This window comes from Carcharhinus amblyrhynchos, unplaced genomic scaffold, assembly GCF_965287045.1.
Source record: "Carcharhinus amblyrhynchos unplaced genomic scaffold, sCarAmb.v2.hapA scaffold_59, whole genome shotgun sequence".
NCBI lineage: Eukaryota > Metazoa > Chordata > Chondrichthyes > Carcharhiniformes > Carcharhinidae > Carcharhinus > Carcharhinus amblyrhynchos.
The window spans coordinates 311,843-456,021 of NW_027649799.1; the positions used below are offsets into that span (position 1 = coordinate 311,843).

Genomic DNA, 144,179 nt, shown 5'->3' on the forward strand with positions numbered 1-144,179 from the left:
AGAATCCCTTCGGATTCACCTGAATTCCCTCAGCAAAGCTACCGCCTGCCCCCTTTTTGCCCTCCTATTTTCCCTCTTGAGTATATTCCTGTATCCCCTGTGCATCCCGAGGGGATTCCTTGATTCCAGCGGCTTGTACCTGGGCCATGCCTCTTCTTTTCACTGTCAAAACTCAAGAAGTTTTGTCATCCAAGGTTTCCTGCTTCTGCCAGCCTCGCCCTTCACCCGAGCTGGAAAACATAGACCACGGAGTTTAGCTATTTGACTTTTGAAGGCTTCCCACTTGCTGGAGGTCCGGTTGCCCTCAAACAAACTCTTGCAAGTTCCTGCCTAATTCCATCACAAATGGTTTGGTCCCAATTGGAGCTTGCACCTGCGGACCAGTTTGCATAACTATTTTATAGTTAATAGGACTATGGTCACTGGTCCCAAAGTGGATCCCCATCGATACTTCACTCACTTTCCGTTCCCTATTTCCAAAGCGTAGCTCAGGTTTTGCCCTTTCCCGAGTCGGACCCTCCACACGCTGCCTGAGGAAACTTCTGTGAACACACTTGTTGTGGTGGAGCTAGTGCCATGCTCAGCCAAAGGAGAAGATTAGAAGTTGTTTGTTGACAGGGAAAGAACGTTCAAAGGTTCAAATCAGACTGTGTGCTTTGATCTGATCCAACACGGTAATTTAAATGAACAATTTACAGCCTGATGATGTGAGTGTGGATGGTTATAAAACTACAGATAGTGTGGGGACGTGAAGGAGAGGTACAGGAACAAAGAGTAGGTGAAGAGGACAGAAGAAGAGGACAATACATCCCGCAATGGGAACAGAGGGACTTTGTAAGTGGGGTGACTGTCTGAGATAGGGGCTATTCAGGTGGTTGGGACTATTTCATAGAACCATAGAATCCCTACAGTGCAGAAAGAGGCCATTTGGCTCATTGAGTTTGCACTGTAAACAATCCCACTGAGACCATATCTCCACAACTCCATATATTTACCATGGTAATTTCCCTGGTACAAAGCAGCAATTCAGCATGGCCCACCCACCGAACACACACTGTGGGAGGGAACGGGAATACGCAGAGGTAACCCACGGACACGCAAGGAGAACGTGCAAAACCCACTCAACATTCACCCCAGGGCGGAATTGAATCCGAGCTCCTGGCGCTCTGACACAGCAATGCTCACCACTGTGCCAACATGCTGCCCTCCATTGAGTGTGTATGATATAAATTATTGAGAGGGAACAGAGAGAGAGAGACAGGAGAGAGAGAGAGAGAGAGAGAGAGCTGTTATGCCAGAAGGTGGGAAGTATAGTGACCAATAAGGGGAGGGCTTTTAAGTAGAGGAAAGAATTCCAAAATTGGAAATGGGCCAGAGATTCTGAAGTGGGGAATATCGAGGTAGAGCTCCACAAACTGAGGCGGCTTGGGTGGGGGTGGTTTGTTCGACAGGCCAGCAGGACTGAGGGAAGTGAGTATTGAGGGAGGGCTGTCAAAATTTGAGCGAGAGACCAGGATTTTTGAGGTATCGGAAAATACGGCTGGAACAGGATGAACGAAGGTGTGTCGGGGGGGCGGGGGGGGGGGGGGGGTGATGGGGGCACCCCACCTTGAGGGGGAGCAGTTTTGTCAGAAAATGGGCATTAAATGACTCATGAATAAAGGCACAAGAATCTACTGCAGTTGGATTGCATGGACTCATTGGAGTGTCTGTAGCAATCGCTATTTCTTTACAGAATCTTGCAGCGATATCGATTGAGGAGCTAAGGAACAGACACAGGCCATTCAACCCCTCTAACCTGCTCCGCCATTTAATAACATGCTGGCTGTGCTGAAAATAATCTCAAATTTATATTTCACCTGCGCCCGACAACATATAATTGCCTTGCTCGCCAGGAATCTATCTAAACATGCCATTACCGTGTTGGAAGTGGAGGCAGGCGAGTTTTTTTATCGTTGTAATTTAGACTTACTCACCTTTCTGGTCTTCAACACTTGTCTGAAATGCTTCAAACGGATTTACACATTTCCTTAAATGAAGAGCCCAATGTTGAACACAGTGCTTCAATAATTGCTGACCAGTACACAATACAACTGAAGAGCAACCTTCCTCCGTCTATATTCAATTTCCCACAGAGTAAATGTTAACATTGGAACGATCGATTGGCCACAGTTCATAAAGAGACCATTCAGCTCATCGAAGCTTCATCAAATTTCCTAAAGAGGATTTTACCCAGGCTCACCACCCACCCTATCACCATAAACTGTGCATTCACCACCGAAAACCCACCAAAGCTACTTCAGATACCAAGCGACAATTTAACATGACCAATCCACACAATCTGCAAACCTTTGGACTATGGGTGCAAAGCGGATCACCCGGAGGACACTCACACAAACACGGGGAGAATGCACAAAATCCACACAGACAATGAACCGAGGCTGGGAATGAACCCAGCTCCCTGGCTCTGTGAGGTATCAGTGCTACCCACATAATACTACCTTACTTAATTTCTCACCGTGCCTGCATGCTAGTTTTTGTCATTCCTACTCTTGGAACACAGACTGATCTGCACCACTGTGTGGAGAAATTATATTTTGTTGTTGCCTCTTCTATTGTTTTTAAAATGTACCATTCTACTTATCTTGATGCACTCACAACCCTTAATTCCTTCATGTAATTTATTCAATGTCTTGGAGGGTCCTGATTGTTTGAGATTCTTAAGGAGTTTGTGCTGATGCATTGCATTTAGCGTGTAACATATTACATTGCTGTATTAGCTTGAGGTACGGAATCATATTGTGTTGTATTAGATTGAGATGTGGAATCATATTGTGTTGCATTAGATCGTGATGAGGAAATATAATGTGTTGTATTAGATTGTGATGTGGAATTATGTTGTGTTGTAGAAATAAATTAAAATATTGGAACAAATTGTGTTTTATTAGACTGAGACCTGGAATCATATTGAGTTGGTCTTTTGGATTGAGGTCTGGAATCATATTGCCGTGTTGCATTAGATTGAGATGTGGCATGATATTGTGTTGTTAAAGAAGATTGAGATGTGGAAACATGTAGTGTTGTGTTAGATTAAGAAACAGAGCTGGGTTGAATTATACTGAGATGCCCAAACATTTTTTATTGTATTAGATTGAGATGTGCAACCATATTGTGCCATTGTATTGTACTGGGATGTGGAATCATATTGTGTATTATTAGATTGAGGTACATAACCATTTTGTGTTGTATTAGATTGAAATGCACAATCATGATGTGTTTTGAATTACATTGAGCTGCAGCATCATATTGTGCTGTTCTATCAGATTGAGATGTGGAGTCATATTGTGTTGTTCTATTCGATTGAGACATGGAACCATTTTGTGTTGTATTTGATTGAAACGTGGAATCAGACTGTGGTGCTGTATTATATTGAGATGTGGAATTGTAAGGTATTGTTGTATTGGATTGAGACGTGGAATCGGATTTTGAGGTTTTGTTCGATTGTGGTGTGGAATAATATTATGATGTATCAGATTGACTTGTGGAAATATATTGTGTTATTGAATTAGATTTCGATGTTGGAGCACATTGTGTTGGATTAGATTGAGATATGGTAACATATTGTCTTGTATTAGATGTGGAAACATCCTGTGTGTAACATTAAGTCGACATTTGAAATTATATTCGGACGCATTATATTGAGATGTGCAAAAGATTGTGTTGTTGAATTAAAATACAGTGTGGGAAAATATGTTTTATCAGATGGCGATGTGGAATTATATGTTACAGTTACAGTTAAACAGAGTAAACATATCCCAGGATAGTGCAGATCAGCCCTGAGAAATAAACTCTCTCTTGGACGTTGAATTATTGATTGGTCACAGCCAGGTGAAGGATAATATTGGAGCAACTTGACACTTAGAGATTTGACGTTTGAGATGATAGCGCCATTGATAGCAAAATGCACTCTCTAACATTATTAGTTAATTCATGCTATCAATATTGCCCGGTCATTGAAACACAGCAACTGAAGCTCAGAAACATGCATATTCCCCAGACGAACCAATGTTGTCATGTGTTGGTCATGAAAAGAAAAAAAAATAAGTTGAGCGATTGTGTAATGCCTGGATCCCAGAGGATACCCACGGTATATATTACAGGGATTCCATTACCACAGAGATAATACAGAAATTGTTTGCAGTTCGAAAAGACACCACGCAGAAAATGGGACTTCTATTTGAAAAGGTGAAGCAAATGTTCTATTCAATCCTGGGTGTTTCTGGAGTTCCTGGTAAGTGATTATACCCATGGTAGCTGTCTGATAGGGTGTGTGAACTGAACAAATATTTCACTCTGTGAGTGAACTGATTGTCACCGATATTCAAACATCTGGTCAACCATATCATTCCAGTCATCGGGTCAATTGAATTACCGCTGTGGCTTTTCACTATTCCCCCACTATTCTATGCTTGCAAAGCAAAAACTGTGTGAGATTGAGATGTGGAATCATGGTGTGTTGATGCATTAGATTGAGATGCGGCATCATATCATATTTATGTAATCTGTTGAGATGTGAAGTCATATTGCGTTGCGTTAGGATTAGATGTGGAAACATATTGTGTTATTCTATCAGATTGCGATGTAGAAACGTGATGTGATGTATTAGCTCATGATGTGAATTCACATTATGTTGTTGAATTAGATTGAGATGAAGAATCATATTATTTTGATGAGTGAGATTTAGATGTGGAATCTTATTGTGTTGTATTATGATGAGATAGAACCATAGAATCATAGAACATTACAGCACAGAAACAGACCTTTTGATCCTTCTTGGCTGTGCCGAACCATTTTTCTGTCTAGTCCTATTGTGCTGTCTTCGATAGAGATGTGGAAACATTTTGTGTTGTTTTAGGTCATGATGAGGAAGTAGATTGCATTGTATCAGATTGTATATTTACTGGAGTATTCTGTAATGTTGTACCAGCCCTGAGTTACAGCAAACTCATTGAAAGACGTTGTTCGTGGGAGTTAGAGTAAAATCATACAGAGTGATTTTACACTGATTCACCAACCAGAATGGGAAAGCTGACTCCAGTGATCAAGTATACCTGGATATCTGTCATTGTGGAATTGTATACTGTGAATAACTAACTCGAGCGGAAAAATATCACCAGTGAACATGTATAACACGAGCATCTGTCAGTGTAGAGTTCTCCTGAGTGTGGATCACAAACATGAGTGGAAATGCTGATTCCACTAATCATCGAAATTGGGATTATCTGTCAGTGTAGAATAGTATTGAGTGTTGGTCACTCATCAGAAAAGAAATTCTGACTCCAGCGAACATGTATACCGGGATCTGTCAGTGTCGAAATGCACTGAGTCTGGGTCACTCACCAGAAAGGAAATACTGACTCCAGTGAACATGTATACCAGGAATATGTGCCAATGTAGAAATGTCCTGAGTGTGAGACACTAACTGGAATGGACTATTCTATAAGGAAATTATTGTTTCCTGCTCAGTGATATCTACATTCAATGGAGCTGTCCCTGTGCTTCCACAATCTGATAGATTTTGCAAGGGGAAATGATTCACTGAATATGTTTGTAGGTGAGTGCAAAGTGAATTGTCTCGATGACTTAATTTACAACTGAACGGCTCCAACATTAACAAAATGTGAAAAAGTAACTGGCATTTAAACTCTGAGGGGACTGTGGCAGAATGAAACACATGGTTGTGTTTTTGATTCCCAATTCCACTCTTCGAGGAATGAACACGATTGCAGGTTTTAAAATAAGATATTTTTGTGAACCTGTGTTGCTATTTTAATTGATTGTTAATTTGATTACCCTCAACCTCACTCTAATTTGGATGGAACTCCATTTGCCATTTCTCGGCACACTTCCCCTGCTGATCAAAATCCTGCTGAAATTTTGATAACTTTCCTCACAGTCTACAATGCCCTTAATTTAGTGTCATTTTCAATCTGACCAATCATGCTTGGCACATTTTCACCCAAATCGTTGATATCGATAACAAACAGCAATGGGGCCAGTACTGACCCTGAGGTAGAGAGCCTCCAGTCCAACAAGCATCTTTCCGCAATAACCATCAGCTTCCTTCCTTCAATCTAATTTGATATCGAATTTGTCAGCTCGCCCGGGATTCCAAATGATGGAACCTTCCAGCTCAGCCTGCCATGTGGAACTTTATCAAAGGCCTTCCTGAAGTCCACATAGGCTCCATCAGCCACCCTAATCAACATTCCTGGTTACTTCATCAAAGAGATCAGACACATTTGTAAGGCATAATCTCCAATGCACAAAGCCATGCTGATTATTCTGAGTCCACCCGTATTTCGAAGTGCCTGTATACCTTATCCCTCAGAACCCTCTCCAGTAACTTTCACACCACAGATGGAAGGTCTACTGGTCTATAATTCTTTGCAGCCTCTCTTAAAGAAGAGCACAACATCCGCTACCCTCCAGTCTTCTGGTCCATCACCCGTGGCTAAGTGGTGAGCGCTGCTGCCTCACAGCGCCAGGGCTCCGGGTTCGGCCTGGGTCACTGTCTGTGTGGAGTTTGCACGTTCTCCCTGTGTTTGTTTTGGTTTCATCTGGGTGCTCCAATATGGTCCCAGAGTCCAAAAGATGAGCTGGTTCGGTTCACTGGCCATGTTAAATTCTCCTTCAGTGTTACCGAACAGGTGCTGGGATGTGGTGACTGGGTGATTTTCGCAATAACTTCATTGCAGTGTCAATGTAAGTTGACTTGTGACTAATACATAAATGTTTACTTTAACGATGACGAACATATCTCAGATAGGGTTCACGTACATTCTTCCCGAGCCTCACACAGTGTGTTTGGATCTACCTGGTCAGGGCATGGAGATTTATCCGCATTCATACATTTTAATACATCCATCACCTCCTCTACTGTCATCCAAAATGCCCCTAATGTCTCACCACTAACTTCCCCAGGCTCCCGAGTTTTCAGGCTTTTCCCCACACTGAACAGGGAGGAGAAATATTAATTGAAACCTGCACCATCTCTTGCATGTGTGGTCCTTGAGGGGCCCGACTCTTTCTCTAGTTTTTCTTTCTCTTTTAGTATACTGAAAGAATCCCTTCGGATTCACCTGAATGCGCTCAGCAAAGCTACCGCATGCCCCCTTTTTGCCCTCCTATTTCCCCTCTTGAGTATATTCCTGTATCGCCTGTACATCCCGAGGGGATTCCTTGATTCCAGCGGCTTGTACCTGGGCCATGCCTCTTCTTTTCACTGTCAAAACTCAAGAAGTTTTGTCATCCAAGGTTTCCTGCTTCTGCCAGCCTCGCCCTTCACCCGAGCTGGAAAACACAGACCGCAAAGTTTAGCTATTTGACTTTTGAAGGCTTCCCACTTGCCGGAGGTCCGGTTGCCCTCAGACAAACTCTTGCAAGTTCCTGCCTAATTCCATCACAAATGGTTTGGTACCAATTGGAGCTTGCACCTGCGGACCAGTTTACATAACTATTTTATAGTTAATAGGACTATGATCACTGGTCCCAAAGTGGATCCCCATCGATACTTCACTCACTTTCCGTTCCCTATTTCCAAAGAGTAGGTCAGGGTTTGCCCTTTCCCGAGTCGGACCCTCCACACGCTGCCTGAGGAAACTTCTGTGAACACACTTGTTGTGGTGGAGCTAGTGCCATGCTCAGCCAAAGGAGAAGATTAGAAGTTGTTTGTTGACAGGGAAAGAACGTTCAAAGGTTCAAATCAGACTGTGCGCTTTGATCTGATCCAACATGGTAATTTAAATGGACAATTTACAGCCTGATGATGTCAGTGTGGATGGCTATAAAACTACAGATAGTGTGGGGACGTGAAGGAGAGGTACAGGAACAAAGAGTAGGTGAAGAGGACAGAAGAAGAGGACAATACATACCGCAATGGGAATAGAGGGACTTTGTAAGTGAGGTGACTGTCTGAGATAGAGGCTATTCAGATGGTTGGGACTATTTCATAGAACCATAGAATCCCTACAGTGCAGAAAGAGGCCATTTGGCTCATTGAGTTTGCACTGTAAACTATCACACTGAGACCATATCTCCACAACTCCATATATTTACCATGGTAATTTCCCTGATACAAAGCAGCAATTCAGCATGGCCCACCCAGCGAACACACACTGTGGGAGGAGACGGGAATACGCAGAGGAAACCCACGGACACACAAGGAGAACGTGCAAAACCCACTCAACATTCACCCCAGGGCGGAATAGAATCCGAGTTCCTGGCGCTCTGACACAGCAATGCTCACCACTGTGCCAACATGCTGCCCTCCATTGAGTGTGTATGATATAAATTATTGAGAGGGCAGAGAGAGAGAGACAGGAGGCAGAGAGAGAGAGCTGTTATGCCAGAAGGTGAGAAGTAAAGTGACTAATAGGGGGAGGGCTTTTAAGGAGAGGAAAGAATTTGAAAATTGGAAATGGGCCAAAGATTCTGAAGTGGGGAATATCGAGGTAGAGCTCCACAAACTGAGGCGGCTTGGGTGGGGGTGGTTTGTTCGACAGGCCAGCAGGACTGAGGGAAGTGAGTATTGAGGGAGGGCTGTCAAAATTTGAGCGAGAGACCAGAATTTTTGAAGTTTACGAAAATTCGGCTGGAACACGATGAACGAAGGTGTGGGTGGGATGGGGGCACCCCACCTTGAGAGGGAGCAGTTTTGACAGAAAATAGGCATTAAATGACTCATGAATAAAGGCACAAGAATCTACTGCAGTTGGATTGCATGTCATTGGAGTCATTGGAGTGTCTGTGGCAATCGCTATTTCTTTACAGAATCTTGCAGCGATATCGATTGAGGAGCTAAGGAACAGACGCAGGCCATTCAACCCCTCTAACCTGCTCCGCCATTTAATAACATGGTGGCTGTGCTGAAAATAATCTCAAATTTATATTTCACCTGCGCCCGACAACATATCATTGCTTTGCTTGCCAGGAATCTATCTAAACATGCCATTACCATGTTGGAAGTGGAGGCAGGCGAGATGTTTTATCGTTGTAATTTAGACTTACTCACCTTTCTGGACTTCAACACTTGTCTGAAATGCTTCAAACGGATTCACACATTTCCTTAAATGAAGAGCCCAATGTTGAACACACTGCTCCAATAAGTGCTGACCAGTACACAGTACAACTGAAGAGCAACCTTCCTCCGTCTACATTCAATTTCCCACAGAGTAAATGCTAACATTGGAACGATCGATTGGCGACAGTTCATAAAGAGACCATTCAGCTCGTCGAAGCTTCATCAAATTTCCTAAAGAGGATTTTACCCAGGCTCACCACCCACCCTGTCACCATAAACGGTGCACTCACCACGGCAAACCCACCATAGCTACTTTAGATACCAAGCGGCAATTTAACATGACCAATCCACACAATCTGCAAACCTTTGGACTATGGGTGCAAAGCGGAGCACCTGGAGGACACTCACACAAACACGGGGAGAATGCACAAAATCCACACAGACAATGAACCGAGGCTGGGAATGAACCCAGCTCCCTGGCTCTGTGAGGTATCAGTGCTACCCACATAATACTACCTTACTTCATTTCTCACCGTGCCTGCACGCTCGTTTTTGTCATTCCTACTCTTCGAAACCAGACTGATCTGCACCACTGTGTGGAGAAATTATATTTTGTTGTTGTCTCTTATATTGTTTTTAAAATGTACCATTCTACTTATCTTTATGCAATCACAACCCTTAATTCCTTCATGTAATTTATTCAATCTCTTAGAGGGTCCTGATTGTTTGAGATTCTTTAGGGGTTTGTGCTGATGCACTGCATTTAGCGTGTAACATATTACATTGCTGTATTAGCTTGAGGTATGGAATCATATTGTGTTGTATTTGATTGAGCTGTGGAATCATATTGTGTTGTAGTAGATCATGATGAGGAAATATATTGTGCTGAATCAGATTGTGACAGTGTTGCTGACTCGAGACAATACAGAGTGAATCATACACTCATGGATATGGGCAGACACCGAGAGATATATCGAGATATATAGATATATAGATATATATACAGTCAAATAAATGGGTTGTGAGGAATAAAAGTAACAAAGTCTGAGGTTTAATATGATTGCATAGTGAGGTTTGAGAATGAATAATTAATAAGAAAATAATAGAACATGATTACAGATTACCTTGTTCCCAAAAGTCACCTTCTCTTTCTATTACAAAGGTTAGCACCTTACATTCAACAGAACTTCCAAACTGCAGGAACACTGCAAGGCAACTCTTGTTGTGGTGTTAACAAAAGGTCTGGAGTCAGACACAAGTGGTCGCAGGCAGAGCAAGTTAATCTGGAAGTATTTATAACAGAGACAACGTTAATTGAAATGAATGCAAGATGTGCCTGTTTTGGATGTTTTTAAGATGGGAATTTCACTCCCGTGTGCGTGTGCAGCATGATATAATTATCGGGGTGGGGTGGGGGCAGGGGGGAGGTGGGCTTCACTGAAAGATGCAGAGCCTGCTGCAGCGGAATCTCTGATGAACTGTTCTCCCTGCATATGCTTAAAAAGGAAAGTGCTCCTGGCCTGTTCTGAGTCTCCTTTGATTTGTTTGTAAGAAATCGGTGATAAAAGTATCAAAGACACAACAATAACAAGTGATGAATATATTCACACATCTTGTCAGAGGCTTTCACATCCAAACCGGTTCTACACTCGGACTGTGCCCCAGATAGAACAATGCGGACTGAATAATCACAGTGTTATGGTCTGACAGACACACAATAAATCTCATACTCACACATTGTACCAGATGCAGAGCTGGTAAGAGTGAATCATGCACTCACAGAATTGATCAAAGACTGACTGATGAACGGTAAGAGTGACACTCATATACTGTACCAGAGATAGAGCAGGACTTTCACATACAATATGCAAGTCCATATGAGGAGTGAATCATGCATTCGCACACATCCAGACAGTGACAGATACATAATACAGCCCTCTACAAACATTGTGCATCAGAAACAGAACCATAGGGAACATCCTTCTTGCTTTGACACTGTCTTGGCTTGTTAGAAGTTTATGGGTTTTTGTGTGAAATGCTGCTTTGATCAGAGCTGGAGTACTCTCTACAGTCTGGTCAGCGCACGGTAGGAAGGATGTGGTTGGAGAAGAAAGCGTGTAGAGGTGATTCACCAGGGTGTTGCCCTGGGCTGGCCTAAAGAGATCACCCTCATTCTTCTGAACTCCAACCAACATACTGCTCAGTGACTCAGTCTCGCCTAATGTCAATGTCATCGATATCTCTGCACTCACTGTGTTCTGAAACAGGTATCAGAGGGCTGCCTCCTGGTTTGAGGATTATTGGATTGAGATGGAACCAGATACTGTAACTAAGAGGAGAGACTCATGAACGACAAAAACATCCCCAGGAAAATGAAGATGTTCTCTGCACTGACAGAGTCAAATTTGAGCAGACAGCTGGGCATGGCACCAAACCTAACCCCCACCATCACCCAGACAGTTTAAATATTCCACACCTTTTGTCAAATAAAAGGTGGTTGGATTGAAAGACGTTAACTAAAGCTGTTTGTTCAGCGACTGTGATTAATGTCAGTCTCCGTGGATCCGCTTCCTGTCACTGGAGGGTTTCCCTCGTCTATTAATAAGTGATTCCATTCAATATGTTATCCCACACAGTTACTGGGACGGTCAAATCCGGCACTAGTAGAATCAGCGACCGCAGACAGAGGGAGAAAAAGATCAGAATCTGCAAACAACGGACTGGAACTTTGCAGCAATGGATCAGAAACTGGGAACAGTAGACAGGAATATTTCAATAATTGACAGGAGTTTTACTGAGGGTTTTTACTGGCTTTCTCCAGATCGGATATCATTAGTATCTCGTATCCAATATATTCTCTGGGTTATTCAAGGGGTTTACTACCCAATCTTGGCTATTGTTGGTGTCCCTGGTAAGTTTCTCTGTCCTGTTATTAATTCAATTCACCCTGTTTAATTTAATTTTATTACTGGTCTTACGCACTTGGCCTTAGTTATTGTTTCTTTAGAATATCTGTATTCAGTCACTAACCCTACTGATGAATGTTTCAGTGTATCTGATGTTCCATTTGCTCGTCTTTGCTCCTATTTGCTTCCCCAGTCAGTCTCTACATCAGCTATTGTATTGAAAATCCATCTTTCATTCCATTCCTCATCTTGTTATTAAATTATTGGGAGGATGGATTTTATTGTATTCAGTTCCACTCCCATTCCCTGTTCCCAGCCACAGACTCCAGGAGTTTGCCTGGGGTGGGGCATTCGAACGATACGGAGAGATTGGATAGGATTGGGTTCCTTTCTTCAGAGCAGAGAAGGCTGAAGGGAGACATTATCGAGGTGTGTATCAGATTACAAAGGGGATGGGCAGGGTGAACAGGAAACAGCAGGTGTGAGTCACAAAGGGTCATGGCTTTAGGCTGAGGGTCAGGAGATTAAGAGGGGATTTGAGAATTATTGTTTCCACTCAGACGGCAGTGTGAATCTGGAATAGAACATAGAACATAGAACATAGAACACTACAGCACAAACAGGCCCTTCGGCCCACAAGTTGCGCCGATCACATCACCTACCAACCTACAGACATATCTATAACCCTCAATCTCATTAAACCCCATATACTCATCCAGAAGTCTTTTAAAAGACCCCAGCGAGTTCGCCTCCACCACCACTGACGGCAGCCGATTCCATTCACTCACCACCCTCTGAGTGAAAAACTTACCCCTACCATCACTTCTGAACCTCCCTCCCCGCACCTTAAATCTGTGTCCTCTCGTAGCGACCATTTCAAACCGGGGAAATAGCCTCTGAGAGTCCACCCTATCTATTCCTCTCAACATTTTGTAAACTTCTATCAGGTCGCCTCTCAACCTTCGTCTCTACAGGGAAAAGAGTCCCAGCTCCCTCAACCTAACTTCAAAAGGCATGCCTCCCAGTCCAGGCAACATCCTTGTAAATCTCCTCTGCACCCTTTCAATAGCTTCTACATCTTTCCTATAGTGAGGCGACCAGAACTGCGCACAATACTCCAAATGAACTACCTGTGCAGGTAGTGGGGGGACGGAAAACCTACACTCTTTAAAAAATTATTTAGATGATCACTTAAAATATCACAAAATTCCAGGACATTGGACATGTGCAGGAAACTATTGTTAGTGCAAAGGCGATGAGCCAATGGGTCTTTATTGGCCAGTACAACTTTATGATGTTATTTCCCTACCTGAGGCTTGTCAGGAATGATTATTTTTGATTTATTTGAGTTGATTTATTATTGCCGTATGTATTTGTACATCATGAAAAATATTGGTTCTTGCACGCTGTACAGACAAAGAGATGATAAGAAGAGAGTGCAGAATGTCGTGGTACAGTCGTAGCTGGGGTGTAAAACAAGATCAACTTAATGTGAGGTAGGTCCATTCAAAAGGCATGGAAGAATCTGTTCTCGGTTCGGTTTGATGTGTCCTCAGATTTTTATGTGTTTTCCCAATGGAAGAAGGTGAAATAGACCTTGTGAAGTTGCGTGGGGTCCTTAACTATGCTTATTGTTTTTTTCCGAGGCTGTGGGAAGTGTGGACACTTTGAAGGCGTGGCAGGAAGGTTTGAGGTGATGGACTGGGCTTCGTTCATGACCCTTTGTAGTTTCTTGCAGTCTTGGACAGAGTGGAAGCCATGCCAAGCTGTGGTACAAACACAAATAACGCTTTCTACGTGCATTAGTAAAAGTTGGTGAGAGTCATAGTGGACAAACCAAATTTCCTTAGCCCCCTGAGAAAGCAGAGGCCTTGTTGGGCTTCCTTACTATAGTGTCATCGTGGAGGAACCAGGACAGTTTGTTGGTGATTTGGAAACGTTAATGTGTGAACTTCTTGTCCATTTCACCTCTAGTGATGTAGACAGGTACATGCCCTCCACTATGCTTCCTGAAGTCAATGACTATCTCCTTCGATTTGTTGACACTGAGAGTGTGAGAGAGAGAGAGAAAAATTCTTGCCATTGCATCACTCCAACTGGAACTGACGACCTCTGCCAAGCGGTTAGAACTGAGCTGTGCCAATTTGGCATCATCACAGACATCGTGGATTAATGTCATGACCAACAATGACTTTGCAATGAACTTTTTACAGGCCAGTAGGTAGCTGGACAGAGTAAAACATATTCTTCACACAACACACATAATATGGCATTGTTGCAAAATACCTGCCAAGCTGTGCCTAACTTTAATAATGTCAGGAAAATAGATCAATTAAACAATGCTTATTGGCTAGCAGATAAAGACTTTATCTTAATTACAGAGATAGCAAACTTCAACATTTTAACTGGATTAAATATTTAACACAGATCTAGAAGTATCATCGAACCCTACAGTGCAGAAAGAGACCCATTCAGCCCATTGAGTCTGCACCAACCACAATCCCTCCCAGGCCCTACCTCCATATCCCACCCACTAATCTACACATCTCAGGACACTAACAGGCAATTTTAGCATGGCCAATCAACCTAACCCACACAGCTTTGGGCTGTGGGAAGAAACTGGAACACTCAGAGGAAACCCGCGCAGACACGAGGGCAATGTGCAATCTCCACACAGACAGTGACCCGAGCCGGGAATCAAACCCAGGTCCCTGGAGCTGTGAAGCAGCAGTGCTACCCACTGTGCTACCCTGCCGCCCCAGAACAAAAGCTGCACCATGACTGTACGGAAGGATGTAAAGCAACTCAGCCTGTACTGACAAAAAGACTCCCAAAGCCACACACACAGGCAAAGTCAGTATGAGGATTGAACCCACGATCTTGGCGTTATTGGCACCACACTCTAACCACATGAGCAAACCAGCCCAGCTACCTGAGAAGTTTTCAGTATTTTCAGAAACTGATTAGTATCTGAGAAACTTTGTACACATTTTCCTTTCCTGATAAAGTGTGTAAAAGTAAATCAAAAAATGGGTGAATTCTCGAAGGCTATTTCCCAGGGCTGAAATGGTCACTACGACAGGACACAGGTTTAAGGTGCTGGGGGGCAAGTACAGAGGAGATGTTAGGGGTAAGTTTTTCACTCAGAGGGGGGTGAATGAATGGAATCGGCTGCCGTCGGTGGTGGAGGAGGCGAACTCGCTGGGGTCTTTTAAAAGACTTCTGGATGAGTATATGGGATCTAATGGGATTGGGGGTTATAGGTAGGTCTATGGCTTGGTAGGTATGGATGTGATGGGGACAACTTGTGGGCGGAACGGCCTGTTTGTGCTGTAGTGTTCTATGTTCTATGTTAAAACCTTTCAAATCGAACAGGGCAGAAGATGCAGTCGGTTCATTATTTCCACACAAGATGATCCACTCAGACATTCCTCCACACAGTTACCACACTTGTTATTTCCGATGCACATTCAATGTTAGACGTTCAGTCGAATGGCTACAACACTGCTTCCAGCCCCTCTCTGAGTTTTGAGTGAGAACTCTTGGACAGCGATCTTTCCCCACTGTGCCTCTGTGCGGCTGCCCCAAGCTTTAATGTATCCCTCACACACAGTCCTGGGTTAGAAAACCAGCATATTTCAGGCACCTTTCAGTACGTTGATGACCCTCCATCAGTTGTTGATGGTTTACTGGGTGCTGGATCCCAGGAATAACCCATCGAACAGAGAGATCTGCTCGGTGTCAACCTGAACAAAAATAACTGCCAATCTTCTTGGTAAGGCAGGTTTGGGAAGGGACGGGGAGCATTCTGTTTCCCAGGATAGCCAATGTGGAGGAGGTGAGACTCAGGAAGGATTGAACAGTGTTGTCTTGTCAAGACAGCCAGTTTTGGTGATGACAGGTTCTGTCAAATGGATTTTACTGTCTGCTCAGGAAAGTATCCTTTTCCAGCAGTTCCTTAACGATGTTATAGGCAGACACTTCCTGATGGACTTTTGGTCAAAGAGATTTTTCTGCATAACCGTTAGCGATGGGTGCAATGGCACAGTCCAACTGCTTGGAGTGTTCCACAGCTATATGACCAGACCTATAAGAACTTAAGAACATAAGAAATAGGAGCAGGAGTAGGCCATCCAGCCCTTCGAGTCTGCCCCGCCATTCAATAAGATCATGGTTGATCTGTCGTGTCTCAGTTCCACATTCCCGCCCTCTCCCCATAACCCTTAATCCCCTTGCCTATCAAAAACCCATCAACCTGTGTCTTAAAAATATTTAGCGAGGCAGCCTCCACCACCTCAACGGGCAGAGAATTCCAGAGATTCACCACCCTTTGAGTGAAGAAGTTCCTCCTCAACTCCATTCTAAAACGCTCCCACTTTATCTTGAGGCTGTGCCCCCGAGTCCTACTGTCCTTTCTGAGCAGGAAGAGCCTCTCCACCTCTCTCCTATCCATCCCATTCATCATCTTATACGTGTCAATGAGGTCTCCCCTCATTCTTCTAAACTCTGACGAGTACAAGCCTCACCAATGCCCTATACAGCTGCAGCAAGACCTCCCTACTTTTATATTCAATCCCCCTCGCTATGAAGACCAGCATCCCATTCGCCTTCCTGACCACCAGCTCCACCTGCAAGCTGGGTTTTTGCGACTCATGCACAAGGACCCCGAGGTCCCTCTGCACCGTCGCATGCTGCAGTTTTTCGCCCCGTAAGTAATAGTCCTTCCTACCATTATTCCTACCAAAGTGGACCACCTCGCACTTGCCAACATTAAATTCCATTTGCCATTTCCTGGCCCATTTGCCCAGCCGATCTACATCCTTCTGCAGACTCTCCACACCGTCCGCGCAATTCCGCCCTTAGTAAAACCTGGAACAGGTAGAATAGGTATATTTAACTCGATGGGAGGATCTACTGAACAATCAGGAATTTACAAAAGGATTTGCCACGTGAAATGCGATGAACCTTTGTTGGTTCCAGGTGGTTAGCGCCCAGATACTGTTCTGGAGACTTGGGTTTGAGCCCTGCCAAATTTGAATTCAATAACAAAATAAAAACTGGAATTAAGAGTCTAGTGATGACCATGAAATCATTGTTGATTGGCAGGAAAAAAAAAGACATCCGGTTCACCAATGCCCTTTAGGGAAGGAAATCTGCCGTCCTTCTCTGGTCTAGCCTACATGTGACTCCAGACCACAGCAATTTGGTTGACTCTCACCGACCCTCTGAAGTGGCCCAGCAAGCCACTCAGCTGTAACAATCGCCGCAAAGTCCCAACAAAGAAATGAAACTGGACAGACCAACTGGCACCGATCGAAGCACCGGACAAGACAACGGCAAAACAAACAGGCCTGTCAAACCCTGATTGGGAAATCAATGCTGGAGGTCCTGATGGGGGAGGAAGGACGTGGGTACTGAGAGGGGAATAATGTTGTGGTTCCTGATGGGAGAGCAATGCCACATTTCCTGATGTGGGAATAATGTCGGGGGTTCTGATGGAGGAGTAATGTCTTGGGTTCTAATGGGGGATTAGTGTCGGGGATCATAATAGGGGGGGGGGGGCATGACAGCAGATCAGACGGGGGAGTAGTGCCTGTGACCTGATTGGGAGACTAATGTCAGGCTTCCTGATGGGGGAGTAATGTTGGGGATCCTGATGGGGGAGTAATGTTGGGGATCCTGATGGCGGAGTAATGTCGGGAATCCTGATGGGGGAGTAATGTTGGGGATCCTGATGGGGGAGTAATGTTGGGGATCCTGATCGGGGTGTAATGTTGTGAATCCTGATGGGGGAGTAATGTTGGGGATCCTGATGGGGGAGTAATGTTGGGGATCCGGATGGGGGAGTAATGTTGGGGATCCTGATGGGGGAGTAATGTCGGGGATCCTGATGGGGGAGTAATGTTGGGGATCCTGATCGGGGAGTAATGTTGTGAATCCTGATGGGGGAGTAATGCTGGGGATCCTGATGGGGGAGTAATGTTGGGGATCCTGATGGCGGAGTAATGTTGGGGATCCTGAAGGGGGAGTAAGGATGGGGATCCTGATGGGGGAGTAATGTTGTGAATCCTGATGGGGGAGTCATGTTGGGGATCCTGATGGGGGAGTAATGTTGGGGATCCTGATACATGCGGAAGTAATGATGGGGATGCTCATTCGGGAGTGATGTCACGGGTCCTGATGGGTGATTAATGTGGGGGTAAGGGTGGGGGGAACATGATGGTAGTCCAGATGGGGGAGTAATAACTGTGGCCTGATGGGGGACTAATGTCCGGATTCCTAATGGGGAAGTGATGTTGGGGGTACTGATGGGGAGTGATGTTGGGGGTACTGATGGGGAGTGATGTTGGGGGTACTGATGGGGAGTGATGTTGGGGTTACTGATAGGGAGTGATGTTGGGGGTCCTGATGGGGAGTGATGTTGTGGGTACTGATGGGGAGTGATGTTGGGGTTACTGATAGGGAGTGATGTTGGGGGTCCTGATGGGGAGTGATGTTGTGGGTACTGATGGGGAGTGATGTTGGGGTTACTGATGGGGAGTGATGTTGGGGGTAATGATGGGGAGTGATGTTGGGGGTACTGATGGGGAGTGATGTTGGGCGTACTGATGGGGAGTGATGTTGGGGTACTGATGGGGAGTGATGTTGGGAGTACTGATGGGGAGTGATGTTGGGAGTACTGATGGGGAATGATGTTGGGGGTACTGATGGGGAGTGATGTTGGGTGCACGGATGGGGAGTGATGTTGGGGGTACTGATGGGGAGTGATGTTGGGGGTACTGACGGGGAGTGATGTTGGGAGTACTGATGGGGAATGATGTTGGGGGTACTGATGGGGAGTGATCTTGAGTGTACGGATGGGGAGTGATGCTGGGGGTACTGATGGGGAGTGATGTTGGGGGTACTGATGGGGAGTGATGTTGGGGGTACTGATGGGGAGTGATGTTGGGGGTACTGATGGGGAGTGATGTTGGGGGTACTGATGGGGAGTGATGTTGGGGGTACTGATGGGGAGTGATGTTGGGGGTACTGATGGGGAGTGATGTTGAGGGTGCTGATGGGGAATGATGTTGGGGGTACTGATGGGGAGTGATGCTGGGGGTACTGATGGGGAGTGATGTTGGGGTACTGATCGGGGAGTGATGTTGGGGTACTGATGGGGAGTGATGTTGGGGGTACAAATGGGGGTGATGTTGGGGTACTGATGGGGAGTGATGTTGGGGTACTGATGGGGAGTGATGTTGGGGGTACTGATGGGGAGTGATGTTGGGGGTACTGATGGGGAGTGATGTTGGGGGTACTGATGTGGAGTGATGTTGGGGGTCCTGATGGGGAATGATGTTGTGGGTACTGATGGGGAGTGATGTTGGGGTTACTGATAGGGAGTGATGTTGGGGGTCCTGATGGGGAGTGATGATGTGGGTACTGATGGGGAGTGATGTTGGGGTTACTGATGGGGAGTGATGTTGGGGGTAATGATGGGGAGTGATGTTGGGGGTACTGATGGGGAGTGATGTTGGGCGTACTCATGGGGAGTGATGTTGGGGTACTGATGGGGAGTGATGTTGGGGGTACTGATGGGGAGTGATGTTGGGAGTACTGATGGGGAATGATGTTGGGGGTACTGATGGGGAGTGATGTTGGGTGTACGGATGGGGAGTGATGTTGGGGGTACTGATGGGGAGTGATGTTGGGGGTACTGATGGGGAGTGATGTTGGGAGTACTGATGGGGAATGATGTTGGGGGTACTGATGGGGAGTGATCTTGAGTGTACGGATGGGGAGTGATGTTGGGGGTACTGATGGGGAGTGATGTTGGGGGTACTGATGGGGAGTGATGTTGGGGGTACTGATGGGGAGTGATGTTGGGGGTACTGATGGGGAGTGATGTTGGGGGTACTGATGGGGAGTGATGTTGGGGGTACTGATGGGGAGTGATGTTGGGGGTACTGATGGGGAGTGATGTTGAGGGTGCTGATGGGGAATGATGTTGGGGGTACTGATGGGGAGTGATGCTGGGGGTACTGATGGGGAGTGATGTTGGGGTACTGATGGGGAGTGATGTAGGGGTACTGATGGGGACTGCTGTTGGGGGTACTGATGGGGAGTGATATTGGGGTTAATGATGGGGATTGATGTTACGGGTACTGATGGGGAGTGATGTTGGGGGTACTGATGGGGAGTGATGTTGGGGGTACTGATGGGGAGTGATGTTGCGGGTACTGATGGGGAGTGATGTTGGGGGTACTGATGGGAAGTGATGTTGGGGGTACTGATGGGGAGTGATGTTGGGGGTATTGATGGGGAGTGATTTTGGGGGTACTGATGGGGAGTGATGCTGGGGGTACTGATGGGGAGTGATGTTGGGGTACTGATCGGGGAGCGATGTTGGGGTACGGATGGGGAGTGATGTTGGGGGTTTAAATGGGGGTGATGTTGGGGTACTGATGGGGACTGTTGTTGGGGGTAGTGATGGGGAGTGATGTTGGGGTTACTGATGGGGAGTGATGTTACGGGTACTGATGGGGAGTAATGTTGGGGGCACTGATGGGAAGTGATGTTGGGGGGTCTGATGGGGTGTGATGTTGGGGGTACTGATGAGGGAGTAATGTTGGTGGTACCGATGAGGGAGTAATGTCGGGGGTACTGATGGGGAGTGATGTTGGGGTTAATGATGGGGAGTGATGTTGGGGGTAATGATGGGGAGTGATGTTGGGGGTACTGTTGGGGAGTGATATTGGGGTACTGATGGGGAGTGATGTTGGGGGTACTGATGGGGAGTGATGTTGGGAGTACTGATGGGGAATGATGTTGGGGGACTGATGGGGAGTGATGTTGGGTGTACGGATGGGGAGTGATGTTGGGGGTACTGATGGGGAGTGATGTTGGGGGTGCTGATGGGAATCATGTTGGGGGTACTGATGGGGAGTGATGTTGGGGGTACTGATGGGGAGTGGTGTTGGGGGTACTCATCGGGGAGTGATGTTGGGGGTACTGATGGGCAGTGATGTTGGGGGTACTGACGGGGAGTGATGTTGGGGGTACTGATGGGGAGTGATGTTGGCGGTACTGATGGGGAGTGATGTGGGGGTACTGATCGGGGAGTGATGTTGGGGTACTGATGGGGAGTGATGTTGGGGGTACAAATGGGGGTGATGTTGGGGTACTGATGGGGAGTGATGTTGGGGTACTGATGGGGACTGATGTTGGGGGTACTGATGGGGAGTGATGTTGGGGTTACTGATGGGGAGTGATGTTACGGGTACTGATGGGGAGTGATGTTGGGGGTACTGATGGGAAGTGATGTTGGGGGTACTGACGGGGAGTGATGTTGGGGGTACTGGTGGGGAGTGATGTTGGGGGTACTGATGGGGAGTGATGTTGCGGGTACTGATGGGGAGTGATGTTGGGGGTACTGATGGGAAGTGATGTTGGGGGTACTGATGGGGAGTGATGTTGGGGGTACTGATGGGGAGAGATGTTGGGAGTACTGATGGGGAGTGATGCTGGGGGTACTGATGGGGGTGATGTTGGGGTACTGATCGGGGAGTGATGTTGGGGTACTGATGGGGAGTGATGTTGGGGGTACAAATGGGGGTGATGTTGGGGTACTGATGGGGAGTGATGTTGGGGTACTGATGGGGACTGACGTTGGGGGTACTGATGGGGAGTGATGTTGGGGGTACTGATCGGGAGTGATGTTGGGTGTACGGATGGGGAGTGATGTTGGGGGTACTGATGGGGAGTGATGTTGGGGGTACTGATGGGGAGTGATGTTGGGGGTACTGATGGGGAGTGATGTTGGGGGTACTGATGGGGAGTGATGTTGGGGGTCCTGATGGGGAGCGATGTTGTGGGTACTGATGGGGAGTGATGTTGGGGTTACTGATGGGGAGTGATGTTGGGGTAATGATGGGCAGTGATGTTGGGGGTACTGATGGGGAGTGATGTTGGGCGTACTGATGGGGAGTGATGTTGGGGTACTGATGGGGAGTGATGTTGGGGGTACTGATGGGGAGTGATGTTGGGAGTACTGATGGGGAATGATGTTGGGGGTACTGATGGGGAGTGATGTTGGGTTTACGGATGGGGAGTGATGTTGGGGGTACTGATGGGGAGTGATGTTGGGGGTACTGATGGGGAGTGATGTTGGGAGTACTGATGGGGAATGATGTTTGGGGTACTGATGGGGAGTGATGTTGGGTGTACGGATGGGGAGTGATGTTGGGGGTACTGATGGGGAATGATGTTGGGGGTACTGATGGGGAGTGATGTTGGGGGTACTGATGGGGAGTGATGTTGGGGGTACTGATGGGGAGTGATGTTGGGGGTACTGATGGGGAGTGATGTTGGGGGTACTGATGGGGAGTGATGTTCGGGGTACTGATGGGGAGTGATGTTGAGGGTGCTGATGGGGAATGATGTTGGGGTACTGATGGGGAGTGATGCTGGGGGTACTGATGGGGAGTGATGTTGGGGTACTGATCGGGGAGTGATGTTGGGGTACTGATGGGGAGTGATGTTGGGGGTACAAATGGCGGTGATGTTGGGGTACTGATGGGGAGTGACGTTGGGGTACTGATGGGGACTGATGTTGGGGATACTGATGGGGAGTGATGTTGTGGGTACTGATGGGGAGTGATGTTGCGGGTACTGATGGGGAGTGATGTTGGGGGTACTGATGGGAAGTGATGTTGGGGGTACTGATGGGGAGTGATGTTGGGGGTATTGATGGGGAGTGATGTTGGGGGTACTGATGGGGAGTGATGCTGGGGGTACTGATGGGGAGTGATGTTGGGGTACTGATCGGGGAGCGATGTTGGGGTACGGATGGGGAGTGATGTTGGGGGTATAAATGGGGGTGATGTTGGGGTACTGATGGGGACTGTTGTTGGGGGTACTGATGGGGAGTGATGTTGGGGGTACTGTTGGGGAGTCATGTTGGGGTACTGATGGGGAGTGATGTTGGGGTTAATGATGGGGAGTGATGTTGGGGGTACTGATGGGGAGTGATGTTGGGGGTACTGTTGGGGAGTCATGTTGGGGTACTGATGGGGAGTGATGTTGGGGGTACTGATGGGGAGTGATGTTGGGAGTACTGATGGGGAATGATGTTGGGGGTACTGATGGGGAGTGATGTTGGGTGTACGGATGGGGAGTGATGTTGGGGGTACTGATGGGGAGTGATGTTGGGGTTGCTGATGGGGAATGATGTTGGGGGTACTTTTGGGGAGTGATGTTGGGGGTACTGATGGGGAGTGGTGTTGGGGGTGCTGATCGGGGTGTGATGTTGGGGGTACTGATGGGCAGTGATGTTGGGGGTACTGACGGGGAGTGATGTTGGGGGTACTGATGGGGAGTGATGTTGGGGGTACTGATGGGGAGTGATGTTGGGGTACTGGTCGGGGAGTGATGTTGGGGTACTGTTGGGGAGTGATGTTGGGGGTACAAATGGGGGTGATGTTGGGGTACTGATGGGGAGTGATGTTGGGGTACTGATGGGGACTGATGTTGGGGGTACTGATGGGGAGTGATGTTGGGGTTACTGATGGGGAGTAATGTTACGGGTACTGATGGGGAGTGATGTTGGGGGTACTGATGGGAAGGGATTTTGGGGGTACTGATGGGGAGTGATGTTGGGGGTACTGATGGGGAGTGATGTTGGGGGTACTGATGGGGAGTGATGTTGCGGGTACTGATGGGGAGTGATGTTGGGGGTACTGATGGGAAGTGATGTTGGGGGTACTGATGGGGAGTGATGTTGGGGGTACTGATGGGGAGTGATGTTGGGAGTACTGATGGGGAGTGATGCTGGGGGTACTGATGGGGAGTGATGTTGTGGTACTGATCGGGGAGTGAAGTTGGGGTACTGATGGGGAGTGATGTTGGGGGTACAAATGGGGGTGATGTTGGGGTACTGATGGGGAGTGATGTTGGGGTACTGATGGGGACTGACTTTGGGGGTACTGATGGGGAGTGATGTTGGGGTTACTGATGGGGAGTGATGTTGGGGGTACTGATGAGCACTGATGTTGGTGGTATTGATGGGGAGTGATGTTGGGGGTACTGATGGGGAGTGATGTTGGGGTACTGATGGGGAGTGATGTTAGGGGTACTGATGGGGAGTGATGTTGGGGGTACTGATGGGGAGTGATGTTGGGAGTACTGATGGGGAATGATGTTGGGGGTACTGATCGGGAGTGATGTTGGGTGTACGGATGGGGAGTGATGTTGGGGTTACTGATGGGGAGTGATGTTGGGGGTACTGATGGGGAGTGATGTTGGGGGTACTGATGGGGAGTGATGTTGGGGGTACTGATGGGGAGTGATGTTGGGGGTACTGATGATGAGTGATGTTGGGGGTACTGATGGGGAGTGATGTTGGGGGTACTGATGGCGAGTGATGTTGGGGGTGCTGATGGGGAATGATGTTGGGGTACTGATGGGGAGTGATGTTGGGGGTACTGATGGGGAGTGACGTTGGGGGTACTGATGGGGAGTGATGTTGGGGGTACTGATGGGGAGTGATGTTGGGGGTACTGATGGGGAGTGATGTTGCGGGTACTGATGGGGAGTGATGTTGGGGGTACTGATGGGGAGTGATATTGGGGGTACTGATGGCGAGTGATGTTGGGGTACTGATCGGGGAGTGATGTTGGGGTACTGATGGGGAGTGATGTTGGGGGTACAAATGGGGGTGCTGTTGGGGTTCTGATGGGGAGTGATGTTGGGGAACTGATGGGGACTGATGTTTGGGGTACTGATGCGGAGTGATGTTGGGGGGTACTGTTGGGGAGTGATGTTGGGGGTACTGATGGGGAGTGATGTTGGGGTACTGATCGGGGAATGATGTTGGGGTATTGATGGGGAGTGATGTTGGGGGTACAAATGGGGGTGATGTTGGGGTACTGATGGGGAGTGATGTTGGGGTACTGATGGGGACTGATGTTGGAGGTACTGATGGGGAGTGATGTTGGGGGTACTGATGAGGGAGTAATATTGGGGGTACTGATGAGGGAGTAATGTCGGGGGTACTGATGGGGAGTGATGTTGGGTTTAATGATTGGGAGTGATGTTGGGGGTACTGATGGGGAGTGATGTTGGGGGTACTGTTGGGGAGTGATGTTGGGGTACTGATGGGGAGTGATGTTGGGGGTACTGATGGGGAGTGATGTTGGGAGTACTGATGGGGAATGATGTTGGGGGTACTGATGGGGAGTGATGTTGGGTGTACGGATGGGGAGTGATGTAGGGGGTACTGATGGGGAGTGATGTTGGGGGTGCTGATGGGGAATGTTGTTGGGGGTACTGATGGGGAGTGATGTTGGGGGTACTGATGGGGAGTGGTGTTGGGGGTACTGATCGTGGAGTGATGTTGGGGGTACTGATGGGCAGTGATGTTCGGGGTACTGATGGGGAGTGATGTTGGGGGTACTGATGGGGAGTGATGTTGGGGGTACTGATGGGGAGTGATGTTGGGGGTACTGATGAGGGAGTAATGTTGGGGGTACTGATGAGGGAGTAATGTCGGGGGTACTGATGGGGAGTGATGTTGGGGGTACTGATGGGAAGTGATGTTGGGGGTACTGATGGGGAGTGATGTTGGGGGTACTGATGGGGAGTGATGTTGCGGGTACTGATGGGGAGTGATGTTGGGGGTACTGATGGGAAGTGATGCTGGGGGTACTGATGGGGAGTGATGTTGGGGGTACTGATGGGGAGTGATGTTGGGGGTACTGATGGGGAGTGATGCTGGGGGTACTGATGGGGAGTGATGTTGGGGTACTGATCGGGGAGTGATGTTGGGGTACTGATGGGGAGTGATGTTGGGGGTACAAATGGGGGTGATGTTGGGGTACTGATGGGGAGTGATGTTGGGGTACTGATGGGGAGTGACGTTGGGGGTACTGATGGGGAGTGATGTTGGGGTTACTGATGGGGAGTGATGTTGGGGGTACGGATGGGGTGTGATGTTGGGGGTATTGATGGGGAGTGATGTTGGGAGTACTGATGGGGAGTGATGTTGGGGTACTGATGGGGAGTTATGTTGGGGGTACTGATGGGGAGTGATGTTGGGGGTACTGATGGCAAGTGATGTTGGGGGTACTGATGGGGAGTGATGTTGGGGGTACTGATGGGGAGTGATGTTGGGGGTAGTGGTGGGGAGTGATGTTGGGAGTACTGATGGGGGTACAAATGGGGGTGATGTTGGGGTACTGATGTGGAGTGATGTTGGGGTCCTGATGGGGAGTGATGTTGGGGGTAGTGATGGGGAGTGATGTTCGGTGTAGTGATGGGGAGTGATGTTGGGGGTACTGAATGGCAGTGATGTTGGGGGTGCTGATGGGGAATGATGTTGGGGGTGCTGATGGGGTGTGATGTTGGGGGTGCTGATGGGGAGTGGTGTTGCGGGTACTGATCGGGGAGTGATGTTGGGGGTACTGATGGGCAGTGATGTTGGGGGTACTGATGGGGAGTGATGTTTTTGTACTGATGGGGAGTGATGTTGGGGGTACTGAAGGAGAGTGATGTTGGGGTACTGATCGGGGAGTGATGTTGGGGTACTGATGGGGAGTGATGTTGGGGGTACAAATGGGGGTGATGTTGGGGTACTGATGGGGAGTGATGTTGGGGTACTGATGGGGACTGATGTTGCGGGTACTGATGGGGAGTGATGTTGGGGTTACTGATGGGGAGTGTTGTTACGGGTACTGATCGGGAAGTGATGTTGTGGGTACTGATGGGAAGTGATGTTGGGGGTACTGATGGGGAGTGATGTTTGGGGTACTGATGGGGAGTGATGTTGGGGGTACTGATGGGGAGTGATGTTGGGGGTACTGGTGGGGAGTGATGTTGGGGGTACTGATGGGAAGTGGTGTTGGGGGTACTGATGGGGAGTGATGTTGGGGGTTCTGATGGGGAGTGATGTTGGGGGTACTGATGGGGAGTGATGCTGGGGGTGCTGATGGGGAGTGATGTTGGGGTACTGATCGGGGAGTGATGTTGGGGTACTGATGGGGAGTGATGTTGGGGGTACAAATGGGGGTGATGTTGGGGTACTGATGTGGAGTGATGTTGGGGTACTGATGGGGAGTGATGTTGGGGTACTGATGGGGAGTGATGTTGGGGTTACTGATGGAGAGTGATGTTGGGGGTACGGATGGGGAGTGATGTTGGGGGTATTGATTGGGGAGTGATGTTGGGGGTACTGATGGGGAGTGATGTTGGGGTACTGATGGGGAGTGATGTTGGGGGTACTGATGGGGAGTGATGTTGGGGGTACTGATGGGGAGTGATGTTGGGGGTACTGATGGGGAGTGATGTTGGGGGTACTGATGGGTAGTGATGTTGGGGGAACTGATGGGGAGTGATGTTGGGGATACTGATGGAAAGTGATGATGGGGGTACTGTTGGGGAGTGACGTTGGTGGTACTGATGGGGAGTGATGTTGGGGGTACTGATGGGGAGTGATGTTGGGGGTATTGATGGGGAGTGATGTTGGGGGTACTGATGGGGAGTGATGTTGGGGTACTGATGGGGAGTGATGTTGGGGGTACTGATGGGGAGTGATGTTGGTGGTACTGATGCGGAGTGATGTTGGGGGTACTGATGGGGAGTGATGTTGGGGGTACTGATGGGTAGTGATGTTGGGGAACTGATGGGGAGTGATGTTGGGGATACTGATGGGAAGTGATGATGGGGGTGCTGTTGGGGAGTGACGTTGGGGGTACTGATGGGGAGTGATGTTGGGGGTACTAATGGGGAGTGATGTTGGGGGTACTGATGGGGAGTGATTTTGTGGGTACTGATGGGGAGTGATGTTGTGGTTGCTGATGGGGAGTGATGTTGGGGGTACTGATGTGGAGTGATGTTGGGGGTACTGTTGGGGAGTGATGTTGGGGGCACTGATGGGGAGTTATGTTGGGGGTACTGATGGGGAGTGATGTTGGGGGTACAGATGTGGAGTAATGTTGGGGGTACTGATCGGGGAGTGATGTTGGGGGTACAGATGGGGAGTGATGTTGGGGTACTGATGGTGAGTGATGTTGGGGTTACTGATGGGGAATGATGTTGGGGGTACTGATGGGGAGTGATGTTGGGGGTGCTGATGGGGAGTGATGTTGGGGGTACTGATGGGAAGTGATGTTGGGGGTACTGATGGGGAGTGATGTTGGGGTACTGAACGGGGAATTAAAGTTTGGGGTTCTGATTGGGGTGACAATCTCGGAGCCCTGATGAGGACACGTGATAATGTGTGGGTCCTGATGGGGATCTAATGTCGGGGGTCCTCACGGGGGAGCGATGTCTGGGATCCTGTTCGAGGAGTACTTTCTCAGACCTGATGGGGGGAGTAATTTCTTGGATCTTGATGGAGGAGGAATCTCAGGGGTCCCTGAATGAGAAATGAAGACTTGGGCTGTGGCGGGGAGTAATGTTGACGTTCCTGATGGGGGGGCAATTACTGGGGTACTGATGGGGAGTAATATCAGGGATGCAGATTGGTAACTGTCAGGACTCCTGATGTAGGAGGAAGGTTGTGGGCCCTGATGGGGGGAGTGACCTCGATGGTCCTGATGGGGAAGGTAATGACAGGGTTCTGGTGATCAGTCCTCATGGGAGTAACGTTGGGGTTTCTGCTGGGGGAGTCATGTCGATGGTCCTGATGGGAAGAAATGTCGGTGGCCCTGAATGTCCATGCCTCACATAATCCTGTAGACTTCTATCAGGTCGCCCCTCAAACTCCACCATTCTAGTGAGAACAAACCATGTTTCTCCAATCTCTCCTCATAGTCAATGCCCTCCTTACCAGGGCATCATCCTGGTATATCTTTTCTGCACACTTTCCAAAGCCTCCAATCCTACTGGTAGTGTGGTGACCAGAATTGAACACTCTACTCCAAGTGCGGCCAAACTAAGGTTCTATAAAGCGACAACATGACTTGCCAATTATTAAACTCAATGCCTTGGTCAAGGTAGGCAAATATGCCGTATACCTTCTTGACTACTTTCTACAATGACCTGTGTACCTATACACCCAGATCCTTTTGCCTATCAATATCTTAAGGGTCCTACCATTTCCTGTATATTTCCGATCTGTATTAGTCCTTCCAAAATGCTTTACCTCACATTATTTCGGATTGAACGCCTTCTCTCCACCCACGTTTCCAACTTATCTATATCTTGCTGTATCCTCTGATGGTCCTCATCGCTATCCGCAAATCCACCAACCTTTGTGTCGTTAGCGAACTTACAAATTCATCCAGTTAAATTTTCCTCCAAATCATTTATACGCATTATAAACAGCAAAGGTCCCAGCACTGATCCCTGAGGAACACCACTTGTCACAGCCCTCCATTCAGAACAGTACCCTTCCACTGCTACCTTCTTACTTCTTTGACCGAGCCAGTTTTGTATCACCTCTGATCCCAAGCGACTTCACCTTCTACACCAATCTGCCCTGAGGGTTCTTGTCAAAGTCCTTACTGAAGTCCATGTAGACAACATCCACTGCCCTACCCTCATCAACCATCTCCGTCGCTTCCTCGAAAAACTCGATCAAGTTGGTGAGACACGGCCTCCCCTTCACAAAACCATGTTGCCTCTCACTAATACTGTCCGTGGTAAGTGTGTGAGATTGTCAGTGTGATAATGTGTGTGAACGTGTTTGTATGCGGCCATATCTGTCTGTCCATATCTGTTTGTGAGTTATAGTATCAGTGTTAGTTTGTGTGTCTGTGTGAGGGTGTTTGAGTTTGTGTGAGCATGGGTGTGAACGTGTTTCTGTGCCCCCGTATCTCGACATGAGTTATTGTGTACGTGTGTCTGTGGGTGTGTGTGTGTGTGTGTGTGTGTGTTTCTGTGTGTGTGTGTTTGTGTGTGTGTGTGGGTGTGTGGGTGGGTGTGTTTCTGTGTGTGTGTGTGTGTGGGTGGGTGTGTTTCTGTGTGTGTGTGTGTGTGTGTGTGTGTGTGTGTGTGTGTGTGTGTGTAAGAGTGTGTCCTTACCTCACTCAAACAGATAATTGCTTCCCTGGCTAATGTATAATTTCATTCTAAATTTCTCTTGCTCACAGTGAACATAATCACAATTGTGACCCTGAGGACCAGAAACTGCGGTCTCTCCAAGTGTGTCACTAGTTACCTGGTGGCCACGTCTGTGGGGGATCTACTGGTCATTATCCTCGACTTGTTAATGAGACACATCCCCATTGTCTTTGATGAACAATTTTATTACCTGAAGTCCATGCTCGTGTGTAATATCCACGCCGTCCTGCTTTATTCCGCCACTGACTGTTCTGTCTGGTTCACTGTCACTTTCACCTTTGATCGATTTGTGGCCATTTGCTGCCCCAAGCTGAAAAGTAAATATTGCAGCGAGAAATCGGCGGCTGTGGTTCTGGGAACAGTGACTGTCTTGAGCTGTTTAAAGAACATTTACTGGTATTTTATGTTGTTAGGTGAATATTTGCTGGGGAACGACCCCTGGTTTTGTAATTACAAGTGGACAGTTTTGTTCTCTCCAGCTTGGTCAGCAATTCAGTTCTTCCACAACATCCTAAACCCGTGTCTCCCATTTGTCCTGATTTTGCTGCTCAATGTTCTCACCGTCAGACACATTTTAGTGAGCAGCAGAGCCCGCAGGAGACTCCGGGCTCACAACGGTTGGGAGAACTCCAGAGAGCCAGGGATGGAAAGTCGAAGGAAATGCATAATTTTACTGTTTGTTATCTCAGCCAATTTCATTGTGTTATGGTCAATATTTATGTTATATTCAATATGGAGCAGGATGTATTATTTGGGGTATAAGTCTGTGTGGTTAGATTATTTTGTTATGGAATTGGGTTTCATGCTGCAGCTTCTGAGTTGTTGTACAAACACTGGGATTTATGCCGTGACACAGACTCAGTTCAGGCAGCAGTTGAAAAATGTGCTGAAATTTCCCTTTTCAGCAATTATTCAATTCATTAAACCCTGATAGGAAACCCTGTATACAAGACGTCTCTCTCTCTCTCTTTCTTCTGATTGGGCACTCAAACCACCCAAACTCATAAACCATTCACTGATTGGATACACGATACATGGCAAAGCTGACCTGCTCTCCAACTTGTGGCTACACTGGTCTATGATTATGGCTCTTGTATCAAACGTGACAGAAATTGACTGACTGACCGAGTGAGGCCAACTGACTCAGCAAATAAAGCCTTCTAAATGACTGAGTGAGGCTGACTGACTGACCGAGGGAGACCGACTGTTTGAATGGGTGAGTGTGACCGACTGACTAACTGGGTCTCACTGACTGAGGGAACGAGGCTGACCGACTGATCCAGCAACGCTGATCGAGGCCAACTGAGTGAAGCCAACTGACTTGGCGAGGCCTTCTGACTGACTGACCAAGGCCAACTGGCTGAGCAAACATGGCCGATGACCGACGGAGTGAGGCCAACTGACTGACCGAGTGAGCCTGACCGACTGAAGGAACGAGGCCGGGTGACTGACATACCGAGGCTGACTGACGGAATGCACGGTGACGACTGACTGAGTGAGGCTGACTGAATGAGGGCAACCGATTGACCGAGTGAGGCTGAGTGACATGCCATGCGAGGCCAACAGGCTGAGTGGGTGGGGTCGACTGGCTGACTGAGCATGTCTGTCTGTCTGGCTGACTGACCAAGCAAGGCCGACTAACTGACTGAGCGAAGGGTCACAGACTGACCAAGTGAGGCTGTCTGATTGACTGAGTGAGGCTGACTGCCTAAACAAGGGAGACCCAATGACTCATGGGTGGCACGGTAGCACAGTGGGTTAGCACTGCTGCTTCACAGCTCGAGGGACTGAGGTTCGAATCCCGCTTTGGGTCACTGTCTGTGAGGAGTTTGCACATTCTCCTCGTGTCTGCATGGGTTTCCTCCGGGTACTCCGGTTTCCTCCCGCAGTACGAAAGGTGACTGGTTAGGGAGATTGGCCATGCTAACTGGTCACTTAGTGTCCAAAGATGTGTAGGTTAGGGTGGGTTGGTCATGCTAACTGGTCACTTAGTGTCCAAAGATGTGTAGGTGAGGTGGATTGGCCATGCTAAATTGTCCCTTAGTGTCCAAAGATGTGTAGGTGAGGTGGATTGGCCATGCCAAATTGTCCCTTAGTGTCCAAAGATGTACTGGTCAGGTGGATTGGCCATGCTAAATTGCCCTTTAGTGTCCAAAGATGTGTAGATTAGGTGGACTGGCCATGTTAAATTGTCCCTTAGTGTCCAAAGATGTGTAGGTTAGGGTGGATTGGCCATGATAAATTGTCCCTTAGTGACCTGAGATGTGTAGGTTAGGGTGGATTGGCCATGTTAAATTGTCCCTTCGTGTCCAAAGATGTACTGATCAGGTGGATTGGCCATGATAAATTGTCCCTTAGTGTCCAAAGATGTGTAGGTTAGGTGGATTGGCCATGCTAAATTGCCCTTACTGACCTGAGATGTGTAGGTCAGAGAGATTAGTGGGTAAAACATGTAGTGATATGGGGATAGGACCTGGGTGGGATTGTGGTCAGTGCAGACTCAATGGGCCGAATGGCCTCTTTCTGCACGGTAGGGATTCTATGATTTCTATGACTGACACAGCAAGGCCGACTGACTGACCCAGCGAGGCTGACTGACCAATTACGGCCAAATGAGTGAGGGAGAAATGCCGGCTGACTGACCGAGCAGGGCCGACTGACTGAACAATGAGGTCTGACTGAGTGAGACAATCTGGATGGACGAGGGAGGCTGAGGGAATCACTGAGTGTGGCCAACTGACTGAGTGCAGCTGACTGAGTGACCGAGTGAGGCTGACTGAGTGAAGGACGGGCCGGGCGAGGCCAACCGACTGTCCAAATGAGGCCAAATGAGTGAGCGAGCGGGGCCGAGGGACTGAACGAGCGAGGCCGACTGATTGACCCAGTGAGGTTGGGTGAGTGACTGGCCAAGGTTGAGAGTCTGACAGGGCGAGGCCCTACTCACTGACTGAGCGAGCCAGAGTGACTGGCTGGCCAATTGAGGCCAACTGAAGGAATGAGTGAAACCAACTGAGTGACCGAGTGAGGCTGACTCACCGACAGAGTGGGGCCGACTGAGTGAGGTGACTGACTGACTGAGCGAGACCAAGGGAGTGACCCAGTGATGGGAAACTGACCGAGTGATCGAGGGCCAATGTCTGAACAAGCAAAGCTGACCAGACGGACAGGGTCAGCCAACTGACTGAACCAGACAGGCCAACATATTGGCCAAGCGATGCCGACTGACTGACCCAGCCAGACTGACCTGGTCAGGTGGGTTGACTGCCCGACTAAGGCTGACCGACTGACAGTGCGAGGCCGACTCACTGACCCTGTGAGGTCAGCTGACTGACCCAGTGATGCCAACTGACGCATCGAGTCATAGAGTCAAAGAGGTTTACAGCATGGAAACAGGCCCTTCGGCCCAACTTGTCCATGCTGCCCCTTTTTTTAAAATCTCTAAGCTGGTCCCAACTCCCCACATTTGGCCCATATCCCTCGATACCCATCGTACCCATGGAATTAACTAAATGCTTTTTAAAAGGCAAAATTGTACCCGTCTCCACTATTCCCTCTGGCAGCTTGTTCCAGACACTCAACACTCTCTGTGTGAATACAAGATGCCCCTGTGGACACTTTTGTATCTCTCCCCTCTCACCTTAAACCTATACCCTCTAGTTTTAGACTCCCCTACCTTTGGGAAAAGATATTGACTCTCTAGCTGATCTGTGCCCCCCATTATTTTATAGATCTCTATAAAATCACTCCTCAGCCTCCTACGCTCCAGAGAAAAAAAATGTCCCAGTCTATCCAGCCTCTCCTTAAAACTCAACCCATCAAGTCCCAGTAGCATCCTAGTAAATCTTTTCTGCGCTCTTTCTAGTTTAATCATATCCTTTCGATAATAGGGTGACGAGAATTGCACACAGTATTCCAAGTCTGGCCTTGTACAACTTCAACAAGACATCACAACTCCTGTCTTCAAAGTTCTGACCGATGAAACCAAGCATGCTGAATGCCTTCTTCACCACCCTGTCCACCTGTGACTCCACTTTCAAGGAGCTATGAACATGTACACCCAGGTCTCTTTGTTCTGTAACACTCCCCAATGCCCTACCATTAACTGAGTAAGTCCTGCCCTGGTTCAATCTACCAAAATGCATCACCTCACATTTATTTTAATTAAACTCCATCTGCCATTCGTCAGCCCAATTGGTCAAGATCATTTGCAATTGGGGAGAACTTTCTTGACTGTCTTTTATGTCACCAATCATAGTGTCATCTGCACAGTTACTAACCGTGCCCCTTACTAACCATGACTCATCCAGAGATGCTGAGTGTCTGAGCGAGGCAGACTGATGGATCAAGTGAGGTCTGACTGACTGACGAAGTGAGGCCAACTGACGAACGAACAATGCCCACTGATTGTCCGACTGAGGCTGACTGACTGACAGAGTGAGGCTGACTGACTGACAGAGTGAGGCTGACTGACAGACAGAGTGAGGCTGACTGACAGACTGAGTGAGGCCGACTGACAGACTGAGTGAGGCCGACTGACTGACTGAGTGAGGCCGACTGACTGACAGAGTGATGCCGACTGACAGACTGAGTGAGGCTGACTGACTGACAGAGTGAGGCTGACTGACAAACTGAGTGAGGCTGACTGACTGACAGAGTGAGGCCGACTGACAAACTGAGTGATGCTGACTGACTGACAGAGTGAGGCCGACTGACTGACAGAGTGAGGCTGACTGACAGACTGAGTGAGGCCGACTGACTGACAGAGTGAGGCCGACTGACAGACTGAATGAGGCCGACTGACTGACAGAGTCAGGCCGACTGACTGACAGAGTGAGGCCGTCTGACTGACAGAGTGAGGCTGACTGACAGACTGAGTGAGGCCGACTGACTGACAGAGTGAGGCTGACTGACTGACAGAGTGAGGCTGACTGACAGACTGAGTGAGGCTGACTGACAGACTGAGTGAGGCTGACTGACTGACAGACTGAGTGAGGCTGACTGCCAGACTGAGTGAGGCTGACTGACAGACTGAGTGAGGCTGACTGACAGACTGAGTGAGGCTGACTGACTGACAGACTGAGTGAAGCCGACTGACTGACAGAGTGAGGCTGACTGTTGACTGAGTGAGGCCGACTGACAGACTGAGTGAGGCCGACTGACTGACAGAGTGAGGCTGACTGACTGAGTGAGGCCGACTGACAGACTGAGTGAGGCTGACTGACAGACTGAGTGAGACTCAATGACTGATTGAAAGAAAACATTTTCAACAAAGTCAAAACAAAACGCATAGATTCTTCACAGGATTGTAACAGCAGCATTGCAGATGAAATGCTGATTGGAACATGTAACGAGTAATGCACAGGGGCTTTTATTGTTCAGAAATGTTTGACTGTTTATTTTTGTCGCCATATTCATGGCATTGTCAAAATTCTGTTCACGAATATTTTTGATAGACATGTCTAAATTCGTAATGATTTCAAAAGCATTGTGCCCCAGTAAAGAGAACTCAGACAAAATTCTGGTCAACAGCTGGAGTACTGTGTGCAGTTTTGGTCGCCGCACTTGCGGAAGGATATATTGGCCTTGGAGGGAGTGCAGAGGAGGTTCACTCGGCTGATACCGGTGATGAGGGGGCTGGACTATGAAGAGAGACTAAATAGACTGGGTCTGTACTCGTTGGAGTTTAAAAGGCTGAGGGGGGATCTTATAGAGACATATAAGACATTGAAAGGGATGGATAGGGTAGAGGTAGAGAGATTCTTCCCGCTCAGAAATGATAGCAGGACTCGAGGGCACAGCCTCAAGATAAGGAGGGGGGTGGGAGGGTGCAGTTTAGACCAGAATTGAGGAGGAACTTCTTCACTCAAAGGTTGGCGAATCTCTGGAATTCTCTGCCCGTTGAAGTGGTGGAGGTGGCCTCGCTGAATATATTTAAGTCACGCGTAGATAGGTTTCTGATTGACAAGGGAATTAAGGGTTATGGGGAGAAAGCGGGAAAGTGGAACTGATCCACTTCAGATCAGCCATGACCTTATTGAATGGCGGGGCAGGCTCGAAGGGCTAGATGGCCGACTCCTGCTCCTATTGTGTTGTTTTAGATTGAGATGTAGAATCATATTGTGTTGTATTCGACTGGGATGTAGAATCATTTTGTGTTATATTTGGTTGGGATATGGAATCATATTGTGTTATATTAGATTGAGTTGTGGAATCATATTGTGCTGTATTAGATCATGATGAGGAAATATATTGCGTTGTATCAGACTGTGATATGGAATTATGTTGTGTTGGAGAAATAAATTGAAATATTGGAACAAATTGTGTTGTATTAGTCTGAGATCTGGAATTATATTGAGTTGGCCTTTTGGATTGAGATGTGGAATCATATTGCCATGTTGCATTAGATTGAGATGTGGCATAGTATTGTGTTGTTAAAGAATATTGAGATGTGGAAAACATGTTGTTTTGTGTTAGATGAAGAAACAGTACAGCGTTGAATTATATTGAGATGCACAAGCATTTTGTATTGTGTTAGATTGAGATGTGCAACCATATTGTGCCATTGTGTTAGACTCAGATGTGGAATCATTTTGTGTTTTATTAGATTGAGGTACATGAGCATTTTGTGTTGTATTAGATTGAAATGCACAACCATGATGTGATTTGTATTACATTGAGATGCAGTATCATATTGTGCTATTCTATCAGATTGAGATGTGGAGTCATATTGTGTTGTTCTATTAGATTGAGACATGGAACCATTTTGTGTTGTATTTGATTGAAACGTGGAATCATACTGTGTTGCTGCATTATATTGAGATGTGGAATTGTAACGTATTGTTGTATTGGATTGAGACGTGGTATCGGATTCTGAGGTTTTATTAGATTGAGGTGTGGAATAATATTATGATGTATCAGATTGACTTGTGGAAACATATTGTGTTATTGAATTAGATTTCAATGCCGGAGCACATTGTGATGGATTAGATTGAGATATGGGAACATATTGTGTTGTATTAGATGTGGAACCATACTGTGTGTAACATTAGGTCGAGATTTGAAATTATATTCTGATGCATTATATTGAGATGTGCAAAAGATTGTGTTGTTGAATTAAATTACAATTTAGGAAAATATGTCTTATCAGATGGAGATGTGGAATTATATTGCACTGTATGAGACTGGCATGAGAAATCACATCATATTGTGCTGTTGAAACACAGATACTTTATTATTCGATTCCTGCAATGACGGATTACAGACAGAAAGCTGTATTTTTCAACTTGATGTTACAGTTAAACAGAGTAAACATATCCCAGGATAGTGCAGAATAGCCCTGAGAAATAAACTCTCTCTTGGAAGTTGAATTATTGATTGGTCACAGCCAGGTGAAGGATAATATTGGAGCAACTTGACAGTTAGAGATTTGATGTTTGAGATGATAGCGCCATTGATGGCAAAATGCAGTCTGTATTTTTATTAGTTAATTAATGTTATCAGTATAGCCCGGTCTTCGAACGCAGCGACTCGAGGTCAGAAACATACATATTCCCCAGAATAATCCAATGTTATCATGTGTTGGTCATTTAAAGAAAAGAAAATAAGTTGAGCGATTGTGTAACGCCAGGATCCCAGAGGATACCCAGGGTATATATTAAGGGGATTGTATTACCTCAGAGTTAATATAGAAATACCTTGCAGTTCGAAAAGACACCACACAGAAAATGGGACTTCTATTTGAAAAGGCAAAGCAAATATTCTATTCATTCCTGGGTGTTTTTGGAGTTCCTGGTAAGTGATTATATCCATGGTAGCTGTCTGATACGGTGTGTGAACTGAACAAATATTTCACTCTGTGAGTGAACTGATTGTCACCGATATACAAACATCTGGTCAACCATGTCATTCCAGTCATCGGGTCAATTGAATTACCGCTGTGGCTTTTCACTATTCCCCCACTATTCTATGCTTGCAAAGCAAAAACTGTATGAGATTGAGATGTGGATTCATGGTGTGCTGATGCATGAGATTGAGATGTGGCATCATATTATATTGATGTACTCAGTTGAGATGTGAAGTCTTATTGTGTTGCATTAGGATTAGATGTGGAATTATAATGTGTTGTTGTATCAGATTGAGATGTAGAAACGTGATGTGATGTATTAGCTTATGATGTGGATTTGCATTATGATGTTGAATAGACTGAGATGCAGAATCATATTATATTGATGAGTGAGATTGAGATGTGGAATCTTATTGTGTTGTATTATGATGAGATAGAACCATAGAATCATAGAACATTACAGCACAGAAACAGGCCTTTTGATCTTTCTTGGCCGTGCCGAACCATTTTTCTGTCTAATCCTATTGTGCTGTCTTAGATAGAGATGTGGAAACATTTTGTGTTGTTTTCGATCATGATGAGGAAATATTTTGCATTGTATCAGATTGTACATTTACTGGAGTATTCTGTAATGTTGAACCAGCCTTCAGTTACAGCAAACTCATTGAAAGACGTTGTTCGTGGGTGTTAGAGTAAAATCATACAGAGTGATTTTACACTGACTCACCAACCAGAATGGGAAAGCTGACTCCAGTGATCAAGTATACCTGGATATCTGTCATTGTGGATTTGTACAGTGTGAATAACTAACCTGAGTGGAAAAATATCTCCAGTGAACATGTATAACAAGAGCATCTGTCAGTGTAGAGTTGTACTGAGTGTGGGTCACGAACATGATTGGAAATGTTGATTCCAGTAATCATCGAAATTGGGATAATTTGTCAGTGTAGAATAGTATTGAGTGTTGGTCACTCAGTAGAAAGGAAATTCTGACTCCACCAAACATGTATACCGGCATCTGCCAGTGTTGAAATACACTGAGTCTGGGTCACTCACCAGAAAGGAAATACTGACTCCAGTGAACATGTATACCAGGAATATGTGCCAATGTAGAAATGTCCTGAGCGTGAGACACTAACTGGAATGGACAATTCTCTAATGAAATTAGTGTTTCCTGCTCAATGATATCTACATCAATGGAGCTGTCCCTGTGCTTCCACAATCTGATAGATTTTGCAAGGGGAAATGATTCACTGTGGACTGAATAAGTTTGTCGGTGGGTGTAAAGTGAATTGTCTCGATGACTCAATTTACAATTGAACGGCTCCAACGTAAACAAAATGTGAAAGAGTAACTGGAATTTAATCTCTGAGAGGACTGTGGCAGAATGAAACACATGGTTGTGTTTTTGATTCCCAATTCCACCCTTTGAGGAATGAACTCGACTGCAGGTTTTGAAATAAGATATTTCTGTTAAACTATGTTGCTATTTTAATTGATTGGTAAGTTGATTACTCTCAACCATAAAAACTCCTTACCCCATTCAAACCCTATTTCTAATTTGGAAACAATCTTCACTGAGTTACTTTAATGACAGAATCCTGTCCTTCCTCTCCATAGGTAGAATGAGTGAGCAGTCAATGCCCAGTTTACATTGCTATCTCTCTATTGCAGTTAATTTGCTGGCGATTGTGATCTTAATCCAGGGAAAGTGTGGCCTCTCCACCTGCACCACTCGCTACCTGACGGCTATGGCGATGGCAGATCTGTTGCTCGTAATCTCTAATGTCGTACTTTGGAGGATGGTTTATTATTATTTTGGAACGACTTTCCTGGACATCACCCCTGTGTGCACCGTTCTGAATAGAATGATGTTTACAGCCATTGATTGTTCTGTCTGGTTCACCACCGCTTTCTCATTTGATCGATTTGTGGCCATTTGTTGCCAGAAGATGAAAGCAAAATATTGCACTGGGAAAACTGCGACTGTGGTTCTCACAACAACTGGCATCTTATTCTGTCTGAAATCCATACCCTCCTACTTTGTAGTAGAACCTGGGCAGATCATTGAAAATGTGCCATTGTTCTGTTTTGAAAAACTGAGTTCTTATACAGACCACGGGTGGGTGGCCTTTGCTTGGTTTAATAAAGTTTTAAATCCTTTGATGCCATTTGTTTTAATTCCATTCATTAATGCTCTGACAGTGAGTCACATTTTAGTGACCAGTCGAGTCCAGAAGGGACTGAGGGGTCAGGTTCAGGGGGAAAGCTATCGTGACCCAGAGCTGGAGAGCAGGAAGAAGTCTATAATACTACTCTTCAGCATCTCTGGCTCATTTATTCTCCTGTGGTTGGGAGATGTAATGCATTTTTTATATAATAAAATTACAGGAAAGGATCCAAGTTATTACACATATTCTGAATATATATTTCAACATGTTGCAGTTATGTTGCGGAACTTGAATTGCTGCACAAACACTTTGATTTACTTGGTGACTCAGCCCAAGTTCAGAGAACAGACCAAGATCACGGTGAAATATCCACTCACATTAATTATTGAATTCGTAAAGAAACAAATCAACTGACAGCATCACACTTCTCTTCTCAGCCAATCAGGGAGACACAGCTGATTGTTGGTGATCCACCTCCACCAATTGTAATGATTTGTCTTCTGATTGTCAACCACTTCTGGCGTTCAGGAAGATCTACCCAGTGACTCAATGTTACCACAGGTAGTCAGATTGCTGTCAGCCTGGCAGCCATGTCGGCCAAACACAGACTAGCTGACAGATTCTGTCGCCAACCAGGATGTATCAGCTTGTTATCATTCTAAACAAGCAGTAATGCAAGTAACCCAAATTCATGAAAAGCTGCCAACTCAGCCAATCATTAACAATCAAGCTTTGCTTCAGTGCAGTCTTCACTAATCAACTGGACCGTCCCACTGTCAGAATGAAACATTTGTCTATCCTGGACTCTGCCCTGACAACAGGATGAGCCAATCTCCAAACTTTATCTGATGATACAAACAGCACCCGGCCCAATCAGGGAGCTCTCAGACGGATTGATATTTTCCCAACTAATCAGATGATTCCATTCTAAGATCTAAAGGGAAGGCATCCAAGGAGAGTGATCCAGTGATAACTCCACTCATGTGGAGACTCGCGGCAATTTTGTCAACGAAATGAGTCTGCCAATCACGAATTCAGACAGACACATCAGCCAATAAGGGAGCGTTGCTGTTGTTGGACAATTGCTGTTGTTGGACACAACCAATCAGAATTCAGACATTAGTTTCCCCCACACCATCCTCACCCCCTCCAGCTCCCACACCCCGAGATGTGTAACCAAAAGGGGCTTCAATTTGTGAGCGCCAACCAATGGGAAGACTCCAACATTTGATCAAAGCCTGCCCTTTGTATTGGAACATTTACCTCTCAGAGCGACATCAATATGAACCAATCAGTGAGACCTGGGATGTGTCAGAGGGGGTCCCTCCTGAACTGCTCTGGGGCCGTTCCATCTCTGCTTGAATTAACCATAAACTATTGTAACCTGTAGCAGAGACTCCTCTGATTTGTTGGAAGAACTTCATCACAACAGAGTGCATGGAACGAAATGTTGAAATTTCCAATTCCCAAATATACATTTTCCAAAGATTTAAAAAATGATTTCATGAATTATTGTAAATTACAGATAATTGGAGACTGCAATTTTGATCGCACTGGCAGCAGCTTGCATGGACTGATTTGTCTGAAAAATTTAATGCGACTTTCTAACCTCAAATGATATCCATGCAATTCTTCTGCATCAGGAAACATCCTGATAATATCACTGAGTCCTGAAGCAGGGGAACATTCAAGTCTGATTGTGTGATAAAGTTAGACCCAATTTGCTTTTGCAATCGTTGAATTGTTCCACGTATCCAGATGACATTCTGGAATAACGATAACTGAAACATCCAACACAGATATATATCAACAGTGTGAGATTACAATTATGAGTTGATGGGAATCAGTTAAATGTAAACATTTTAAACACAGTCTGGAGGAGTTCAAAATCCCTTTGGGAATGTTATTGCATGGTCATAGCAATACCAGATAAAGAAGAAAGGTTTAGCAGGAGATAATGTGTTTGGGAGATTGAATCAACAAATAAGAGGTCTTTACTATTGGTGTTGCATTGGAGAGTTTTGGGTGGTGTGTTTCAACTTTTCAGGTTTTCTGTCTGATATTGTGATCATTGTGATTAAAGACAAACAGATAAAGAAGAGAAATTGCATTTCATAAAGATTCATTTTCAAAAGTCATTAATCTTGTACCATGGTTAAGGGCCAGCAGCATGATTCCAAGATATTTTGCTGAACATGTGAGAATTTCAATTCGGACTCAAATACACATGTGAGAATTAGATGGTTTTAATTGGTAATGGTGACTTAAAATTTGGGAGATTTGAAATGTTAATGACAAATCTTGTGTTGGGTGGGTCTTGGACAAAACTGTGGCCCATAACTTCCCAATTAGCGGTGGAAATCCATGAGCAACGTAAAACAATAGAACTTGTTGCCAATTTCACTGAGTTGAAAAATTGGGAGACAGCTCCCATTTGGAGCATCAGTCTTCAGCTTTCAGCAGGCCCCAACACAACAAAGGTTCACTCAAGCCTTGACCACTTGTGATGGGGGAGATTGGGAATGCCCAAGGTCTAGCTTTGAAACAGGAGTTTTAATGTCAAAGCACAGAGATCAAACGGTTTCCCTGCTATGATAAAGGTATGATGTTTTTGTGCCTATTTCTGATAAGCGATTACTGCCTTTGTCAATGTCTCCTGTGAAATGTAATTCCAAATGATTAATGAGGAACATCTTAATATTTATAAATTAACAAAGGTTTCGCTGTTTGATTGAGATCTCTGTAAGTTATTTAAATATGGTCAGGGGAAGGGTGGCGAGTGTTCGTCATGTCCATTGTAGATTTTGCATGTTGCTGACTCTTCGCTCATGATCTCTGCATCAATGTTGCAACATTTAAATAACTTATTTTATTTTAAGAAACCAAGACAAAGGTGTGATGTCCCATCAGCGGTGGAAGATGATCCTAAATTATCAGCCTGCACTGGATTCTGCAATACCTATCAGATAGATCGCTCACATCAGTTCACAGGAGGCTTGCAGACGTCATCATGAGGGGTACATTTTACTAAAGCATTTGAAATAGCTGTGTTGCATAATTCCCACTCCAAATGTAGAACTCATTTCACTCCAAGTCTTCACTCCAAGTCCTTCTTTTTGGAGGGTCGAAGGGCCTGTTTCCTGTGCTGTGTTGTTAAGAGACTTCTAATCATGAACATTGCATAAAAGAGACTCATAAACTTGGGAGAAACAACTCTGCTTAAAATAAAGAACAAAATCCCAAATGTCTTCAGCTGAAACTTATTACAAACACTGCAAATCCACGTTGTTATGTGTAAACGTTTGTTTGATGGAATGAACTGTATGTCATGACAATATTGTAAAACATCAAATATCTTCCTTTAAATTCCTGTGCATTGCATATCTGCAGTCAGAGAGCAATACAGTGTGGAATCAGGCCCTTCGGACCAACTTTTCCATGCTGACCATGGTGTCCTCCCAGTTGGTCCCAGTTGCCCACGGCTGGCCCACATCCCTCTAATCTTTTCCATTAATTTACATATCCATTTAAAAAGAATTGTTGCTGTCCTACCTGCCTCAACCAGTTGTGTGGCCATCTGATTCCACATAAACATCACCCTCTGTGTGCAGAAGTTGCCTGTTAGGCCTCCTTTAATTCTTTCCCCTTTCACCTTTTACCTATGCCCTGTTATTTTCAATTCCCCTTCCCTGTTTCCATCCTATCTATGCCCGTCATGATTTTATTAATCGCAATAAGGTCACCTCATTTTCCTACGTTCCAAGGAATAAAGTCTTGGCCTCGCCAACCGTTCCCTGTAACACAGGGCTGACTCCTAAATTGTCCATGCACTCTTTCCAGTTTTTATTGAAGACATTTGCAGAAAAAAATCCACTTGAAGAAAGTCTGCTGCTTATATTCACTGCAACTAGAGCAGAATAAAATTGTGTAAATAAATAAACCTTCGTATCCACCTACTGATCGTGGCAAGTACCCAAATTTGGGTTTTCCTTTGAGGAAAGTCAAGTCTGTGTATGAATCCCGACAGATTGAAAACACAGAAACAGAAGTTTGTACTTGGAGCGCCTTTCCATGCATCAGGACTTCCATTTTGCCTGGACGTGTGTGTGTGCGCGCGTGTGTGTGTGTCGCGCAGTATCCATAAGGATTTGGGTCAGAAGTTATGACCATGCTTGTCTGCTCCAATGATTTATTGTTGACAAAGCTGGCAGAAGGAAAATGAAAATTCTGGAACAGGTTACTGAGGAAAATATTTTAAAATAAGAGACTGTTAAAGAGAAGTGATTCTCGGACCGAGTGATTGTCAGGTTTAATTAAAAGAAGTGTGATAGTTTAATGAAGTTTATTCAACACCTTATAATCCACCCTTTTCAAACTAGCAGAGAATTAAATATTCCTGTTAACAGCAAATCACAGCTAAAACTACAAACCTTTACTGTTTTGAGACGTCAGATATTGTGACGTTCGCATAACCTTAAGGAATTGAAAAAAAACACATCATGTTCTGTCAGCTTGCAGCCTTAACAGTTTTCATTGTTGCAGAGTCCTGTTAGAGCTTCTTCAGTGGCTTAAATTGGGTTGTTCATCTTTCGTCTGTGTTGTTTTATTGCCCTGCAATGTCTGGAGGAACGTCATGGATTCTCATCAGTTTTTTTTTCAGTTTCATTTTTGTTTTTGACTTACAGCAGTGTTTAGTGGACATCAGACTGAAAGTAGTCTCTCTCTCTCTGATAAGATAATAGTACACCGAGTTGGGGGTAAGGTGTTAGCGTGGATTGCGGATTGGCTATCTAACAGAAAGCTGCGAGTTGGAATAAATGGGTGCTTTTCCGGTTGGCAGTTGGTGAGTGGTGGTGTGCCGCAGGGATCGGTGCTGGGGCCTCCAACTGTTGACCATATATATAGACGATCTGGAGGATGGGACCGAATGTGGGGTAACAAAGTTTGTGGATGACACAAAGATGAGTGGGAAAGCAAATTATATGGAGGACACAGAAAGTCTGCGGAGAGATTTGGATAGGCTAAGTGAGTGGGCGAGGATCTAACAGATGGAGTATAACTTTGGCACATGTGAGGTTATCCACTTTGGAAGGAATAATAGTAAAATGGGCAATTATTTAAATGGTGAAAAATTACAACATGCTACAGTGCAGAGGGATCTGGGGGTCCTTGTGCATGTATCACAAAAACTCAGTTTGTAGGTGCAGCAGGTGATCAAGAAAGCAATTGGAATGTTGGTCTTTATTGCAAGAGGAATGGAGTTTAAAAGCAGGGAGGTCCTTGTGCAATTGTACAAGGTACTGGTGAGGCCGCACCTAGAGTACTGTGTACAGTGGTGGCCCCCTGATTTGAGAAAGGATTCATTTGCTTTGGAGGGAGTGCAGAGAAGGTTCACCAGGTTGACTCTGGAGATGAGGGGTTTAGCTCGTGAGGAGAGAGATTGAGTAGATTGGGCGTCTACTCAAAGGAGATTAGAAGGCTGAGGGGAGATCTTAGAGAGACATACAAGATAATGAAGGGGCGAGACAGGGTAGAAGCAGTGAGATTGTTTCCACTTAGAATGGAAAACAAGAACTAGGGGGCACAGTCTCAAAATAAGGGGCAGTCAATTTAGAACAGAGTTGAGGAGGAACTACTTCTCCCAGAGGGTTGTGAATCTTTGGAATTCTCTGCCCATTGAAGCAGTGGAGGCTGCCTCATTAAATGTGTTTAAGTCACAGGGAGATAGATTTCTGACCAATAAGGGAATTAAGGGTTATGGGGAACAGGCGGGTAAGTGGAACTGAACCACGATCAGATCAGCCATAATCTTACTGAATGGCGGGGCTGGTTTGAGGGCCTAGATGGCCTACTCCTGCTCTTATTTCTTATGTTGTCTCTCTCTCATTCCCTGTTTTATTTGGAAATTATACTTGTTATCTGAACGTAAGGTCTTGCCTTCCTGGCGTGGAAAATCTTGTTGCTGGTGAATTGACCTGGTGTTCTGAGAAGCTGTTCTGACTTCAGGGGTTTCCTCCAGGTGGTCCCGTTCCCCCACTGACTCAAAGGATGTGCAGTTTAGGTGGATTAACCATGCTACGTTATCCCTTAATTTTGCCAGATGTATAGGTTAGGTTGATGATGTGATGGGAGGAGACCGTCCTGGGTGAAATGCTTTTCTGAGGATTTGTTACATGCCTGTTACTCTGAATGGTCTTTCTCTGCAATGGGGGATCCTATTCATTCTGTGGATCATGGATGTGATGTGCAGGAGAGTGACGAGAGAGTGAGCAGACTGAGCAAGAGCTGAAAAGCCGGGGTGATGTGCGAGTTGTGATGTGACTGTCTCCACGGGTTACAGTGGAGTGAATGGAGAGCCAAGAACAGGGTGGGAGATAGCTGGACAAGACGGGGTGCAATTAAAGGTGGAATTTATTTGATGGTGCAGTTGAGAATTCTGATTAATTCTAAATACCCAACTTGAAGATAATTGGTGTCTCATGTTAAAATATGCGTTTTGAGAACAATACAAAATATGTAAGTTGCATCTTCCTAATGTCTGGAAGAAATATTTTTAACATGCCATTCAAATGAAAGCTGAATTCATGAATATATCAGCACAATTCAGGCACAAATCATGCAAAAAAGTAAATTGCCAATGCATAACTAAGCCAGGGGAACAGGTCCAGTAGATAAATGTTCCTTCAATATAACTGGATTAAATTGGTTCAAGAAATGCTGAATCATAAGAAACCATTTTTGAGATAGAACTTCCGTAAAACGGACATGCGAATGACAGGTCAATATTTGAAGGTTCAAAATATGTTTGATGAAAGGACATGCCGTTGTTAGACTTACAGAACAGCGAATGAATGAAATCGCTTTTAATTAAGTGCTGGGCTGTATAATCTGATAATAAAAAACTAGAACCAATTCTGCTGTTTGGCATGAAATCTGAGATCTTCTGTGAAAGCCTGTGAGCTCATTAATTGTTTTGGTGGAACCATTGATCTCCCATTTTGGGCCAAAATGAGATTTGTCTAATCCTAAATGTATGTTTGTCTGAATATTGTTAATTTGTGATGTTTTTGTTTCAAACATTTGAATGTGTTAATAAAATAAACGAGTTTAATTGAAGAATTTAATTGAACTGAATAAACGTTTTTCTCTTTCTGAAATGAAATGTTGAATAAAGACTTTAAATTAATCAGACCACCTAAAATAATTTCCCACATCAGATGGGTAATGAAAATGGTGACAATGGTAAAAAGAAAGAGACATTCAAAGGAATTCAAATAAGACGAAGAAGTGATACGCACAGTGATTTCATTCGATATAAAGGCAAAATCGATTTCGGGGAAAGATTAACTGACGTTAATGGACATTTGAAAACCAACAACACCATTGTTTGAATTTGGGATAATTTAAAGATGGGAAAAGTGCGCTAACAGCAAGTTAACTTCCAAAATTCTGCCATTTAAGCTCAGCGATCAACATATGTTACTCCCCAAAATCAAATATACATATCTGATTTCTTTTTAAACTGTAATTAAAATATTTTATTGGGCTGAGGCATTTATGATTTGTGTGGGATAATAACCAGTAGAATGCAGTAAACTAAGTGGGATTAAGTGTAGTTAAGAGATGATGATGGAAACTGGAAATCAAACAGCACAGATAAATTTGGAAATTGTGTGCAATTCAGGTCAGAGACATTTCAATCCGGCATTGCTCCTACATCCTACTGAATGGAAAGAATAAAAGAGCATCCAAAATGGAACGTCTTCTCTCAGTCATGTTTGTGTCCTTGTCTATGATATTTTTAAGAGAAGAAAATTTAATACATTGGCAGACCCCTGAGGCATCTGGATCATCCATGGGGTGACAATGAAATATTTCATTATCATTTTTTATGGTCACCCGAGAGTCAAGAAAGTTTGCATAACATTGTGATACTGGAAACATATGAAGCTGTGTAAATCTGAAATACCGAATATACTGGGGGAAAAGTACAAAATAGACCGATTCAAGTGTTTGGAAGGACTTGTGATTCTGCATTGAAGAGCAGGTCTCAGGTATGTACATTATTTGTCAGAGATCGGGGCATGTAATGATTAATTGTGTTGGCGGGGGTGGGGTGCAGTAGAGTCGAAAAAAAACATTAAATAATCAAGGTACTGATACATACTCATGTATGTACTGACATATGAAATGTGGAATCAGACTGTGTTGCTGTATTATATTGAGATGTGGAATTGTAAGGTATTCTTGCATTGGATTGAGACGTGGAATTGGATTCTGATGTTTTATTCGATTGAGGTGTGGAATAAGGTTATGTTGTATCAGATTGACTTGTGGAAAAATATAGTGTTATTGAATTAGATTTCGATGTTGGAGCACATTGTGTTGGATCAGATTGAGATGTGGTACCATATTGTGTTGTATTAGACGTGGAATCATCCTGTGTGTAACATTAAGTCGAAATTTGAAATTATATTCTGATGCATTATATTGAGATGTGCAAAACATTGTGTTGTTGAATTGAAATGCAATGTGGGAAAATATGTTTTATCAGATGGCGATGTGGAATTATATTGCACTGTATTCGACTGTCATGAGAAATCACATCATATTGTGCTGTTGAAATGCAGATACTTTATTATTCGATTCCTGCAATGACGAGTTACCAACATAAAGCTGTATTTTTCAACTTGATCTTCCAGTTAAACAGAGTAAACATATCCCAGGATAGTGCAGAACAGCCCTGAGAAATAACCTCTCTCTTGGAAGTTGAATTATTGATTGATCACAGCCAGGTGAAGGATAACATTGGAGCAACTTGACAGTTAGAGATTTGATGTTTGAGATGATAGCGCCATTGATGGGAAAATTGACTGTCTAATTTTATTAGTGAATTAACGTTGTCAATACTGCCCAGTCTTTGAGACACAGCAACTCGAGTTCAGAAACATGCATATTCCCCAGACTAATCCAATGCTGTCATGTGTTGGTCATTTAAAGAAAAGAAAATAAGTTGAGTGATTGTGTAATGCCTGGATCCCAGAGGATACCCAGGGTATATATTAAGGGGATTGCATTGTCGCAGAGCTAATATAGAAATTGCTTGCATTTTCAAAGGACACATCACACAGAAAATGGGACATCTATTTGCAGTGGAGGAGAAAATATTCTATTCAATCCTGGGTGTTTTTGGAGTTCCTGGTAAGTGATTATATCCATGGTAGCTGTCTGATACGGTGTGCGAACTGAACAAATATTTCACTCTGTGAGTGAACTGATTGTCACCGATATACAAACATCTGGTCAACCATATCATTCCAGTCATCGGGTCAATTGAATTACCGCTGTGGCTTTTCACTATTCCCCTACTATTCTATGCTTGCAAAGCAAAAACTGTATGAGATTGAGATGTGGAATCATGGTGCGTTGATGCATTAGATTGAGATGTGGCATTATATTATATGGATATATTCCGTAGAGATGTGAAGTCTTATTCTGTTGCATTAAGATTAGATGTGAAATCACATTATGTTGTTGCATTAGGTTGAGATGTGGAATCACATTATATTGATGAGTGAGATTGAGATGTGGAATCTTATTGTGTTGTATAATGATGAGATAGAACCATAGAATCATAGAACATTACAGCACAGAAACAGACCTTTTGACCCTACTTGGCTGTGCCGAACCATTTTTCTCTCTAGTCTTCTTGTGCTGTAATAGATTGAGATCTGGAATCACGGAATTTTGCATGAGATAGAGATGTGGAAACATTTTGTGTTGTTTTAGATCTTGATGAGGAAATATATTTCATTGTATCAGATTGTACATTTACCGGATTATTCTGCAATGTTGAACCAGCCCTGAGTTACAGCAAACTCGTTGAAAAACGTTGTTTGTGGGAGTTAGAGTAAAATCATACAGAGTGATTTTACACTGACTCACCAACCATAATGGGAAAGCTGACTCCAGCCAACAAATATGCCAGAAAATTTGCCATTGTGGGATTCTATACTGTGAATAACTAACCCGAGTGGAAAAATATCTCCAGCGAACATGAAAACAAGAGCATCTGTCAGTGTAGAGTTGTACTGAGTGTGGATCACGAACATGAGTGGAAATGCTGATTGCAGTAATCATCGAAATTGGGATAATCTGTCAGTGTAGAATGGTATTGGGTGTTGGTCACTCACTGGAAAGGAAATTCTGACTCCTGCGAACATGTATACCGGGATCTGTCAGTATCGAAATGCACTGAGTCTGGGTCACTCACCAGAAAGGAAATACTGAGTCCAGCGAACATGTATCCCAGGAATATGTGCCAATGTAGAAATGTCCTGAGCGTGAGACACTAACTGGAATGGACTATTCTATAAGGAAATTATTGTTTCCTGCTCAGTGAGATCTACCTTCAATGGAGCTGTCCCTGTGCTTCCACAATCTGATAGATTTTGCAAGGGGAAATGATTCACTGAATATGTTTGTTGGTGAGCGTAAAGTGAATTGTCTCAATGAGTCAATTTACAATTGAACGGCTCCAATGTAAACAAAATGTCAAAGAGTAACTGGCATTTAAACCCTGAGAGGACTGTGGCAGAATGAAACACATAGAACATAGAACATAGAACATAGAACATTACAGCGCAGAACAGGCCCTTCGGCCCACGATGTTGCGCCGACCAGTTACAAAACAATGACCCACTAACCTAAACCAATCCCTTCTCGTCCATAAACCTATCCACGGATATCTTAAACGCCCCCAAACTAGGCGCATTTACAACTGCAGCAGGCAGGGCATTCCAATCCCTCACCACCCTCTGGGTAAAGAACCTACCCCTGACATCCGTCCTATAACTACCACCCCTTAATTTAAAGCCATGGCCCCTCGTGCTAGATTTCTCCATCAGAGGAAAAAGGCGATTACTATCCACCCTATCTAAACCTCTAATCATCTTATATGTTTCAATAAGATCCCCTCTCAGCCGCCTTCTTTCCAGCGAAAACAACCCCAAATCCCTCAGCCTCTCCTCATAGGACCTCCCCTCCATACCAGGCAACATCCTGGTAAACCTCCTCTGCACCCTCTCCAAAGCCTCCACATCCTTCCTATAATGTGGGGACCAGAACTGCACACAGTACTCCAAGTGCGGCCGCACCAGAGTTGTGTACGGTTGCAACATGACGCTGCGACTCCTAAATTCAATCCCCCTACCAATAGACGCCAAGACACCGTATGCCTTCTTAACAACCTTATCTACTTGACTCCCAACTTTCAGGGATCTATGTACACATACACCTAGATCCCTCTGCTCATCCACACTATTCAAAGTCCTCCCGTTAGCCCGATACTCGACACATCTGTTATTCCTACCAAAGTGAATTACATAGAACATAGAACATAGAACACTACAGCACAAACAGGCCCTTCGGCCCACAAGTTGCGCCGATCACATCATCACCTACCAACCTACAGACCTATCTATAACCCTCAATCTCATTAAACCCCATATACTCATCCAGGAGTCTTTTAAAAGACCCCAGCGAGTTCGCCTCCACCACCACTGACGGCAGCCAATTCCATTCACTCACCACCCTCTGAGTGAAAAACTTACCCCTAACATCACTTCTGTACTTTCCTCCCCGCACCTTAAATCTGTGTCCTCTCGTAGCGACCATTTCAACCCGGGGAAATAGCCTCTGAGAGTCCACCCTATCTATTCCTCTCAACATTTTGTAAACTTCTATCAGGTCGCCTCTCAACCTTCGTCTCTCCAGGGAAAAGAGTCCCAGCTCCCTCAACCTAACTTCATAAGGCATGCCTCCCAGTCCAGGTAACATCCTTGTAAATCTCCTCTGTACCCTTTCAATAGCTTCTACATCTATCCTATAGTGAGGCGACCAGAACTGCACACAATACTCTAAATGAGGCCTGACAAGGGTCTTATAAAGTTCCAGCATTACCTCCTGACTCCTAAACTCAATCCCTCGATTAATGAAGGCCAGTACACCATACGCCTTCTTGACCACCTCCTCCACCTGCGAGGCCGATTTAAGAGTCCTGTGGACCCGGACCCCAAGATCCTTCTGCTCCTCAACACTACTCAGACTTCTGCCCTTGATAGTGTACTCGTTCATCCCGTTGGTTCTGCCAAAATGGACGACTACACATTTATCCGCGTTGAAGTCCATCTGCCAATTCTCCGCCCAGTGCTGCATCCTATCTATGTCCTGCTGCAACTTTTGCCATCCTTCCAGATCATCCACAACACCACCGACCTTCGTGTCATCAGCGAACTTACTTACCCATCCCTCCACTTCCTCATCCAGGTCATTTATGAAAATGACAAACAACAAGGGTCCCAGAACAGATCCTTGAGGCACTCCGCTGGTGACTGACCTCCATTCAGAAAAAGCCCCATCCACAACCACTCTCTGCCTTCTGCAGGCAAGCCAGATCTGGACCCACAAGGCCAAAGGCCCTTGGATCCCATGCCCTCTCACCTTCTCAAGAAGTCTTGCATGGGGGACCTTATCAAACGCCTTGCTGAAGTCCATGTACACTACGTCCACGGCACTTCCTTCGTCAATGTGTTCAGTCACATTATCGAAGAACTCAACTAGGCTTGTAAGGCACGACCTGCCCTTGACAAATCCATGCTGACTATTCCTGATCATGTCAAACCTCTCCAAATGTTCGTAAATCTTGTCCCTCAGAAGCCTCTCCATCAGCTTACCAACCACTGAGGTCAGACTCACCGGTCGGTAATTTCCCGGGCTATCTCTGTTCCCTTTCTTGAAAATAGGAACTACATCCGCAATCCTCCAATCCTCTGGAACCTCTCCCGTCTCCATTGACAACGCAAAGATCATCGCCAGGGGCTCTGCAATCTCTTCCCTCGCCTCCCACAGTATCCTGGGGTACATCCCATCTGGTCCCGGCGACTTATCTACCTTGATAGAATTCAAAAGTTCCAACACATCCTCCTCCTTAATATTCACGTACTCAATCCTTTTCTTCTGCTGCAAATCCATAACAAAATCTCCCAGATCGGCTTCCACTGTGAATACTGAGGCGAAGTACTCGTTAAGCACCTCCGCCATTTCTTCTGGTTCCACACAAACCTTTCCCCCCTCACCTTTTATAGGTCCTATCCCTTCTCTTCTTATCCTTTTACCTTTCACATATTTATAGAAGGCCTTGGGATTCTCCTTAATCTTACCCGCCAAGGTCTTCTCATGACCCCTTCTGGCTCTCCTAATTTCCCTTTTAAGTTCCCTCCTACAGTCCTTATACTCCTCAAGATCTTTAACATCTCCTAATTCCCTGAACCTCTTGTACACCTTCCTTTTCTTCCTGACTAGGTTCAACACTTCCTTTGTGCACCACGGTTCCCTCGACCCACCAAAACCCCCTCGTCTCATTGGAACGTTGTCATTCAGAGCTCCAGACACACATTCCTTGAATATCTGCCACCTTCCTTCGGTACTTTTCCCTAAGAACGCCTCCTTCCAGTTTATTTGTCCAAATAACTTCCTGACTTCTTTGTATCTCCCCTTACCCCAGACAAACACCTTCCTAGCCTGCCTGATCCTATCTCGTTCCAACGCAATTGTGAAGGAGATAGAATTATGGTCACCATTTCCAAGATGCTCACCTACCGAAAGATCCATCACCTACCCTGGTTCATTCGCCAGTACCAGGTCAAGTACAGCCTCTCCCCTCGTAGGCTCGTCCACATACTGCGTCAGGAAACCTTCACTTCTCCGCATTAAACTCCATCCGCCACCTCTCGGCCCAGCTCTGCAACCTGTATAAGTCTTCCTGCAAACTATGACACCCTTCATCACTATCTACCACACCTCCGACTTTGGTGTCATCAGCAAATTTACTAATCCACCCAACTATACCCTCATCCAGATCATTAATAAAGATTACAAACAGCAGTGGCCCCAAAGCAGATCCCTGAGGCACACCACTCGAAACCGAACTCCATGATGAATATTTACCATCAACCACCACCCTCTGTCTCCTATCCGCTAGCCAATTCCTGATCCAATTCCCTAGATCACCCCCAATCCCATACATCTGCATTTTCTGCAGAAGCCTACCATGGTGAACCTTATCAAACGCCTTACTAAGATCCATATACACCACATGGTTGTGTTTTTGTTTCCCAATTCCACACTTTGAGGAATGAACTCGACTGCAGGTTTTAAAATAAGATATTTTTGTTAACCTGTGTTGCTATTTTAATTGATTGGTAAATCGATTACACTCAACCACAAAAAACCCTTTATCCCATTCAAACCCTTAATTTCCCAGCAGCATATTGAGAATCTTGATTTTCCTATCAGATAGCAGCAATTGTCATATCAAAGGCTTGTAATTAAACTCTTACTGAAATGTTTAAAGTGCAAGTCATCAGTTACTACTAATGATATGTTAATGGAATTCGTTTCCATTGTTCCTCTGCTTTCTCTGCTCTCAATTTGGATTTGGCTGTAACACATTTCAGTTTCCCAAGACCACAGCATTTCTTTAAAGTGTGAAGGACCGTCATCCCAGTGCTGACCCCCTGAATTACCACTTCCTACCCACCACCAATCGGAACAACTACTTGCAAATACATTTCCCTGTTCAGTGATATTGTTGCCAGCTTGCTGACCATTCTGCTGCTTGTCCCCAAACTCCACTTGTTCTGAGATTCTTCATGACTGTGGGTTTTCTAACTTGCCAGCAGGACCTTGGAAAATTAAAGTGTCTTCCACTTATCAGTTTACTCTAATTTTCAAATTCAGAGAGTTACCCATATATTAAAAAAAAGAAATGTGTACAAATGTGACCTTGATTGTCATATTGTTTTATATAATCTTGAGATTTGTCCATCGTTGACAAGACCAGAATTTCTTGCCCAGCTGCAAATCACCCTGAGATGGTGAAGGCCTGCTTTCTGGAACTGGTGCAGTCCCGGGTGTGCAGTTCCACCCACAGTGCTATGAGAGATGGAGTTCCATGATTTTGACGCAGTGACAGTGAAGGAACGCTGGTATAACCCCAAGTCTGGATGTTGTGTTCTTTTGAGGGGAACTTCTCTCTGCTTGGGTTCCTTTGTATTCCTTGCCCTTGTTCTCCAGGATGATAGAGCTTGTGGAATGAAAGGTTCTGCCCAACGAAGTTTTGTGAGATATTTCTGTGCGTCTTTTAGTTGGAACGCACAGGTGCTCATGTCCATTGGTGGTGAATGTTGTGAATGTGTTATTGTTACATGGAAGCCAATAAAACAGGATGTTATGTCCTCGAGGGTGTTGAGCAGTTAGTGAGGGGCTCACTCCCAACACCCCCCCAACCTCAGTCCCGACCAATATCCCGAGTGCAGAGCACCCACAATCCACCTAAACAACAAAAATACCAAAATGCCCTCCACCCATTATTATCTTGCATTTTCCATAAAAGAAACAAATGGAGTTCTCCACCCCTGATTCTTATACTCACAGCAACTCCGAAATCACGAGGCCAAGGGCACCCACTTACTTGGGACACTGCAATGCCTCCTGCACCTCATCCCAACCTGATTCCCCAAGCCCTCAACCTCCACACAACACACCAACCCCACTATTTCTAATTTGGACACACTCCTCACTGAGTTACTTCCATGACAGAATCCTGTCCTTCCTCTCCATAGGTAGAATGAGTGAACAGTCAATGCCCAGTTTACATTGCTATCTCTCTATTGCAGTTAATTTGCTGGCGATTGTGATCTTAATCCAGGGAAAGTGTGGCCTCTCCACCTGCACCACTCGCTACCTGACGGCTATGGCGATGGCAGACCTGTTGCTCGTAATCTCGAATGTTGTACTTTGGAGGATGGTTTATTATTATTTTGGAACGACTTTCCTGGACATCACCCCTGTGTGCACCGTTCTGAATGCAATGATTTTTACAACCATTGATTGTTCTGTCTGGTTCACCACCACTTTCTCATTTGATCGATTTGTTGCCATTTGTTGCCAGAAGATAAAAGCAAAATATTGCACTGGGAAAACTGCAACTGTGGTTCTAGCAGCAACTAGCATCTTTTTCTTTTTGAAAAACCTACCCACATACTTTGTAGTGGAATCTGGAGAGATCATCGAAAATGTGCCATGGTTCTGTGTTGAAAAGACTAGTTATTATACAGACCACAGATGGGTGGCTTTTGCTTGGTTTGAAAAAGTTTTAAATCCATTGATGCCATTTGTTTTAATTCCATTCATCAATGCCCTGACAGTGAGACATATTTTAGTGACCAGTCGAGTCCGGAAGGGACTGAGGGGTCAGATTCAGGGGGAAAGCTGCCGTGACCCAGAGCTGGAGAGCAGGAAGAAGTCTATAATACTACTCTTCAGCATATCCGGCTGCTTTATTCTCCTGTGGCTGGGGGATGTAATGTATTTTTTATATTCTCAAATTGCAGGAACGTATCCCAGCCTTGACGCAAATTCTGAATATATATTTAAACACGTTGCAGTTATGTTGCGGAACTTGAATTGCAGCACAAACACAGTGATTTATGTGGCGACTCAGCCCAAGTTCAGAAAACAGATCAGGATCACAGTGAAATATCCACTCACATCAATTAATGAATTGGTGAAGAAACAAATCAACTGACAGCATCACACTTCTCTTCTCAGCCAATCAGGAAGACACAGCTGATTATTGTTGACCCATCTCCACCAATTGTAATGATTTTTCTGCTGACTGTCAACCACATCAGGCTTTCAGGAAGATCTACCCAGTGACTCAATGTTGCCACAGGTAATCAGATTGCCATGTAGGCCAAATACAGACTGGCTGACAGATTCTGTAGCCAACCAGGATGTATCATCTTGTTATCATGCTAAACAAGCAGGAATACAAGTAATCCAAATTCATGAAAAGCTGCCACCTCAGCCAATCATTAACAATCAAGCTTTGCTTCAGTGCAGTCTTCACTAATCAACTGGACCGTCCCGCTGGCAGAATGAAGCATTTGTCTCTCCTGGACTCTGCCTTGACAACAGGATGAGCCAATCTCCAATCTTTATCTGATGGCAGAAACAGAACCCGGCCCAATCAGGGAGCTCTCAGATGGATTGATATTTTCCCACCTAATCAGATGATTCCATTCTAAGACCTAAAGGGAAGGCATCCAAGGAGAGTGATCCAGTGATAACTCCACACATAAGGAGACTCCAGTCAATTTTGACAACGACATGAGCCTGCCAATCACGAATTCAGACAGACCCATCAGCCAATAAGTGAGCGTATCAAACTTGTTGTCGTTGGACGCAGCCAATCAGGATTCAGACATTAGCTTCCCCGACACCATCCTCACCCCCTCCAGCTCCCACACCCCGAGATGTGTAACCAAAAGGGGCTTCAATTTGAGACTGCCATCCAATGGGAAGACTCCAACATTTGATCAAAGCCTGCCCTTTGTATTGGAACATTTACTTCTCAGAGCGACATCAGTGTGAACCAATCAGTGAGACCTGGGATGTGTCAGAGGGGGCCCCTCCACAACTGCTCTGGGGCCGTTCCATCTCTGCTTGAATTAACCATAAACTATTGTAACCTGTAGCAGAGTCTCCTGTGATTTGTTGGAAGAACTTCATCACAACAGACTGCATGGTACTAAGTGTTTAAATTTCCAACTCACAAATATATGTTTTCCAAAGATTTAAACATTTGTTTCCCTAATTATTGTAAATGACAGATAATTGGAGACTGCAATTTTGATAACACTGGCAGCGGCTTGCATGGACTGAGTTGTCTGTAAAATCTAATGCTACTTTCTAACCTCAAGTGATATCCATGCAATGCTTATGCATCAGGAAACATACTGACGATATCTCTGAGTCTTGAAGCAGGGGAACATTCAAGTCTGATTGTGTGACAAAGTTAGACCCAATCTGCTTTTGCAATAGCTGAATTGTTCCACATATCCAGATGGCATTCTGGAATAACAATAACTGAAAACATCCAATACAGACACATGGCTGACATAGTATTTATTGATTCATGAACAATCATGCGGTAAATACATTTAATGAATTCTAATCACGAGCATTATGTTTGAATAAAGATCGCCAGGAGTGCGGGTTTCAAATTACAATCAGATAAATTAAGTAATGTTTTCCTGCTCCTGGTTTGGAAGTTTTTGCATTCTGATGTCTAATTCTGCCTCGGAAAATTGGAATAATTGATGCAATCGAAGAGTAAATCTGATCCCTGAAGCAATGACCTTGTTCAGCACCATCCTTGTATCTGTCCAGGGTTGGGGATTGACACTACAGTTATGACCAGATGGCATAGATGCAATGTAAGGAGCAGGAGGTTGAGAGGGTTGTTGAAGAAAGTTTTATTCAATCAGAGGATGATGAGAATCTGAGATTTCCTGCATTAATGTGTGCTGGTGGCAGAGACTCCTTTCACATTTACTAAACATTTAGATGGGTACTTGTGATGCCAAGACATCACAGGCTATGGACCAATTGCTGGAAAGTGAGATTAAAATAGTTGAGTGGTTTGTATTTGTCTGGTGCAGGCTTGATGGGCCGAAGGGCCTTTGACTGTGCTATATGGACCTCTATGACTCTATGACTCTCCTTACGGTTAAAACACAAACGAAAAATGATGCTAAATTTAAGTGAAGAATAAAGTTGTTTGGGCTTTGAAATGAAAATAATTTCAACAACTCTTCAACGAAGATTTCTTTGCTGAGACCATGTATTTTATTGAAATCTCCAAACAAAAGCACGTGTGAACCCAATAAATCCATATCTGCCATTTCTATGGTCATATTCCGTGTTTGGTCCCCATGGTGCAATAAAAAGTAAATAATAATGATATGAAAATAACTCTGAGAGTGAAGTCCTCCTCCTGCAAACGGAGACATTCCCAGAAGAAGCATTGTCCAAGAGTTACCGTGAAAAGGGCTAAAAAGACAGTATCGGATGGAGGCTTGCTCCAAACCATACATGTTCTTCACTCGGATCGACTGGTTTGATCTGCATCATGAACTTATCTGTCCTCAATGCACCTGATCACCTGATGTCCCTTCTCAGTGAGTGATTTATGGCACATTTAAAAGTGAGCCTGAACCCTATCACACCGTTTCCTTGATCTGTCACTGCAGTTTTTGAAAACAATGCAAATATATTTCCCTAGATATATTATAATTAAAGTGCTGCAGATTGAATGTGAGGCGTTAGGAGACTTGACTATTTGGACCACATTCCTGTGACTGATTCGTCCGTCAGCCAGGGTTCATGAAACTTTCTGAGCAAGTCCTCTCCCATCAGCACCCAGGCAGCTGCTCTGTGTAACTGACTGATCGGCAAATAAACTGAGAGTAGTGAGTCAGAGTGAAGACCCAATGGCATTTGCTGTCATGTGTCTGGGAAACATCAAAAGATGGTCCAGAGTTCTCCTCGAGCTGATCACACAGGCACATGATGTCTCATTACCATTTTGATTGGATGCTATCAATCCATCAATATTGTGGTTGGTTTGTAACCAGCCGGGATGGGCTAGGGGAAATAAATAAGAATGCTCAAATTCTGTTGTTGAGTTCAAACTCCCACAGACACCGGCCCAAATCCATGTATCTGCACAGCAAGCAGTGATAGTCACTGAGCTGTCGTGGTGCCCATCTGCTGGTCCAGTTTTAAGCGTACACTAATGACGCGAAGTACTAGGCCACTCTCGAAACATCCAAGAGCTGCCCACGCACGACCCACCGTGTGCATGCCCCTCGTTAGACAACAAGGTGGACCGACACACCTGTGGAGTAAAAGAGACAAAACATCAACACATGGAGCATGAGATTTCCAGTAACAACTTTGTACCATGGTTATGGGCCAGCGGCATGATTCCAAGATATTTTGCTGAACATGTGAGAATTTCAATTCAGACTCAAATTCACATGTGAGAATTAGATGGTTTTAATTGGTAATGGTGACTTAAAATTTGGGATATTTGAAATGTTAATGACAAATCTTGTATTGGGTGGCTCTTGGACGAAACTTTGGCCCATAACTTCCCAATTAGAACATAGAACATAGAACATAGAACATTACAGCGCAGAACAGGCCCTTCGGCCCACGATGTTGCGCCGACCAGTTACAAAAACAATGACCCACTAGCCTATACCAATCCCATTTCGTCCATAAACCTATCCAGAGATCTCTTAATTAGTGGTGGAAATCCATGCACAATGAAAAACAGAAGAACTTGTTGCCAATTTCACTGGTTTGAAAAATCGAGAGACAGCTCTCATTTGGGGCATCAGTCTTCAGCTTTCAGCAGGCCCCAACACAACGCAGGCTCACTCTAGCCTTGACCACTTGTGATGGGGTAAATTGGGAATGTCCAAGGTCTAGCTTTGAAACAGCAGTTTTAATGTCAAAGCACAGAGATCAAATGGTTTCCCTGCTATTATAAAGGTATGCTGTTTTTGTGTCTATTTCTGTTGAGCAATTACTGCCTTTGTTAATGTTTCCAGTCAAATGTAATTCCAAATGATTAATGAGGAGTATCTTAATATGTATAAATTAACAAAGGTTTCGTTGTTTGATTGCGAGCTCTGTAAATTATTTAAATATGGTAAGGGGAAGGGCGGCGAGTGTTCATCATGTCCATTGTAGATTTTGCATGTTGCTGACTCTTCGCCCATGATCTCTGCATCAATGTTGCAACATTTAAATAACTTATTTTACTTTAAGAAGCCGAGCCAAAGGTGTGATGTCCCATCAGCGGTGGAAGATGATCCCAAGTTTTCAGCCTGCACTGGATTCTGCAATACCTATCAGATAGATCGCTGACATCAGTTCACAGGAGGCTTGCAGACGTCATCATGAGGGGTACATTTTACTAAAGCATTTAAAATACTGTGTTGTATAATTCACACTCCAAATGTAGAACTCATTTCACTCCAAGTCTTCACTCCGAGCCCCTCTCTTTGGCGGGCCGAATAGCCTGTTTCCTGTGCCGTATTGTTACGAGACTTCTCATCATCAACATTGCATAAAAGAGACTCATAAACTTGGGAGAAACAACTCTGCTTAAAATAAAGAACAAAATCCCAAATGTCTTCAGCTGAAACTTATTACAAACACTGCAAATCCACTTTGTTATATATAAACGTTTGTTTGATGGAATTAACTGTATGTCATGACAATATTGTAAAACATCATATATCTTCCTTTAAATTTCTGTGCATTGCATATCTGCAGTCAGAGAGCAATACCGTGTGGAATCAGGCCCTTCGACCCAACTTTTCCATGCTGACAATGTCGAGGGGCTCGATGGCCGACTCCTGCTCTTTTCTCTTGTGTTCTTATGTTCTCATACTCTATCCCCCCTCGTGATAAAGGTCAACACTCCATTTGCCTTCTTGATCACCTGCTACACCTGCAAGCTGAGTTTTTGCCATTCATGCACAAGGACCCCCAGATCCCTCTGCACAGTAGCATGTTGTAATTTTTCACCATTTCAATAATAGTCCAGTTTACTATTATTCCTTCCAAAGTGGATAACATCACACTTGTCAACGTTATAGTCCATCTGCCGGATCCTCGCCCACTCACTTAGCCTATCCAAATCTTTCTGCAGACTTTCCGCATCCTCCATGCAATTAACTTTCCCACTCATCTTTGTGTCATCCACAAACTTTGTTACCCTACATTCAGTCCCCTCCTCCAGATCGTCTATATATATGGTCAACAGTTGAGGCCCCAGCACCGATCCCTGCGGCACACCACCAGTCACCAACTGCCAACCGGAAAAGCACCCATTTGTTCCAACTCTCTACTCTCTGTAAGATAGCCAATCCTCAATGCATGCTAACACTTTACCCCCAACTCCATGTAACTTAATCTTGTGCAGCAATCTATTCCACGTCATGTTCTCTCAGCTTGCAACCTGAACAGATTTCATTATTGCAGATTCCTGTTATTGTTTCTGACGTGGCTAAAATTGGGATGTTTATTTTTACTTTGTGTTGTTTTATTGCCCTGCATTGTTTGGAGGAACGTCATGGGTTCTCATCTCTCTCTCCCTGTCTCTCTGTCTCTTTCCCTGTTTTATTTGGAAATTATACTTGTTATCTGTATGTAAGGTCTTGCCTTCCTGGCGTAGAAAATCTTGTTGTTGGTGGCTTGACCTGGTGTTCTGAGAAACTGTTCTGACTTCAAACTGTTCTGAGTTTATTAAGAGAACTGCAGAATTCACCAAAATGACTTGGTTCCATTATCACATGAGCATCAGATTTTGCTGTGTTGAACTTGTTCAAAGGTTTTTGTTCATGGAAGTGTTTTTTTTTTGTTTGGAGCAATTGAGACATATTTGTTAAACGTTGTATATTGTTGTTTTTATGACTATTGTTACTTTGTTTTTGTTTGTAATTGGTGAAGTTGTTGCTGACGTTTTTTCCATACATGTTAACGATAAGTGACCTTCAGATCTTTGGTCTGCACATCAATCAGCAGGGTTGACCAATTGCACCCAAGCTCTGGACTGTGCAGCACAGGCAGTCAAAGTTATTGAACTGATGGCAATGCAGGAGGAAGTAACTCCACACGCTGAGCACACTGAACTACCAATTCAGAATGTATTAGTGTGAGGGAGTGTATTAGTGTGAGGGACTATATTAGTGTAAGGGATTTTATTAGTGTCAGGCATTGTAAGACTGTGAGTTCCTTCACTGAAGTGGAGAGAGTGGACAAGGGTCCTGAGCCATTTGCACACCCTGACAGATAGTTATATATTTCAGAACATTCCACATACCCTATCACATGAATTCTGTAATTAATGTTCAGAACCTTCCACTTAATCACTATACCAAATGCCATGGTGTGGAGATCCCTATGTTGGACCTGCTTGGGCAAAATAAGAAGTCTCCCAACACCAGGTTAAGCTTCAACAGGTTTATTTGGAATCACGAGCTTTCGGAGCGCTGACCCTTCATCGGGTAAATGAAGAAGCCACTCACCTGATAAAGGAGCAGCGCCCCGAAAGCTCGTGATTCCAAATAAACCTGTCGCACTTTAACCTGGTGTTGTGAGACTTTATACACACACTTTCAATGTACACACTTGAAAAGGCCAACTACAGCTCAGGGGGCAAAAGAACAGGCCTGAGGCAGACACTCGGACATGTTGAGTTTCATCCCTGAATGATCAGAGTCAAGTGAAGGAATTAAATGTGGAATTGGTATCATGCTGATTATTTTTGAGTAGAAATGCTGGGGGAGAGTGAATTCCAATTTTATTCGTTCATCAGTTTGACCAGAATTTTTTTCAGTTTGCATTTGATGTACCCAAGTGCAAAATTAAATTAATTCATGTCTCAACCTATTTGTTCAAACCAAAGAAAAAAAAACACAGTTGAAATTGTGCAACTTGTTCTGTCTAAGGCGATTCCACAGGGTATAAATTAAAGGCACATTGAATGTATCACTCAGAGCTTAACACGGGCAGTTTCCCAACTGCACAAAAGGAGAGATCAGCTCGCAATTAAAATGCACGAACCATCAATTGGCATCGGGAAAATATTCTACACGATCCTTGCCATCATTGGTGTTCCAGGTATGTGACCAGATCCATTGAAATAATATCTGCGTTGTTTCCTGTCATTATTCCGAGATTAATCACATTTGTGAAGACAAACTCTCAGTGATAACATGTTCTTTGAACGATTATCTGTCAGTTGATTCAATAATCTTGTTTGTTCAAAAATAAACACCGATTTTATACACAAATTCCACCAATTAACATCTTACTGATTCAACAGGAACATGCTGCAGGTGTCACACAAATCGGGGTGTCGGTGTTCACTCGGGGAAGACTTTCAAGGTCATTTTCTTTCAGGGTGGAATTGTATTGTCCGTGTGTGTGTGTGTGTGTGTGTGTGTGTGCGTGTGGGGGGGTGGGGAGATGTGTTTGGGTGTCTGTGTGTGTGGGTGTGTGTGTGCTTGGTGTTGGCGATCCCAAATCAAATTAGACTGTATCTTGCCAGCGACCATTTATTATTGGGTCCTCTGAACATTACACTGAGTGTTTGGTCCCAGCTAGAATGGAATAGTTTGTCGTTACACTGAAATCAGGCTTGTTTGGCGAACAGTCTCTCCATTCCTTTTTGAGCCATACAAGATAATCAAAGGATTGGATAGGGTGGACAGTGAGAGCCTTTCTCCTCGGATGGTGATGGCTAACACGAGGGGACATAGCTTTAAATTGAGGGGTGGTAATTATAGGACGGATGTCAGAGGTAGTTTCTTTACTCAGAGGGTAGTAAGGGTGTGGAATGCCCTGCCTGCAGCAGTTGTGGACTCGCCAACTTTAAGGGCGTTCGAATGGTCCGTGGATAGGCATATGGATAACATTGGAATAGTTTAGGTTAGAGGGTCATTAGATTGTTTCCACTGGTCTGCACAACATCGAGGGCCGAAGGGCCTGTACTGCGCTGGAATGTTCTATGTTCTATGTTGTAGCCTTTCTGCCATGCCAGTCTAATTTATGGAAATCAGTACAAGTTTGACAGTCTTTGGAAGTCGTTGTGTGATCACTGTATCAATAGAAAGATCTCAAAATTACGATTGAAGTAAACTAGTCTGTGTTAAAACGAGGGATAAACTGCATTACCGTGATAGTGTTTTATTCGTGTGAGGGGCGGCATTAGTGAGAGGGATTGCAAAATTTTGAGGCATTGTCTCAGTGGGAGGGACTGTATTAGTGTGAGGGATTGTTTTGGGGAAGGCATTGTGAAAGTGCGGGGGATTGTATTAGTGTGAGGGCTTGTATTAGTGTCAGGGATGCTGTTAGTGTCAAACATTGTGTCAGTGTGAGTTCCTTCACTGGAATGGAGAGAGAGGACAAGGGCACTGAGACATTCGATCATCAAGAAGGATGGTTTCATATTACAGCACTTTCCAGATACTCCATCACTTGAATTCTGCAATTAATATTCGAAAATGTTCCTCTTCAATCACTATTATGAACGGGTACATTTAAATAAGGGGCAGCTACAACATAATGGGCGAATGGGCCAGGAAATGGCAAATGAAATTTAATGTTGGCAAGTGTGAGGTGGTCCACTTTGGTAGGAAGAATGGTAGGAAGGACTATTACTTACGGGGCGAAAAACTGCAGCAGGCGACGGTGCAGAGGGACCTCGGGGTCCTTGTGCATGAGTCGCAAAAACCCAGCTTGCAGGTGCAGCAGGTGGTCAGGAAGGCGAATGGGATGCTGGCCTTCATAGCGAGGGGGATTGAATATAAAAGTAGGGAGGTCTTGCTGCAGCTGCATAGGGCATTGTTGAGGCCGCAGCTGGAGTACTGTGTGCAGTTTTGGGCGCCGCACCTGCGCAAAGATATTTTGGCCTTGGAGGGAGTGCAGAGGAGGTTTACTAGGCTGATACCGGAGTTGAGGGGGCTGAGCTATGAGGAGAGGCTGAATAAACTGGGCTTGTACTCGTTAGAGTTTAGAAGAATGAGGGGAGATCTCATTGAGACGTATAAGATGATGAATGGGATGGATAGGATAGAGGTGGAAAGACTCTTCCCGCTCAAAAAAGACAGTAGGACTAGGGGGCACAGCCTCAAGATAAAGGGGGGGGGGCGGTTTAGAACGGAGTTGAGGAGGAACTTCTTCACTCAAAGGGTGGTGAATCTCTGGAATTCTCTGCCCGTTGAAGTGGTGGAGGCTGCCTCGCTAGATATTTTTAAGACGCGGGTTGATGGGTTTTTGATAAGAGGGGGGATTAAGGGTTATGGGGAGAGGGCGGGAAAGTGGAACTGAGCAGCGACAGATCAGCCATGATCTTATTGAATGGCGGGGCAGGCTCGAAGGGCTAGATGGCCTACTCCTGCTCCTATTTCTTATGTTCTTATGTTCTTATACAATGCTCAAGAACACGCCCGAAGCAGCCACTCTGACATTTTGGATTTTCATTCCTGCATGATCAGGATCAAATGAAGGCCATTTCTGGAATGAAATGAGAACTGGATATCATATTGATTATGTTTGTGTGAACAGTACAAGCGCTTGGGGAACACATCTTCAAATATTGTTAATTCATCAATTTGACCAGGATTTTTCATTTAAAAATTGACATATCCCCATGCAAAATTAAATTAACTGATGTCACCATCTATTTATTCAAATCAAAGAGTAAAGAAAAAACATTGAATTATCTTACAACGTTGTTACCCGCCAGGCGATTCCACAGGGGATAAATTCAAAGCTTTTTAAACGGAACAGCTTAGTCCAGGTTGTTTTCCAATAGCACGGAAGGAGAGGTCACTCCGCACTGAAAATGCATGAACATCGGGAAAATGTTCCACACGAACCGTGCCATCATTGGTGTTCGTGGAAAGTGACCAGATCCATTGAAAGAGTGTGTGTGTTGTTTCCTGCTCTTATTCTGCGACTGATCACGTCACTGTCTGTATTAGACGCATGTATGCAGAAAATCTGCAGTGATGGTAGGTTCCTGGAAGCCTTATGTCTGTGAATTATTTCAACTGTATGTGTGTGGTGTTGGCGAGTGGGTACCCGAAACCAAATTCGACTCTCCCTTGACAGCGACCATTTATTAATGAGTCCTCTGTCAATTTGGAATTATCTTGAGTGTTGGGTCCCAGACTAGAATTGAATAGTTTGTTTTTTTTTTATTTCAAGTCATGCTTACTGGCGTCTAATCTCTCCATTCCAGGGTGCAGCCTCTGTGTTTTGCCAGTGTAATATATGGGAAACAGGGAAAGTTTGGCTGTTTTTGGAAGTTGTTGTTTCATCAATGTATCAATAGAAATATCTCGCAGTTACTATTGACGTAACCTGGTCTGAATAGAAATATACAACCCAGTGATGTTTAAATCATCCGGCCATATTGTTCGAATATTCAAAACCACGTTTCAAGGACATTTACTAATTAAATGCATGGTGAGTATAAATTCTCAACTTGATTTCTTTTTCACCCTTAACCCATCCCCATGCCCTCTGTTTTTTTTTTCTCCCCTAACCTCAGTGGAAAAAGCCTGCTTGCATTCACTCTATCTATATCCATCAAAATCTTATACACCTCTATCAAATCTCCCCTCATTCTTCTACGTTCCAAAATGGCAGAGGTCTCCGGTAATACATGGATGGCATTTCAGTGTTGATGTTTTCCGTCAATGGTGTGAAGTGTCTTGAGTGTTCCTGGAATGACACTCATCCAGGTTAGTGGGCAAGATTTCAACACTTGTCTGCGGTGTGAATGTTTGATAAGTCAGGGTTACTTCCTGCAGAATTTTCTCTCCAAACATAAGAGTGTTGCTTTGAAATCTGTACCCGTCTCGTTTTCTGGAGGAATGCAGGTGAAGATAAAACAGAAAAAAAGGAAGTGTAGGATAGGCAAAATTAATAAAGCACTACACATACACTACACAATGTCGCAAGTGCAGGGATGAAGTGAAAAATGGAAATAAGAAAGTCAAGCAGAGAACATAAAAACGATTCCTTGGTAAAGTTCAATAACATACAATGGTGCTTTACCAATATATTTCAGAGTTACAAAAAATGTTAATTAAGGAAATACTTTGCGAGCTGTCAGAGATGGAGACGTGAACTTGTGTTTCGAAGCAGGAGCTGTGGGGAATGAATATTTTGTCTGAACAAAGGAAAGGGACGATGCAGGTTTAATAGGGCAACAGGAATACTGAGAGTTTGGACACGATAATCAGAAAGAGAGAGAAAGTACTCAAAGCGTTGGAATCCCTGAAATATTTGAACTTCCCAGGGAACGAATGAATATTTTTATGCTTCGTAAAGGAGGTCACGGATGAGATAGCAGATGCTCTGAGGATGATTTTTCAAATCTCATCAGTTACAGGGAAGGGACCAGGGGACTGGAGAATTTCAAATATTGTCCCATTGTGTTAAAAGAGATGGAAGGAAATGCTGAACAATTATAGGCCTGTTAGCCTTACACGAGAGATGGGCAAACGAGTAGATTCAATCCAGAGAAATAGGTTAAACCATCAAGTCTAAATGCATGGACTAGTCAGGGCTAGTCAGTATGGATTTGTTAAATGAAGGCTTTGCCTCACAAGTTTCATTGAATTCTGTGTGGAAGTGACAAGAAGGGTTAATGAAGGTAGCGTGATAATGGTTTTGTACATTGATTTTAGCAAGGCACTGAGTAATGTCCCACAGGCAGGTTGGTCAAAAAAAAGGAAAAGCTAGTGGGATACATGTTAATCTGGAGAATTGGATAAAAATGGTTTTGAAACACAGAGTAAAGTTCGAATGATGTCCCTCAGATTGGAAAGTTGTTTCAAGTGGTGTTCCACAGGTCTCAGTGTTGAGACCCTTGCAGTTTAATTAATGATTTGGATGTGAAAGTGGGTTCACGGTTGGGAGACTTGCAGACGATACAAAGATTCAACGAGCATAGCGGCTAACTATAATCTCCGAACTGATATTGTTGTGGTGACGGACTGGGGGGTAAATTGGCAGATGGATTTTAGCACAGGGAAGTAGGAGGTGATGGAATAGCGAGGTGAAACAGTTGTCAGAGTACACAATGAATGGGAACATGTGAAGTGGGGTCGATGAAGTGGGGTAGGTGAAGTGGGAGGTCCCTAAAGGTTTGGGATTATTTTCCTTGGGAGGAAAAGAAAGCCGATGAGTTACTTGATTGAGGCGTCCAAATGAATGAGGGGGAGGAATAGAATGGGTAGAATAAAATTGTTTCCCTTGGTGGAGAATTCTATAACCAGGGGACATAAATTCCAAATAAGTGGCAGATGTGTCGAGGGGACGTAAGGACGAGCATTTTGACGCAGAGGGTAGACGGTGCCTGGGATTCGCTGCCTGGGTTGGTATTGGTGGCAGATTCAGTCTGTACAATGGATCTGCGACTTCACTGTTGTGAGCTGCAGGGCGATGGGAGGGGTGTAGGGATTAGAAAGGGCACCTGGGTGTCATGGAGCTGGCATGGACAAAGTGGACTGAATGCCCCCCTCCCCCCCGTGCTGTAACTTTTCTCTGGTTCTATGTTCCATGGGGGGGGTACATCATCTCGCAGTTGTCATGATCCTGAGGGATTTTGGTATTGGGTGGGTTTGTTCCACGGGACCATATATGTTCCTACGGTACCTGATGTCTTGGGAGCGAGTTAGGACTCTGATCATTCAGGGGGGAGGGTTGGTCTGGAGATCCTATCGACCGCTGTCTCAAATCAAGTTCTGCTGGCTTCCAAGAAAGTGGTTCTGAATGTGAGCGAGTCTGATCCTCAAGGCTGTGAGCTTGTGGGGGGATTATCCTGGAGTGGAGGATCTGTTCCTGCCTTTTTCTCTGCACGAGGAGAGGCCTCTTCACTGCAAGGAAGGTGGGCTTGATACAACCTGTAGAAGGTGGTCACACTCTGAGTTTAGACTGATGTCAGTGGGATCGTGTACTCCTTAGAGCCTCTTCGTCAGATGGGTTCAAGCTGGAGAGGTGTCTGATCCTGCATTTATTCTGAGATTTGTGGAACCCTTTGAAGGGTTTGCGATGCTGAGGGGGTGTTTATGCTGTGGAGGGAGAAACGTAATTCATGAAATTAAAAAAAAATCATACGTGTGCATGTGTGTGTGTGTGTGTTCGTGTGTGTGTTCGTGTGTATGTGTGTGTGTGTTCGTGTGTGTGCATGTGTGTGTGTGCATGTGTGTGCATGTGTGTGTGTGCGTGTGTGTTTGTGTGTGTGTGTGTTTGTGTGTGTGTGTGCGCGTGTGCGTGTGTGTGTGTGTGTGTTTGTGCGTGTGTGTGTGTGTGCGCGTGTGCGTGTGTGTGTGTGTTCGTGTGTGTGTGTGTGTGTGTGTGTGTGTCAGACTCTTTCAAGGAATAAGGTGTTCTGCTCGTGTTGCACTTAAAGATTACCTTATCTCTGGTCAAATGCTGCTGCTTTCCTTTATATTTCTCTAAATCCATCTCCCAGGGATCTCAATACCCCACATATGTGTTAGATCATCACTGCCGGCTGTTAAAATCTCGTAAATTGTATGATTAAATGGAATTTTGCATCTCTTTACAAACTCAAAATGATTTTTTCAGGTAATTTTGGTAAATAATTGATCCTTATAGGCAATGTCAAACGATAAGAACTATCATTCGATAATCGTTTCCTTGCCTCCTTTTCTCTCTGATGGAGTAGGTTATTGCAAAATAAAAATGAATGTGATATCCTACATTCCACACATTCTTGAATTTGAAATGCCTTGTGATCCTTTTTGAGAGAAGAAATGCGAGGCTAACCTCCACTGGAATACACAATTAATGTCATGTTCCTTCTGGGAGAAACACTTTAAGATCTAGTTTTACAATCTTGATAAGAGTCCATAGTTTCAAACATAATCATAATGGTTATCTGCTCGCACATGCACGACAGGGTCTGATGCTGAGGGAACGCTGCTTTGGAACAGGAATGGCTCTGATTCAATGAGGTACAGAGGTGTAGGTGTCATCGTGAAGGTCCCCCAACCCTGGAAAGAGGTCTGCAAGTGTAGGGTTGCTCATGCCTCTACGACCTGATCTCAGGAAGGAATTATTGATGTGAGGGGCAAACAGAGGGACGATCAAGGTTCTGCTGACAGTGGGCGCCTTCGGGGATATAATCCTGATTGGCATGATTCCGAGGGAATGGCGCAAACCCTGACTTATTCCTGAGTTGTTTCTGGAAAAGTGTGCCTGATGCTGAGCAGTATTTCAATATTACGAAATGTGATTTGGGTTCGGTTATATTCTGTAAGACAGATGGCATCAGGAAGACATATTTAACATAGAACATAGAACGCTACAGCACAAACAGGCCCTTTGGCCCACAAGTAACGCCGATCACATCCATACCTACCAAGCCACAGACCTATCTGTAACTCCCAATCCCATTAAATCCCATATACTCATCCCAATGCCTTTTAAAAGACCTCAGCGAGTTCACCTCCACCACCACCGATGGCAGCCGATTCCACTCACTCACCACCCTCTGAGTGAAAAACTTACCCCTAACATGTCGTCTGTACTTGCTCCCCAGCACCTTAAACCTGTGTCCTCTCGTAGCGACCATTTCAGCCCTGGGAAATAGCCTCCGAGAATCCACCCTATTTATTCCTCTCAACATCTTATAAACCTCTATCAGGTCGCCTCTCAACCTTCGTCTCTCCAGGGAGAAGAGTCCCAGCTCCCTCAACCTATCTTCATAAGGCATGCCTCCCAATCCAGGCAACATCCTTGTAAATCTCCTCTGCACCCTCTCAATAGCTTCCACATCCTCCCTGCAGTGAGGCGACCAGAACTGTGCACAGTACTCCAAGTGGGCTCTGACAAGGGTCTTATAAAGTTGCAGCATTACCTCCCGACTCCTAAACTCAATCCCTCGATTAATGAAGGCCAGTACATCATACGCCTTCCTGACCACATCCTCCACCTGTGAGGCCGATTTAAGAGTCCTGTGGACCCGGACCCCAAGATCCTTCTGCTCTTCAACCCAGCCAAGACTCCTACCCTTGATATTGTACTCCTGCATCCTATTGGTCCTGCCAAAATGCCATATTTGCTTTTGAAAAAAAAACAGAAAATGTTGAAAAACTTAGGAGGTCTGGCGGAATCTGTAGAGAGAGACTGGAACCAACCCTTCCAGTCTGGGAGAATATTGGTCAGAGCTTTTATTGTATTTTATTTTCTGGGAAGGATCTGAGATATTGGGCAGGCCTACTCCTGAGGAGAATTCAATCACGATATTCTTCATTTCAGTGGTTGGAGCTGATGTGAAATGGGATCGATCATCGGGAATGCCCAACGCTGCAATGGGTCCATTCTTGGGGGTGTGGTCTTTGGGGAAGAAATGTGTTGATGCCAGCGTGAACAATGTTCAATACTGTGGGATGGATTAAAATGGAAGAGTGAATATTATTTGAAAGAGCGTGCAGACAGGGCAAAGGTGCTATAATACTGCTTCCGTTTACTTACTATGAGAAGGGATTTTATCAAGCGGTGCCTGAATTATCTAACAGCCAGTCTCAAGGAAAGTGGTGTTACTGGTGGGTTCTGATATTGAAATGGGAAGTGCAATGTTTCTCACCAAAAAGTTGGAGTTCCTGTGAGCACAATGGGCTCCAGTGGGCAGACATTTGACACATGACTTACAGTCTCTTTCCTTTTTCCTCTAGTGAATGTACTAGGAATTGTGATCCTCTCCCAGGGAAAGTGTGGCCTCTCCAAATGCACCACTCTCTACCTTGTATCGATGGCAATGGCGGATCTATTGGTCATTATATGTCAGGTCATACTGACTCATATCAAGTATTACTATTTCCCATCATCCTTCCTGGACATCACCCCGATGTGTAGTGTCCGCATTGTCTTGATTAGCGCGGCCACAGACTGTTCAGTGTGGTTCACAGTCACTTTCTCTTTTGATCGGTTTGTAGCCATTTGTTGCCAGGATCTGAAAAGGAATTTTTGCACCAGAAAAACTGCAGCCATGGTTCTTCAGATAACATGCATCCTGCTCTTTTTGCAGAACATCCCCTTTTATTTTGCATACGAGCCTGGAGCAATCATCGACAATGCATCGTGGTACTGTGATATCAAGCCAGGTTATTTCACTAATCCCATTTGGGTGGGATTAGACTGGTTTGATACAATTCTCACGCCATTGGTTCCATTTGCGTTAGTTCTGCTGCTCAACTCTCTGACAGTCAGACACATTTTAGTGACCAGTCGAGCACGTAAAGGCCTGAGGTCCCAGGGCAACACAAGGAATTACAGTGACCCAGAGATGGAGAGTAGGAAGAAGTCCGTGATTTTACTCTTCTCTATATCTGGCAGCTTCATACTTCTGTGGTTGGTGAATGTTATAGAGTTCTTCTATTATATCATTGCTGGAAAAAACACAATGGGTTACACCAATTCTGAATTGATATTTCAACAAGTTGGATTCATGTTGCTCAATTTAAGTTGCTGCACAAACACATTTATATATGGACTGACTCAGTCCAAGTTCAGAGAGCAGCTCAGGAATGCTGTTAAATATCCGGTTACAATTTTTCAGTTAATGACGAAACAAAACAACTGAGAATAACACGGAGGTGGATCCCCGTATTTCATTTGAAGAATAAACAAAAAAAACTCAACCGGCCCTGTCTACAAACGGAGAAGAACAGTGTGCGTAGAACATAGAACATAGAACACTACAGCACAAACAGGCCCTTCGGCCCACGAGTTGTGCCGATCACATCAACACCTATCTATAACCCCCAATCCCATAAAAGCCCATATACTCATCCAGAAGTCTTTTAAAATACCCCAGCGAGTTCGCCTCCACCACCATCGACGGCAGCCGATTCCATTCACTCACCACCCTCTGAGTGAAAAACTTACCCCTAACATCACTTCTGTACTTTCCTCCCCGCACCTTAAACCTGTGTCCTCTCATAGCGACCATTTCAACCCGGGGAAATAGCCTCTGAGAATCCACCCTATCTATGCCTCTCAACATTTTATAAACCTCTGTCAGGTCGCCTCTCAACCTACGTCTCTCCAGGGAAAAGAGACCCAGCTCCCTCAACCTAACTTCATAAGGCATGCCTCCCAGTCCAGGCAACATCCTTGTAAATCTCCTCTGCACCCTCTCAATAGCTTCTACGTCTTTCCTATAGTGAGGCGACCAGAACTGCGCACAGTACTCCAAATGAGGCCTGACAAGGGTCTTATAAAGTTGCAGCATTACCTCCCGACTCCTAAACTCAATCCCTCGATTAATGAAGGCCAGTACACCATACGCCTTCTTGACCACCTCTTCCACCTGCGAGGCTGATTTAAGAGTCCTGTGGACCCGGACCCCAAGATCCTTCTGCTCTTCAACACTACCAAGACTCCTGCCCTTGATAGTATACTCGTTCATCCCGTTGGTTCTGCCAAAATGGACGACTACGCATTTATCCGCGTTGAAGTCCATCTGCCACTTCTCCGCCCAGTCCTGCATCCTATTTATGCCCTGCTGCAACTTTTGCCATCCTTCCAGACCATCCACAACACCACTGACCTTCGTGTCATCAGCGAACTTACTTACCCATCCTTCCACTTCCTCATCCAGGTCATTTATGAAAATGACAAACAGCAAGGGTCCTAGATTAGATACCTGGGGTCCTCCACTGGTGACTGACCTCCATTCAGAAAAAGACCCATCCACAACCACTCTCTGCCTTATGCAGGCAAGCCAGTTCTTGATCCACAAGGCCAAAGGCCCTTGGATCCCGTGCCCTCTCACCTTCTCAAGAAGTCTTGCATGGGGGACCTTATTAAACGCCTTGCTAAAGTCCATGTACACCACGTCCACGGCACTTCCTTCGTCAATGTGTTCAGTCACATTATCGAAGAACTCAACTAGGCTCTAAGGCATGACCTGCCCTTGACAAATCCATGCTGACTATAATTTCAGGCTGCACCGGACTTCAACTTTATCCTCCATTTATTTCATGCTCAACTCACGAGGGAGCTCCACTGCCACCGAATGTAATTTTAGAACCAGTGTGTAATGTTTGCAATCCTACAGTCCTGCCACAACACTTTAGGCTCAGAACCATCGAATTATGGCTCAGGCATAAATTCCACTCTGACTTGTCTCAGTGTCAGTGAAAGCACCTCAAACTGTACTGATCCCTTTTAAATGTTAAGTAGGGAAGCCAACTCAATACTTAATCCTTTATAATTAGTAAAATCAATTTTCTGAATTACCTCCCTATAACATTGAACAAAGAACAACACAGCCCGGGAAACAGGCCCTTCGGCCCAACGAGCCTGGGCCGCCATTTTAACGTTGTGCTTTTCCTCCTCCACCCTTGACCCATGTCTATGCTTATGGCACTCCACATTGGAAACCAGATTGAGGGGAGAATAATTTAGGGACAATTTGTTACACCAATCAGCCTAAGAGCACATCTTTGGGGTGTGGGAGGAAACTGGAGTACCCGGAGGAAACCCACGCAGGCACGGGGAGAATGCGCAAACTCCCACAGACACTGGCCCAAATCCATGTATCTGCACAGCTGACAGTGATAGTCACTGAGCTGTCGTGGTGCCCATCTGCTGGTCCATTTTAAGCGTACACAAACGACGCAAAGTACTAGGCTACTCTCGTAACATCCAAGAGCAGCCCACGTACGACCCACCGTGTGCATGCCCCTCGTTGGACAACAAGGTGGACCGACACACCAGTGGAGTAAAAAGGAAAAACATCAACACACGTAACAGTTGATTTCCAGGAACGTCCCGAGGCTCTGACCCTTATTTAAAACAGTCTGCTATAACCCTCCATCCCTGTTTCACTCATGTGTCTATCAAAGTAAACCTTAAACAAGTCCAGCGTGCCTGCCTCCACCACCTTACTTGGCAGTGCATTCCATACCCCCACTACCCTCTGTGTGAAAAACCTCCCTCTAATATCCAAATTATACCTCTCCCACCTCACCTTAAGCCCATGGCCCCTCGTGATATTTGTCTCCAATCTAGGAAAAAGCCTGCCATTGTTTACTCTATCGATACTCTTCATTATCTTATACAATTCGGACAAGATCATATTCGGACATATCTTATATTAGATCCCCCCTCAATCTCCGTCTTTCTAAGAAAAAGAGCCACAATTTACCCAATCTTTCCTCATAACCCAGTCCTTCCATGCCAGGGGGCATCCTGGTAAACCTCCTCTGCACTCTCTCCGTGGTCACCACATCCTTCCGGTAGTAAGGTGACCAGAACTGGATGCAGTACTCCAAATGTGGTCTAACCAATGCTGAGTGTAAGTTGTCGAGCTGAGTGTAAGGTGTCAAAATTTGCTGATGACACAAAGATGAGTGGAAAAGCAAACTGTGAGGAGGGTGTAGAAAGTCTGCAGAGGGATCTGGATAGGCTGAGCGAGTGGGCGAGGACCTGGCAGATGGAGTACAATGTTGGCAAGTGTGAGGTTATCCACGTTGGCAGTAATAATAGTAAGACGGACTACTACTTAAGGGGCGAAAAGCTGCAGCATGCTACGGTGCAGAGGGACCTGGGGGTCCTTGTGCATGAGTCGCAAAAACCCAGTCTGCAGGTGCAGCAGGTGGTCAGGAAGGCGAATGGGGTGCTGGCCTTCATAGCGAGGGGGATTGAATATAAAAGCAGGGAGGTCTTGCTGCAACTGTACAGGGCACTGGTGAGGCCGCAGCTGGAGTACTGTGTGCAGTTTTGATCCCCGCACTTGCGCAAGGATATTTTGGCCTTGGAGGGAGTGCAGAGGAGGTTCATTAGGCTGATACCAGAGTTGAGGGGGTTGAGCTATGAAGAGAAGCTGAATAGACTGGGCTTGTACTCATTGGAGTTTCGAAGGATGAGGGGGGATCTTATTGAGACATATAAGATGATGAAGGGGATGGATACGGTAGAGGTGGAGAGGTTCTTCCTGCTCAGAAGGGATGGTAGGACTAGAGGGCATAGCCTCAAGATAAGCGGGGGGGGCAGTTTAGAATGGAGTTGAGGAGGAACTTCTTCACTCAAAGAATGGTGAATCTCTGGAATTCTCTGCCCGTTGAAGTGGTGGAGGCTACCTCGCTAAATATATTTAAGACACGAGTAGATAGGTTTCTGATAGACAGGGGAATTAAGGGTTATGGGGAGAAAGCGGGAAAGTGGAACTGAGCCACTTCAGATGAGCCGTGATCTTATTGAATGACGGGGAAGGCTTGAGGGGCTAGATGGCCTACTCCTGCTCCTATTTCTTATGTTCTTATGTTCTTCTGTTCTATACAACTGCAGCATTAGATGCCAGCTCTTGTACTCTATACACCTTCCTATAGAGGCAAGCATACCGTAAGTTTTCTTTACAACCTTCTCCACCTGTGTTGCCACCTTCAAAGACTTGTGCACTTGCACTTCCAGGTTCCCCTGCATTTCTATACTCTTACTAGGTCTACCCTTTATCATATAACTCCCCTCTACATTATTGCTTCCAAAATGCATCACCTCGCATTTATCAGGATTAAATTCCATTTGTCATTTATCTGCCCAATATACCAGCCTATCTATATCCTGCTGTGTTGCCTAACACTCCTCCTCACTATCCGCCAATCCTACCATCTTTGTGTCATCTGCAAACTTGCTGATCACACCACGTACGCCTTCTTCCAAATCATTTATGTATATTACGAATAGAAGAGGTCCCAGTACCGAGCCCTGCGGCACATCACTGGTGACAGACCTCCAGCTAGAAAAGGACCCTTCCACTACTACTCTGTCTCCTGTTGCCTAGCCAATTATCAATCCATCCAGATATCTGGCGTTGTATCACGTGAGCCTTAACCTTTTCCACCAACCTACCATGAGGGACTTTGTCAAACGCCTTACTGAAATCCATACAGACGACATCCATGGCTCGTCCTTCGTCGACCGTTTTTGTCACCTCGTCAAAAAATTCTACCAGATTCGTAAGGCAATACCTCCCCTTTACAAAGCCATACTGTGTATTCGTAATCAGATTGCAACGCTCCAAATGCGTATACATCCTGTCCCTAAGAATTTTTTCCAACAACTTTCCTACCACTGATGTCATACTCACCAGCCGATAATTACCAAGGTTATTCCTACTGCCCTTTTTAAACAACGGCACCACATTCGCTATCCTCCAGTCCTCTGGAACCTCACCTGTGTCCAAAGAAGAGGCAAAGATTTGTGTCAGAGGCCTAGCAATTTCATCTCTTGCCTCCCTAAGCAGCCTAGGATAAATGCCATCAGGCCCCGGAGATTTATCAGTTTTAATGCTGCCTAAAAGACGAACACTTCCTCCCTCGTAATGGATATTTCTTTCAATTGGTCTCCAGCTCCCTCCAATACAGTACAAGACACCAAGCCCCTCTCCTTCGTCAATACTGACGCAAAGTATTCATTCAGGATGTCCCCCATTCCCTCAGACTCTAAGCACAGGTCCCCTCCTCCGTCCCTGAGAGGACCGATTTTCCCTCTAACCACCCTTCTGTTCCTAACATAGGAGTAAAATGCCTTTGGATTTTCGGTAATCCTATCCGCCAAAGCCATTTCATGGCCCATTTTCGCCCTTCTAACTCCCCTTTTGAGCTCCGTCCTATTCTCTCTATATTCCTCCAGCGCTCTCTCCGTTCCCAGTTGCTTAGACCTAACATATGCCTGTCTCTTCCTCCTGACCAAGTCCTCAGTATCCCCTGTAATCCACAGCACTCTAATCCTACATTTCCCATCCTTCCTTTCAACCGGCACATGTCTTTCCTGCAACCTTTTCAGTTTTCCATTGAAAGCCTCCCACTTGCCGAACATGGACTTACCCGCAAACACACTCTCCCAATCAGTATCCATAAGCTTATGCCAAATCTGGCTGTAACTTGCCTTCCCCCAGTTAAACACCCTCCCCTTTGGTCAACACTCAATTTTTTTCCATTATTATCCGAAAGTAGGCAGAGTTGTTGTCACTGTTGCCACATGTTCACCGACTGCAACCTCAACCACCTGACCCGGCTCATACCCAGAACTAAATCCGATATAGCCCCGTCTCTAGTTGGGCTAGTTACATACTGCCCCAAGGACCCTTCCAGTACACATCTTACAAATTACTCCCCATCCGAACCCCCAGCTCTAGGCACCTTCCAATCCACTCCAGGAAGATTAAAATCTCCCACTACAACAACCCTATTCTTTCTGCACCTATCCAAACTGTCTTTACACATGCCTTCTCCCACTGCCCATGGGCTGTTGGGTGGCCTAGAGTACACCAATATTTTTAAGATGCCATACAAATGAAAGCTGAGTTCATGAATATATCAGCACAATTCAGACACAAATCATGCAAAAAAAAAGTAAATTGCCAATGCATAACTAAGCCGGGGGAATAGGTCCAATAGATAAATGCTCCTTCAATAGAAATGGATGAAATTGGTTCGAGAAATGCTGAATCATAAGAAACCATTTTTGAGAGAGAACTTCCGTAAAACGGACAGGAGAATGACAGGTCAATATTTGAAGGTTCAAAATATGTTTGATTAAAGGACATGCCATTGTTAGACTTACAGAACAGCAAATGCATCAAATCGCTTTTAATTAAGTGTGAGCTGTATAATCTGATAACGAAAACTAGAACCAATTCTGCTGTTTGACATGAAATCTGAGATATTTTGTGAAAGCCTGGTAGCTCATTAGCTGTTTTGGTGGAACCACTGATCTCCCATTTTTGGCCAAAATGAGATTTGTCTTGTCCGAATTGTATTTTTGTCTGAATATTGTTAATTTGTGATGTTTTTGTTTCAATCGCTTGAATGTGTTAATAAAAAAACGAGTTTAATTGAAGAATTTAATTGAACTGAATAAACATTTTCTCTTTCTGAAATGAAATGTTGAATAAAGACTTTAAATTCATCAGACCACCTAAAATAATTTCCCACATCAGATGGGTAATGAAAATGGTGACAACGGTAAAAAGAGACATTCAAAGGAATTCCATACGGCTGGAACATGATGAATGAAGGTGTGGGGGAAATGAGGGCACCCCACCCTGAGGGGGAGCAGTTTTGTCAGAAAATAGGCATTAAATGACTCATGAATAAAGGCAAGAGAATCTACTGCAGTTGGGTTGCATGTACTCATTGGAGTGTCTGTAGCAATCGCTATTTCTTTACAGAATCTTGCAGCGATATCGATTGAGGAGCTAAGGAACAGACGCAGGCCATTCAACCCCTCTAACCTGCTCCGCCATTTAATAACATGGTGGCTGTGCTGAGAATAATCTCAAATTTATATTTCGCCTGCGCCCGACAACATATCATTGCCTTGCTTGCCAGGAATCTATCGAAACATACCAATACCGTGTTGGAAGTGAAGGCAGGTGAGATGTTTTCTGGTTGTAATTTAGACTTACTAACCTTTCTGGTCTTCAACACTTGTCTGAAATGCTTCAAACGGATTTACACATTTCCTTAAATGAAGAGCCCAATGTTGAACACACTGCTCCAATAAGCGCTGACCAGTACACAGTACAACTGAAGAGCAACCTTCCTCCGTCAAAATTCAATTTCCCACAGAGTAAAGGCTAACATTGGAACGATCGATTGGCGACAGTTCATAAAGAGACCATTCAGCTCGTCGAAGCTTCATCAAATTTCCTCAAGAGGATTTTACCCAGGCTCACCACCCACCCTATCACCATAAACCGTGCACTCACCACGGCAAATCCACCAAAGCTACTTTAGATACCAAGCGGCAATTTAACATGACCAATCCACACAATCTGCAAACCTTTGGACTATGGGTGCAAAGCAGAGCACCCGGAGGACACTCACACAAACACGGGGAGAATGCACAAAATCCACACACACAATGAACCGAGGCTGGGAATGAACCCAACTCCGTGGCTCTGTGATGTATCAGTGCTACCCACATAATACTACCTTACTTCATTTCTCACCGTGCCTGCATGCTCGATTTTGTCATTCCTACTCTTGGAACCCAGACTGATCTGCACCACTGTGTGGAGAAATTTTATTTTGTTGTTGCCTCTTATATTGTTTTCAAAATGTACCAATCTACTCATCTTTGTGCAATCACAACCCTTAATTCCTTCATGTAATTTATTCAATCTCTTGGAGGGTCCTGATTGTTTGAGATTCTTAACGAGTTTGTGCTGACGCATTGCATTTAGCGTGTAACATATTACATTGCTGTATTAGCTTGAGGTACGGAATCATATTGTGTTGTATTAGATTGAGATGTAAAATCATATTGTGTTGTATTAGATTGTGATGTGGAATTGTGTTGTGGAAATAAATTGAAATATTGGAACAAATTGTGTTGTATTAGACTGAGACCTGGTATCATATTGATTGGTCTTTTGGGTTGAGATGTGGAATCATATTGCCATGGTGCATTAGATTGAGATGTGGCATGACATTGTGTTGTTAAAGGAAACTGAGATGTGGAAACATGTTGTGTTGTGTTAGATTAAGAAACAGAACTGTGTTGAATTATATTGAGATGCCCAAACATTTTGTCCTGTATTAGATTGAGATATGCCACCATATTGTGCCATTGTATTGGACTGAGATGTGGAATCATATTGTGTTTTATTAGATTGAGGTACATAACCATTCTGTGTTGTATTAGATTGGAATGCACAATCATGATGTGTATTACATTGAGATGCAGTATCATATTGTGCTATTCGATCAGATTGAGATGTGGAGTCATATTGTGTTCTTCTGTTAGATTGAGACATGGAACCATTTTGTGTTTTATTTGATTGAAATGTGGAATCATACTGTGTTGCTGTATTATATTGAGATGTGGAATTGTAAGGTATTGTTGTATTGGATTGAGACGTGGAATTGGATTCTGAGGTGTAATTCGATTGAGGTTTGGAATAATATTGTGATGTATCAGATTGACTTGTGGAAACATATTGTGTTATTGAATTAGATTTCGATGTTGGAGCACATTGTGTTGGATTAAATTGAGATATGGTCACATATTGTCTTGTATTAGATGCGTAATCATACTCTATGTAACATTTGGTCGAGATTTGAAATTAAATTGAGATGTGCAAACGATTGTGTTGTCGAATTAAATTACAATGTGGGAAAATATGTTTTATCAGATGGCGATGTGGACTTGTATTGCACTATATTAGACTGGCATGAGAAATCACAGCATGTTGTGCTGTTGAAAGGCAGATACTTTATTATTCAATTCCTGTAATGACGAGTCACAGACATACAGCTATATTTATCAAATTGATGATACAGTTAAACAGAGTAAACTTATCCCAGGATAGTGCAGAACAGCCCTGAGAAATAAACTCTCTCTTGGAAGTTGAATTATTGATTGATCACAGCCAGGTGAAGGATAATTTTGGAGCAACTTGACAGTTAGCGATTTGATGTTTGAGATGATAGCGCCATTGATGGCAAAATGCACTCTGTAACTTTATTAGTTAATTAATGTTATCAACACTGCCCAGTCCATGAAACACAACAACTCGAGCTCAGAAACATGCATATTCCCCAGACTAATCCAATGTTGTCATGCGTTGATCATTAAAGTAGAGAAAATAAGTTGAGTGATTGTGTAACGCCTGGATCCCAGAGGATACCCAGGGTATATATTAAGGGGATTGCATGACCACAGAGTTAATGTAGAAATTCCTTGCAGTTCGAAAAGTACCACACAGAAAATGGGACTTCCATTTGAAATGGCGAAGAAAATATTCTATTCATTCCTGGGTGTTTTTGGAGTTCCTGGTAAGTGATTATGTCCATGGTAGCTGTCTGATACGGTGTGTGAACTGAACAAATATTTCACTCTGTGAGTGAACTGATTGTCACCGATATACAAAAATCTGGTCAACCATACCATTCACGTCATCGGGTCAATTGAATTGCCGCTGTGGGTTTTCACTATTCCCCGACTCTTCTATGCTTGCAAAGCAAAAACTGTATGAGATTGAGGTGTGGAATGATGGTGTGTTGATTCATTAGATTGAGATGTGGCATCATATTATATTGATGTACGTAGTTGAGATGTGAAGTCTTATTGTGTTGCACTAGGATTAGATGTGGAATTATAATGTTTTGTTGTATCAGATTGAGATGTAGAAACGTGATGTGATGTATTAGCTTATGGTGTGAATTCGCATTATGTTGTTGAATTAGATTGAGATGTAAAATCATATTATATTGATGAGTGAGATTGAGATGTGGAATCTTATTGTGTTGTATTATGATGAGATAGAACCATAGAATCATAGAACATTACAGCACAGAAACAAGCCTTTTGATCCTTCTTGGCTGTGCCGAACCATTTTTCTGTCTAGTCCTATTGTGCTGTCTTAGATAGAGATGTGGAAACATTTTGTGTTGTTTTAGATCATGATGAGGAAATAGATTGCATTGTATGAGATTGTACATTTACTGGATTATTCTGTAATGTTGAACCAGCCTTGAGTTACTGCAAACTCGTTGACAGACATTGTTCGTGGGAGTCAGAGTGAAATCATACAGAGTGATTTTACACTGACTCACCAACCAGAATGGGAAAGCTGACTCCAGTGAACAAATATACCCGAATATCTGTCATTGTGGAATTGTGTAGTGTGAATAACTAACCCGAGTGGAAAAATATCTCCAGTGAACATGTATAACAAGAGCATCTGTCAGTGTAGAGTTGTACTGAGTGTGGATCACAAACACGAGAGGAAATGTTGATTCCAGCAAATGAATGTGTTATTGTTGTTGTTATTGTTATTGTTATTGTTCTGAATGTGTTATTGTTGCGTGGAAGCCAATAAAACAGGCTGTTATGTCCTCGGTGATGTTGAGCAGTTATTGAGGGGCAAACCCCCAGCCCCCACAACCTCAGTCCCGACCAATATCCCTAGTGCAGAGCACCCACAATCCACCTGAACAACAAAAATACCAAAATGCCCTACACCCATTATTATCTGGCATTTTCCATTAAGAAAAACAAATGGAGTTCTCCACCCCTGTTTCTTATACTCACAGCAGCTCCGAAATCACCAGGCCAAGGGTACCCACTAACTTGGGACACTGCAATGCCTACTGCACCTCATCCCAGCCTGATCCCGCAAGCCCTCAACCTCCACACAACACACCCACCCGACTATTTCTAATTTGGAAACAGTCCTCACTGTGTTACTTCCATGACAGAATCCTGTCCTTCCTCTCCATAGGTAGAATGAGTGAGCAGTCAATGCCCAATTTACATTGCTATCTGTCTATTGCAGTTAATTTGCTGGCGATTTGATCTTAATCCAGGGAAAGTGTGGCCTCTCCACCTGCACCACTCGCTACCTGACGGCTATGGCGATGGCGGATCTGTTGCTCGTAATCTCTAATGCCGTACTTTGGAGGATGGTTTATTATTATTTTGGAACGACTTTCCTGGACATCACCCCTGTGTGCACCGTTCTGAATGCAATGTTATTTATAGCCATTGATTGTTCTGTCTGGTTCACCACTGCTTTCTCATTTGATCGATTTGTGGCCATTTGTTGCCAGAAGATGAAAGCAAAGTATTGCACTGGGAAAACTGCGTCTGTGGTTCTCGCAACAACTGGCATCTTATTCTGTTTGAAAACCATACCCTCATACTTTCTCGTGGAACCTGGACAGATCATCGAAAAAATGCCATGGTTCTGTGTTGTGAAAATGAGTTATTATACAGACGACAAATGGTTGGCTTTTGCTTGGTTTCAAAAAGTTTTAAATCCATTGATGCCATTTGTTTTAATTCCATTCATTAATGCTCTGACAGTGAGACACATTTTAGTGACCAGTCGGGTCCGGAAGGGACTGAGGGGTCAGCCTCAAGGGGAAAGCTGCCGTGACCCAGAGCTGGAGAGCAGGAAGAAGTCTATAATACTACTCTTCAGCATATCCGGCTGCTTTATTCTCCTATGGTCGGGGGATGTAATGTATTTTATATATTCTCAAATTGCAGGAACGGGTCCAAATAATTTCACACATTCTGAATACATATTTAGACAAGTTGCAGTTATGTTGCAGAACTTGAATTGCTGCACAAACACATTGATTTATGTGGTGACTCAGCCCAAGTTTAGAGATCAGATCAGGATCACAGTGAAATATCCAATCACATCAATTATTGAATTAGTAAAGAAACAAATCAACTGACAGCATCACACTTCCCTTCTGAGCCAACAAAGGAGACACATCTGATTATTGGTGACCCCCTCCACCAATTGTAATGATTTTTCTGCTGACTGTCAACCACTTCAGGCTTTCAGGAAGATCTACCCAGCGACTCAATGTTGCCACAGGTAATCAGATTGCTCTCAGACTGACAGCCATGTCGGCTAAACGCAGATTAGCTGACAGATTCTGGAGCCAACCAGGATGTATCAGCTTTTTATCATTCTAAACAGGCAGTAATGCAAGTAATCCAAATTCATGAAAAGCTGCCACCTCAGCCAATCAGTACCAATCAAGCTTTGCTTCAGTGCAGTCTTCACTAATCAACAGGACCGTCCCGCTGGCAGAATAAAGCATTTGTCTATCCTGGACTCTGCCCTGACAACAGGATGAGCCAATCTCCAAACTTTATCTGATGATACAAACAGCACCCAGCCCAATCAGGAAGCTCTCAGATGGATTGATATTTTCCCACCTAATCAGATGATTCAATTCTAAGATCTAAAGGGAAGGCATCCAAGGAGAGTGATCCAGTGATAACTCCACACATGAGGAGACTCCCAGCAATTTTGTAAATGAAATGAGCCTGCCAATCACGAATTCAGATAGACACATCAGCCAATAAGGGATCGTATCACACTTGTTGCCGTTGGACACAGCCAATCAGAATTCAGACATGAGCTTCCCCCACACCATGCTCACCCCCTCCAGCTCCCACACCCCGAGACATGTAACCAAACGGGGCCTCAATATGTGACTGCCAACCAATGGGAAGACTCCAACATTTGATCAAAGCCTGCCCTTTGTATTGGAACATTTACTTCTCAGAGCGACATCAGTGTGAACCAATCAGTGAGACCTGGGTTGTGTCAGAGGGGGCCCCTCCTCAACTGCTCTGGGGCCGTTCCATCTCTGCTTGAATTAACCATAAACTATTGTAACCTGTAGCAGAGTCTCCTGTGATTTGTTGGAAGAACTTCATCACAACAGACTGCATGGAACTAAGTGTTTAAATTTCCAACTCACAAATGTACGTTTTCCATAGATTTAAAAATTTCTTTCCCTAATTATTGTAAACGACAGTTAATTGGAGACTGCAATTTTGATAACACTGGCAGCGGCTTGCATGGACTGATTTGACTGAAAAATTTAATGCAACTTTCTAACCTCAAGTGATGTCCATGCAATGCTTATGCATCAGGAAACATACTGACAATATCACTGAGTCCTGAAGCAGAGGAACATTCAAGTCTGACTGTGTGATAATGTTAGACCCAATTTGCTTTTGCAATAGCTGAATTGTTCCACATATCCAGATGGCATTCTGGAATAACGATAACTGGAAACATCCAATGCAGACACGTGGCTGACGTAATATTTATTGATTCATGAACATTCATGCGGTAAATACATTTAATGAATTCTAATCACGAGCATTATGTTTGAATAAAGATCGCCAGGAGTGCGGGTTTCAAATTACAATCAGATAAATTAAGTAAAGTTTTCCTGCTCCTGGTTTGGAAGTTTGTGCATTCTGATGTCTAATTCTGCCTCAGAAAATTGGGATAATTGATGCAATCGAAGAGTAAATCTGATCCCTGAGTTAATGACTTTGTTCAGCACCATCCTTGTATCTGTCCAGGGTCGGGGATTGACACTACAGTTATGACAAGATGGCATAGATGCAATGTAAGGAGCAGGAGGTTGAGAGGGTTGTTGAAGAAATTTTATTCAATCAGAGGATGATGAGAATCTGGGATTTCCTGCATTAATATGTGCTGGTGGCAGAGACTCCTTTCACATTTACAAAGCATTTAGATCGGTACTTGTGATGCCAAGGCATCCAAGGCTATGAACCAATTGCTGGAAAGTGAGATTAAAATAGTTGAGTGGTTTGTATTTGACTGGTGCGGACTCGATGGGCTGAAGGGCCTTTGACTGTGCTATATGGACCTCTATGACTCTATGACTCTCCTTACAGTTAAAACACAAACGAAAAATGATGCCAAATTTAAGTAAAGAATAAAGTTGTTTGGGCTTTGAATTGAAACTAATTTCAACAACTCTTCAACAAAGATTTCCTTGCTGAGATCATATATTTTGTCAAAATCTCGAAACAAAAGGACGTGTGATCCCAATAAATCCATATCTGCCATTTCTATGGTCATATTCCATTTTTGGTCCTCACAGTGCAATAAAAACTAAATAATAATGATATGAAAATAACTCTGAGGGAGAAGTCAGAGTGAAGACCCAATGGCATTTGCTGTCATGTGTCTGGAAACATCAAGAGATGGTCCAGAGTTCTCCTCGAGCTGATCACACAGGCACATGATGCTGAATTATCATTTTGATTGGATGATATCAATCAATCAATATTGTAGTTGGTTAGTAACCAGCCGGGATGGGCGAGAGGAAATAAATAAGAATGTTTCAATTATGTTGTTCAGTGGAGAGGCCAGGTGGTGAGCCGAATGTCTGTCTCTGCACTGGGTGTAAAATCAAACTGTTTGTTGGTGTAACCGAGCTGGGTGCCGAGAGATTTGTTTTACATCACTCTTCTCTAACAAAATGACGGTGGGTACAGGGTATCAGTGATCACCCATCACCGATGGTGAAGCCAATGTGCAAAGTTGGTGAAAATTTGCAAATTTACAAGTTGGAATTTGTACGGTGCTGTCCTGTTCCATGATCTATGATTGAAACTTCTACTGGGATTGGTTGGTGTCCATTGGTTGAGATATTCAAATGCGTAAAACTGGGTTCAGTCCAATGGGGAAAGCGAGAAGCATTATCGGGCACTTTTTGAAACTATTTTACCAAAGCTGTTATGAGAATTGTGATGGATTTAAGATCTGTCTGTCAGTGAAGGCATGGTCTACTTCTCGTAATGCTCCACTGAAACGCGAACCTCTGAGATGATATTCCAATCACTCTAATCCTAAATAAACCTGGCCAGTGAAAAGTCAGAGCTCATGTGGGAACTAAGGTTACGAGGAAAGATTGGGTGAACTGGGGCTCTTCTGCTTAGAAAGACGCAGGTTAAGGGGGGTTCTGATAGAGGTGTATAAAATAATGAAGGGTATAGTTAGAGTCAACAGTGGCAGCCTTTTCCCTGGATTGGGGACAAATATCACGGGGGGCCATGAGCGAAGGGTGAGGGGGGAGAAGTATAATTTGGATACTAGAGGGAGGTTTCTCACACAGAGGGTTGTTGGGGTATGGAATGCACTGCCAAGTAAGGTGATGGAGGCCGGCACGCTGGACTTGTTTAAGGTTTACTTAGATAGACACATGAGTGAAACAGGGATGGAGGGTTATAGGAGACGGTTATAAAAAGGGTCAGAGCCACGGGACGTTCCTGGAAATCTAATGCTACATGCGTTAATGTCCTGTCTCTTTTAATCTGCAGTTGTGTCGGTCCACCTTGTTGTCTAACGAGGGGCATTCACACGGTGGGTCGTGCGTGGGCTGCTCTTGGATGTTTCGAGAGTGGCCTAGTACTTAGCGTTGTTGCGTGTGTTTTAAACTGGACCAGCAGATGGGCACCACAACAGCTCAGTGACTATCACTGCTAGCTGTGCAGATACATGGATTTGGGCCAGTGTCTGTGGGAGTTTGCGCATTTTCCCTGTGGTTGTGTGGGTTTCCTCCGGGTGCTCCGGTTTTCTCCCACACCCAAAAGATGTGCTCTGAGGCTGATTGGTGGAACAAATTGTCCCTGAACAATTCTCCCCTGAATCTGGTGACAGTCGGGGTACCATTCGCATACACACGGGTCAAGGGAGGTGTAGGAAAATGCTTTGTTAAGATGGCAGCGCAGGGTCGTTGGGCCGAATGGCCTGTTTCCCGTGCTGGGTTGTTCTTTGTTCTTTGCTTTTTTTTGAAGGGATCCCTCACATGCTCTTTGGCAATGAAGAAAAATAAACTAAAAGAGAAAAATGCTGGAAAATCTCAGTATGTCTGACATCATCTGTGGAGAGAGAATGGAGCTAAAGTTTTGAGAATGAATGACGCTTTGTCAGAGCTAAAATTGAAAAATATAACAAATCGATAAGTTAGGTCGGTCTGTCTGGAATTCCCAAGACTGTCCCGCGCGGGAGAGAAGCCAGGAGGGAAAAAAGGGATGAGGATGATAAAACATGTATTGTGATTCTCTGAGCCCATGTAGAATTAACAACATGAGTGAACAAATTTAGAAAAGAAAGAATATCCCATCCCTCACAATGAAAATAATTAGGTTGAGAAATATCAACTGTGTGAGATTACAATTATGAGTTGATGCGAATCTGTTAAATGTGAGCATTTTAAACACAGTCTGCAGGAGTTTAGAATCTCTTTGGGAATGTTATTCCCTGGTCACAGCAACACCAGATAAAGAAGAAACATTTAGCAGGAGATAATGTGTTTGTGAGATTGAATCAACAAATCAGAGGTGTTTACTATTGGTGTTGCATTGGAGAGTTTTGGGTGGTGTGTTTCAACTTTTCAAGTTTTCTGTCTGGTATTGTGATCATTGTGATTTAAGACAAACAGATAAAGAAGAGAAATTGTATTTCATAAAGCTTCATTTTCAAAAGTCATTAATCTTGTACCATGGTTATAGGCCAGCGGCATGATCCCAAGATATTTTGCTGAACATGTGAGAATTTCAGTTCTGACTCAAATATACATGTGAGAATTAGATGGTTTTAATTGGTAATGGTGACTTAAAATTTGGGAGATTTGAAATGTTAATGACAAATCTTGTGCTGGGTGGCTCATGGACGAAACTTTGGCCCATAACTTCCCAATTAGAGGTGGAAATCCATGGACAACGAAAAAAAGTAGAACTTGATGCAAATTTCACTGAGTTGAAAAATCGACAGACAGCTCCCATTTGGAACATCAGTCTTCAGCTTTCAGCAGGCCTCAACACGACGCAGGTTCACTCTAGCCTTGACCACTTGTGATGGGGTAGATTGGGAATGCCCAAGGTCTAGCTTTGAAACAGCAGTTTTAATGTCAAAGCACAGAGATCAAACGGTTTCCCTGCTATTATAAAGGTATGCTGTTTTTGTGTCTATTTCTATTGAGCAATTACTGTTTTTGTTAATGTCTCCTGTCAAATGTAATTCCAAATGATTAATGAGGAATATCTTAATATGTATAAATTAACAAAGGTTTTGTTGTTTGATTGAGATCTCTGTAAATTATTTAAATATGGTAAGGGGAAGGGCGGCGAGTGTTCGTCATGTCCATTGTAGATTTTGCATGTTGCTGACTCTTCGCCCATGATCTCTGCATCAATGTTGCAACATTTAAATAACTTCTTTTATTTTAAGAAGCCAAGCCAAAGGTGTGATGTCCCATCAGCGGTGGAAGATGATCCCAAGTTTTCAGCCTGCACTGGATTCTGCAATACCTATCAGATAGATCGCTGACATCAGTTCACAGGAGGCTTGCAGACGTCATCATGAGGGGTACATTTCACTAAATCATTTGAAATAGCTGTGTTGCATAATTCCCACTCCAAATGTAGAACTCATTTCACTCCAAGTCTTCACTCCAAGCCCCTCTTTTTGAAGGGCCGAAGGGCCTGTTTCCTGTGCTGTATTGTTAAGAGGCTTCTCATCATCAACATTGCATAAAAGAGACTCATAAACTTGGGAGAAACAACTCTGCTTAAAATAAAGAACAAAATCCCAAATGTCTTCAGCTGAAACTTATTACAAACACTGCAAATCCACTTTGTTATATATAAACGTTTGTTTGATGGAATTAACTGTATGTCATGACAATATTATAAAACATCATATATCTTCCTTTAAATTTCTGTGCATTGCATATCTGCAGTCAGAGAGCAATACAGTGTGGAATCAGGCCCTTCGGCCCAACTTTTCCATGCTGACCATGGTGTCCTCCCAGTTGGTCCCAGTTGCCCACGGCTGGCCCACATCCCTCTAATCTTTTCCATCAGATTACATATCCATTTTAAAAAATGTGTTGCTGTCCTACCTGCCTCAACCAGTTGTTCGGGCAGCTGAATTCTGTATCAATTCCGACAGATTGAAAACACAGAAACAGAAGTTTGTACTTGGAGCGCCTTTCTGTGCATCAGGGCTTCCATAGTGTGTGTGTGTGTGTGTGTGTGTGTGTGTCCCACAGTCTCCATAAGGATTTGGGTCAGAGGTTATGACCATCCTTGTCTGCTCCAATGATTTATTGTTGACAAAGCTGGCAGAAGGAAAATGAAAATTCTGGAATAGGTTACTGAGTAAAATATTTTAAAATAAGAGACTGTTAAAGAGAAGTGATTCTCGGACCGAGTGATTGTCAGGTTTAATTAAAAGAAGAGTGAAAGTTTCATGAAGTTTATTCAACACCTTATAATTCACCCTTTTCTAACTAGCAGATAATTAAATAATTCTGTTCACAACAAAGCTTCATCGCAAATGAAACTGCAAAACTTCAATGTTTTGAGACATTGGATATTGTGCCGTTCATATAACAGTAAACAATTGAAATAAAAACACAAAAGAACATCAGAAATAGGAGCAGGAGCAGACCAGCTGGCCCCTCGAGCCTGCCCCACCATTCAATAAGATGATGTCTGATCTGATAGTGGTTCAGTTCCACTTGCCCGCCTGTTCCCCATAACCCTTCATCCCTTTACTGGTCAGAAATCTATCTACCTGTGACTTAAACACATTTAACGAGGTAGCCTCCACTGCTTCAATGGGCAGAGAATTCCAAAGATTCATATTATTCCTATTGTTGCTTTGTTTTTGTGTATAATTGGTGAAGGTGTTGCTGACGTTTTTTCCATACATGTTAAGTATAAGCGGCCTTCAGCTGTTTGGTCTCCACATCAATCAGGAGGGTTGACAAATTGCACCCAAGCTCTGGACTGTGCAGCACAGGCTGTCAAACTTATTGAGCTGATGGCAATGCAGGAGGAAGTAACCCCACACACTGAGCACACTGAACTCCCAATTCAGAATGTGGGAAGGCTACAGACCGCGTCTGATGCCAAAGAGGCTCAATGGGAGTGCTGACAACTCGCCGAAAATAGGCGGATTTCCATTTGGGAAGAGGGAAGTAACCCAGTGGCATATAGGGACATTAATGGTGTTACAGCGCTTAACACAGTTGCCCCACAGCTCCAAGACGCTGGTTTACTTGAGGCCTTGGGGAACTGTCTGTGTGGAGTTTGCACATTCTCCCCGTGTCTGCAGGGGTTTCCGCCAAGTGGTCCCGAATCCTCCCTTGACTCAAAGGATGTTCAGTTTAGGTGGATTAGCCATGCTACTTTGCCCCTTAATTTTGCTGGGTGTAGAGGTGAGGTTGATGATGATATGGGAGGGGGGGCGTCCTGGATGAAATGCTTTTCTGGAGATTTGGTCCACGCCTGTTACTCTGAATGGTCTTTCTCTGCAATGGGGGATCCTATTCATTCTGTGGATCATGGATGTGATGTGCCGGATAGTGACAAGAGAGTGAGCAGACTGAGCAAGAGCTGTAAAGCCACCGAAACTGCACATCCTTTGAGTCAGGGGGAAATGGGACCACCTGGAGGAAACCCCTGCAGACACGGGGAGGATGTGCAAACTCCACACAGACAATTACCCAAGGCATGAATTGAGCCAACATCTTGGCACTGTGGGGCAACTGTGCTAAGCGCTGTATCCCGCTGGGTTACTTCCATATCCCACTGGATTACAACCCTCTTCCGAGGTGTGGGTTGTGATGTGACTCTGTCCACGGGTTACAGTGGAGTGAATGAAGAGCCAAGATCAGGGCGGGAGAAAGCTGGACAAGACGGGGTGCAATTAATGGTGGAATTTATTTGAAGGTGTAGTTGAGAATTCTGATTAATTCTAAATACCCAACTTGAGGATAATTGGCGTCTAATGTTATAATATACACTTTGAGAATAATGCAAAATATTTAAGTTGCATCTTACTAATGTCTCGATGAAATATTTTTTAACATGCCATTCAAATGAAAGCTGAATTCATGAATATATCAGCTCAATTCAGGCACAAATCATGCAAAAAAGTAAATTGCCAATGCATAGATCAGCGGGGGAATAGGTCCAATAGATAAATGTTCCTTCAATAGAACCGGATTAAATTGGTTCGAGAAATGCTGAATCATAAGAAACCATTTTTGAGAGAGAACTTCCGTAAAACGGATAGGCGAATGACAGGTCAATATTTGAAGGTTCAAAATATGTTTGATTAAAGGACATGCCATTGTTAGACTGACAGAACAGTGAATGAATGAAATCGCTGTTAATTAAGTGCCGGGCTGTATAATCTGATAACAAAAACTAGAACCAATTCTGCTGTTTGGCATGAAATCTGAGATCTTCTGTGAAAGCCTGCGAGCTCATTAGCTGTTTTGGTGGAATCATTGACTTCACATTTTGGGCCAAAATGAGATTTGTCTTGTCCAAATTGTATATCTGTCTGAATATTGTTAATTTGTGATGTTTTTGTTTCAAACATTTGAAAGTGTTAATCAAAAAATGAGTTTAATTGAAGAATTTAACTGAACTGAATAAACGTTTGTCTCTTTCTGAAATGAAATGTTGAATAAAGACTTTAAATTAATCAGACCACCTAAAATAATTTCCCACATCAGATGGGTAATCAAAATGGTGACGACGGTAAAAAGAAAGAGACATTCAAAGGAATTCAAATAAGACGAAGAAGTTATACACACAGTGATTTCTTTGGATATAAAGGCAAAATCGATTTCGGAGAAAGATTAACTGACGTTAATGTACATTTGAAAACCAACAACACCATTGTTTGAATGTGGGAGAATTTAAAGGTGGGAAAAGTGTGCTAACAGCAAATTAAATTTCAAAATTCTGCCATTTAAGCTCAGCGATCAACATATGTTACTCCCCAAAATCAAATATACATGTCTGATTTCTTTTTAAACTGTAATTAAAATATTTTATTGGGCTGAGGCATTTATGATTTGTGTGGGATAATAACCAGTGGAATGCAGTAAACTAAGTCGGATTGTGTAGTTAAGAGATGAAGATGGAAACTGGAAATCAAACAACACAGAGAAATTTGGAAATCGTGTACAATTCAGGTCAGAGACATTTCAATCCGGCATTGCTCCGACATTCTACTGAATGGAAAGAATAAAAGAACATCCAAAATGGAACGCTTTCTCTCAGTCATGTTTGTATCCTTGTCTAGGATATTTTTAAGAGAAGAAAATTTAATACATTGTCAGACCCCTGAGGCATCTGGATCATCCATGGGGTGACAATGAAATATTTCATTATAAATTGTTTTGGTCGCCTGAGAGTCAGGAACGTTTGCATAACATTGTGATACTGGAAACATATGAAGCTGTGTAAATGTGAAATCCCAAATATACTGGGGGAAAAGTACAAAATAGACCGATTCAAGTGTTTGGAAGGACTTGTGATTCTGCATTGAAGAGCAGGTCTCAGATATGTACATTATTTGTCAGAGATCGGGACATGTAATGATTAATTGGGTGGGGGGGGGCGAGGTGTCAGTAGAGTGGAGAAAATTCATTCCTTTTGTCCTCAGTATCTCAATATCTCATCCAGTGAATTTCTGCTGTCTGGTTCATGCATTAATTTACATCAAAGAAATAAAGTTGATGAAACATAACTCTCGGTGTGGTTCCACTTGAAGAATTGTTGGCAGATAGACCGTGTGACAATCTAATAGGAGGGCCAAATTATGATTGGTTAATGAGCTGCAATTAACTCACTGATTAGCTCCATATTGTGTCAAATAGGCTCTGTGTCGGGATTAGCTGGGGGCTGATTGGCTGAGGCACCAGTCAGAGAAAGATAGTTGGCTCATGTAGCTCTGAATGACCACATTCAGCACCTTGATAGGTTGAAGTATTTGTGGTTTACAGATTGAGCTCTCCTATTGGTTGCTCATTCTGTGTGGCAGTGCTCCCTGATTTGCTACCGTGGTTGAAGCTCTGAAATCAGTGTCTGATTGGCTGGGGATTCTTTTAGTCAGTGTTCCAATTTACTTGATTGGTGGAAGTGTCTATCGGTCGGTGCAATGAATTCCCTGATTGGTTCCAGAGATTGCCAGTAAACTTCTGGAGTTCCTGATTTGCTATTGGGAGCAGCCTTCAGTAAACCACGGCTCTGATTGGCCATCAGTCAGTTCTGTTTCTTCATCAGTTGAATAACTGATGTGACCGAATATTGTACCGTGATCTTGATCTGTTCCCTGAATTTGGACTGAGTCACAGCATAAATAAATGTGTTTGTGCAGCAATTTAAATTTAGCAGCATAACTCCAACAGTTCAGCATAACTCCAACTGGTCTCAGGTATAGTACCGGAAGATTGGAAAATAGCAAATGTTGTCCCATTGTTTAAGAAGGGGAACAGAGACTTCCCCGGGAATTATAGACCGGTGAGTCTTACTTCTGTTGTGGGCAAGGTTTTAGAAAAAATTATTAGGGTCAGGATTTATAGTTATTTGGAGAGTAATGAATTGATTGGAGATAGCCAGCATGGTTTTGTAGCGGGTAGGTCGTGCCTTACTAACCTTATTGAGTTTTTTGAGAAAGTGACCAAAGAGGTGGATGGGGGTAAGGCAGTTGACGTGGTATATATGGATTTTAGTAAGGCGTTCGATAAGGTTCACCATGGTAGGTTTCTGCAGAAAATGCAGTTGTATGGGATTGAGGGTAATCTAGGAAATTGGATCAGGAATTGGCTAGCAGATAGGAGACAGAGGGTGGTGGTTGATGGTAAATATTCGTCGTGGAGTTCAGTTACGAGTGGTGTGCCTCAGGGATCTTTTTTGGGGCCACTGCTGTTTGTAATTTTTATTAATGATCTGGATGAGGGTATAGTTGGGTGGATTAGTAAATTTGCTGATGAAACCAAAGTCGGTGGTGTGGTAGATTGTGAGGAAGGGTGTCATAGTTTGCAGGGAGACTTAGACAGGTTGCAGAGCTGGGCCGAGAGGTGGCGGATGGAGTTTAATGTGGAGAAGTGTGAGGTAATTCAATTTGGTAGGAATAACAGATGTGTCGAGTATAGGGCTAACAGGAGGACTCTGAATAGTGTGGATGAGCAGAGGGATCTAGGTGTATGTGTACGTAGATCCCTGAAAGTTGGGAATCAAGTAGATAAGGTTGTTAAGAAGGCATACGGTGTCTTGGCGTTTATTGGTAGGGGGATTGAATTTAGGAGTCGCAGCGTCACGTTGCAACTGTACACAACTCTGGTGTGGCCGCACTTGGAGTATTGTGTGCAGTTCTGGTCCCCACATTATAGGAAGGATGTGGAGGCTTTGGAGAGGGTGCAGAGGAGGTTTACCAGGTTGTTGCCTGGTATGGAGGGGAGGTCCTATGAGGAGACACTGAGGGATTTGGGGTTGTTTTCGCTAGAAAGAAGGCGGCTAAGAGGGGATCTTATTGAAACATGTAAGATGATTTGAAGTTTAGATAGGGTGGATAGTGTGTGAGGGGTCTGTGTGAGTGTGTGTGTGTGTGAAAGTGTGTGCGTGTGTGTCTGTGTGTAAAAGTGTGTGTGTGTGTGTGTGTGTGTGTGTGTGTGTGTGTGTGTGTACACCAATAATCCCACACAGGCAGTTTATAGCAGACAAAGCAATGCATCATGAATAATGAACACAAATACATTCTCTGATGATTATGGATACCATCATGAATCACATTTTGACATTGTGCACCAGAGGACGGACAATAAAGTGCCTCTCACAGAGTCCGGAGTATCTTCGGAAAAGTATTCCCCATTCAAACAGTGTTGCTGACTCGGGGCAATACAGAGTGAATCACACACTCATGGATATGGGCAGACACTGAGAGATATATAGTGAATAATCCAGTCAAATAAATGGGTTGTGAGGAATAAAAGTAACAAAGTCTGAGGTTTAATATGATTGCATAGTGAGGTTTGAGAATGAATAATTAATAAGAAAATAATAGAACATGATTACAGATTACCTTGTTACCAAAAGTCACCTTCTCTTTCTATTACAAAGGTTAGCACCTTACATTCAACAGAACTTCCAAACTGCAGGAACAGTACAAGGCAACTCTTGTTGTAGTGTTAACGACAGATCTGGAGACAGACACAAGTGGTCACAGGCAGAGCAAGTTAATCTGGAAGTATTTATAACAGAGACAACGCTAATTGAGACGAATGCCTGTTTTGGATGTTTTTAAGATGGGAATTTCACACCCGTGTGCGTGTGCAGCATGATATAATTATTGGGGTGGGGTGGGGGGTGCAGGGGGGAGGTGGGCTTCACTGAAAGATGCAGAGCCTGCTGCAGCGGAATCTCGGAAGAACTGTTCTCCCTGCATATGCTTAAAAAGGAAAGTGTTCCTGGCCTGTTCTGAGTCTCCTTTGATTTGTTTGTAAGAAATCGGTGATAAAAGTATCAAAGACACAACGATAACAAGTGATGAATATATTCACACATCTTGTCAGAGGCTTTCACACACAAAACCAGTTCTACACTCAGACTGTGCCCCAGACAGAACAATGCGGACTGAATAATCACAGTGTTATGGTCTGACAGACACACAATAAATCTCGTACTCACACGTTGTACCAGATGCAGAGCTGGTAAGAGTGAATCATGCTCTCACAGAATTGATCAAAGACTGATTGATGAATGGTTCGAGTGACACTCATATACTGTGCCGGAGATAGAGCAGGACATTCACATACAATATGCAAGCCCATATGAGGAGTGAATCATGCATTCGCACGCATCCAGACAGTGACAGATACATAATACAGCCCTCTACAAACATTGTGCATCAGAAACAGAACCATAGGGAACATCCTTCTTGCTTTGACCCTGTCTTGGCTTGTTCGAAGTTTATAGGTTTTTGTGTGAAATGCTGTTTTGATCAAAGCTGGAGTACTCTCTACAGTCTGGTCAGCGCACGGTAGGAAGGATGTGGTTGGAGTAGAAAGCGTGTAGAGGTGATTCACCAGGGTGTTGCCCTGGGCTGGCCTAAAGAGATCACCCTCATTCTTCTGAACTCCAACCAACATACTGCTCAGTGACTCAGTCTCGCCTAATGTCAATGTCATCGATATCTCTGCACTCACTGTGTTCTGAAACAGGTATCAGAGGGCTGCCTCCTGGTTTGAGGATTATTGGACTGAGATGGAACCTGATACTGTAACTAAGAGGAGAGACTCATGAACGACAAAAACACCCCCAGGAAAATGAAGATGTTCTCTGCACTGACAGAGTCAAATTTGAGCAGACAACTGGGCATGGCACCAATCCTAACCCTCACCATCACCCAGACTGTTTAAATATTCCACACCTTTTGTCAGATAAAAGGTGGTCGGATTGAAAGACGTTAACTAAAGCTGTTAGTTCAGCGACTGTGATTAATGTCAGTCTCCGTGGATTCGCTTCCTGTCACTGGAGGGTTTCCCTCGTCTATTAATAAGTGATTCCATTCAATATGTTATCCCACACAGTCACTGGGAGCATCAAATCCGTCACTAGTAGAATCAGCGACCACAGACAGAGGGAGGAAAAGATCAGAATCTGCAAACAACGGACTGGAACTTTGCAGCAATGGATCAGAAACTGGGAACAGTAGACAGGAATATTTCAATAATTAACAGGAGTTTTACCGAGGGTTTTTACTGGCTTTCTCTAGATCGGATATCATTAGTATCTCGTATCCAATATATTCTCTGGGTTAGTCAAGGGGTTTACTACCCAATCTTGGCTATTGTTGGTGTCCCTGGTAAGTTTCTCTGTCCAGTAATTAATTCAATTCACCCTGTTTAATTTTATTACTGGTCTTACGCACTTGGCCTTAGTTGTTGTTTCTTTAGAATATCTGTATTCAGTCACTAACCCTACTGATGAATGTTTCAGTGTATCTGATGTTCCATTTGCTCGTCTTTGCTCCTATTTGCTTCCCCAGTCAGTCTCTACAGCAGCTATTGTATTTAAAATCCATCTTTCATTCCATTCCTCATCTTGTTATTAAATTATTGGAAGGATGGATTTTATTGTATTCAGTTCCACTCCCATTCCCTGTTCCCAGCCACAGACTCCAGGAGTTTGCCTGGGGTGGGGCATTCGAACGATACGGAGAGATTGGATAGGATTGGGTTCCTTTCTTCAGAGCAGAGAAGGCTGAAGGGAGACATTATTGAGGTGTGTATCAGATTACAAAGGGGATGGGCAGGGTGAACAGGAAACAGCAGGTGTGAGTCACAAAGGGTCATGGCTTTTAGGCTGAGGGTCAGGAGATTAAGAGGGGATTTGAGAATTATTGTTTCCACTCAGACGGCAGTGTGAATCTGGAATGAACTACTGTGCAGGTAGTGGGGAGACAGAAAACCTACAATCTTTAAAAATTTATTTAGATGATCACTTAAAATATCACAAAATTCCAGGACATTGGACATGTGCAGGAAACTATTGTTAGTGCAAAGGCGATGAGCCAATGGGTCTGTCCAGGCCAGTAAAACTTTATGATGTTACTTCTCGACCTGAGGCTTGTCAGGAATGATTATTTTTGATTTATTTGAGTTGATTTATTATTGCTGTATGTATTTGTACATCATGAAAAGTATTGGTTCTTGCACGCTGTACAGACAAAGGGATGATAAGGAGAGAGTGCAGAATGTCGTGGTACAGTATTAGCTGGGGTGTAAAACAAGATGAACTTAATGTGAAGTCGGTCCATTCAAAAGGCAGGGAAGAATCTGTTCTAGGTTCGGTTCGATGTGTCCTCAGTTTTTATGTGTTTTCCCAATGGAAGAAGGTGAAATAGACCTTGTGAAGTTGCGTGAGGTCCTTAACTATGCTTATTGTTTTTTCCGAGGCTGTGGGAAGTGTGGACACTTTGAAGGGGGGGCAGGAAGGTTTGAGGTGATGGACTGGGCTTCGTTCATGACCCTTTGTAGTTTCTAGCAGTCTTGGACAGAGTGGAAGCCATGCCAAGCTGTGGTACAAACACAAATAACGCTTTCTACGTACATTAGTAAAAGTTGGTGAGAGTCATAGTGGAGAAACCAAATTTCCTTAGCCCCCTGAGAAAGCAGAGGCCTTGTTGGGCTTTCTTACTACAGTGTCATCGTGGAGGAACCAGGACAGTTTGTTGGTGATTTTGAAACGTTAATGTGTGAAATTCTTGTCCATTTCACCTCTAGTGATGCAGACAGGTACATGCCCTCCACTATGCTTCCTGAAGTCAATGACTATCTCCTTCGATTTGTTGACACTGAGAGTGTGAGAGAGGGAGAGAGAAATTCTTGCCATTGCATCACTCCAACTGGAACTGACGACGTCTGCCAAGCGGTTAGAACTGAGCTGTGCCAACTTGGCATCATCACAGACATCGTGGATTAATGTCATGACAAACAATGACTTTGCAATGAACCTTTTACAGGCCAGTAGGTAGCTGGAAAGAGTAAAACATATTCTTCACACAACACACATAATATGGCTTTGTTGCAAAATATCTGCCAAGCTGTGCCTAACTTTAATAGTGACAGGAAAATAGATCAATTAAACAATGCTTATTGGCTAGCAGATAAAGACTTTATCTTAATTACAGAGATAGCAAACTTCAACATTTTAACCGGATTAAATATTTAAGACAGATCATTGAAGTGTCATCGAACCCTACAGTGCAGAAAGAGACCCATTCAGCCCATTGAGTCTGCACCAACCACAATCCCTCCCAGGCCCTACCTCCATATCCCACCCACTAATCTACACATCTCAGGACACTAACAGGCAATTTTAGCATGGCCAATCAACCTAACCCACACAGCTTTGGACTGTGGGAAGAAACTGGAACACTCAGAGGAAACCCGCGCAGACACAAGGGCAATGTGCAATCTCCACACACGCAGTGACCCGAGCCGGGAATCAAACCCAGGTCCCAGGAGCTGTGAAGCAGCAGTGCTATCCACTGTGCTACCCTGCCGCCCCAGAACAAAAGCTGCACCATGACTGTACGGAAGGATGTAAAGCAACTCAGCCTGTACTGACAAAAAGACTCCCAAAGCCACACACACAGGCAAACACACCTAGTCAGTATGAGGACTGAACCCATGATCTTGGCGTTATTAGCACCACGCTCTAACCACATGAGCTAACCAGCCCAGCTTCCTGAGAAGTTTCCAGTATTTTCAGAAACTGATTAGTATCTGAGAAACTTTGTACACATTTTCCTTTCCTGATAAAGTGTGTAAAAGTAAATCAAAAAATAAGTGGATTCTCGGAGGCTATTTCCCAGGGCTGAAATGGTCACTACGAGAGGACACAGGTTTAAGGTGCTGGGGGGCAGGTACAGAGGAGATGTTAGGGGTACGTTTTTCACTCAGAGGGTGGTGAATGAATGGAATCGGCTGCCGTCGGTGGTGGTGGAGGCGAACTCGCTGGGGTCTTTTAAAAGACTTCTGGATGAGTATATGGTATCTAATGGGATTGGGGGTTATAGATAGGTCTATGGCTTGGTAGGTATGGATGTGATGGGCACAACTTGCGGGCGGAAGGGTCTGTTTGTGCTGTAGTGTTCTATGTTCTATGTTAAAACCTTTCAAATCGAACAGGGCAGAAGATGCAGTCGATTCATTATTTCCACACAAGATGATCCACTCAGAATTCCTCTACACAGTTACCACACTTGTTATTTCCGATGTACATTCAATGTTAGACGTTCAGTCGAACGGCTACAACACTGCTTCCAGCCCCTCTGTGAGTTTTGAGTGAGAACTCTTGGGCAGTGAACTTTCCCCACTGTGCCTCTGTGCGGCTGCCCCAAGCTTTAATGTATCCCTCACACACAGTCCTGGGTTAGAAAACCAGCATATTTCAGGCACCTTTCAGCGCGTTGATGACCCTCCATCAGTTGTTGATGGTTTACTGGGTGCTGGATCCCAGGAATAACCCATCGAACAGAGAGATCTGCTCGGTGTCAACCTGAACATAAATAACTGCCAATCTTCTTGGTAAGGCAGGTTTGGGAAGGGACGGGTAGCATTCTGTTTCCCAGGATCGCCAGTGTGGAGGAGGTGAGACTCGGGAAGGGTTGCACAGTCTTGTCTTGTCAAGACAGCCAGTTTTGGTGATGACAGGTTCTGTCAAATGGATTTTACTGTCTGCTCAGGAAATTATCCTTTTCCAGCAGTTCTTTAATGATGTTATAGGCAGACACTTCCTGATGGACTTTTGATCAAAGAGATTTTCCTGCATAACCGTTAGCGATGGGTGCAATGGCACAGTCCAACTGCTTGGAGTGTTCCACAGCTATATGACCAGACCCGCCCTTAGTCAAACCTGGAACAGGTAGAATAGGTATACTTAACTAGATGGAAGGATCTACTGAACCATCAGGAATTTACAAAAGGATTTGCCACGTGAAATGCGATGAACCTTTGCTGGTTCCAGGTGGTTAGCGCCCAGATAATGTTCTGGCGACTTGGGTTTGAGCCCTGCCAAATTTGAATTCAATAACAAAATAAAAACTGGAATTAAGAGTCTAGTGATGACCATGAAACCATTGTTGATTGGCAGAAAAAAAAGACATCCGGTTCACCAATGCCCTTTAGGGAAGGAAATCTGCTGTCCTTTTCTGGTCTAGCCTACATGTGACTCCAGACCGCAGCAATTTGGTTGACTCTCACCGACCCTCTGAAGTGGCCCAGCAAGCCACTCAGCTGTAACAATCGCCGCAAAGTCCCAACAAAGAAATGAAACTGGAAAGACCAACTGGCACCGATTGAAGCACCGGACAAGACAACGGCAAAACAAACAGCCCTGTCAACCCTGACTGGGAAATCAATGCTGGAGGTCCTGATGGGGGAGGAATGACGTGGGTACTGAGAGGGGAATAATGTTGTGGTTCCTGATGGGAGCGCAATGCCACGTTTCCTGATGTGGGAGTAATGTCGGGGGCCCAGAGGGAGGAGTAATGTCCTGGGTTCTAATGGGGATTAGTATCGGGGAACATAATAGGGGGGGCATGACAGCAGATCAGACGGGGGAGTAGTGCCTGTGACCTGATTGGGAGACTAATGTCAGGCTTCCTGATGAGGGAGTAATTTCGGTAGTCCTGAAGGGGGAGTAATGTTGGGGATCCTGAAGGGGGAGTAATGTTGGGGATCCTGAAGTGGGAGTAATGTTGGGGATCCTGAAGGGGAGTGATGTTGGGATACTGATGGGGAGTGATGTTGGGGGTACTGATGGGGATTGATGTTGGGGGTACTGATGGGGAGTGATATTGGGGGTACTGATGGGGAGTGATGTTGGGGGTACTGATGGGGAGTGATGTTGGGGGTACTGATCGGGGAGTGATGTTGGGGTACTGATGGGGAGTGATGTTGGGGGTACTGATGGGGAGTGATGTTGGGGTTAATGATGGGGAGTGATGTTGGGGGTACTGATGGGGAGTGATGTTGGGGGTACTGATGGGGAGTGATGTTGGGGTACTGATGGGGAGTGATGTTGTGGGTACTGATGGGGAGTGATGTTGGGGGTACTGATCGGGGAGTGATGTTGGGGGTACTGATGGGGAGTGATGTTGGGGGTACTGATCGGGGAGTGATGTTGGGGGTACTGATGGGGAGTGATGTTGGGGGTACTGATGGGGAGTGATGTTGGGGGTACTGATGGGGAGTGATGTTGGGGGTACTGATGGGGAGTGATGTTGGGGGTACTGATCGGGGAGTGATGTTGGGGGTACTGATCGGGGAGTGATGTTGGGGTACTGATGGGGAGTGATGTTGGGGGTACTGATGGGGAGTGATGTTGGGGTTAATGATGGGGAGTGATGTTGGGGGTACTGATGGGGAGTGATGTTGGGGGTACTGATGGGGAGTGATGTTGGGGTACTGATGGGGAGTGATGTTGTGGGTACTGATGGGGAGTGATGTTGGGGGTACTGATCGGGGAGTGATGTTGGGGGTACTGATGGGGAGTGGTGTTGGGGGTACTGATCGGGGAGTGATGTTGGGGTTACTGATGGGGAGTGATGTTGGGGGTACTGATGGGGAGTGATGTTGGGGGTACTGATGGGGAGTGATGTTGGGGGTACTGATGGGGAGTGATGTTGGGGTTACTGATGGGGAGTGATGTTGGGGGTACTGATGGGGAGTGATGTTGGGGGTACTGATGGGGAGTGATGTTGGGGTACTGATGGGGAGTGATGTTGGGGGTACTGATGGGGAGTGATGTTGGGGTACTGATGGGGAGTGATGTTGGGGGCACTGAACGGGGAATTAAAGTTTGGGGTTCTGATTGGGGTGACAATCTCGGAGCCCTGATGAGGGCACATGATAATGTGTGGGTCCTGATGGGGATCTAATGTCGGGAGTGCTCACGGGGGAGCGATGTCAGGGATTCTGTTCGAGGAGTACTTTCTCAGACCTGATGGGGGGAGTAATTTCTTGGATCTTGATGGAGGAGGAATCTCAGGGATTCCTGAATGAGAAATGAAGACTTGGGCTGTGGTGGGGAGTAATGTTGACGTTCCTGATGGGGAGGCAATTACTGGGGCACTGATGGGGAGTAATATCAGGGATGCAGATTGGTAACTGTCGGGACTCCTGATGTAGGAGGAAGGTCGTGAGTCCTGATGGGTGGAGTGACCTCGATGGTCCTGATGGGGAAGGTAATGACAGGGTCCTGGTGAACAGTCCTCATGGGAGTAACGTTGGGGTTTCTGCTGGGGGAGTCATGTCGATGGTCCTGATGGGAAGAAATGTCGGTGGCCCTGAATGTCCATGCCTCACATAATCCTGTAGACTTCTATCAGGTCGCCCCTCAAACTCCACCATTCTAGTGAGAACAAACCAAGTTTCTCCAATCTCTCCTCATAGCCAATGCCCTCCATACCAGGGCACCATCCTGGTATATCTTTTCTGCACACTCTCCAAAACCTCCAATCCTACTGGTAGTGTGGTGACCAGAATTGAACACTCCACTCCAAGTGCGGCCAAACTAAGGTTCTATAAAGCGACAACATGACTTGCCAATTATTAAACTCAATGCCTTGGTCAAGGTAGGCAAATATGCCGTATGCCTTCTTGACTACTTTCTACAGTGACCTGTGTACCTATACACCCAGATCCTTTTGCCTATCAATATCTTAAGGGTCCTACCATTTCCTGTATACTTCCTATCTGTATTAGACTTTCAAAAATGCTTTACTTCACATTATTTCGGATTGAACGCCTTCTCTCCACCCACGTTTCCAACTGATCTATATCCAGCTGTATCCTCTGATGGTCCTCATCGCTGTCCGCAAATCCACCTACCTTTGTGTTGTTGGCGAACTTACGAATTCATCCAGTTAAATTTTCCTCCAAATCATTTATACGCATTACAAACAACAAAGGTCCCAGCACTGATCCCTGAGGAACACCACTTGTCACAGCCCTCCATTCAGAACAGTACCTTCCACTGCTACCTTCTGCCTTCTTTGACCGAGCCAGTTTTGTATCACCGCTGATCCCAAGCGTCTTCACCTTCTACACCAATCTGCCATGAGGGTTCTTGTCCAAGTCCTTACTGAAGTCCATGTAGACAACATCCACTGCCCTCCCCTCATCAACCTTCTTCGTCGCTTCCTCGAAAAACTCGATCAAGTTGGTGAGACACGGCCTCCCCTTCACAAAACCATGTTGCCTCTCACTAATACTGTCCGCGGTAAGTGTGTGAGAGTGTCAGTGTGATAATGTGTGTGAACGTGTTTGTGTGCGGCCGTATCTGTCTGTCCATATCTGTTTGTGAGTTATGGTATCAGTGTTAGTTTGTGTGTCTGTGTGAGGGTGTCTGAGTTTGTGTGAGCATGGGTGTGAACATGTTTATGTGTCTCCGTGTCTCGATATAAGTTATAGTGTATGTGTGTGTGTGTGTGTGTGTATGTAGGTGTGTGTGTGGGTGTGTGTTTCTCTGTGTGGGTGTGTGTGTGGGTGTGTGTTTCTGTGTGTGTGTATGTGTGTGTTTCTGTGTGTGTGTCTATGTATGAGTGTGTGGGTGTGTGTGTAGGTGTGTGTGGTTGTGTGTGTGTGTGTGTGTGTGTGTTCCTGTGTGTGTGTATGTGTGTGTGTGTGTGTGTGTGTGTGGGTGTGTGGGTGTGTGCGTGTGTGTGTTTGTTTCTGTGCGTGTGTACGTGTGTGTGTAAGAGGGTGTCCTTACCTCACTCGAACAAGTAATTGCTTCCCTGGCTAATGTATAATTTCATTCTGAATTTCTCTTGCTCACAGTGAACATAATCACAATTGTGACCCTGAGGACCAGAAACTGCGGTCTCTCCAAGTATGTCACTCATTACCTGGTGGCCATGTCAGTGGGGGATCTACTGGTCGTTATCCTCGACTTGTTAATGAGACACATTCCCATTGTCTTTTTTGAACAATTTTATTACCTGAAGTCCATGCTCGTGTGTAATATCCACGCCGTCCTGCTTTATCCCGCCACTGGCTGTTCTGTCTGGTTCACCGTCACTTTCACCTTTGATCGATTTGTGGCCATTTGCTGCCCCAAGCTGAAAAGTAAATATTGCAGCGAGAAATCGGCGGCTGTGGTTCTGGGAACAGTGACTGTCTTGAGCTGTTTAAAGAACATTTACTGGTATTTTATGTTGTTAGGTGAATATTTGCTGATGAATGACCCCTGGTTTTGTAATTACAAGTGGACAGTTTTGTTCTCTCCAGCTTGGTCAGCAATCCAGTTCCTCCACAACATCCTAAACCCGTGTCTCCCATTTGTCCTGATTTTCCTGCTCAATGTTCTCACCGTCAGACACATTTTACTGAGCAACAGAGCCCGCAGGAGACTCCGGGCTCACAACAGTTGGGAGAACTCCAGAGACCCAGAGATGGAGAGTCGAAGGAAATGCATAATTTTACTGTTTGTTATCTCAGCCAATTTCATCGTGTTATGGTCAATATTTATGTTATATTCAATATGGAGCAGGATGTATTATTTGGGGTACAAGTCTGTGTGGTTAGATCCTTTTGTTATGGAATTGGGCTTCATGCTGCAGCTCCTGAGTTGTTGTACAAACACTGGGATTTATGCCGTGACACAGACTCAGTTCAGGCAGCAGTTGAAAAATGTGCTGAAATTTCCCTGTTCAGCAGTTATTCAATTCATTAAACCCTGATGGGAAACCCTGTATACAAGGCGTCTCTCTCTCTCTCTTTCTTCTGATTGGGCACTCAAACCACCCAAACTCATAAACCATCCACTGATTGGACACATGATACATGGCAAAGCTGATCTGCTCTCCAACTTGTGGCTACACTGGTCTATGATTATGGCTCTTGTATCAAACGTGACAGAAATTGACTGACTGACCGAGTGAGGCCAACTGACTCAGCAAATAAAGCCTTCTAAATGTCTGAGTGAGGCTGACTGACTGACCGAGGGAGAGCGACTGTTTGAATGGGTGAGTGTGACCGACTGACTAACCGGGTCTCACTGACTGACGGAACGAGGCTCACTGACTGACCCAGCAACGCTGATCGAGGCCAACTGAGTGAAGCCAACTGACTTGGCGAGGCCTTCTGACTGACTGACCAAGGCCGACTGGCTGAACAAGTATGGCCGACTGAGTGACGGAGTGAGACCAACTGACTGACCGAGTGAGCCTGACCGACTGAAGGAACGAGGCTGGGTGATGGACATACCGAGACTGACTGACGGAATGCACGATGACGACTGACTGAGTGAGGCTGACTGAGTGAAGCCAACCGATTGGCCGAGTGAGGCTGAGTGACATGCCATGTGAGGCCAACAGGCTGACTGGGTGGGGTCGACTGGCTGACTGAGCATGTCTGTCTGGCTGGCTGACTGACCAAGCAAGGCCGACCAACTGACTGAACGAAGGGTCACAGACTGACCAAGTGAGGCTGTCTGATTGACTGAGTGAGGCTGACTGCCTAAACAAGGGGGACCCAATGACTCATGGGTGGCACGGTAGCACAGTGGGTTAGCACTGCTGCTTCACAGCTCGAGGAGCTGAGGGTCGAATCCTGCCTTGGGTCACTGTCTGTGAGAAGTTTGCACATTCTCCTTGTGTCTGCATGGGTTTCCTCCGGGTACTCCAGTTTCCTCCCGCAGTACGAAAGGTGAGTGGTTATAAATTGGCCATGCTAACTGGTCACTTAGTGTCCAACGATGTGTAGGTTCGGTGGATTGGCCACGCTAAATTGCCCCTTAGTGTCCAAAGATGTGCAGGTTAGGGTGGATTGGCCCTGCTAAATTGTCCCTTAGTGTCCAAAGATGTACTGGTTAGGTAGATTGGCCAGGATAAACTGTCACTTAGTGTCCAAAGATGTGCAGGTTAGGTGGATTGGCCATGCTAACTTGTCACTTAGTGTCCAAAGATGTGCAGACTAGGTGGATTGGCCATGCTAAATTGTCCCTTAGTCTCCAAAGATGTGTAGGTTAGGTGGATTGGCCATGATAAATTGCCCCTTAGAGTCCAAAGGTGTACTGGTTAGGTGGATTGGCCATGCTAAATTGTCCCTTAGCGTCCAAAGATGAGAAGGTTAGGGTGGATTGGCCATGCTAAATTGTCCCTTAGTGTCCCAAAGATGTGTAGGTTAGGTGGATTGGCCATGTTAAATTGTCCCTTAGTGTCCCAAAGATGTGTAGGTTAGGGTGGATTGGCCATGCTAAATTGTCCCTTAGCGTCCAAAGATGTGTAGGTTAGGGTGGATTGTCCATGCTAAATTGTCCCTTAGTGTCCCAAGATGTGTAGGTTAGGGTGGATTGGCCATGCTAAATTGTCCCTTAGTGACCTGAGATGTGTAGGTTAGAGGGATTAGTGGGTAAAACATGTAGTGATATAGGGATAGGACCTGGGTGGGATTGTGGTTGGTGCAGATTCAATGGGCCGAATGGCCTCTTTCTGCACGGTAGGGATTCTATGATTTCTATGACTGACACAGCAAGGCCGACTGACTGACCGAGCGAGGCTGACTGACCAATTACGGCCAAATGACTGAGGGAGAAATGCTGGCTGACTGAGTGAGCAGGGCCGACTGACTGAACAATGAGGTATGACTGAGTGAGACAATCTGGATGGACGAGGGAGGCTGAGGGAATCACTGAGTGTGGCCAACTGACTGAGTGCAGCTGACTGAGCGACCGAGTGAGGCTGACTGAGTGAAGGACGGGCCGGGCGAGGCCCACCGACTGTCCAAATGAGGCCAAATGAGTGAGCGAGCTGGGCCGAGGGACTGAACGAGCGAGGCCGACTGATTGACCCAGTGAGGATGGGTGAGTGACTGGCCAAGGTTGAGAGTCTGTGTAATAGAAGTAATCAATGTCTGGTCCGCGAAACAATGCTTCCTAAATCACAGAATGTTAACAGGGCACTCAATGTAATAGAAGCAATCAATGTCTGGTCCGCGAAACAATGCTTCCTAAATCACAGAATGTTAACAGGGCACTCAATGCAATCCAAAAACACATTAAAGATTCTTCAACTTACAAAGCCCTATTTGCGTATGTATCAGACTACATACATAAGCAAACAAGGTGATAAAATCCCTATTTGCGTACATAAACAAAGGTATACGTGCCAAACTGCACAAGCAAGTAACTCACGTAATCGCGTGAGTTACTCGGGAACAGCGCGTGAACACTCTCAGGACTGTCATTGATTGGATATCAGAGCAGAGGAATGAGCCTGATCAACTCATTCCTCAGCCTTTAAAAAAAGGGATTCCCATTGTCTCGGTGGACGCTCAACCGTGGGGTAAGCGCGCATCGCCCGGTCGTTATCGGGACAACGTGTTGGTCCTTCACCGAGACTGAAACGGGCTCCCCAGTCGTTGGAAGGATGAAGGCACAGTCCTGATGGTAAATATACGTAACTGTTCTTCTGTAAACTGCAATTGTAGCTGTTCTTCTTCTTGAGTGCTGAAAACTGTGTGTATAATGTAATTGTATACCATAGATAAATAAGGATAGATAAGTAAAGATAAATAAAGGTACGAAGTGTGAACCTAATCTTGTTGTGTACCGAATCATTCTCTCACTCTCTTGAGTCTCCTGCAAAATTATAACTTTCGTACCATAACATTTGGCGTAGTCCAGCAGGATCTTGTGTTTTGCAGCTGGGAGAGAGAGAGTATTTGGTTCGGTGGCAACAATGTTTAAGGCAATGTTTAAGAAAAGTAAGAAGGGGAAAGAGTATGTGCCTGAAGTCTTGCCTGAATGGGATGGTACTCCCTATCAGATGGTGGCACGACTCATACGTGTGGGCGGGGGACCGCCCCAATGTTGGTCAATAGCTCTGCAGGGAGCAGATGTTTCTGCGCTGGAGGAATGTCTCCAGAAGGTCCCTGTAAATGTAAAGGATCCGTGGAGGGGGTTGCAGGACCGCCTATGGATCGTGTTGGCTGCCTACAGAAGGCAGCATGAGCGGGCTGGCCAGCTGTGTGAAGAGTTAGATAAGGTTAGACAAGATTTTATGGATGCCAAGGGGCAAGCCTCTATGGCCCAAACACAAGTTGAGCTGCTTAGGCGACGATTGGAACAAGTGACAGGCGTAGCTGAAAAGGCTGCGATGCAAGTTGCTAAATTGAATGCTAAAAAGAAACGAACACCCAATATAAAGAAGGTGCGAGCCTTTGTGGCCACCGCGCTAGCCGAACAGTGGGACCCCTCCATTTGGGAAGGAGATATTTGGGAGTCAGAAGGGGAGGATGATGATTTAGATGATGATTCTACCCCAGTGCAGGTCAAGCCTATAGTGCGACGGCGTATTTGTCAGACGCCAGATGGTAGGATGAATAGAGCAGATGTGTATGAAGACTATACACAACAAGAACTGTCAGACATAAGAGAACGTATGCGACAGAGATCGGGGGAGCCGCTTGACCGATGGCTGGTGAGGCTGTATGACCAAGGGGCTGGACAGATAGAGATAGATAGCCAGGATGGACGGCATTTTATTGATTTATGTACTGATCCCGTGGTACGGGGAGCAGTGAAAACGGAATTGGATCTGTTGCAACATGACACTACCCTATTAACTACTATGGCTAAGGCTGTCATGTTGCGACATCCAGATCCGGGGTCTTGGCCCCAAAAAGAGGGTCCGTGGCATACCTTGATGGAAGCAGTCAACCGAATGAGGGAATTGGGAATGCGGACTGCTGTAGAAACCGGGCACGCGAATGAATTAGATAATATGCCCTTTACTGCTTCTCAACGGAAGGCTATTATTAAGACAGCTCCCCCGCAATATAAAGGGGCGGTTATGGCAGTATTATTAGGGGCTGAGATTTCAATAGGAGAAGGGGCGACGAGATTAAGAGAATTGGGAGACATGGGTGACTGGGAGGTACGAGAGTCGGCGTCCTCCCAGCGGGAACTGCGGGAACGAGGTTCGGGACGGTCTGTGAAGGGAGAGAATATAAGTAGGCGACACTTGTGGACTCTCCTTCGGCAGGCAGGTATAGATGCTTCAGAGATAGATGGCCGCCCTACGATGGAGTTGTGGCAACTTGCCAAGAAAAAGGGGCTATGGAAAGGGGAAACGGCAAAACGAACAGCACGCGTATCGCTAGCTGATGAGGGACTAAAGTTCCCTAGTTTGTGTCAGTGTAAGTGCAAACAGAATCTGAATGAGGAGCAAGAGACTCCAACTTCCTCTTCAGAGTTAGAAGAGGAGGAGGAGGTGGAAGTGAGAGAGGTTAAGAGAGGAGGTAAGCGAGAAAATAAGAAAAGTAAGAAGGGGAAAAACAAGTCAGGAAGAGGGCACTTGTATCCCATGCAAGAGCTCCAATATTTTGAAGAGGAATACCATTAGGATGAAGGCCAAGCCCCCGTGGTGTGTACGGCCACTACATGGTCTTGGGGTGACATAAGACCATATGTATTGGTACGTATACATTGGGCTTCGAACAATATACAAACGGTTAGAGCCCTAGTAGACACGGGAGCGGAGGCCACTTTAATTTACGGGAATGTAGATAAATTTAAAGGGGCTCCTATGACAGTTACGGGGATTGGGGGACGATCCATTAGAGCCGTAAGTACTCGACTAATTTTGGGAATAGGGAACCTCCCTACCAAAGAATACACAGTTCTGATTACACCTATTCGGGAATGGATAATAGGAATGGACATCTTACGAGGAATGACACTATACTTAACAGATGGGTGTTACAAATTTGGGGGGAGTATCCAAGCCCGGCCGGTACAAGTAGGCAGAGTAAAAATGCCCCCCTTCCCTATTCCTATAGCTACCAAAGTAATACAATTAAAGCAGTACCGGATTCCTGGAGGACATGCTGAGATAACAGAGACGATCAAAGATTATGTAGCCGCCGGAGTTTTACGGGGAATAACCACACAGTGGAACAACCCTATCTGGCCGGTGAAGAAATCAGATGGGTCATGGCGGATGACAGTAGACTATCGAGCCCTCAACAGACATACACCGCCATTGACGGCTGCTGTGCCGGACACCATATCTATTATAGAACGAATTCAGGCACAAGGGGGAGAATGGTATGCGGTCATCGACTTAGCAAATGCCTTCTTTACCATTCCAATACCAGAAGATAGACAGGAACAATTTGCTTTTACATGGGATGGGAGACAATATACGTTTACCCGATTGCCACAAGGGTACTTGCATAGCCCCACAATTTGTCATCGCATAGTAGCTGAACATCTGGACGAAGTGAACCTTCCTCCAGACATGCAACTATTGCATTATATCGATGACATAATGCTACAGGGAAATAGTGAGGACGAGTTGAAACAGCAACTGAACTATCTAATAAAACACATGAAGGAAAAAGGGTGGGAGATTAACCCCGACAAAGTGCAAGGGCCGGCACAGACGGTAAAGTTCCTGGGGATACAATGGAATAAGGGGGAAAGGGAGATAGTGCCGAAGGCTAAGGCAAAGATATTAGGGTTTGCCACTCCTCAGAATAAGACTGATGTCCAGAAGTTTATTGGAATGTTTGGATATTGGAGACAACACATTCCTCACTTGTCCCAGATATTAGGTCCGTTGTACAGAGTAACCCGGAAGAAACATGATTTTACCTGGGGACAGGAACAGCAGGCAGCCTTTGAATTAGCCAAAGAATCGATACAACGAGCAGTATCTTTAGCACCAATGGTAGAGGGTCCGGTGGAATTACAAGTATCAGCTACAGACACTTACGCCAATTGGAGTCTATGGCAAAAGGACCGGGGTAAGCGGCGACCGTTGGGATTTTGGTCCAAGAAGCTCCCTGATCCTGGTTCGCGGTACACTCCTTTTGAGCGACAACTCCTGGCCTGCTATTGGGCATTAGTAGAAACAGAGCAATTAACCCTTGGGCGAGATGTGCTACTCAGACCTAAGATACCTATCATGACTTGGATACAGAGTAACCCCCGTACCCATAGAATAGGGGGGGCACAAGAAGCCAGTATATTAAAATGGAAATGGTACATCTCTGACAGGGCTAAAGCAGGTCCTACTGGAGTATCTGCCTTACATGAACAAGTTGCTGAAGCTCCCGAAATGGGTGAGGAAATGGTAGAAGTTATTCCCATGGAAGAATCTCCGGTAAAATGGGGGAAGCTATATCAGGAATTGACAAATGGGGAAAAACAGTGCGCCTGGTTTACGGATGGTTCCGCCAGGTACATAGATGGAAAGCGTAAATGGAAAGCGGTGGCTTATAACCCTGCTCTGAACCAGTTATTGAAAGTAATGGGTGATGGGAAAAGTAGTCAATGGGCAGAGTTAAAGGCAGTTACTATGGTGTTAGATCAGGAAGGAATAAGGGAATGCCATCTCTATACTGACTCATGGTCAGTTGCGAATGGGATGGTGGTGTGGATGACTACGTGGTATCGACACCAGTGGACTATCCGGAGTAAAGAAATTTGGGGAAAAGACCTATGGCAGTGTATATGGGAAAAGGTACAGATAGTGCGAACGACTGTGACTCATGTAAGTGCGCATACTAAACGAACATCGGCTGAAGCATTGCATAATGCTACTGCTGATCAGCATGCTAAAATAGCTGAAGTACAGGTACCATCAACAATGGGAGTACAGGCAGCAAATTGGGCTCATGAAAAATGTGGACACCTAGGAGCACAAGCCACATATAATTGGGCGATTGATCGAGGAATCAGTATTAGTATGGATGAAGCTCGCACGGCTGCTCACCAGTGCACTGTGTGCCAGCATTATCAGAAGAAGGGAATTCCACAAGTAGTTAAGGGTCAGTTATCAAAGGGAAAGGAACCAGCCCAGATTTGGCAAATGGATTTTGTAGGTCCTTTACCGGAAAGTGGAGGATGTAAATACATTTGTACGGCAGTAGATACATATTCAGGGGTTCTGATAGCCCTTCCTTCAAAGCATGCTAATCAGAATGCAACTCTGAAAACCCTACACCTGATAGAACAATATTATGGTATACCGTTGCAAGTTCAAACTGATAACGGTACCCACTTTACCGGTCAACGGATTAAAGAGTGGTCCGATGACCATAAAGTAGAATGGATCTACCACATTCCGTATTATCCCCAAGATGCAGGATTAATTGAACGAATGAACGGGCTATTAAAGCAACAACTTCGAAAAGGGGGAGAGGGAAATAATCTGGCTAGGTGGCGATTCCGTTTGGAGGACGCGGTCATACGGTTAAATAATCGCCCTTTGTTCAAGGGACAGACTCCTCTCCTTAGAATGAAGATTCAGAATGTAGAAACAGAAAACATATTACATCCTGTTAAAATTTGGCTGATGCATGATACCGCAAAAATGCCTATAAGAGGGACACCAGAAGCAGCTGGCCTTGATCTTTACGCTATTAATGCGGTCACTCTTCTCCCGCAGCAGAACACTGTAATTGAGACTGGGATAGGTATACAGTGCCCCAAAGGATTTTATGGACAGGTGGCTCCGCGATCTAGCCTAGCCCTTAAGGGGGTTATTGTAATGGCTGGAGTGATCGATGCCGATTATCAGGGCACGATAAAAGTAGTATTGCATAATTTGTCTGACCAACCGATCCCTTTAGAAGCTGGGGACCGTATTGCTCAAGTCTTGATAAAACCTGTACACATGGGACCATTAGAGCAAATCCAAAAGCCGACACAAATTACCTTCAAAGGAGAAGGGGGATCTGGTTCTACAGACAAACCAGGAGCTAAGGTGTGGGTAGAACAATCCGAGGGACCTCCGGTTCCCGCCGAGGTTATAGCACAAGGACATGACAACACAGTAACTATAATGAAACCAGGAGAGGAGAAATGGGTGAACGTCCCTGCTAACAAATGTTATTTACGGGAATCCTAACCTGTCATGTGCAGTTTTTTTTTGTTACACAGAATCATGAAGCAACTATTACCACTGCTGCTGTGCTGCTTGGAATTCCTGAGTGCTCAGGCTTGGACCCCCGGTGAGGAGGCAGTTATGGGATCAGGGTTGTGGGGCACTTGGCCCACGAGGGACGAACAACGAGAACAGGATAATTTCACCTGCCCTGCCAAACAGACCTGCGATCCCGTACTGTATGTGCGACCCGGAAGAGACTGCGAAGTTTATTGCATAATGGACAGGATTAAGTCAAAGTGTAATATTACCAGGATGAAGGACCGGTCCGACCCATATCGATGTTATTGTGAAAAACCGATCGTAGAGTGTAAGGGAAAGTTGAACGTAAGTATAACATCCAATGTAACCCTCTGTATAGGATGGCTGTCAAACCGAACGTGTTCAGAGGCCAAATGGAATGCATCTTTCCGTCATAAAACAAGTGATCATAGACCATTAGAGATTTTAAACGCCACTATAATCAAAGGGGGAGGCGCATATGGAGTGCGAATACCTTGGGTGTCAGAACCCAAAACGTTTATGGCTCACGTAGTGCCCATACCTCATACCTGTGAATTGGTGGGGGATGCTTTACGTCATACCCTAGTGAAATGGCAGATGGTATTCCCACCTTTGCCAAAATGTCGAACGAAACGCGCCTGGTATGATGCCATACTGGGTATAACAGGAACTGGTATAGGACTGATAAATTCGATTGACGTTGAAACTGTCTCCAGTAAACTAGCGAGCGTAGGACGACATGTGAATGACATGACTACACTCACGGCTGCTTGGATGCCACAGGGTTTGATGTCACAAAAGCATCAAGCACAATGGGATATGTTGGCTGCCAAACTGTTCTTAAATATGGCCAATGGTTCGGATGCCAAATGGACAAATCTATCTCAATGGGCAAACTGGACTGAATGTAACATACAGGAAGTATACGTAAAACTACATTAACACAATATGCAACGATTACTGACTACGGGTAATTACCATGAATGGAGGAAAATATGGAACATTTCGACTGCATTATGGATAACCCTACATGCAGATAAAACGATGTGCAATGATATTCTTTGTTCTGGTATATGGGAACAATATAATGTATCTAATTATGATCGCATGTGTCAATATCATACTGTACCAATTATTGCAAAAGAGGCATTTTGGATTTTGCAATTACGAGGAACGTGGTTAAATATTGATACCTATCATACATATGATATATCTGATTGCTATGTGACAGACCGAGGTCGTATTTGTTCATTACGAACAGGATATGATAATTTGTGCCTACAAGGACAAGGCGTGTGTAAATGGACACACCAGGACCCGAAAGACACTTTGTTTGAAGTAGGGCCTCATACACTGTGTGTGGCCACTATGGACCCGCATCCGCAATTACCCTATTATCCCTATTCGGGTTGTGTAAAAAAAGTTTATATTTGGTCGTGGCATAATCGGACTTACTTCCTAACCAATTATTCCACGACGGATGCAATGACCTCTATACAGTGGGATGTGCTTCATTCAGATTATTCCATTTCTTTAGAAAATCAACAGCAAATTTTAAATCAATCCAAACAGTTGGAGCAGATGGCCAAAACACATTATCATAACGTTACCAAATTAATTATTCAAACCGCAATAGCAGGACAAAAATTGAAGCACCTTAGTAAAATTATTGAAGAAGATTCTGCCCACTCATGGTGGTCTTTATTTGAAGGATGGTCGTCACAGGCACAACAAATGTGGAATATATTAATACATCCTATCGTTATATTATTAGTATTCATTATTATCTTAACTATTAGTAATATATGTATTTGTCGTTATTTACAAAAATTAAAGCAACGAGCAGTGTATGATGCATTGCTTCGCTGACCAAGGGCCGAATGTAATAGAAGTAATCAATGTCTGGTCCGCGAAACAATGCTTCCTAAATCACAGAATGTTAACAGGGCACTCAATGTAATAGAAGTAATCAATGTCTGGTCCGCGAAACAATGCTTCCTAAATCACAGAATGTTAACAGGGCACTCAATGCAATCCAAAAACACATTAAAGATTCTTCAACTTACAAAGCCCTATTTGCGTATGTATCAGACTACATACATAAGCAAACAAGGTGATAAAATCCCTATTTGCGTACATAAACAAAGGTATACGTGCCAAACTGCACAAGCAAGTAACTCACGTAATCGCGTGAGTTACTCGGGAACAGCGCGTGAACACTCTCAGGACTGTCATTGATTGGATATCAGAGCAGAGGAATGAGCCTGATCAACTCATTCCTCAGCCTTTAAAAAAAGGGATTCCCATTGTCTCGGTGGACGCTCAACCGTGGGGTAAGCGCGCATCGCCCGGTCGTTATCGGGACAACGTGTTGGTCCTTCACCGAGACTGAAACGGGCTCCCCAGTCGTTGGAAGGATGAAGGCACAGTCCTGATGGTAAATATACGTAACTGTTCTTCTGTAAACTGCAATTGTAGCTGTTCTTCTTCTTGAGTGCTGAAAACTGTGTGTATAATGTAATTGTATACCATAGATAAATAAGGATAGATAAGTAAAGATAAATAAAGGTACGAAGTGTGAACCTAATCTTGTTGTGTACCGAATCATTCTCTCACTCTCTTGAGTCTCCTGCAAAATTATAACTTTCGTACCATAACAGTCTGACAGGGCGAGGCCCTACTCACTGACTGAGCGAGCCAGAGTGACTGGCTGGCCAATTGAGGCCAACTGAAGGAATGAGTGAAACCAACTGAGTGACCGAGTGAGGCTGACTCACCGACAGAGTGGGGCCGACTGAGTGAGGTGACTGACTGACTGAGCGAGACCAAGGGAGTGACCCAGTGATGGGAAACTGACCGAGTGATCGAGGGCCAATGTCTGAACAAGCAAAGCTGACCAGACGGACAGGGTCAGCCAACTGACTGAACCAGACAGGCCAACATATTGGCCAAGCGATGCCGACTGACTGACCCAGCCAGACTGACCTGGTCAGGTGGGTTGACTGCCCGACTAAGGCTGACCGACTGACAGAGCGAGGCCGACTCACTGACCCTGTGAGGTCAGCTGACTGACCCAGTGATGCCAACTGACACATCGAGTCATAGCGTCAAAGAGGTTTACAGCATGGAAACAGGCCCTTCGGCCCAACTTGTCCATGCTGCCCCTTTTTTTAAAATCTCTAAGCTGGTCCCAACTCCCCATATTTGGCCCATGTCCCTCGATGCCCATCGTACCCATGGAATTAACTAAATGGTTTTTAAAAGGCAAAATTGTACCCGTCTCCACTATTCCCTCTGGCAGCTTGTTCCAGACACTCACCACTCTCTGTGTGAATAAAAAATGCCCCTGTGGACACTTTTGTATCTCTCCCCTCTCACCTTAAACCTATACCCTCTAGTTTTCGACTCCCCTACCTTTGGGAAAAGATATTGACTATCTAGCTGATCTGTGACCTTCACTATTTTATCGATCTCTATAAAATCACCCCTCAGCCTCCTACGCTCCAGAGAAAAAAGTCCCAGTCTATCCAGCCTCTCCTTAAAACTCAATCCATCAAGTCCCGGTAGCATCCTAGTAAATCTTTTTCTGCTCTCTTTCTAGTTTAATCACATCCTTTGGATAACAGGGTGACCAGAATTGCACACAGTATTCCAAGTGTGGTCTTTTACAACTTCAACAAGACATCGCAACTCCTGTCTTCAAAGTTCTGACCGATGAAACCAAGCATGCTGAATGCCTTATTCACCACTCTGTCCACCTGTGACTCCACTTTCAAGGAGCTATGAACATGTACACCCAGGTCTCTTTGTTCTGTAACACTCCCCAATGCCCTACCATTAACTGAGTAAGTCCTGCCCTGGTTCAATCTACCAAAATGCATCACCTCACATTTATGTTAATTAAACTCCATCTGCCATTCGTCAGCCCAATTGGTCAAGATCCTTTGCAATTGGGGAGAACTTTCTTGACTGTCTTTTATGTCACCAATCATAGTGTCATCTGCACACTTACTAACCGTGCCCCTTACTAACCATGACTCATCCAGAGATGCTGAGTGTCTGAGCGAGGCAGACTGATGGACCAAGTGAGGTCTGACTGACTGACCAAGTGAGAACAACTGACGAACGAACAATGCCCACTGATTGTCCGACTGAGGCTGACTGACGGACTGAGTGAGGCCGACTGACGGACTGAGTGAGGCCGACTGACAGACTGAGTGAGGCTGACTGACTGACAGAGTGAGGCCGACTGACTGAGTGAGTGAGGCTGACTGACAGACTGAGTGAGGCCGACTGACAGACTGAGTGAGGCCGACTGACAGACTGAGTGAGGCCGACTGACTGACTGAGTGAGGCTGACTGACAGACTGAGTGAGGCTGACTGACAGACTGAGTGAGACTGACTGACGGACTGAGTGAGGCCGACATACAGGCTGAGTGAGGCTGACTGACGGACTGAGTGAGGCCGACATACAGACTGAGTGAGGCTGACTGACGGATTGAGTGAGGCCGACTGAGAGACTGAGTGAGTCTGACTGACAGACTGAGTGAGGCTGACTGACAGAGTGAGGCTGACTGACTGACTGAGTGAGGCCGACTGACAGACTGAGTGAGGCCGACTGACTGGCAGAGTGAGGCTGACTGACTGACTCAGTGAGGCCGACTGACTGAGTGAGTGAGGCTGACTGACAGACTGAGACTCAATGACTGATTGAAAGAAAACATTTTCAACAAAATCAAAACAAAACACATTGATTCTTCACAGGATTGTAACAGCAGCATTGCAGATGAAATGCTGATTGGAACATGTAATGAGTAATGCACAGGGGCTTTTATTGTTCAGAAATGCTTGACTGTCTATTTTTGTCACCATATTCATGGCATTATCAAAATTCTGCCCAGGAATATTTTTGATACACACGTCTAAATTCGCAATGATTTCAAAAGCATTGTGCCCCGGTAAAGAGAATTCAGCCATAATCCTGGTCAACAGCTGTCAGTACTGTGTGCAGTTTTGGTCGCCGCACTTGCGGAAGGATATATTGGCCTTGGAGGGAGTGCAGAGGAGGTTCACTAGATGATACCGGAGATGAGGGGGTTGGCCTATGAAGAGAGACTGAATGCACTGGGTCTTTACTCGTAGGAGTTTAGAAGGATGAGGGGTAATATTACAGAAATGTATAAGACATTGAAAGGGATGGATAGGGTAGAGGTAGAGAGATTCTTCCCACTTTGAAAGGACAGCAGGACTAGAGGGCACAGCCTCAAGATAAGGAGGAGGGGCAGTTTAGATCAGAGTTGAGGAGGAACTTCTTCACTTGAAGGGTGGTGTATCTCTGGCATTCTCTGCCCGTTGAAGTGGTGGAGGCTGCCTCGCTGAATATATTTAAGTCACGGGTAGAAAGGTTTCTGATAGGCAGGGGAATTAAGGGTTATGGGGAGAAAGCGGGAAAGTGGAACTGATCCACTTCAGATCACCCATGATCTTATTGAATGGCGGGGCAGGCTCGAAGGGCTAGATGGCCGACTCCCGCTCCTGTTTCTTATGTTCTTATGTTCTTATTAGATTGTGATGTGGAATCATATTGTGGTGTATTAGATCATGATGAGGAAATATATTGTGTTGTATCAGACTGTGATGTGGAATTATGTTGTGTTGGAAAAAATAAATTAAAATATTGGAACAAATTGTGTTGTATTAGTCTGAGATCTGGAATTATATTGAGTTGGTCTTTTGGATTGAGATGTGGAATCATATTGCCATTTGCATTAGATTGAGATGTGGCATGATATTGTGTTGTTAAAGAAGATTGAGATGTGGAAAACATGTTGTTTTGTGTTAGATTAAGAAACAGAACTGTGTTGAATTATATTGAGATGCACAAACACTTTGTATTGTGTTAGATTGACATGTGCAACCATATTGTGCCATTGTGTTAGACTCAGATGTGGAATCATTTTGTGTTTTATTAGATTGAGGTACATAAGCATTTTGTGTTGTATTAGATTGAAATGCACAATCATGATGTGATTTGTATTACATTGAGATGCACTATCATATTGTGATGTTCTATCAGATTGAGATGTGGAGTCATATTGTGTTGTTCTATCAGATTGAGACATGGAACCATTTTGTGTTGCATTTGATTGAAACGTGGAATCATACTGTGTTGCTGTATTATGTTGAGATGTGGAATTGTAAGGTATTGTTTTATTGGATTGAGAAGTGGAATCGGATCCTGAGGTTTTATTTGATTGAGGTGTGGAATAATATTATGATGTATCAGATTGACTTGTGGAAACATATTGTGTGATTGAATTAGATTTCAATGTTGGAGCACATTGTGTTGGATAAGATTGAAGTATGGTAACATATGGTGTTGTATTAGATCTGGAATCCTACTGTGTGTAACATTAAGTCGAGATTTGAAATTATATTCTGATGCATTATATTGAGATGTGCAAAAGATTGTGTTGTTGAATTAAATTACAATGTGGGAAAATATGTTTTATCAGATGGTGATGTGGAATTATATTGCACTGTATGAGACTGGCATGAGAAATCACATCATATTGTGCTGTTGAAATGCAGATACTTTATTATTCAATTCCTGTAATGACGGATCACAGACATAAAGCTGTATTTTTCAACTTGATGTCACAGTTAAACAGAGTAAACATATCCCAGGATAGTGCAGAACAGCCCTGAGAAATAAACTCTCTCTTGGAAGTTGAATTATTGATTGGTCACAGCCAGGTGAAGGATAATATTGGAGCAACTTGACAGTTAGAGATTTGATGTTTGAGATGATAGTGCCATTGATGGCAAAATGCACTCTCTAACTTTATTAGTTAATTAATGTCATCAATACTGCCCAGTGTTTGAAACACAGCAACTCGAGTTCAGAAACATGCATATTCCCCAGACTAATCCAATGTTGTCATGTTTTGGTCGTTTAAAGAAAAGAAAACAAGTTGAGTGATTGTGTAATGCCTGGATCCCAGTGGATACTCAGGGTATATATTAAGGGGATTGTATTACCTCAGAGTTAATATACAAATTCCTAGCAGTTCGAAAAGACACCACACAGAAAATGGGACTTCTATTTGAAAAGGTGAAGCAAATATTCTATTCATTCCTGGGTGTTTTTGGAGTTCCTGGTAAGTGATTATATCCATGGCAGCTGTCTGATACGGTGTGTGAACTGAACAAATATTTCACTCTGTGAGTGAACTGATTGTCACCGATATACAAACATCTGGTCAACCATATCATTCCAGTCATCGGGTCAATTGAATTACCGCTGTGGCTTTTCACTATTCCCCCACGATTCTATGCTTGCAAAGCAAAAACTGTATGAGATTGAGATGTGGAATTATGATGTGTTGATGCATCAGATTGAGATGTGGCATCATATTATATTGATATATTCTGAGATGTGAAGTTGTATTGTGTTGCATTAGGATTAGATGTGGAATTATAATGTGTTATTGTATCAGACTGAGATGTAGAAACGTGATGTGATGTATTAGCTTATGATGTGGATTCGCATTATGTTGTTGAATTAGATTGAGATGTAGAATCATATGATATTGATGAGTGAGATTGAGATGTGGAATCTTATTGTGTTGTATTATGATGAGATAGAACCATAGAATCATAGAACATTACAGCACAGGAACAGGCCTTTTGATCCTTCTTGGCTGTGCCGAACTATTTATCTGACTAGTCCTATTGTGCTGTCTTAGATAGAGATGTGGAAACATTTTGTGTTGTTTTAGATCATGATGAGGAAATAGATTGCATTGTATCAGATTGTACATTTACTGGATTATCCTGCAATGTTGAACCAGCCCTGAGTTACAGCAAACTCATTGAAAGACGTTGTTCATGGGAGTTAGAGTAAAATCATACAGAGTGATTTTACACTGACTCACCAACCAGAATGGGAAAGCTGACTCCAGTGAACAAATATACCCGAATATCTGTCATTGTGGAATTGTGTAGTGTGAATAACTAACCCGAGTGGAAAAATATCTCCAGTGAACATGTATAACAAGAGCATCTGTCAGTGTAGAGTTGTACTGAGTGTGGATCACAAACATGAGTGGAAATGCTGATTACAGTAATTATCGAAATTGGAATTATCTGTCAGTGTAGAATAGTATTGACAGTTGGTCACTCATCAGAAAAGAAATTCAGACTCCAGCGAACACGTATTCCGGGATCTGTCTGTGTTGAAATGCACTGAGTCTGGGTCACTCACCAGAAAGGAAATACTGACTCCAGTGAACATGTATACCAGGAATATGTGCCAATGTAGAAATGTCCTGAGTGTGAGACACTGACCGGAATGGATTATTGTGTAAGGAAATTATTGTTTCCTGCTCAGTGATATCTACATTCAATGGAGCTGTCCCTGTGCTTCCACAATCTGATAGATTTTGCAAGGGGAAATGATTCACTGAATATGTTTGTTGGTGAGTGTAAAGTGAATTGTCTCAATGACTCAACTGACAATTAAACGGCTCCGATGTAAACAAGATGTCAAAGAGTAACTGGCATTTCAACTCTGAGAGTACTGTGGCAGAATGAAACACATGGTTGTGTTTTTGATTCCCTATTCCACACTTTGAGGAATGAACTCGCCTGCAGGTTTTAAAATAAGATATTTTTGTTAACCTGTGTTGCTATTTTAATTGATTGTTAAATCGATTGCCCTCAACCATAAAAACCCTTTACCCCATTCAAACCCTTAATTTCCCAGCAGCATAATGAGAATCTTGATTTTCCTATCAGATAGCAGCAATTGTCGCTTGGAATTAAACTCTTACTGAAATGCTTAATGTGCAAGTCATCAGTTACTACTAATGATATGATAATGGAATTCGTTTCCATTGTTCCTCTGCTTTATCTGCTCTCAATTTGGATTTGGCTGGAATAGTTGAAAACACATTTCAGTTTCCCAAGACCACAGCATCTCTTTAAAGTGTGAAGGACCGTGATCCCAGTGCTGACCCCCTGAATTTCCACTTCCTACCCACCACCAATCGGAACAACTACTTGCAAATACATTTCCCTGTTTAGTGATATTGTTGCCAGCTTGCTGACCATTCTGCTGCTTGTCCCCAAACTCCACTTGTTCTGAGATTCTTCATGACTCTGTGTTTTCTAACTTGCCAGCAGGACCTTGGAAAATTAAAGCGTTTTGCACCTATCAATTTACTCTAATTTTCAAATTCGGAGAGTTACTCATATATAACCCCAAGTCTGGATGTTGTGTTCTTTTGAGGGGAACTTCTCTCTGCTTGGGTTCCCTTGTATTCCTTGCCCTTGTTCTCCAGGATGATAGAGCTTGTGGAATGAAAGGTTCTGTCCCACAAAGTTTTGTGAGATATTTCTGTGCATCTTTTTGTTGGAACTCACAGGTGCTCATGTCCATTGGTGGTGAATGTTGTGAATGTGTTATTGTTTCATAGAGACCAATAAAACAGTCTCTTCTGTCCTCAATGGTGTTGAGCCGTTAGTGAGGGGCAAACCCCCAGCCCTCCCAACCTCAGTCCCGAACAATACCCCTCGTGCAGAGCACCCACAATCCACCGAAACCAAGTACCAAAGTGCGCAACACCCACTATTATCTGGCATTTTCCATAATAAAAAACAAATGAGGTTCTCCACTGCTGATTCTTAAACTCACATCAACTACGAAAACACGAGGCCAAGGGCACCCACTAACTTGGGACTCTGCAATGCCGACTGTACCTCATCCCAGCCTGATCCCCCAAGCCCTCAACCTCCACACAACACACCCAACCCAATATTTCTTGTTTTGAAACAGACGTCACTGAGTTACTGTAATGACAGAATCCTGCCTTTCCTCTCCATAGGTAGAATGAGTGAGCAGTCAATGCACAGTTTACATTGCTATCTCTCTATTGCAGTTAATTTGCTGGCGATTGTGATCTTAATCCAGGGAAAGTGTGGCCTCTCCACCTGCACCACTCGCTACCTGACGGCTATGGCAATGGCGGATCTGTTGCTCGTGATCTCTAATGTCGTACTTTGGAGGATGGTTTATTATTATTTTGGAACGACTTTCCTGGACATCACCCCTGTGTGCACCGCTCTGAATGCAATGATTTTCACTGCCATAGATTTGTCTGTCTGGTTCACCACCGCTTTCTCATTGGATCGATTTGTGGCCATTTGTTGCCAGAAGATGAAAGCAAAATATTGCACTGGGAAAACTGCGACTGTGGTTCTAGCAACAACTGGCATCTTACTCTGTCTGAAAACCATACCCTCCTACTTTGTCATAGAACCTGGACAGATCATCGAAAATGTGCCATGGTTCTGTGTAATAAAAACGAGTTATTATACAGACCACAGATGGGGGGCCTTTGCTTGGTTTGATAAAGTTTTAAACCCATTGATGCCATTTGTTTTAATTCCATTCATCAATGCTCTGACAGTGAGACACATTTTAGTGACCAGTCAAGTCCGTAAGGGACTGAGGGGTCAGATTCAGGGGGAAAGCTGCCGCGACCCAGAGCTGGAGAGCAGGAAGAAGTCTATCATACTACTCTTCAGCATATCTGGCTGCTTTATTCTCCTGTGGTTGGGGGATGTAATGGATTTTTTATATAGTAAAATTACAGGAAAGGATCCAAGTTATTACGCATATTCTGAATATATATTTAGACATGTTGCAGTTATGTTGCGAAACTTTAATTGCTGCACAAACACATTGATTTACATGGTGACTCAGCCCAAGTTCAGAGAACAGATCAAGATCACAGTGAAATATCCAATCGCATCAATTATTGAATTAGCGAAGAAATATATCAACTGACAGCATCACACTTCTCTTCTCAGCCAATCAGGGAGACACAGCTGAATGTTGTTGACCCACCTACACCAATTGTAATGATTTGTCTGCTGATTGTCAACCACTTCAGGTTTCAGGAAGATCTCCCCAGTGACTCAATGTTGCCACAGGGAATCAGATTGCTCTCAGCCTGACAGTCATGTCTGCCAAACACAGACTAGCTGACAGATTCTGGAGCCAACCAGGATGTATCATCTTGTTTACATTCTAAACAAGCAGGAATGCAAGTAATCCAATTCATGAAAAGCTGCCACCTCAGCCAATCATTATCAATCAAGCTTTGCTTCAGTGCAGTCTTCACTAATCAACTGGACTGTCCCGCTGGCAGAATGAAGCATTTGTCTATCCTGGACTCTGCCCTGACAACAGGATGAGCCAATCTCTAAACTTTATCTGATGATACAAACAGTACCAGGCCCAATCAGAAAGCTCTCAGATTGATTGATATTTTCCCAACAAATCAGATGAATCCATTCTAAGATCTAAAGGGAAGGCATCCAAGGAGACTGACCCAGTGAGAACTCCACACATGAGGAGACTCCTGGCAATTTTGTAAACGAAATGAGCCTGCCAATCACGAATTCATATCGACACATCAGCCAATAAGTGAGCATATCACACTTGCTTTCGTTGGACAAAGCCAATCAGAATTCAGACATTAGATTCCCCCACACCATCCTCACCCCCTCCAGCTCCCACACCCCGAGATGTGTAACCAAAAGGGGCTTCAAATTGTGACCGCCAACCAATGGGAAGACTCCAACATTTGATCAAAGCCTGCCCTTTGTATTGAAACATTTACTTCTCAGAGCGACATCAGTATGAACCAATCAGTGAGACCTGGGATGTGTCAGAGGGGGCCCCTCCTCAACTGCTCTGGGGACGTTCCATCTCTGCTTGAATTAACCATAAACTATTGTAACCTGTAGCAGAGTCTCCTGTGATTTGTTGGAAGAACTTCATCACAACAGACTGCATGGAACTAAGTGTTTAAATTTCCAACTCCCGTATGTACATTTTCTAAGCTTTCCCACTCTAAATGTAGAACTCATTTCACTCAAAGTCTTCACTCCAAGTCCTTCTTTTTGGAGGGTCGAAGGGCCTGTTTCCTGTACTGTATTGTTAAGAGACTTCTCATCATCAACATTGCATAAAAGAGACTCATAAACTTGGGTGAACCAACTCTGCTTAAACTAAAGAACAAAATCCCAAATGGCTTCAGCTGAAACTTATTACAAACACTGCAAATGCACTTTGTTTTATTTATAAAAGTTTGTTTGATGGAATTAACTGTATGCCATGACAATGTAATAAAACATCATATATCTTCCTTTAAATTTCTGTGCATTGCATATCTGCAGTCAGAGAGAAATACAGTGTGGAATCAGGCCCTTCGGACCAACTTTTCCATGTTGACCATGGTGTCCTCCCAGTTGGTCCCAGTTGCCCACGTCTGGCCCACATCCCTCTAATCTTTTCCATCTGATTACATATCCAATTTAAATAAAAAATGTTGCTGTCCGACCTGCCTCAACCAGTTGTTTGGCCATCTGATTCCACATAAACATCACCCTCTGTGTGCAGAAGTTGCCTGTTAGGCCTCCTTTAATTCTTTCCCCTTTCACCTTTCACCTATGCCCTGTTATTTTCAATTCCCCTTCCCAGTTTCCGTCCTATCTATGTCCGTCATGATTTTATTAATCGCAATAAGGTCACCTCATTTTCCTCCGTTCCAAGGAATAAAGTCTTGGCCTCACCAACCGTTCCCTGTAACACAGGGCAATGAGTGCTGACTCCTAAATTGTCCATGCACTCTTTCCAGTTTTTATTGAAAGACATTTGCAGAAAAAAATCCACCAGAAGGAAGTCTGATGCTTATATTCACTGCAACTAGAGCGGAATAAAATTGTGCAAATAAATAAACCTTCGTATCCACCTACTGTTCGGGGCAAGTACCCAAATTTGCGTTTTCCTTTGAGGTAATTCAAGACTGTGTATCAATCCCGACAGATAGAAAACACAGAAACAGAAGTTTGTACTTGGAGCGCATTTCCATGCATCAGGACTTCCATATTGCCTGGACGTGTGTGTGTGTGTGTGTGTGTGTGTGTTGCACAGCCTCCATAAGGATTTGGGTCAAAGGTTATGACCATCCTTGTCTGCACCAATGATTTATTGTTGACAAAGCTGGCAGAAGGAAAATGAAAATTCTGGAATAGGTTACTGAGTAAAATATTTTAAAATAAGAGACTGTTAAAGAGAAGTGATTCTCGGACCGAGTGATTGTCAGGTTTAATTAAAAGAAGAGTGATAGTTTAATGAAGTTTATTCAACACCTTATAATCCACCCTTTAAAACTAGCAGATCATTAAATAATTCTGTTCACAACAAAGCTTCATCGCAAATGAAACTGCAAAACTTTAATGTTTTGAGACATCAGATATAGTGTCATTCATATAACAGTCAGCAATTGAAATAAAAACACAGAAGAACATAAGAAATAGGAGCAGGAGTAGACCAGCTCGCCCCTCGAGCCTGCCCCACCATTCAATAAGATGATGGCTGATCTGATAGTGGCTCAGTTCCACTTACCCACCTGTTCCCCATAACCCTTCATCCCTTTATTCGTCAGAAATCTATCCACCTGTGACTGAAACACATTTAACGAGGTAGCCTCCACTTGTTCAATGGGCCGAGAATTCCAAAGATTCATATTATTCCTATTGTTGCTTTGCTTTTGTGTGTAATTGGTGAAGTTGTTGCTGACGTTTTTTCCATACATGTTAAGGATAAGCCACCTTCAGCTGTTTGCTCTCCACATCAGTCAGCAGGGTTGACCAATTGCACCCAAGCTCTGGACTGTGCAGCACCGGCAGTCAAAGTTATTGAACTGATGGCAATGCAGGAGGAAGTAACCCCACACGCTGAGCACACTGAACTCCCAATTCAGAATGTGGGAAGGCTGCAGGCCGCGTCTGATGCCAAAGAGGCTCAATGGGAGTGCTGACAAATCGCTGAAAATAGGCGGATTTCCATTTGGGAAGAGGGAAGTAACCCAGTGCGATATATGGACATTAATGGTGTTACAGCGCTTCACACAGTTGCCCCACAGCGACAAGATGCTGGCTCATTTCAGCCTTGGGTAACTGTCTGTGTAGAGTTTGCACATCCTCCCCGTGCCTGGAGGGGTTCCCTCCAGGTGCCCCTGTTTCCGCCCCGCCTCCCCCGACTCAGATGATGTGTAGTTTAGGTCGATTAGCCATGCTACGTTGTCCCTTAATTTTGCTGGGTGTAGAGGTGAGGTTGATGATGATATGGGAGGGGGGCGTCCTGGGTGAAATACTTTCCTGAGGATTTGGTGCACGCCTGTTACTCTGAATGAACATAGATCATAGAACACTACAGCACAAAGAGGCCCTTCGGCCCACAAGTTGTACCGATCACCTCTGTACCTACGAAGCCATAGACCTATCTATAAACCCCAATCCCATTAGATCCCATTTACCCATCCAGAAGTCTTTTAAAAGACCCCAGCGAGTTCACCTCCACCACCACCGACGGCAGCCGATTCCATTCACTCACCACCCTCTGAGTGAAAAACTTACCCCTAGCATCTCCTCTGTACTTGCTTCTCTGCAACTTAAACCTGTGTCCTCTCGTCCTGACCATTTCAGCCCTGGGAAATAGCCTCCGAGAATCCACTATCTATTCCACTCAACATCTCATAAACCTCTATCAGGTCGTCTCTTAACCTTTGTCTCTCCAGGGAGAAGAGACCTAGCTCCCTCAGCGTACCTTCATGAGGCATGCCTCCCAATCCAGGCGACATCCTTGTAAATCTCCTCTGCACCCTCTCAACAGCTTCCACATCCTTCCTGTAGTGAGGCGACCAGAACTGCGTGCAACATTCCAAGTGGGGTCTGACAAGGGTCTTATAAAGTTGTAGCATTACCTCCCGACTCCTGACCTCAATCCCTCGATTAATGAAGGCCAGTACACCATACGCCTTCTTAACCACATCCTCTGCCTGCGAGGCCGATTTAAGAGTCCTATGGACCCGGACCCCAGGATCCTTCTGCTCTTCAACACAGCTAAGACTCCTACTCTTGATATTGTCTTCCTTCATCCCATTGGTCCTGCCAAAATGGGCCACTACACATTTATCTGCGTTGAAGTCCATCTGTCACTTCTCTGCCCAGTCTAGCATCCTATCTATGTCCCGCTGCAACTTCTGACATCCCTCCAGACTATCCACAACACAACCAACCTTCGTATCGTCGGCAAACTTACTAACCCATCCCTCCACTTCCTTATCCAGGTCATTTATGAAAATGACAAACAGCAAGGATCCTAGAACAGGTCCCTGGGGCACTCCACTGGTCACCGACCTCCTATTTTCCCTCTTGAGTATATTCCTGTATCCCCTGTCCATCCCGAGGGGATTCCTTGATTCCAGCGGCTTGTACCTGGGCCATGCCTCTTCTTTTCACTGTCAAAACTCAAGAAGTTTTGTCATCCAAGGTTTCCTGCTTCTGCCAGCCTCGCCCTTCACCCGAGCTGGAAAACATAGTCCACGAAGTTTAGCTATTTGACGTTTGAAGGCTTCCCACTTGCCGGAGGTCCGGTTGCCCTCAAACAAACTCTTGCAAGATCCTGCCTAATTCCATCACAAATGGTTTGGTCCCAATTGGAGCTTGCACCTGCGGACCAGTTTACATAACTATTTTATAGTTATTAGGACTGTGGTCACTGGTCCCAAAGTTGATCCCCATCGATACTTCACTCACTTTCCGGTCCCTATTCCCAAAGAGTAGGTCAGGTTTTGCCCTTTCTCGAGTCGGACCCTCCACACGCTGCCTGAGGAAACTTCTGTGAACACACTTGTTGTGGTGGAGCTAGTGCCATGCTCAGCCAAAGGAGAAGATTAGAAGTTGTTTGTTGACAGGGAAAGAACGTTCAAAGGTTCAAATCAGACTGTGTGCTTTGATCTGATCCAACACGGTAATTTAAATGGACAATTTACAGCCTGATGATGTGAGGGTGGATGACTATAAAACTACAGATAGTGTGGGGACGTGAAGGAGAGGTACAGGAACAAAGAGTAGGTGAAGAGGACAGAAGAAGAGGACAATACATCCCGCAATGGGAATAGAGGGACTTTGTAAGTGGGGTGACTGGCTGAGATAGGGGCTATTCAGACGGTTGGGGCTATTTCATAGAACCATAGAATCCCTACAGTGCAGAAAGAGGCCATTTGGCTCATTGAGTTTGCACTGTAAACAATCCCACTGAGACCATATCTCCACAAATCTATATCTTTACCATGGTAATTTCCGTGATACAAAGCAGCAATTCAGCATGGCCCACCAACCGAACACACACTGTGGAAGGGAACGGGAATACGCAGAGGGAACCCACGGACACGCAAAGAGAACGTGCAAAACCCACTCAACATTCACCCCAGGGCGGAATTGAATCCGAGTTCCTGGCGCTCTGACACAGCAATGCTCACCACTGTGCCAACATGCTGCCCTCCATTGAGTGTGTATGATACAAATTATTGAGAGGGCAGAGAGAGAGAGAGACAGGAGAGAGAGAGAGAGCGAGCTGTTATGCCAGAAGGTGGGAAGTAAAGAGACCAATAAGGGGAGGGCTTTTAAGTAGAGAAAATAATTCCAAAATTGGAAATGGGCCAAAGATTCTGAAGTGGGGAATATGGAGGCAGAGCTCCACTAGCTGAGGCGGCTTGGGTGGGGGGTGGTTTGTTCGACAGGCCAGCAGGACTGAGGGAAGTGAGTATTGAGGGAGGGCTGTCAAAATTTGAGCAAGAGAACAGAATTTTTGAGGTATCGGAAAATTCGGCTGGAACACAATGAACGAAGGTGTGGGGGAGGGGGGTGGGGGGCACCCCACCTTGAGGGGGAGCAGTTTTGTCAAAAAATAAGCATTAAATGACTCATGAATAAAGGCACAAGAATCTACTGCAGTTGGATTGCATGAACTCATTGGAGTGTCTGTAGCAATCGCTATTTCTTTACAGAATCTTGCAGCGAAATCGATTGAGGAGCTAAGGAACAGACGCAGGCCATTCAACCCCTCTAACCTGCTCCGCCATTTAATAACATGGTGGCTGTGCTGAAAATAATCTCAAATTTATATTTCGCCTGCGCCCGATAACATATCATTGCCTTGCTCGCCATGAATCTATCTAAACATGCCATTACCGTGTTGGAAGTGGAGGCAGGCGAGATGTTTTATCGTTGTAATTTAGACTTACTCACCTTTCTGGTCTTCAACACTTGTCTGAAATGCTTCAAACGGATTTACACATTTCCTTAAATGAAGAGCCCAATGTTGAACACACTGCTCCAATAAGTGCTGACCAGTACACAGTACAACTGAAGAGCAACCTTTCTCCGTCTATATTCAATTTCCCACAGAGTAAATGCTAACATTGGAACGATCAACTGGCCACAGTTCATAAAGAGACCATTCAGCTCGTCGAAGCTTCATCAAATTTCCTAAAGAGGATTTTACCCAGGCTCACCACCCACCCTATCACCATAAACCGTGCACTCACCACGGCAAATCCACCAAAGCTACTTTAGATACCAAGCGGCAATTTAACATGACCAATCCACACAATCTGCAAACCTTTGGACTATGGGTGCAAAGCAGAGCACCCGGAGGACACTCACACAAACACGGGGAGAATGCACAAAATCCACACAGACAATGAACCGAGGCTGGGAATGAACCCAGCTCCCTGGCTCTGTGAGGTATCAGTGCTACCCACATAATACTACGTTACTTCATTTCTCACCGTGCCTGCATGCTCGTTTTTGTCATTCCTACTCTTGGAACCCAGACTGATCTGCACCACTGTGTGGAGAAATTATATTTTGTTGTTGTCTCTTATATTGTTTTTAAAATGTACCAATCTACTTATCTTTATGCAATCACAACCCTAAATTCCTTCATGTAATTTATTCAATCTCTTGGAGGGTCCTGATTGTTTGAGATTCTTAAGGAGTTTGTGCTGATGCATTGCATTCAGCGTGTAACATATTACATTGCTGTATTAGCTTGAGGTACGGAATCATAATGTTTTGTATTAGATTGAGATGTAAAATCATATTGTGTTGCAATCGATCGTGATGTGGAATCATATTGCGTGGTATCAGATTGTGGTGAGGAATTATATTGTGTTGTGGAAATAAATTGAAATGTTGGAACAAATTGTGTTGTATTAGACTGAGACCTGGAATCATATTGATTGGTCTTTTGGATTGAGATGTGGAATCATATTGCCATGTTGTTCTATTAGATTGAGATGTGTCATGATATTGTGTTGTTAAAGAAGATTCAGATGTGGAAACATGTTGTGTTGTGTTAGATTAAGAAACAGAACTGTGTTGAATGATATTGAGATGTGTAACATTTTGTATTGTATTAGATTGAGATGTGCAACCATATTGAGCCGTTGTATTGGACTGAGGTGTGGAATCATATTGTGTTTTATTAGATTGAGGATACATAACCATTTTGTGTTGTATGAGATTGAAATGCAGTCATGATGAGTTTTGTATTTCATTGAACTGCAGTATCATATTGTGCTATTCTATCAGATTGAGATGTGGAGTCATATTGTGTTGTTCTATTAGATTGAGACATGGAACCATTTTGTGTTGTATTTGATTGAAACGTGGAATCAGAATGTGTTGCTGTATGACATTGAGATGTGGAATTGTAAGGTATTGCTGTATTGGATTGAGAAGTGGAATCGGATCCTGAGGTTTTATTAGATTGAGGTGTGGAATAATATTATGATGTATCAGATTGACTTGTGGAAACATATTGTGTTATTGAATTAGATTTTGATGTCGGAGCGCATAGTGTTGGATTAGATTGAGATATGGTCACTTATTGTGTCGTATTAGATGTGGAATCCTACTTTGTGTAACATTAAGTCGAAATTTGCATTATATTCTGACACATTATATTGAGATGTGCAAAAGATTGTGTTGTTGAATTAAATTACAATGTGGGAAAATATGTTTTATCAGATGGTGTTGTGGAATTCTGTATTGCACTGTATTAGACCGGCATGAGAAATCACATCATATTGTGCTGTTGAAACACAGATAATTTATTATTCGATTCCTGCAATGACGGATCACAGACACAAAGCTGTATTTTTCAAATTGATGTTACAGTTAAACAGAGTAAACATATCCCAGGATTTTGCAGAACAGCCCTGAGAAATAAACCCTCTCTTGGAAGTTGAATTATTGATTGGTCACAGCCAGGTGAAGGATAATATTGGAGCAACTTGACAGTTAGAGATTTGATGTTTGAGATGATAGCGCCATTGATGGCAAAATGCACTCTCTAACTTTATTAGTTAACTAATGTTATCAATACTGCCCAGTCTATGAAACACAACAACTCGGGCTCAGAAACATGCATATTCCCCAGACTAATCCAATCTTGTAATGTGTTGGTCATTAAAGAAAAGAAAATAAGTTGAGTGATTGTGTAACGCCTGGATCCCAGAGGATACCCACCGTATATATTAAGGGGATTCCATTACCACGGAGTTAATACATAAATTGTTTGCAGTTCAAAAAGAAACCACGCAGAAAATGGGACTTCTATTTGAAAAGGCAAAGCAAATATTCTATTCATTCCTGGGTGTTTTTGGAGTTCCTGGTAAGTGATTATATTCATGGTAGCTGTCTGATACGGTGTGTGAACTGAACAAATATTTCACTCTGTGAGTGAACTGATTGTCACCGATATACAAACATCTGGTCAACTATATCATTCCAGTCATTTGGTCAATTGAATTAATGCTGTGGCTTTTCAATGTTCCCCCACTATTCTATGCTTGCAAAGCAAAAACTGTATGAGATTGCGATGTGGAATCATGGTGTGTTGATGCATTAGACTGAGATGTGGCATCATATTGTATTGATATATTCCGTTGAGATGTGAAGTCTTATTGTGTTGCATTAGGATTACATGTGGGATTATAATGTGTTGTTGTATCAGATTGAGATGTAGAAACGTGATGTGATGTATTAGCTTATGATGTGGATTTGCATTATGTTGTTGAATTAGATTGAGATGTAGAATCATATTATTTTGATGATTGAGATTGAGATGTGGAATCTTATTGTGTTGTATTATGATGAGATAGAACCATAGAATCATAGAACATTACAGCACAGAAACAGGCCTTTTGATCCTTCTTGGCTGTGCCGAACCATTTTTCTGTCTCGTCCTATTGTGCTGTCTTAGATAGAGATGTGGAAACATTTTGTGCTGTTTTCGATCATGATGAGGAAATAGATTGCATTGTATCAGATTGTACATTTACTGGAATATTCTGTAATGTTGAACCAGCCCTGGGTGGCAGCAAACTAGTTGAAAGATGTTGTTCATGGGAGGGAGAGTAAAATCATACAGAGTGATTTTACACTGAGTCACCAACCAGAATGGGAAAGCTGACTCCGGTGAACAAATATACCCGAATATCTGTCATTGTGGAATTGTACAGTGTGAATAAATAGCCCGAGTGCAAAAATATCTCCAGTGAACATGTATAACAAGAGCATCTGTCAGTGTAGAGTTGTACTGAGTGTGGATCACGAACATGAGTGGAAATGCTGGTTCCAGTAGTCATCGAAATTGGGATTATCTGCCAGTGTAGAATAGTATTGAGTGCAGGTCACTCATTGAAAGGAAATTCGGACTCCACCGAACATATATACCGGGATCTGTCAGTGTCGAAATGCACTGAGTCTGGGTCACTCACCAGAGAGGAAATACTGACTCCAGTGAACATGTATACCAGGAATATGTGCCAATGCAGAAATGTCCTGAGCGTGAGACAATCACTGGAATGGACTATTGTATAAGGGAATTATTGTTTCCTGCTCAGTGATATCTACGTTCAATGGAGCTGTCCCTGTGCTTCCACAATCTGATAGATTTTGCAAGGGGAAATGATTCACTGTGGACTGAATATGTTTGTTGGTGAGTGGAAAGTGAATTGTCTCAATGACTCAATTTACAATTGAACGGCTCCAATGTAAACAAATGTCAAACAGTAACTGGCATTTAAACTCTGAGAGGACTGTGGCAGAATGAAACACATGGTTGTGTTTTTGATTCCCAATTCCACACTTTGAGGAATGAACTCGCCTGCAGGTTTTGAAATAAGATATTTTTGTTAACCTGTGTTGCTATTTTAATTGATTGGTAAATCGATTCCCCTCAACCACAAAAACCCTTTACCCCATTCAAACCCTTAATTTCCCAGCAGCATAATGAGAATCTTGATTTTCCTATCAGATAGCAGCAATTGTCACATCGAAGGCTTGTAATTAAACTCTTCCTGAAATGTTTAATGTGCAAGTCATCAGTTACGACTAATGATATGTTAATGGAATTCGTTTCCATTGTTCCTCTGCTTTATCTGCTCTCAATTTGGATTTGGCTGGAATAGTTGAAAACACATTTCAGTTTCCCAAGACCACAGCATTTCTTTAAAGTGTGAAGGACCGTGATCTCAGTGCTGACCCCCTGAATTACCACTTCCTACACACCACCAATCGGAACAACTACTTGCAAATACATTTCTCTGTTTAGGGATATTGTTGCCAGCTTGCTGACCATTCTGCTGCTTGTCCCCAAACTCCACTTGTTCTGAGGTTCTTCTTGAGTCTGGGTTTTCTAACTTGCCAGCAGGACCTTGGAAAATTGAAGAGTTTTGCACCTATCAATTTACTCTAATTTTCAAATTCGGAGGGTTAGTCATAAAAAAAACAGAAATGTGTACAAATATGACCTTGATTTCAATATTGTTTCATATAATCTTGAGATGTGTCCATCGTTGAGGGGACCAGAATTTCTTGCCCAGCTGCTATTCGCCCTGAGATGGTGGTGAAGGCCTGATTTCTGGAACTGGTGCAGTCCCGGGTGTGCAGGTACACCCACAGTTGTATGAGAGATGGAGTTCCATGATTTTGACGCAGTGACAGTGAAGGAACGCTGATATAACCCCAAGTCAGGATGCTGTGTTCTATTGAGAGGAAGTTCTCTCTGCTTGGGTTCCGTTGTATTCCTTGCCCTTGTTCTTCAGGATGATAGAGCTTGTGGAATGAAAGGTTCTGTCCCACGAAGTTTTGTGAGATATTTCTGCGCATCTTTTAGTTGGAACGCACAGGTGCTCATGTCCATGGGTGGTGAATGTTCTGAATGTGTTATTGTTGCGTGGAAGCCAATAAAACAGGATGTTATGTCCTCGGTGATGTTGAGCAGTTATTGAGGGGCTCACTCCCAGCTCCCCCAACCTCAGTCTTGACCAATATCCCTCGTGCAGAGCACCCACTATCCACCTGAACAACAAAAATACCAAAATGCCCTACACCCATTATTATCTGGCATTTTCCATTAAAAAAAAATGGAGTTCTCCACCACTGATTCTTATACTCACAGCAACTCCAAAATCACGAGGCCAAGAGCACCCACTTACTTCGGACACTGCAATGCCTACTGTACCTCATCCCAGCCTGATCCCCCAAGCCCTCAACCTCCACACAACACACCCATCCCACTATTTCTAATTTGGAAACAGTCCTCACTGAGTTACTTTCCTGACAGGATCCTGCCCTTCCTCTCCATAGGTAGAATGAGTGAGCAGTCAATGCCCAGTTTACATTGCTATCTTTCTATTGCAGTTAATTTGCTGGCGATTGTGATCTTAATCCAGGGAAAGTGTGGCCTCTACACCTGCACAACTCGCTACCTGACGGCTATGGCGATGGCAGATCTGTTGCTCGTAATCTCTAACGTCGATCTTTGGAGGATGGTTTATTATTATTTTGGAACGACTTTCCTGGACATCACCCCTGTGTGTACCGTTCTGAATGCAATGCTTTTTACAGCCACTGATTGTTCTGTCTGGTTCACCACCGCTTTCTCATTGGATCGATTTGTGGCCATTTGTTGCCAGAAGATGAAAGCAAAGTATTGCACTGGGAAAACTGCGTCTGTGGTTCTAGCAACAACTGGCATCTTACTCTGTTTGAAAACCATACCCTCATACTTTCTCGTGGAACCTGGACAGATCATCGAAAATGTGCCATGGTTCTGTGTTGTGAAAATGAGTTATTATACAGACAACAAATGGTTGGCTTTTGCTTGGTTTCGAAAATTTTTAAATCCATTGATGCCATTTGTTTTAATTCCATTCATTAATGCTCTGACAGTGAGACACATTTTAGTGACCAGTCGGGTCCGGAAGGGACTGAGGGGTCAGATTCAGGGGGAAAGCTGCCGTGACCCAGAGCTGGAGAGCAGAAAGAAGTCTATAATACTACTCTTCAGCATATCCGGCTGCTTTATTCTCCTATGGTCGGGGGTTGTAATGTATTTTATATATTCTCGAATTGCAGGAACGGGTCCAAAGAATTTCACACATTCTGAATATATATTTAGACAAGTTGCAGTTATGTTGCGGAACTTGAATTGCTGCACAAACACATTGATTTATGTGGCGACTCAGCCCAAGTTTAGAGATCAGATCAGGATCACAGTGAAATATCCAATCACATCAATTATTGAATTAGTAAAGAAACAAATCAACTGACAGCATCACACTTCCCTTCTGAGCCAACAAAGGAGACACATCTGATTATTGTTGACCCCCTCCACCAATTGTAATGATTTTTCTGCTGACTGTCAACCACTTCAGGCTTTCAGGAAGATCTACCCAGCGACTCAACGTTGCCACAGGTAATCAGATTGCTCTCAGCCTGACAGCCATGTCCGCCAAACACAGACTAGCTGACAGATTCTGTCGCCAACCAGGATGTATCAGCTTGTTATCATTCTAAACAAGCCGTAATGCAAGTAATCCAAATTCATGAAAAGTTGCCACCTCAGCCAATCACTAACAATCAAGCTTTGCTTCAGTGCAGTCTTCACTAATCAACTGGACCGTCCCACTGGCAGAATGAAGCATTTGTCTATCCTGGACTCTGCCCTGACAACAGGATGAGCCAATCTCCAAACTTTATCTGATGATACAAACAACACCCGGCCCAATCAGGAAGCTCTCAGATGGTTTGATATTTTCCCACCTAATCAGATGATTCCATTCTAAGATCTAAAGGGAAGGCATCCAAGGGAAGTGATCCAGTGGTAACTCCACACATGAGGAGACTCCTGGCAATTTTGTAAACGAAATGAGCCTGCCAATCACGAATTCAGACAGACACATCAGCCAATAAGGGATCATATCACACTTGCTGTTGTTGGATGCAGCCAATCAGAATTCAGACATTAGCTTCCCCCACACCATCCTCACCCCGTCCAGCTCCCACACCCCTAGATGTGTAACCAACAGGGGCTTCAATCTGTGACCGCCAACCAATGGAAAGACTCCAACATTTGATCAAAGCCTGCCCTTTGTACTGGAACATTTACTTCTCAGAGCGACATCAGTATGAACCAATCAGTGAGACCTGGGATGTGTCAGAGGAGCCCCTCCTGAACTGCTCTGGGGCCGTTCCATCTCTGCTTGAATTAACCATAAACTATTGTAACCTGTAGCAGAGTCTCCTGTGATTTGTTGGAAGAACTTCATCACAACAGACTGCATGGAACTAAGTGTTTAAATTTCCAACTCACAAATACACGTTTTCCAAAGATTTAAAAAATGATTTCACTAATAATTGTAAATTACAGATAATTGGAGACTGCAATTTTGATAGCACTGGCAGCAGCTTGCATGGACTGATTTGTCTGTAAAATTTAATGCTACTTTCTAACCTCAAGTAATGTCCATGCAATGCTTATGCATCAGGAAACACACTGGCAATATCACTGAGTCCTGAAGCAGGGGAACATTCAAGTCTGATTGTGTGATAAAGTTAGACCCAATTTGCTTTTGCAATAGCTGAATTGTTCCACATATCCAGATGGCATTCTGGTATAACGATAACTCAAAACATCCAATAGAGAAAAATATCAACAGTGTGAGATTACAAATATGAGTTGAATCAGTTAAATGTGAGCATTTTAAACATAGTTTGCAGGAAGTTTAGAATCTCTTTAGGAATGTTATTCCCTGGTCATAGCAACACCAGATAAAGAACAAAGATTTAGCAGCAGATAATGTGTTTGGGACATTGAATCAACAAATAAGAGTTGTTTACTATTGATGTTGCATTGGAGAGTTTTGGGTGGTGTGTTCCAAATTATTCCGCCACCGACTGTTCTGTCTGGTTCACCGTCACTTTCACCTTTGATCGATTTGTGGCCATTTGCTGCCCCAAACTGAAAAGTAAATATTGCAGCGAGAAATCGGCGGCTGTGGTTCCGGGAACAGTGACTGTCTTGAGCTGTTTAAAGAACATTTACTGGTATTTTATGTTGTTAGGTGAATATTTGCTGGGGAACGACCCCTGGTTTTGTAATTACACGTGGGCAGTTTTGTTCTCTCCAGCTTGGTCAGCAATCCAGTTCCTCCACAACATCCTAAACCCGTGTCTCCCATTTGTCCTGATTTTCCTGCTCAATGTTCTCACCGTCAGACACATTTTACTGAGCAACAGAGCCCGCAGGAGACTCCGGGCTCACAACAGTTGGGAGAACTCCAGAGACCCAGAGATGGAGGGTCGAAGGAAATGCATAAATTTACTGTTTGTTATCTCAGCCAATTTCATCGTGTTATGGTCAATATTTATGTTATATTCAATATGGAGCAGGATGTATTATTTGGGGTACAAGTCTGTGTGGTTAGATCCTTTTGTTATGGAAGTGGGCTTCATGCTGCAGCTCCTGAGTTGTTGTACAAACACTGGGATTTATGCCGTGACACAGACTCAGTTCAGGCAGCAGTTGAAAAATGTGCTGAAATTTCCCTGTTCAGCAGTTATTCAATTCATTAAACCCTGATAGGAAACCCTGTATACAAGACGTCTCTCTCTCTCTCTTTCTTCTGATTGGGCACTCAAACCACCCAAACTCATAAACCACCCTCACACTGATTGGACACATGATACATGGCAAAGCTGACCTGCTCTCCAACTTGTGGCTACACCGGTCTATGATTATGGCTCTTGTATCAAACGTGACAGAAATTGACTGACTGACCGAGTGAGGCCAACCGACTCAGCAAATAAAGCCTTCTAAATGACTGAGTGAGGCTGACTGACTGACCGAGGGAGACCGACTGTTTGAATGGGTGAGTGTGACTGACTGACTAACCGGGTCTCACTGACTGAGGGAACAAGGCTGACTGACTGACCCAGCAACGCTGATCGAGGCCAACTGAGTGAAGCCAACTGACTTGGCGAGGCCTTCTGACTGACTGACCAAGGCCGACTGGCTGACCAAGTATGGCCGACTGACTGACGGAGTGAGACCAACTGACTGACCGAGTGAGCCTGACCGACTGGAGGAACGAGGCCGGGTGACGGACATACCGAGGCTGACTGACGGAATGCACGATGACGACTGACTGAGTGAGGCTGACTGAGTGAAGCCAACCAATTGACCGAGTGAGGCTGAGTGACATGTCATTGGAGGCCAACAGGCTGACTGAGTGGGGTCGACTGGCTGACTGAGCATGTCTGTCTGTCTGGCTGACTGACCAAGCAAAGCCGACTAACTGACTGAGCGAAGGGTCACAGACTGACCAAGTGAGGCTGTCTGATTGACTGAGTGAGGCTGACTGCCTAAACAAGGGAGACCCAATGACTCATGGGTGGCACGGTAGCACAGTGGGTTAGCACTGCTGCTACACAGCTCGAGGGACTGAGGGTCGAATCCCGCCTTGGGTCGCTGTCTGTGAGGAGTTTGCAATTCTCCTCGTGTCTGCGTGGGTTTCCTCCGGGTACTCCGGTTTCTTCCCGCAGTACAAAAGGTGACTGGTTAGGTAGATTGGCCATGCTAACTGGTCACTTAGTGTCCAAAGATGTGTAGGTTAGGTGGATTGGCCATGCTAAATTGCCCCTTAGTGTCCAAAGATGTGTAGGTTAGGTGGATTGGCCATGCTAAATTGTCCCTTAGTGTCCAAAGATGTGTGGGTTAGGTGGATTGGCCATGCTAAATTGTCCTTTAGTGTCCAAAGATGTGCAGGTTAGGTGGATTGGCCATGCTAAATTGTCCTTTAGTGTCCAAAGATGTGCAGGTTAGGGTGGATTGGCCATGCTAAATTGTCCCTTAGTGTCCAAAGATGTGTGGGTTAGGTGGATTGGCCATGCTAAATTGTCCTTTAATGTCCAAAGATGTGCAGGTTAGGGTGGATTGGCCATGCAAAATTGTCCCTTAGTGTCCAAAGATGTGTGGGTTAGGTGGATTGGCCATGCTAAATTGTCCTTTAATGTCCAAAGATGTGCAGGTTAGGGTGGATTGGCCATGCAAAATTGTCCCTTAGTGTCCAAAGATGTCCAGGTTAGGTGGATTGGCCATGCTAAATTGTCCCTTAGTGTCCAAAGATTTGCAGGTTAGGGTGGATTGGCCATGCTAAATTGTCCCTTATTGCCCAAAGATGTGTGGGTTAGGGTGGATTGGTCATGCTAAATTGCCCTTAATGACCTGAGATGTCTAGGTTAGAGGGATTAGTGGGTAAAACATGTAGTGATATGGGGATAGGACCTGGGTGGGATTGTGGTTGGTGCAGACTCAATGGGCCGAATGGCCTCTTTCTGCACGGTAGGGATTCTATGATTTCTATGACTGACACAGCAAGGCCGACTGACTGACCCAGCGAGGCTGACTGACCAATTACGGCCAAATGACTGAGGGAGAAATGCTGGCTGACTGAGCGAGCAGGGCCGACTGACTGAACAATGAGGTCTGACTGAGTGAGACAATCTGGATGGACGAGGGAGGCTGAGAGAATCACTGAGTGTGGCCAACTGACTGAGTGACCGAGTGAGGCTGACTGAGTGAAGGACGGGACGGGCGAGGCCCACCGACTGTCCAAATGAGGCCAAATGAGTGAGCGAGTGGGGCCGAGGGACTGAACGAGCGAGGCCGACTGATTGACCCTGTGAGGTTGGGTGAGTGACTGGCCAAGGTTGAGAGTCTGACAGGGTGAGGCCCTACTCACTGACTGAGCGAGCTAGAGTGACTGGCTGGCCAATTGAGGCCAACTGAAGGAATGAGTGAAACCAACTGAGTGACCGAGTGAGGCTGACTCACCGACAGAGTGGGGCCGACTGAGTGAGGTGACTGACTGACTGAGCGAGACCAAGGGAGTGACCCAGTGATGGGAAACTGACCGAGTGATCGAGGGCCAATGTCTGAACAAGCAAAGCTGACCAGACGGATAGGGTCAGCCAACTGACTGAACCAGACAGGCCAACATATTGGCCAAGCGATGCCGACTGACTGACCCAGCCAGACTGACCTGGTCAGGTGGGTTGACTGCCCGACTAAGACTGACCGACTGACAGAGCGAGGCTGACTCACTGACCCTGTGAGGTCAGCTGACTGACCCAGTGATGCCAACTGACACATCGAGTCATAGCGTCAAAGAGGTTTACAGCATGGAAACAGGCCCTTCCGCCCAACTTGTCCATGCTGCCCTTGTTTTTTAAATCTCTAAGCTGGTCCCAACTCCCCACATTTGGCCCATATCCCTCGATACCCATCGTACCCATGGAATTAACTAAATGCTTTTTAAAAGAAAAAAATGTACCCGTCTCCACTATACCCTCTGGCAGCTTGTTCCAGACACTCACCACTCTCTGTGTGAATAAAAAATGCCCCTGTGGACACTTTTGTACCTCTCCCCTCTCACCTTCAACCTGTAACATCTAGTTTTAGCCTCCCCTACCTTTGGGAAAAGATATTGACTATCTAGCTGATCTGTGCCCCTCATTATTTTATAGATCTCTATAAAATCACCCCTCAGTCTCCTATGCTCCAGAGAAAAAAATGTCCCAGTCTATCCAGCCTCTCCTTAAAACTCAATCCATCAAGTCCCGGTAGCTTCCTAGTAAATCTTTTCTGCACTCTTTCTAGTTTAATCATATCCTTTCGATAATAGGGTGACCAGAATTGCACACAGTATTCCAAGTGTGGTCTTGTACAACTTC

The 144,179-nt window shown here is 44.5% G+C and overlaps 2 protein-coding genes across 2 annotated transcripts; both read left to right on the plus strand.

The window, feature by feature from the left end:
* Positions 1 to 11,818: 11,818 nt before the first annotated feature.
* LOC145337682 (putative G-protein coupled receptor 139) lies at positions 11,819 to 30,961 on the plus strand. The gene is made up of 2 exons (XM_080182506.1): positions 11,819 to 11,993; positions 30,060 to 30,961. The coding sequence occupies exons 1-2, from the start codon at positions 11,819 to 11,821 to the stop codon at positions 30,959 to 30,961; spliced, it is 1,077 nt and encodes a 358-aa protein (XP_080038632.1).
* A 32,623-nt stretch (positions 30,962 to 63,584) lies between these two features.
* LOC145337683 (putative G-protein coupled receptor 139) lies at positions 63,585 to 73,159 on the plus strand. Its single transcript, XM_080182508.1, has 2 exons — positions 63,585 to 63,651; positions 72,252 to 73,159. Exons 1-2 carry the CDS (start codon positions 63,585 to 63,587, stop codon positions 73,157 to 73,159), a joined length of 975 nt encoding a protein of 324 aa, XP_080038634.1.
* Positions 73,160 to 144,179: the final 71,020 nt, after the last annotated feature.

What these genes read in the sequence shown, in the direction of transcription:
- LOC145337682 (XM_080182506.1), top strand. Translation starts at nt 11,819, where the DNA reads ATGGATCAGAAACTGGGAACAGTAGACAGGAATATTTCAATAATTGAC. An exon ending in GGCTATTGTTGGTGTCCCTG is followed by an intron (nt 11,994 to 30,059) that starts GTAAGTTTCTCT and finishes TCTTGCTCACAG; the next exon opens with TGAACATAATCACAATTGTG.
- LOC145337683 (XM_080182508.1), top strand. Translation starts at nt 63,585, where the DNA reads ATGCACGAACCATCAATTGGCATCGGGAAAATATTCTACACGATCCTT. An exon ending in TGCCATCATTGGTGTTCCAG is followed by an intron (nt 63,652 to 72,251) that starts GTATGTGACCAG and finishes TTTTTCCTCTAG; the next exon opens with TGAATGTACTAGGAATTGTG.